Consider the following 143,426-nt stretch of genomic DNA (forward strand, 5'->3'; position numbering starts at 1 on the left):
AAATGTATACAGAGTATGGGCAAATATGTACAAAAGGGCAATAAGTGCAATGAAAATCAAAGAAAACTAATGTAATAGCTATCCAATAAAACTTCAAGAAAAACAGAATTTAAAACAAACTAATTCAAAACAAACAAACATAATTCAAAACAAACTATAAATGTTTGAACATATTTACAAAGGAAAAGTCCTACAAGTTTGAACAAAAGTAAAACAAAAACTAATCTAGTTCTATTATTTTGCCCTTGTCCAAGGATGTTGCTAAGGGGCTGATAGCTACTGGTTGCTATCGAAATGATGGTGCTGGAGGAGGTGATGGAGGTGGAGGTGGCATTCCCAGAAAGATCATGAGTTGCTTCACCATCTCCTTCAATTCTTTTTGCCTGTCCCTGGTTTCTATGACAAGGTCAAAGAGTTGATCATGACGATCCTTGAGTGTATCAAGACCAGTGTCAAGCTTCCTATCCACAAAGTATATATCATCACTAAGCCTTTCAAGATAGGTGAATAAGGCTTTAGTGTTGAATGCAGGAGGGGCTGTGGATGAGGAAGGTTCAGCTGTAGGAGGTGTGGGCTGAGCAGAGCTGGGTCTCTGTGCGCATCGAGGGGTGGGGTAGGTTCATGAGAGTCCGTGGGGTGATGGGAAAGGTTGGGCTTCTGGTTGTGCAATGGGCTCAGTTTCTGCTACAGGTTGTGCAATATCAAAATGTGGCAAACTGAACCCTGTTTTAGATAGGTGTGCAGCATCAAAATATAAGGTGTCCACAAGTCTTTGGTATTGGGTGCTCTTGAGTTAAAACCAAAATGTTTGGCTATGACAGTTATGAGCCCACCCAAGACAATGTCACCTATGGATTTTGTGGCAATATGCAACACATGCTCACAAAAGAAATAACCGGGAGAGACTTTGACCTTGTGGAAAGCACACCATAACATGAATAATTCAGATTTCCCCACAGCACCAGAACTAGTCCCTCTGCCCAAAATAGTGCTAGTAATCAGTCTATGAATGAACCTAAGTGCAGGGTCAAGTATTTGAGAGGTTTTTGATCTGCCAGCAGAAAAAGTCTGAGGTTGGTTTGTGATGATTCTCCAGAATTGTGCAGCATTCCAAATACCCTTATTTGCTACGTCTACCCCAGTATATGGCACTCTAAATAGCCCATCCATTGCAAAACCAAGAATGCTATGAAATTGATCCTATGATAACTCTCTATTTTGCCCCAAACATCTAAATTTCATAGTTGGCTTAAAATCTACATCATGCAATTTCAGGTTGGCAGAGAATGAGGAAATAAATTCCAATACTAAGGCTGGGTAAACAATTTCTTGCTTGTGCACAAATTCCATCCAACCTATACTATCAAGGTAAGCAACCACATTGTCAAATAAACCAAGTGACTGGAGAGAGTCCACAGAAATATACCTAGTGGGTTGCACCTTTCTTTCCTTAAGTCTCTTAAAGGCTGCCTTTTGAACTGCATTAGGAAGAGGCCAAGGGAGTTTTGAAACCAATGAGACTGCTGACATTTGCTTTTTGCTGGAAGAGGGTGATTTGGCTTGTGTGGAGGCTGAGGTTTTGGGGTTTTTGGGTGGTGGTTCTGAAAATGGGGTGGGTGGTTCTTTGCGTTTGGATAGAGGAGGGGCAGAGGACATTGGTCACACAGATTTCGACCTAACTTTCCGCTTATAGGTGGTTGTGGGAGGTGGTGGGGGTGTCGCTTGTGGAGGGGAATCGGGACTGGGAGGTATCGTTGACAATGGCGAGACCTCGAGAGGAGAAGCTGGACGGGAATGGGGAGGCGACTCCATTGCCGATGGAGAAGATGGAAGAGGTGAGGGAAAAGGAAAATATGCACGAAGAGATTAGGGTTTAGGCAGTGGAAATAGGTGTGGAGAAGAAGGGAAGGAGGAAAATGTCGGGAGAAATGGAGGGGAGTGGACGGTCGGGAACAGAAAATACGGGAGGCGGGAGAAATGGGTGCCGACGGGAGTTTTGGATTAGGTTGTGTAAGACTACATAAGTGAAAAGTGAGTGTGCATAACTTATGCACCCTACTTATGTATGTCTCGGCTTGTTTTGGACTTCAAAGAAATAGCTCATGCACAAGTGCATAAGTCATGCACTGTCCTTATGCACTGTTCGGCAAGTTTTGACCTTCAGGGAGAGTGGTCATGCGGAAGTGCATAAGCTATGCACTCTCCTCATGCACCTCTTGGCAGGTTTTAGTGTTTGGAAAATGTGGTCATGCAGGTGTGCATAAGCTATGCACTCTGCTTATGCATGTCTCGGCAACTTTTGGAATTTTTGGGGTGGTGGTCATGCAGGTGTGCATAAGCTATGCACTCTGCTTATGCATGTTTCGGTGGGTTCTGATTTTTGTGGAAAGTGGTTATGCAGAAGTGCATAGGTCATGCACTCTGCTTATGCACCCCTCGGCAAGTTTGGAATTTTTGGGTTTTGGTTATGCAGAAGTGCATAAGTCATGCACTCTGCTTATGCACCCCTCGGCAGGTTTGGAGATTCAGAATTTGTGGTCATGCAGAAGTGCATAAGTTATGCACTCTGCTTATGCAGACTTCGGCAGAGAGAGAAAATGAAGAATTTGAAGTTATGCAAATGTGCATAAGTCATGCACTCTGCTTATGCAGGTTTCGAAAGATATGAATTTGAGAAAATTAGGCTATGCAGAGTTGCATAAGCTATGCACTCTCCTTATGCACTTGCAATAAAGGTGAAAAATGGCAAGAATTGTGGTTATGCAGGATTGCATAAGCTATGCAGTTGCTTATGCACAATTCAACAAGATTAAGATTGCAATGGAACATGAATTGCAAGTGTGAAAAATACTCTAGAATTAGGAAATATAATTCTATGAAGCATAAACCATGAGAAATTTTCACCAAAAACACATCAATATATACAAAGTTCATCAAAAATGCATCACACAAGCATGTAGAAATGGATCCTACATAAAAGACCTTTTAGAACCATGCCATTTTGACTCAAATTCTGCAAATCAACATTTAGCACATTAAAACTCAATAAAATCTGCATAAAGTTGTATCTATTCACAAATGATGAAATGAACTCTCCAAGTTTTGCCAAGAAAATGCAGCATACCTACCTTGAATCCCACAACCCAAATAAGCTCAAAACTGCAAAAATGACTCACTTACCACCATATTAACATTATAAGCACAAATATTAAAAAGTTACACACCCAACCTCACCAAGAACTTAAGTAATCTGCTGCAGACACCCTCTTTGCTGCAGAATGTCATTTTTTTGCTCTGCATAAACCAGGTAGCAACCCAAGGACATAATCCATCTGCTGCAGACCTTTCCTTGCTGCAGATTTCATTTTTCCTCTGCATAAACCAGATAGCATGTCACACCTTACCCCTCTGTAAGGCATAACATGATCCCGTAGAATACCTAATGAACTACCGAACTTCACCTACCGATAACTCATTAAGTACCCTACAAGGGATTTTAAAACAATTTTCTTATCTTTGACAAGTGGTGAGCATTTCTAATAAGTATTTAAAACATTTAGTTGAAATTAAAACTAATTAATATTTTTGGCCATTTTAGTTTTCCGCAAATCTTATAAAAATTTTGTGAGTTTCTCTGTATTTTGAGAAAACCGTTCTTGAATACTGTAAAAGCACTTCTAAAAGTTTTTCTCAACCACTACTTCGGTTTCACAATCAAACTCAATCAATTTCTCAAAATACTGTCAATCAATATCATTCATATTTCATTAAAAACAAAATAATTTATACACAACCTTACAAATTTATATCAAAAGAAACACAAACTAAACTTTATTACAAACTTCATACAAATTTGTGTACAAGCTGCTCAAGACCCATTTTTATATGTCCATACATTTATGTGCAATATATACATCAAAAGAAGTATTTACAGTTAGGGTATAAATTATACCCAAAGGCTTCAAGCTTATGACTTCACACACTTCAGCAGCTCAGTCTGCTGCTCCTCTAGTCTCTGTATCTGCGACAGCAATAAAAGCTATCGCTAAGTACTAGGACTCAGTGGTGCACAATATACTAAAATAATCTTTATGCAAAGCTTAAAGCACATTCATTCAAAAATTTGGCTAAACATGAAAATTAAATACAATCATGCATTGTGAGATTTTACATGTAAACCAAGTTCATTTCAAAGTATCAAAACACATTTCATAAAACCCACAGTTAGATCACGCCATTCGAAACAAATAGAATCTCAATAGCCAGAGGCTAAAGAGAAATCACATGAATCTCAATAGCCAGAGGCTAAAGAGAAATCATATCACAGGCTAGCTAGCTCAAATATATGGATATCCATTCACATCCTCTTCTACTGGCACACCTCAACACTTCTCCAGAGAAGGAATCAAAATTCGAAACTAATTACCCCCACTAGTCGTGCTAGTGAGGTGTTCAAATATATGGTCATGACACTGTGGTTTCAAAACTTATCTTAACAATTTGCTAAACATTGTCATTTCAAATATACACAATAACTTTCACAATTTAAATCAAACATCATAAAAATGCTATAATCCAATATTTCACATTATTCAAAGCATTATGCAAAAGATGATTATAAAAGTATATGTTGTGCACAAACCTCAAACGAGTCGCCTGTTGGCCTTGACTCGACTCCTCGGGTTCTGTCCCGGTATTTTTTTCCACTGAAACACGAAATTTTCCAATGTTTCAGTACTAAAACTTAAAATAAATCCAAAATAAACTTAACTTCACATTTACCTAGCTCTAACGTGTTAAATTCGACGTTCTCGAAATTTTTGTGTTTCGGGTTACTATTCACTGCACTATTCAAGTCAAATTATTGACTTTCTAAGGCTTAATAGGTATGGGAACTCCAACTTCACCCACATACCACATTTTGGTCACCAAACTTGTTGGTTTTGGTCATTTGTTTAAAGCTTAGGTCATTTTGGCAAAATTGCCAATTTTCGTTTTGGTTCTCCGAAGTTGCACTGTTTCATTGGTCGGTCTACTGTTGGAATTTGACAAAACTTCCTTCATAGAAAATGTTCCTTATTGTCTTAAGTGTATTCTCATTTTTGGATCACCTCAATCGGAGTTTTGTAGCTCAAGTTATGGCCAAAATAAGTTTACTGTTCACGTGCACTGTTCATACTGCATTTTTGGGTTCTGGCAGATTTTGGTCCAACTTTGGTCAGTAATTTGATTAAGTTAAGTTCATAATTTGGTCTAACTTTCTTCATATGAAATGTTCTACTATGTCTTAGGTTTCCATCGGTTCAAGAATCGCCTAAATCCGAGTTTTCTAGAGGGAGTTATAGCCATCCAAACATTGCTGCTCAAATGGAAATTCTGGAAATCTCAGTACAGTAAATTTCACTTTGCTCAATGATTTGATTAGGTTAATGACATAATTTGGATTGGTGTCCTTCATGAAAGTTTTAGATCTATATCTTATCTAATTACGGTTAAAATTTCAGATCAATTTGATCTACCTAGCTCGAGTTATGACCAAATGAACAGTTACTGTTCATTTGGTCAGTTTGGTGCAGGGGCAGCCTGCTATCAATTCACTTTGGTCAATTGTTTCACCAAGTTTTGGTCAGTTTTTGGCCATGGTTCCTTAATGAAAATTGTGCTCTTTTATGTCTATTTTCATCTCCAATTGGTGGCATATCCATTAGGCTTGTAAAATTTGAGTTTTGGTCCTTCAAAGTAGGTTTGGTCATGCTGCCAGCAGCATGACCATTGACCTACGAATTTGGCTTAATTTTCTACCATTCCCACACAACTTATTTGGTCATAATTGACCATTATTTCACTTCACAATAGGTCCAACACTCCATTTATGCACTTCTCCAAATTTTTGCCTCAAAACCCTAACATTCAAACCCTAGCTCTTCCATCTCATGCATTTAATCACAACTAGTGCACCTAACCTTAACCATTCAACTAATCAAAGCTTTTAAACTCATTCTAATGCATCAAATTCATGTAAATCATACTCCTCTCAAGCTGCCAGAATTTCAGTTTGGTCCTTCTCCCATGTTTGTTTCATTTAAATCAAGTTCTAAGATCACTTAATTACCTAAACATGGATTTGAATGGATAATTAAAGAGTTTAGCATACTAACCTCAATTTAAATGCCAAGCCTTCAATTGTTCTCTTTCTTTCCTCTCTCTTTCTTGTGCTTAAGTTGAGATTAAAGGTTCTAGTGAGGTATTTAAGGAAGTTAAGAAGGTTAAGTGAAGAAAATTTAGCTTAAATGTAAGCTTAATTGAAGAACCATTCATGGAGGATTTTGGGGAAAATGGGGTAGCAAAGAGAGAGGTGAAGAAGAAGAAAATCCTAATTTTTTTTCTTTGTTTTCCTTTACACGTTTTTTACTTATGGAAGACCCCTAAATCCAAATTAATTAATTCAATTTATTAATTTAGTTATGACATCATGCATGATGTCATAACTTTTGACTTTTCCAACCTCTTTCCTTTTCTCTTTTTTTCATTTTTTTTTTCTATTTATTTTTCTATTAGTTTTTTAATTTAATTATCGATTCCGAAACTTTCTTTTCTCCGATTTTATTTAACAGTTAGGTCAGGAGTCAGCTCTCGGGGTCAATTGACCAAATTACCCCTCGCCGGTTCATCCCGGTTTGCAAATAATCCAATATTTCTTCCGGCTCCCTGACCTAATTATTTGATTGGCTTAATAGTTCTTTTTTGTGATTTTCTCTTTTCCACTGTGTTCATAAGGGTCCTAAGGACCGCAGCGTTACTTTTTACGGTTCGAAATTTGAGTTTAAAACGACTTCGCAATCGTTCCCGAGGAGGTCACTCATCGCTGTGATTCTCGGCTCGTTTAACTTCTTATGTTCTGTTTTTCTTATTTATAGTTAACTAATTAAACATTACTAATTATTTGTGTTTATGGCTTCTCAAGTTGTCTTAAATGTGAATCTAATCTCCTTAATTGTCCGGACCGACACCGGTCACCGGAACAGTGAAATCTACCAGGCTATGCAAACGGGGTGTTACATAGCAGCTCCTGCACAGGTTATGCAGCAAAAAAAACAATCAGTTTTTGGGGGAGTTTAAAGGACAAAATTTTCAAGTTAAGAATCACTCCCTAGCAGTTCACCAACCTTCCTCCATTGAAATACATCTACAAGGGACAAGATTCATCAATGTCAAAAATTGAATTTGGAGAGATTCAAGATAAAAACAAAAGCAATGAAAATGAAAGTAAATCAGCAAAATAAAAATAAAAGGACTTGGGATGCCTCCCAAGAGGGCTAATTTATAGTCCTTAGCTGGACTCTTCATGAATTTCACTGAAAAAGAGGTGAGGGATTGGAGAGCTTGTAACAGCTTGCTCCCTTTATCGGGTCTCCAGTTATGTAATGTTTCAATCTATGCCCATTGACTTTAAAATTCCCAGATTTTTCACTCCAAATTTCAATTGCTCCATAAGGGAAAACCTTAGAAACTCTATATGGACCAGTCCACCTTGATTTAAGTTTTCCAGGGAACAATTTCAATCTTGAGTTGAACAATAAAACTGAATCACCTTCTTTGAATTCCTTTTTCCTAAGATGCTTATCATGCCATACTTTGGTTATTTCTTTGTAAATACGGGCACTTTCATAAGCATCCATCCTGAGTTCTTCAAGCTCATTAAGTTGCAATAGTCTTTTCTCACCAGCTTGCTTAAGATTAAAATTCAAGGTCTGAATGGCCCAATATGCTCTATGTTCTAGCTCCACAGGTAAATGACAAGACTTACCATACACCAACCTAAAGGGAGTAGTTCCTATAGGGGTTTTGTAAGCTGTCCTATATGCCCATAAAGCATCATCTAGTTTGATAGACCAATCTTTCCGAGAATTGTTCACTGTTTTCTCCAAAATATGCTTGAGCTCTCTGTTAGAAATTTCAACTTGTCCTGAAGTTTGAGGGTGGTATGGGGTAGCTATCTTATGTACTACACCATACTTCCTCATTAAGCTCTCAAATTGCTTATTACAAAAATGGGAACCCCCATCACTAATTACAGCCCTAGGGGCTCCAAATCTGCTCAAGACAAATTTCTTCAAGAATTTCACTACCACTCTAGCATCATTAGTTGGAGTTGCAATAGCTTCCACCCACTTTGACACATAGTCAACTCCAACTAGGATGTATTTATTACCATATGAAGGAGGAAATGGCCCCATAAAATCTATTCCCCAAACATCAAATAATTCCACTTCAAGAATATTATTTAGGGGCATTTGATCTCTTTTTGACAAATTTCCACTCCTTTGACATTTATCACAATCCAACACAAATTTCCTCACATTCTTAAAAATATTTGGCCAAAAGAAACCAGCTTGCAAAATTTTACTAGCTGTTTTAGAGATTCCAAAATGTCCTCCATAATCAGAAGCATGGCAATGATACATAATACTCTGTGTCTCCTCATCAGGAATACATCTTCTAATTAGACCATCACAGCATCTCTTAAAGAGTAAAGGATCATCCCATCTATAAAATTTCACCTCATGCAAAAACTTTTTCTTTTGTTGCCATGTCATTCCTAGAGGTAAGACTCCACAAGATAGATAATTCACAAAGTCTGCATACCAAGGTAATTTAGCAACAAGAGAGAAAAGTTGTTCATCCAAGAAAAACTCATCAATAGGGATTTCATCCAATTCTTCATCATCCAATTTCAGCCTACTAAGATTATCAGCAACTACATTTTCAGCTCCCTTCTTATCTCTAATCTCCAAGTCAAACTCTTGTAGCATCAGAATCCACCTAATGAGCCTAGGCTTAGCCTCCTTTTTACGGAGTAAATACCTGATGGCTGCATGATCTGAAAATATAACCACCTTTGAGTCAAAAATGTAATGTCTGAACTTTTCCAATGCAAAGATAATTGCTAGAAATTCCTTTTCAGTTGTTGCATAATTTGTTTGAGCCTCATCCAGTGTTCTACTAGCATAATAAATAGCATAAGCCTTTTTGTCCTTTCTTTGACCAAGAACAGCCCCAATTGCATAGTTGATTTCAAAAGGTAGGCTCCAATCAGGTGGTTGCATGATTGGTGCAGTGATAAGAGCTTGCTTCAACCTGCAAAAGGCATCCAAACACTCTTGGTCAAATACAAATGGTGTGTCATTACTTAACAAATTAGACAAAGGTTTAGCTATTTTAGAAAAATCCTTGATAAAGCGTATGTAGAACCCGGCATGTCCTAGAAAACTTCGAATTCCCTTGACATTGGTAGGAGGAGCCATCTTCTCTATCACTTCAACCTTGGCTTTATCAACCTCTATTCCTCTGTTAGATACCAAATGTCCAAGCACTATCCCTTCCTGAACCATGAAATGACATTTTTCCCAGTTTAACACAAGGTTAGTATCTGCACATCGCTACAAAACTTTAGAAAGGTTAGCCAAGCATATGTCAAATGAAGATCCATAAACAGAAAAATCATCCATAAAAACCTCCATTATGTCTTCAATGAAATCTGAGAAGATTGCCATCATGCACCTTTGAAAAGTGGCTGGTGCATTACACAACCCAAATGGCATCCTTCTATAAGCAAAGGTTCCATATGGACAAGTGAAAGTGGTTTTCTCTTGATCATTTGGATGGATAGGGATTTGGAAAAAACCTGAGTATCCATCTAAATAGCAAAAGTAAGAATGCCTAGCCAATCTTTCTAACATCTGATCAATGAAGGGAAGTGGAAAATGATCTTTTCTAGTGGCAACATTTAGTTTTCTGTAATTTATGCACATTCGCCAACTAGTCACTGTTCTAGTGGGAATTAATTCATTATTTTCATTTTTGACAACTGTCATTCCACCCTTTTTTGGGACAACATGTACTGGGCTCACCCAAGTACTGTCTGAGATGGGATATATGATCCCTGCATCAAGCAACTTCAAAATTTCCTTTTTAACAACTTCTTTCATATTTGGGTTCAACCTTCTCTGATGTTCAATAGATGGCTTACAATTTTCTTCCAAACTGATTCTGTGCATGCAAAAGTGTGGGCTTATTCCCTTAATGTCATCTATGGTGTATCCTAAAACTTTCCTGAATTGCCTCAACACTCTTAACAACTTATCAGCCTCTAAAGTACTCAAGTTTGCATTTACAATTACTGGATAAGTGTTATTAGTGCCAAGAAATTCATACCTGAGCTGAGAAGGAAGTTGCTTAAGTTCTACCTTAGGTGCATCTTCTTCCTTGAATGATGATTGCTTAGATTCTACTTTTTCCTTTTGTGTGAGTTGAAAGACTGGAGCAGAAATGAATGGTGGACTTCCCTCTAGATGTTGAGCATATGCAGCCACATGAGGATTGTCATAGTCTATGCCTCCTCCATGAACCAAACAATTTTCAAGTGGATCTTCCGGATATCTTTTTCTGAAGTGTTCTTTAACCAGCTCATCAATGATATCAACTCTCAAGCAAGTATCAGCTTCAGAATGATGCTTCTTCATAGTGTTATTAATATTGAAAACCAATTGCTCTTCACCAACTCTAAGAGTCAATTTTTCTCCTTTCACGTCAATCAAAGCACCAGCTGTAGCCAGGAAAGGCCTTCCCAAGATAATTGGAATATTAGAATCCTCCTCCATGTCCAAGATGACAAAGTCAACAGGTATATAGAACTTCCCAACCTTTAGAGGCACATTCTCCAAAATTCCTTCAGGATACTTAATTGATCTGTCAGCTAACTGAAGAGAAATGTGGGTTGGTTTAAGATCTCCCATATTGAGCTTCTCATAAATAGAGAGGGGCATAAGGCTAACACTAGCCCCTAAATCACATAAAGCTTTTATAGAACATGATTCCCCAATGTGGCATGGAATTGAAAAACTTCCTGGATCTTTGAGCTTTGGAGGAAGTTTCCTTTGGAGGATAGCACTACATTCTTCTGTCAAAGCTACAGTTTCATGGTCTTCAAGTCTCCTCTTATTTGAGAGAATCTCTTTTAAGAATTTTGCATAAGAGGGCATTTGTGAAAGAGCATCAACAAAAGGCACATTTATGTATAGCTTCTTCAAAACCTCTAAAAACTTTCCAAATTGCTTATCAAGCTTGGCTTTGTGAAATCTTTGTGGAAAGGGAAGCTGTGGCTTGTAGGGCTCAGGAGGTATATACTTCTCTTCCTTCTTTTCAATTTTCTCTTTACATTTTTCTGCACTCTCTTGTTTTTCACTTTCTTGTTTTTCACCCTCATCAGTTTCTTTCTCATTTTCTCTCTTCTCGCTATTTTCACTTTTCTCATTATTTACAACTTTCCCACTTCTTAAAGTAATAGCTTGACACTGCTCTCTTGGGTTTTCTGGTTGACTTGGAAGCTTACCAAAAGACTTAGTACCTGAGGAAGATGCTTGTTGTGCAATCTGATTTTCCAGCATTCTGTTATGTGTTTGCATCTGTTCTAACCTTGCTTTCATCTCTCTCATCTCCTCATCATGCTTATTTTGGTTGGCAAGAATCTGTTGTAATAAAGCTTCAGTGGTGGAACTTTGTTCTTGCTGTTTTGGTGGAGGATTCATATTTTTCTGCTGAAAATTAGGCAATGGTTGCTATTTTGTTGATATGGAATTCCTTGTTGCTGTTGTGGTTGAAAATTCTGATTTGGGACTTGATTTTGCTGATTTCCCCATGAAAAGTTGGGATGATTCCTCCAAGTTGGATTATAAGTTTGAGAATAAGGATTCCCCATTTGCTTATTTCCATAATTACCAACATATGCTGCTTGCTCTCCATAGTCTACTCCACAGCTGGTAGTTCCCTCTGCATAAGCCACTTGTTGTGAACTTCCAGATGATGATGATGAACTAACCAACATACTCAAATCTTCTATCTTCTTAGCCAAAACATTTGTAAGTGCATCGAACTTTGCATTAATCATGTTGAACGGATCAAGATCATACATTCCAGCAACTTGCCTTTTTTGAGTTGGAGCTGGTCCTCTTGGACTACTCCAAAGATGAGTATTCTTTGCAATTTTCTCCAATAGCTCATAAGCTTCATCTTCATGCTTTATAATAAATTCTCCTCCTGTTTGAGCATCAATTATCCCTCTGATTGCAGGAGTAACATTTGTGTAAAAATTCTGGTTTATCATCCATTTCGGAATGGCATAATGTGGGCATTGTCTCTCTAATTCCTTCCATCTCATCCATGACTCATAGAGAGTTTCATCTTCTCTTGGTCTGAAAGCTGTCATTTGATTCCTCAATTCTTGAGTTTTTCCAGGTGGAAAATATTGTGCAAGAAATGCATCGGTGAGTTGCTCCCAATTTGTGATGGAGTTGTGAGGTAAAGAATCAAGCCAATCCAATGCTCTATCTTTCAAAGAGAATGGGAATAACTTCAATCTTGCTGCATCATCAGACACTCCAGGTTGTTTTTGCATGTCACAAATCATAGCAAACTTCTTCAGATGTGTGTGTGGATTTTCAGAAGGATGTCCTCCAAATTGAGAATTCTGAATCATTTGAAGAACTCCAAAATCCATCTTGTAACTATTTGCATCAATTCTTGGTCTTGCTATGCTCTCTCTCAAGTCATCAAAACGAGGAAAAGCATGATCCATCATACTTCCCCTAGGCACATTAGCATTAACAACCTCTTCACCTTGGGCTGCATTTTCATTGTTTCGATCATTTCCAGCATTAACACCAATTCTCATTCTTTCATCAGCCATGACTTCTTCTAATTCAGTTTCTCTCAAGGCTTCTTTCCTTTTTCTGGTTTCTTTCTTGTTGGCTTTACAAAATTTCTCAATTTCAGGATTGAACAATAAGGATGTGTCACTTGTGCTTCTAGCTCTTCTCATAAAAGATTAAAAGTACCTGAAAAAGAACAAACAAACACAAAATGAAAAGATAACAAAATAAAACTAAAAACAACTAAAATAATCAAGAATTCAATCTTAAACAAACAACTCCCCGGCAACGGCGCCAAAAACTTGATGTGGCCCAACCACAAGTGCACGGGTCGTACAAGTAATACAGTAAAGATATCGTTCCCACGAGGAGTTGAGTTAATGATTGAATTTTTGATAAAAAAGTTGACTAAATCGAACTAATTTCAAAATTAAAATAATAGATTGAATGGGTATTGGAGTATGAAATCTATATGTGCAAAATTAATAATCTAATTAATAATCTATCTAACAATGTATTAATTAAACTAAAATTGCATCAAATTGAAATGAGCAAGTTCAAATATGGCAAGAATTAAAATGGCAAGCAATTAAATTCAATTGAAAATTAGCAATAATAAAAAGGCGATTCCGGAGTTCGGGATTTCATATTCGAGCTATTTTGGGATTTTAAATTGGTTATCCAATTTTATGAAACTTATGGGTTTGAAGGAGATTAATTCTTAAATCCTTTGAATTCCCTTTCGAGTGAGACAAAGAGTGCCTTAATCAATCTAATCCTACTTTCGTGGACTTAGAATTAATTAAGACCCATTAAGTTCTTTAATTAATCTGTGAATCCTCTTAATCCTTAGCCTATTTCTAGGTCTAAGTTAATTAAGTCTAATTTCTTGATTATCTATCACAAGGCCTTCTCCTTTCGGTGCTTCAACCATGGATTAAGAACATTACTTAATAGGATCCTACACTAAGCATGTCATTAAGCATACAAGAAATGAATAAAACTCATTAAGATCACAAAATATGGATTACCCAATCAAAATCCACAAAATATCTCAAATATTACAATCCTTACTCCAGAATCAAAGGTAAAACTACTCACTATCCATAATGCTTACAAGATATATTGAGTTTAATTGGAAATAAAGCTTTAATCTAAGCTAAGGAATAAGAAATTAAACACTAGAAATATAGAAAAAATGTAAGGAAAGAAAGAAATTTGCAAATCTTGGTTGAAAATGGTGTGGAAGGTGAAAGTGACTCTTCAAATTCTGCCTCTCCTCTCCTTTCCTTTTCTGCTCCTTGTCTCCTCCCTTTCTAAAATGGGAAATGAGACTATTTATAGCATTTTCTGACATGGAGCCCTAAAATGGTGTGTTCTAGGAGGAATTTTCTGAGGGAATCTTACTCACTCATTAATCAAACCTTTATGGGATCGCATAAGTTATGCGACCCTTATGCGCTTTTAGTTCTGGTTCACTTATGCAAAACTGCATAACTTGGTGCATAGGTTATGCACAATTCCGTGAGAGTGCATAAGGGAGGCGTGAATGTGCATAAGCTATGCAGTCTCCTTATGCACATTTCGGCAGGTATTGGAACAGTGATTTTTCTCCTTATGCAGATCTGCATAGCTTATGCGGCAAGTTATGCACAATTTGTTCAATGCATATTTCAGCTTGAAAACTTGTTTTTGACATCTTTGGCTGTAGAAGTCACTCCTCAATGGCAAAATTTCTCTTCAGTCCTTCAAAAACACCATTTTTCCTACAAAACAAAGTAAAAATTACAAATTAATCCAAAATTGACAATTATGAAAAAAACCTACTAAATAACTAATGAAATTAGCTAAAAATAACTAATAATAAAATAAAATGGCTATGAAATTAGACCTAAATGACTATGCAAAATATATGCATCACCTTCTTCATATAAACATCAATAAAATCTGAGCCTTTTGATAAGTGTTTCAATTGCTTTCGCAATTGTTGAATTTGAATATGAGAACAAGAAGAAAAAATTATAGCTAATTTATTCCATGCTTCTTTGGCTGTTTGCATTCCAATAATCTGCGGTAAGAGGTTTTCAAAAATTGAACAAAAAAACCAACTTAGGACAAGTTGATCCTTACGAAATCAAACACTGTATTGTGGATTAGCAGTACCATATCACGTATTTGAGCTGGTGGATTTGCGGTAGAGGATATATGTTTGGCCAAATTATGACTGTGAAGCAAAAGTATGATTTGTGCATGCCATAAGAGATAATTGCAAGATGTAAGTCTAATGGGTAGAAATTGGGATGGATTCAACAAAGAGAGATAAGAGGTTTGATTAGATGCAAGCACCATGGCATTTGACATGATGCTATTAGGCAATGTTGAGGCACTCTGATACAATGTGAGCTCTCGGCAGTATAGAATGCAAGTGGAACTAAAATTGTGTGTGGATATACTCTATCAATCCCAACGTCAAAAGTTTGAACAAGTTGGAACCAAGCAAACATAAGGGTAGCATTAATGGAACCAATCAACAAAGAAAGCTTATTGGTAACAGCCGAGCATGTCGAGATTTTTGCAACCAGCTACAATGGCTCTTTGGTCTTCAATTTATAAGTATGACATTAATTAGGTACACTTTGCTAAAAATCTCAACTGAATTCACTCTATCATTTAAAATCCTCATCTCAATCAAACTTTAATTTGAGCATCAGAGTAATCGGCCAATAGGCCTCTAACCTCATCTATCTTTTTTGTGTTACCGGCTGATTTGGCATCAATACTGATCACAGGAGACATCAATTAAAAGACTTATTAGTGTCAAGAAACTGAAGATTGCCAAATTGGGTAATTACAATTTATAACATCTGCTTATCATGTTTCAGGTTTTTATCAAGTAAAAATAGTTTTAGAGATTGGCACAGATAAATTAGTGGCAACAGCTGATGTCGCAGCCTGTAAAGATACCTGTGTGAATTTGCACCAACCAGTTGTTATTATTGGAGGATTCTTTGCAATTTCAGTAGTAATGCTCTCTATTTTCCTCATTTTCTAGCATCTTAGATCATTCACCAATCCTGCGGTTTGTTCTTCACCCATTTGGAAGTTGCACCTTTATTAATGAGCCCAAATGATCCTCTTTGTTCTTTCTTTTTCCATGTAATTACTAATTAGTAATAGGAAATTTCATGATTCATAGATTAAATTGGATCCTCATTTCAATCTTGAATTCACTATTTCCGGGAACAAAAGTGGATCGTCGTAATTATTTTCATGGTTCCTGTCTATGCTACCGAGTCAGTAAGGCCCTATCTCTTGTATACTTTTAAGTTTCGTTTTCTTTTGTATTTACATTTTCTTGCAAGCTCAATGTGGCAATCTCTTCATATGGGTTGTCCACAAGACTGATAATCTCTCTTTCCACTATCTTCTCTGCTGAAATGCGATGGTGCCATTGTGTGTGTCTTAACTCTTAATGTACCTTCGAGAATATAATGCAATTCAAACACTTGCATAGATAGAAGTTAACAAATTCAAGAAACTATGGAATTTAATCTTTAGATTCAACACTTTAATTGAACCTTCAGATTCTTGAGACTCAAATTCTCTATTGAAACTTTACATATTGATTTGTGTCTCTGTTATATTATTTGGAGAAGATTGCTGTGGTAGGTGGAGAAAAGAGAGTTATAGAACTTCTTGAAAATGAAACACAAAAATGGCTCAACCAGCCTTTGCTAGAAGGATCAGATGAGAATCAAGTTCTATGCCAAAGGTCTTTTATCAACTTTTTCTGCCGGCCATATGCTATTGGAAGGGATGTCTTCATGGCAAAAGAATTTGGTCTCGTACAATATGTAAGCTAAAGCCATCAACTTTCCACTTACATTAATTTTTTTTCCTGACTTTTTTATTTGGATTCTAATGGCTTCCTGTTAGTTCAGAATGATTCTCAAGACTCTGGAAAATTCTTGGCATTCTTGTTGGAGCTCTTTGGTGTTTATTGTGGTGGGAAATTCAAGTGGTGCTATGGATGTGCACTTCTTTGATGCTCTTTTGTCCTTCCTGACTAGTAGTTTAGTTAAGCTGCCTGTTCTCATATTTTATATTGAAAAGAAATACCAGCTATGATCATTTTAATGCAGATGTTTTCAAGCCCCATAGTTCGAATTGTTGGAAGATAATGAAATTTTGGATAGAGATTAGATGAAATTCTTGTATACAGGGAAAAGAAACATAGCCATACTTAAGTATGGCCATATGTTGACTAAAGCAAGCAATCTTTCTCCATAAAAAAGAAGAGATTGCAGCTGGAATGATAGTGCAGAGAGAATGTAAAAGCTATGAGAGTTGAAGAGCTAAGAAATTGAGAAAAAAAAAAGAAGAAGAAAAAAGTCTGTTTGTTTGTGTATCCTCTGTTTCTTTATCAAAGAAATTTGAGTTTATTTTCCTCCACTTTTCTCTTTTTATTATTTTATTTTTAAGTTCTTGCAATGTCTTTGTAAAAGCCAAGAATCCACTCTTTCTTCCTTGTTTTCCTACTGCACATTTTACATTCTGCAGAACTTTAATTCTCATTTTTTGTTCTTTAGTTTTGTTTTTGAGCTCTCCAACACCAATGATGTCTTGTTGGAAGATGAGGAATTCTTCTGCATAATTTTTGTAACATCAACTGATAACTCACTCTGGAACCTTGCAGCCATCCCTACATAACAATAGGACTGAGCAGTAACAGTTATCAAATACTTACAATGGAGTACAATAAGCCGTTTGGGGGGAAGAATGAATGCTTTAAACAAATCTCTACCATATACCGTATATATCAAATATACACCGCCAAATATACACTGTTTAATAAAAATATTTGAGATCAAGTTGTTAGCTCCCTTCGTTTCCACAGCAACACAGTTGTGAACAACACTCTAGGCACCCAAAACACGCAAGAGCAGTGCAGAGCTGCGTTAATGCTATTGCACATTGGTCATTCATCTTGGAGCAACACTGGATGCAGCACATACAACAGCATCTATTACACATACTTCCACAACAATTTGAAGCTGCCCTGATGATGATTTCAGCTGCCTCTGGCAACTTTGTTTCTTCTGCTCCAGGAGGAATGTTTTCAGCTGTTGCTGTCAAATTGCCAAAGCCAACACAAAGGTTTGGTAGCAATATTCTTCTGCAGCCTTGAGAATCCACTTTTAAAGAATCAGTCTTGTGTGATAACTGTTTACCCAAATTTCAAAAGAACAGTCATCATAATGTCTTAATTTTGATGCCTATGCGGCATGCAAAAAATTATAGAAAGAACACAAAGATAGGTAAAAAATGACATGATCTCTTAAGGTAGTCGGACCCATTGTTGGCAATTTACAAGGACCTGTCTGCAATTTGTAAGACAAACAAATGCAGCAAATATATTTGAAAGGGCCAATACTTACCTTATGTGTTCTAGGTGATTCCGTGGCTTGATTTCCTTTCTGAGTCTCAAGTAATGCCAGAAGAGTATATTCGGACACAACACCTGTTTGCATGCTCATTTTGGCAACCTATCAGTAAGAGGAAATAACATCAGCAAATTCCTGAATCTAGGAAATGGAAACTTAGTCATGATAAGTAGACATGTTCAGCGATGCTCCTAGTCTAAGCATAAAGACTAGCAGACCTAAACAAGAACTGTTAAGGCATTCCTAAGAGCTGGGCCTGCGATAATCTTTCAGATAATCAGCAAAATGATAAATATCAGATGAAGCTTATGAATAAAGTGAAAACGGTCAGGATCACCAATTATATGTTGTCAGTCAAAGCATGTACACTTCAGAACTGACATTAGAAGAAGAAAGAAATCCAGCAACAAACCTTCTCTTCAAGCCGTTTGTTTTCTGAAAACCACGCCTGGGCTGTGAGTAGATCAATCTGTTGCTTTGCAAAAATCTGTTATTGAAGAGAGAGTATACATCAAAACTGTAAAGCTCTTACACTTGCGTATGAAATGGACTACTCAAAAGATCCGTATTGAAGATAAGTAAAACGTTGAACTAAACCAGAATTTGTAGTTTATTGATAAGAAGGGCCATAAATATAAATGACAGAGAATATATGAACACAACACAAACTCTTTATGTAATTACATATAAGATAAACAAGTAGATATAATCAGATGCTATAAAATAAGTTTACGGGCAACATAGGCAACTTATCGAATCAAAGCCTAGAAATAAAATGGGTATCACGCATGGATCACCATCACTCAGCCAAATATGACAAACAGGAGACAGAATTGTGACGTTGGCAGACCAAGGGTGTATGACAGCAGTAGCCATGCACCATGACTACACAATTGAAACAATGTAATAACACCACATGTACCATGGTCTACATAGTGGTATAATATAAATAATATCAAGCATAATTCAAATGAAAAGCAAGCACACAAGTTAGTGCTTTACCTTGTCAAAAGGCATGTCTTTTGCTTTTTGTATCTTCAAGTCTACAACAAAATTACTCAAATCTCCTAAAACAGCTTTAGCTTTAACAGTTTCCGGGAAGTTTCCCCCATATCTCCCAGAAATAATTAACAGGCTTTCAAATGAAAGGTCTGGAATACGGGAGGGGTACACCTGCCATATGATTGCAGATTCAGATCAAATAATTAAATTCAGTTCAAATGGTAAATTGGCTACATAAATAGGCAGGGTTACCACATCTAAGCAAGGATAATTATGATAACTGAATAAGAAACAATCAAAAAGAAAAGAACAGAGAAAAAGTAGGTTACAATGTAGCACATATTGCAGATTAACATGTTCAAATTTTCTGTAATATATATATATATATATATATATAAACAAAAGTGCGAGGCAACTGCACTTTCTTAATTAGGCTAAACCAAAAAACTACATTAACTCATCTAGATCTTACCTCAACATCATCAAGATCATTAAATGCATCAATCGTTATGTTTGCAAGAACAGTAGATAGACCTTTGACAAACAACTTTTGCATTTGAGATTGAACTGAATCTGGCCATAAACAAACAAAAATTACAATCACAAGTAGTAAATACAAGAAGAATGCATCATTTATGCAGTATTAGTGGAAGAAGAATGCATATTTGTGCATATCCCATGTTATCTAAGACTACTTCTTTACTTAGATTAAAATAAAATTTAAATTTTAAAGAGAGAAGTTTAAGAACAAAAAAGAGGCCTAGATGTGGAGCTAGCCACAATCTTAGGGCTGCAGGATCTCATGTTAATTATGAGACTAAAATGGAAAACCAGAGGACTCTACACCACTATATGGAAAGCTCCCAGGAGAAGGGGAAAAAAGTTTTTCCAAGAATGGAACTAACCTACATCATACGCAGCGTCATATTGCCCCCTGCTAATCATTGCAAGCATGCGCAGGAAATAATGATTACAGTATGTACCTGCAATATGTCATCAAGCCAAACTTAAGGAGGAAAAAAAGAATCACAAACAACTTATCATGAAATTCTCAGGAAAATAATTAAAAGCTAGCAGAAATAGCAATATGTTTCAAACAAGCTGAACCATCAAAAGGAAATCCAAAAGGCACCAATCATTCCCTGCAACTCCCATAGGGAAAGAAAAAGGAGAGAGAGAGAGAGAGAGAGAGAGAGAGAGAGAGAGAGAGAGGGATAGAGAAGAGAGGAAGCGAGTTTTTTGGCAGATGGCCATATGATACCAATCCTCCAAGCACAAGATAAAAGAAGCCATTACCTATGCCAAAAGTGTATATGCGTGGACATATTGATCCTTTGCCAGTTAGATGACTTTGCACTAATTCACAAATGTGTCTTTCATCTTCAACAGCTCCATCAGTGACAAGAAAAATGACAGGAACCGAACCATGAGTATTTGATACTATCTCCAGTGCCTAAATCATGAAAAAAGCACAAATTGAAGATTGCTTTACTTTTATCTTTCAGTTCATATTATGTTAGTTGATATGATAGGAAGTTCAAAATGTAGAGGAAGTTTACAAACAATTGTGATTTCCAACATAAAGTTGATGTCAAAACAGATTACAGTGAATGCAAACAAGCTAAAATTAAGAAGTACCAGGTTTAAAATGTATAAAAATGCATTTTACACTAAATTAGTGCCACAAAAAAAAATACAAGTTCAAAAGCACCATTCACCGAAAGTCAAGCAAGCTCAGTGATTTTCTTTAAAGTGGTGATTGGTGAATAAGACCAGAAAGATATCAATTGTTTTAAAACTTGGTCCATCTAGATGCTGTCTAACAGGATGTTAACATTTTCTGTCTTCTGTTTTGTATTTGTCTATTACAAGCCACTGCCATCATGTATTTTTTTTAATACACAAATTTGGATACATTTACAAGAGATCAGAAATCCATAAAGGAGAAATTACCTGCTTTAGGGGAAGCAAGATATTTGTACCGCCCCCTGCAATAAAGTTTTGATTAATCCACTCAACAGCCTTTTCAACTGTTTCCGCAGTCGCCAACTCCATTGATGAAGAAAATAAATAAGTCTCTCCATTAAAAGCTATAATATTGAATGAATCATTTAAATCAAGTTTGGTCAGGGCTCCAAACAATACATCCTTTGTACCCTCAAGTGGCTTTCCTTCCATGCTTCTACTTATATCAACGACAAATACTATCTCTTTTCTGAACACCTAAAAGATTGATTAAGATAAGGACAGATACAACAAAAAGATGGTTAAATTAAAAAGAATGCATATCAGATAAAGCATATGCTAGACTAACCTTCCCACTCGATTGATCTCCTGGGAAAAGATAGACAGAGAACATCTCTCTTTGGTCAACATCATGCACAGATGGGGATTGCAAAATCACACCACCATATATATGACTTGAGGAGACCTAAATAAGCAAATAAAATGCTAGAATTATAGAAGTCCTGTGCACATCAACAAAAAACTGCCACTTCAAAGATGCTTATAGACATATGACAATAAAATGCTAGAATTATAGAAGTCCTGTGCACATCAACATAAAACTGCCACTCCCAAAGATGCTCATAGATCTCCAATATGCACATTTAAAACCAAGAACAGGAAGCCATTATTGGATAAGCATAAGTGTGCTCTAAAACAGATAAAAGGACAAGAGTCTTACAGAATATGAGATAGCGAAATCAATATCTGTCCAAGTGAGAACTTCTGATTCATACAAGAAACCCAACTTCCCTGCTTCACGTTTTAATTGCTGGAAAATAACAAAAGTAGATTCAGATATTAACACAATCATAATTATAATTCAAAGCCAAAGAACCTTAATCCAAAATGCACCTTCAAAGGATGACTAGTCGTCTTGCACAGAATTTCTTTTCCATTACCAGAGTTTACATTCAATTGTATCTTTTCTTTTTTTGGTAGCTTCTTTACAGGAGGAGTGACATACTCCGGAAAACTAAATGGCACAATCAATGAGAACTCTCCATTTCGGTATAACAATTTTTGTATCCAACTAACTTTTATGGAAAGAGAGGAGCCCCCATCAACCTTGAAAGATAAACAATTAAACAAGATGTTTTAAGGGAAAATAATTTAAAATAGAAACTTTTATAATAGAAGTGTAACATGTCAGAGCACATAAGAGAAAATCAATGTTTGCCCTGTCCTAATGAGTACTTACTTTTGGAATTGCCATGGTAAATATATGAGGCTTCAAAAAGCCTCCATTTTCAGGCCGGCCTTCCTTTTCCATATCTTTTTTGTCATCCATTGCAATCAGTTCAGTAGAATACGACATTCTAGGAACTTCCACCTCAACACCTAGAATTGAACCCTGTTAGCCAAATAATGTATTGCTTGAGAACAAAAGGAAAAAAAGCAAAATTCTAACACTTTAACAAACAGATATAAAGTAACAAATCCGTGCATACTTTACGTCTTCACTAAAAACCTAATTTTATCATTATGACTTTAAGAGAACCATTCCGAGAAAGCGGGCAGGAGCAGGAACAAGGGCTCATTGTTTATGGTCCATTTAGAGTGGAAGAAGGAGAAGAGGAGTGATCTAAATGGTCAGAGATAGGTACTTGAAAGCATTTTAAGGCTAAGAGTCTCTCTTCTTTCTATTCATTAGTCCTTTACAAATTCCAGACTGAGGCTTTATGGCTGAAGAATTTTCCATGCTAAACCCATACTCAAATGTAGAAAAATATTTTTTTTCCCAGTTAATCAATTATGACCCAAAATTCATGAATTAGAATCTTAAATCGAAAATAAGCTCAAAAAAACCTTGAGAAAATCTATAACATTCAAACACAAACCTGCTCGCCCATAGGAATCGCGATACGGCAATCACAGCTCTTGCTGCCCATAACGCAATGAACCCGCCAGGATCCACTTACGCGAACAATAACTGAATCCAAATAAGAATCAGCCTCGAGTTCTATCCGGGTCATCTGGAGCGGAATAAGCGCGGGCGGATCACACCGGCCGTGCACGTGAGGCTGGTAGCTAGGCATATCCGGGTTATCCACAATAGCCGGATCAGATATGACCGCGTAAACCATGGGTGCCATTGGGAGTAACATTTCTGAAGACTTCTCCATGGACAGCGGCGGCTTAGGAGGAGTAACGGCCCTGTCCTTCCCGAAGTATAAACGCTTGGAGAGCTTGAGACCATCCTCGACGGACTTGCCAAATTCCTCAGCCATTGATTCGATCTTTCCTCTTTAAAACAAAAAAGTAACTCTGCCTTGGAGAGAAGAAATTAAAGGAAGGGGAAGAGACGAACAGTAGAGAATCACTCTGGAGCTGGGTTTCTTCTCGCAAATGGCGTAAATGGCACACGCTGGTTCTCGGCCTCTTGTTTTTTGAATTTCCAGAGACGTTAATTTTTTTTATTATTTTTAAAGTTCTGCACGTTTCGTTACGCTCGAGCGGAGTCAGCTGGCCATTTGGTTTGCTTTGGCCAATGGGAGATTGACAGGTAGGACGCTAGTTAATTGTTAGTTAGAAAATGGCAAGATTGTAATTTGAAACATATGAAGAGACGAGGTGGTGTATGAAATGGAACGTTAAAGCGGCATGTAGACACGGTGTCGTGTTTTATTGCCACACGTGGCACGTTGGATGTCGTTGTCATGAAGATTGCTCTCGATCTTGACAAAGGAGGAAACAAGGAATAGAGTCCTTGTCTTCTCTACTTATCGGGATGTTGGGGAGATGGGACCTGTAATAAAGTTTAGGATAAGAACGATAGCTCCATCTGAATTCCCAATAATTGTAAAATACTATAAAAGCTATTACTGTTACTTTGATTTAATAGCTCTTTGGAAGTCTTGAAATTCTGGACTTTATAAAAAGTAAAATTTTGACACAGTAAATTTCACTTCTACTTTTTTTATATTATTTTTTTAAAATAAATTTTAGCTTTTAAAATAGATAACTTGATTAAAATCCCTCTGATGGTGCATAAAATTAATTTTTAAATTAAAAGTATTCTCATTCAGTATATAAATTGTTTCTATTTTACCATAATTATAATAATAATAATAATAATAATAATATAAAAGAATATATTTAAATTTTGACATCGATTGATAAACACAAGGTCGGTAGATCCTCTTGCAAGACAAAAAGAAGGATATTAACAGGTTGGAGGGTTTTCCTATCATGGGACCTCACTCTATCAAGTTATCAATTCAATACAAAATAAAATAATGAAAACTTATTATAAGATAAAAGAGAATAATTGAGATAGAAAAAGGGATTTGCTCGAGATTTCTTTTAAATTAGAACTTATCCCTTTATTTTTATGATGTGTGGAGGAATATTTACACTTACGGTGGTGGCTCTCATGTAGTCATGAAGATGCCGGGTGTATGGCATATGGAGATATACTATAGTACCTTTGGAGTGTTCAAGTTATTATTATTTTTATTTATTAGATTTATTTTATTTTTTTCAATTTTTTTTTATTTATTATTATTGTTAGATGTTGAGATGTTTTTTGTTTTTTTTTGTTATCCATAGTAGAGAAAATCCAAATAAGACCAAATTAAGTCAAATCCTTCCCATCTTTTAGTGTGGAGCTTCTAAATTAGATACTAATGTTTTGTAAGTGCCACTTGCTATCCTCTTGTATGATACACTAAATTAGATACTAATTTAATAAAACTTACAAATTTTCCATTAATTATAATAAAAATGATTAAAATATCCTTAATTCTTTATATTTTTTAACTAAAACGATTTAATCCTAAGATTTTGAAAGCAGAGTTAAAAGACATTTTAATCATTTTTTCTATAATTAACGGTCAATTAAATAAAAAATTGAATAAATTGAATTGAGGGACTAAATTATAAATTTGGCTAAATCTCAATGAATAAATCACTTTCAAAAACATAAGAATTTAATTATAAACTCTATCAAATCTCAAGAATTAAATTATAATTTATCCAAAATATAACTTACTTTAGAATAATGTATAGCTCTTAAGCAGGACCACTAAGGCACGATAACTGGATGATTAACGTACTAGTGGAAACAAAGGAGAGCCATCCAAGATGGCACGTCCACAATGAGTGAACATTACTTAAACCTTCAATGTGGTGCGAGTCAATATCAGTGAGTGAGTGGATACGCATGCATCCTTTGCCAGCAAACAAATGGGGATTGGGCATTACCATTTCAACGCCTAGTCCCTTCCCCTATGGGATTGGGCTCCGCCTGAGATCGACAACAAAGTCACAATCCAGAGCACTGGTCACTTGTCAGCCCCTATTACTCAGAAGTTTCCTATGTGTCTTGCTTTTATCTAATCCAGAGCAGAAAAATGTTCGCGGGCGACTACAAAGGCCAAGGAAAATTTTATATTGTCTGTTGCCATATTACAGATGAATCCCCAACACTATACACTGCTATAATGTGGAGTTTACTTGTATTTATTTTATACAATCATCCAGTGTAGAACACTAATCCAAAACTCCCACTACTCTTTCTACTAGTGATACTTCTTTCTCCCACTGATACTTCTTTCTCCAATGCTCTTCCCTACATTGGCCACAATTGGAGAAATGCCTAAATTTGCTACCATGTTTGGAAGTCATATTTAGCTGCACTTTATCCAGCAGCCATTAATTCTGAAAGAAAGTACAGTAATTCAGAGAAATTGCAGTCAGACGTGCTATAAACCCAAAGGCTAAACTGCAACAAGAAATATCTGCCATGTGAACCAACAAATGGAACCTTCTCTACGAATCAAGGTTCAGAAAAAAAAATTCCAACCTGAAACCATGCCTTGCCCATTGTAATGATGGTGATCTCGTCTGAATCCATAAAAGAATATATTTTTCTTCAAATCATATGTCAAGAATCATTCATCCTGCAGCTTTGACGTATCACTAATAAGTGCAAAAAGGATTTCGTTCCATGTGTCAGGAACACCAGGTAGACACCAATGCAAGCAATCCTGCACTCCAGGCGAGGCAGTAATGCTAAATCGTGATATGTGGCCCTCATCCCTCAGCTGGGACAGAGCTGTTATGTCCAAGAGCTTAACCCCTGTCCCTTTTACTGCATTGCCAGCACTATAATCGCTAGACTCATCTTGCAATACTTCCTTTCCAACAGACATAGGGGTTGTATTGTCACAGCTTCCCCCAGTGTTCCAGTCGCCATTAACAAAATGCCTAGGTGAGATGCTCCGATAGAAGGCTTTTAAGCGTGGATATTTTGGAAGTTGTTTGTTCACCCAATTGACAATGCTGTGGATTGTGAAATTTTTGGCATCTCCAATCATTGCCAGCTTCTTGTTGGTGTTGGGCATGCCATCCACATGGATGACCCAATGATTTGCCCTAAGCTTCCCTCGGTTCCAATGATGCCCTGTGTTGAGAACAAGGACATCCATTTTGTGAAGAAACAGATGCAAAAATGCAGGTGGCCGATCAAGATGCATGGCATAATCAGTGGCTGGGTTTTTTTTATCAATAGGTTCCAAGTCACAAAGGCAAGCTGACCAGTAATAGAGCACAGTGGTGTTGGTGCTTGGAAACTGAAATGCCCACCCATTAGGGCGGACACCACCCCGAGGTTTGACAAGTCCATACTCCTGTCCCACATCGATGACATCAGGCCTCTCTTTTCCACCAGTGATCATACACATAAGAGACTGGAACTGCTGTCTGCCCAGTGAATCTCCAACAAAAGCTAGAGTCTTGTCTTGCATCCTGGGATGTAAACTAAATGATCACATGACAAAACAAAAACTATATATTTCGATAGCATGCAGCACTAACTGTAAACGCACATTCATGTAACTGCATAGTGGAGTGTTTTAAGACATGTGACTAATGAGTTGGCAAATTATGACAATGACTTGATCTATCAATGCTTCTGATCAAAAATTAAGTAGTATAGTATTAAGTTAACTGAAGTGAACATCAAGCGTTGGCTTTTGCATATAATGGCACTTCCCACCAAAGTAAGTAAGCATTAAGTAGGGCACTAGCCTACAAAAAAGAAAAGGAGTCAGCAATTCCAGTAATCATAGCATGGTCATCCAAACAGGCATCCAACTTGAGGCTGAATGGCTGAATCATATGATCTCCCGAAAAACAAAGCAATATGTCAGGAGCCATAAAATACTCAAACCGTCAAACGTTACATAGCCAGTATCCACAAGGGCCATATTTTCTGTATTATTACTTGGCCTATCATGGCCAAGAGTTGATATTATCACACCAGTTAACAGGGCTAGCTAAGGATTACATGAACAGGTAGTAGTAGTAGTAATGTAGAACAACGAGGAACAAGGAACTAATCCTTAGGGAAAGAGAACTAATTCTCAAATATTTTTATTTAATCTCAACAATAATCATAGTCCAAAACTTCTGAATAACAGAAAATTAGACCTATTTATAGAGCTTCCTAATCAAATTAGGAATAGAAACCTTAATCAACTCTAATTAGGAATATTAAATAAGATAAACTAGGAAATAATATACCTAATAATAATAAAATTGCTAAACAATAAAAAACTCTTTAAATTTTTTAATTCTATAATTATTAAAATTATTAAAAAAAAATTAAGTTTCTTATACTGCATTATTCACCCCTGGTTGGAAAAAACTCATCCTCAAATCATAAAGTGCTAAATGATCACAAACCACATGCAGAGAATTCACAGTACGATCTTCTAGAATGATAGCAACAAGATTAACTTGAAGAAATTTGCTCTCTCTTTTGTATTTCTGGAAATATCTAGACAGATAAAATCAATTAGAACAATAGTTGAAATGCCCTGTAACTCAATAGGATTTTCAATTTTCATTGATGTCTCCATAGAATCTTCTTCATTCCTCAAGCTTTGCTTGTGCAATTTTATCAACTTCTTGCTCTAGATTAGGCTCTTTAACATGTGAAAGTTCAAGACTCGAATTTTCAAATTCTTCAACCTCATACTCTTCAAGCTTAGTTTCTCTAGGTTGCTCTTTTTGTTTCTCATTCTCATCTTCAAGCTGCTCTTCAAATTCTTCTTCTTGTTTATCTTCAATGTCAAGCTTCTTTTCTTGCTTTACAATTTTAATTTCTTTTTTAAATTCTTGCACAGCTACCGATAACTTATTAAACTCTATTTTTGATAACTCATCAACCTGTACTTCTACTTTGAAAACTTGTCAAGCTGTGCTTTCAATTTTTTCGCACCTGAAATTACAAGTTCTTTCTTGCATTCTTTAAGCTCTCTTTTCTTAACTTGTAAGAATTGTTGTAAAACTTCATATCCCTTTTCTTTATCTAGTAAAATCTATCTAACTTCTTGATATTCACCATGTAAGAAAAAACACCTTTCATAATTACGTCTATAACTATAATTATTTTTCAATGATATCCAGATAATAATTGACCCTTATGAAATCCGATGTCACAATTAATTCCTTTGAGAACATTTTTTAGTAATTGATCTCCTCTTTTAGCCTATCAACTTATGTTTTCATGCATTCTTATTAAGCAAACATACCTCACTTGAAGAAAACTCAAAATTCAGCTTTTCGGAGTTGTTTTTGTTGAAACAAACTTCAACTCAGATGCAGGACATTGAAATTGGCACGGCAAGAACTGTTGAAACTTTGCTAACAGGGCAGGTGCGTTCTAGCAATGATGTGGCACTACTATGTCAGGCGATGTGGCAATGCTGACAAGTGATATGGTGTTGAAGTGGCAAGCTGATATGGCTATGACCCAATGGTCACTTGAGCTAGAGGCGTCAGCTAGCAGTTTCAACAACAGGAAACAGAAGATCGGCAGCCAGAGAAGGGCTGAGGAGGGTTAGATGGCTGAATAATCTGAATTCCAATGGGTTGGTATTCAGGTCAAAATCCTACCTGGTCAAATCTGAAGTTCCGACCAACTTCTGGTGATCGAAAGGGCAGCTTTGGACTTGCCATAGGCCAGCGAGCGTTCTGGCAATGGCGGCGCTTGGCTCTAATGACTAGACGGTGATGGGTAGGTGCAGGGACTGTCAGCGCTAGGTTTCTCTCGCTGGTTCTATTTCTTTGAGTTTTCAATTTTTTTATAAATAACAGTAAAATTGAAGGCAGAAATTTTACAAAGGTAAAAGGAAATTTAGGGTGGCACAGTGGAAGAGTGGGATTTTAGAAGGCAAAAACACAGGTTTGAAGGCTTGAAAGTTTGCGGAAGCCAAAGAGATCTGGATTGACTTTGGCTCTGATACCAAAATTGAAGTAAAACAAAGAGGAACAAGGAACTAATCCTTAGGAAAAGAGAACTAATTTTAATAATTTTATTTAATTTTAATAATAATTATAACCCAAAACTTCTGAATAACAAAAAAATTAGCTCTATACATCCCTAATCAAAATTAGGAATAGAAACCCTAATCAACTCTAATTAGAAATACTGGATAAGATAAACTAGGAAATAATATACCTAATAATAATAAAATTTCTAAACAATAAAAAACTCTTTAAATTTTTTAATTCTATAATAATTAATATTCTTAAATAAAATTTTAAGTTTCCTATACTGAGTTAAGTAGAGGACACATCAACATGTTACAGAAAAAGAAGTACATATATCACCACAACAACCTTCTTGCTTATTTATGCGTTTTCTGAAGATTCAGTTTGGCCATTGTCATCCTGAACCCCAACTAAAGCCTAAATTCAAGCAGGAGCATCTTATGTTTACCATTATACAACCAAGTAACATCAGCTGGAATTTATGAACAAAACCAAATGATTTATGATAGAAGTCAAGAAAATGGAGATGCGGGCCCAAAACTATTGAGGATGCATTACAGAGAAAGTAGAGGAAGGATAGATGAATTGGGAAGAAGAGAAAAGGGGAATCAAGAAGATCTAAAAATGGCCTGCTGGAGTTGGTTGCCAAAGAGATTAATCTGTTAGACGGAATTAAGGAGGGAGTGACACCTGGAGATGCTATCCAACAAAGGGCAGCTCAAATTCCAGAATAAAAGGGAGCAGCAGCAGAAAGGATGGTAGGCACAAATTTTCCAAAGAAACGGCTTACAGCCGGGGCAAGGTTCTCTTGCATGGAAATATCTCCTGGCTTATCTCATTTTAAACATTTCTTGTATTTCCATTACTGTATTGAGAGAGCAGAGTGAATCTGCTGCTTAAAGAATAGATTGGCTTTGTAATTGAAATTTCAGTCTTTAATACAATCAAAGTTACAATTCTTGCTCTTACATTTTCAAAGCTTTTCCTAACTCTATCAACTTATAAAAATTCAATATGAGATGCATATCAATACAAAGAATTTAAGAACAAAAGCTATTTATTATAGAAAGCATCCACAGGTAGAAGACCACAATTGATTGTTTACTGGAGATTCTATGTTTAGAATAACAGACACCATAATCATGTTGAAAGACCATGAAAGGTCTAGAATATTACTAAAAATGTTCAAAAATAAATACAGTGATACCTTTTTAAGAACTTAGCCCCTTCAAATTCTTCCATTTGGCAATTGTTCGGTTGCCAGCGTAGCTTCTCATAAGCAAAATCTGTTCGTTGTGTCAACTGGCAGGCCCACATCTGTGCAAGCCATTGCTTACAACCAAGACCAGAATACAAAGGCCTACTATTATCTACAACCCATTTCCCTTTTTTATAATTACAGCCTGGAGAGAAGATAATATAAAATGAGAATAGCTAATTAGTAATAATATACACATCAGTTATCTTAATATAATTGCATTGGTTTCAAAACCAATAAAATATGTTCTACAAAAGGAGAATAAAGTACACGATGCTCTCACAAAACATAAGGCCTCAAACCAATAGTCTACACAGAAAAGTACGTAATGCCGTTTGTTTCATTTATAACGCAAAAAACAGTAGTCATGGCAGATGCTCTTTCAAGTTTTCCTAAGCATGTAGCGGCAAGAATCAGAATTCATGATCATGATTGATATTGTAGCAGACACAAGCATAACTTACCTGGGTTATTCACAAGTGTTGTAAAATTCTTCTTGTCTTGTTCCCCCATGGAAGAGTTTGTACTTGCAGAACCCATTGGTGTTGCTAAATCCATGGTTTGTTCATTTCGTTTCAGATGTTTTTCTCCTATGTTCTGGTCGTGCTTTCCTTCTGCTTCTGTTGGAGTAGAACTCTCAGCAGTGCCATTTTCTTTTAATTCCACCACCCGATTGTCTTTAGCTTCTATTTCTGTTGCAGAAGAGCTTGCTCTTCCTTTGGCTTCTGACAAAGGAGAACTTAGTCCACTGTCATTTTTTTCAACTTGTGGGACCTGTTTATTTTGCACTTCTGTATCCTCTGTAGCTGGGGGAGTTTCTGCGCAGTCACATGCATATCATGACTTCTAGTATGCATTTATGAAGATACTTCCCTCAAATCCCAATAGTATTCCACCGAATCCAGAAAAAGAGTAAAAAAAATGGAAACTAGAAAATAGGAATATCAAATCCCCTTAGGAAGACTATATCTAAAGAAGAAGTGCATATTAAAATGAGATTTAGAACTTGTTATCAAAACCACAAGGCAGCTAAACATGGAACACTTCATCAGGTTCCTTATCATCACAAGAATGTAAAAGAAAAGTAAGAATTACCTTTCTCTGGATGTGAATAGCTACTTGCAGTATTCTGACCAGCCACAGCTACATCTTTGCTCCCTTGAAAATGCGGTTCTGAAGATGCTGAGCTAACAATAGGATTGCCAATCAGAATGGGAAGACAAAGTCCTTACTTTTCAGCATTGCACAATAAGAATTCAGTGGTAAGCAAATTTAGTTTTGAACCGTATCCTAGAAAAATAACCATGCATTGTCATTTCAAAAAGATGAGCCATGGTTTTCAAAGCATTTATGAAGATTAAATGTCCAATATCATCATTATTGAATATTGACCTATTTGGCACAGATAACATTGAGGAATGCCAAGATTCTACATGATTCCTTCAACCTTCTAATCAAATACTAATTAGTATGGCATAGGCTAGGGTATCAAGAGAAAAAAAAAAATTGAGAATAGCAATGTCAAAGGCAAAAGATGTATACACTAGCAACATACCTTGAGGTAGCTGGAAATGCTCTTTAGGTGGAAGTATGGTAGTAACAAATGGGGTTCTGTCCCATGCCCATATGAGAATGACTGTGCCCAGAATAACAATGAGAAGAAGAAAGAATTCTTTACCCCTGAAACTGGAAAAGCCTCCTCTCATCCTAAAAGCACATAAAGACATATGTAAACTTGTCAAACATTTCGCCAAAGGCACTGGTTTCCCTTTAAATGGTCCCTAGTAGTGTTAAAAATAAAAAGGGTTGCACAAAGGTAAGAACATGCAACTATTTGAGTGGATGAGAAAAAACACAGTACCTGATTGTCACAGTTTTTCCTTAGTTTAATTTAATACAGATAGCTTAAGTTTGGAAGGAAATGGTCCTAACGACTCACTTCTTCCATGGAAGGACTGCTCTTATTGCCATCTAAAGTGCCCAACTTAATTTACTCTCAGTTTTCACTTTTCTCAAATAAACATCCTGGCAGAAGACTTATTGCTAGATTCACTATCAGCCCACATCCTCCAGGTACAGTATAATATTTTACTGGCCAGTATGCTTTTAGTCTCTCAATTCAGGATCACACTATCCAATCTCACCCATCCCAAGCACCTACCTAGGAACATCATCTAGAAAACCAAATCTTCCCCGAAAAATTACCTCCCTTTTGAATGTTTATTAAATATTGTGTGGCGCTTAGCTTCCAAAAAACCATATAATCAAACTCTAGAGAGAGAACCGATAGAGATATGTTCATACGAATGAATATAGTTCCCTAAACAAACTCTAATTTCCATGCAACGAACTGAAATTAAGCAGAAGAAAGACAAGCCATTCAATTTTCAAATAATAATAATTATGCGTCTAAAACTGTTTTAACCTATGGCATTGCAACCAGAATATACAAAAATTTTCCAGTTTCTAAAACAGAAAACGAAACAAGAGCTTCTCAAATTTCTCTCTTGAGCCATTTCCCTCGCATGCAACGGAAAAAAAAAATCAAATACAGAAATGAGATATTAAAAAAAAAAAAAAAAACTAATCCGAGGTCAATAATTCCTAATGAATTCAATGCATAATGAAGAATAAGAATAGGTGCAGTAGCATATCCTACAATTTCGATGTAAATACCAGTAGTTGGTAGTATTTAGAGAGAAATTCAGGAATGATTACCTGAGAAGCACGAATCTGTGAAGACAGATTTTAGGAATTGCCAGAAAAAGGAACTATAGGAAAGGAATGTCCATAGCTGGAGGACGTAATATAGAATAGAAAAGAACAAATTTGGAAATATAAGGACAGGAAGAAAGAATATTTGGACGTTGAAGTGGCGCCGTTTTTGGGGTTGACAATGTTTCTATAGGCTGTGACGAGGCAGGACGTGAGCGAAGCGAATGTCAAGGGAATTTACTCTTTTTATTTAATAAATAATACATTAAAAAAAAAAGGCACTTGCTACGGTACTACAGTCAAATAGAGTTTATTTAAAAAAAAAAATAAAATAATAAACTATAATAATAATAACGATTTATATAATAATACCAAATAAACTTTTAATTGTACAAAAATAATCTAAAATTTTAAAAATTTATTGATGTCAAAAAAAAAAAATATATATATATATATATATATATATATATATATATATATATATATATTCTCACTGTGATAGATTTTAAGTATATCAAAATCATCTCCTAAAATTATAAATTTTGCCGATTATGATAGCTTCAATTTAATGGTAATTTAATGGTAATTTAATGATTTTTATTTTATTTTTAGTAATTTTAATACATCATAATTTATAATTTATAATATATATAACGCCATAGAATTATCGGTAAAATAATTTATTATCATTTAAGTTTATTACAAGATCTGTTTATTAAATAGACTATATATATTATATGAGAGAATTGTTAAAATCATATACAAAGTACATTTGTATTGTGTCTGATTGTTAAGGGACAATACACAATCCTTACTGCTAAGACTAGATATTTAGAATATAAAATTTACAGGATTAATTATTTATGAGTGACTTAATATTGATATTAAAATTAACTGTACTACCATATTAATAAAATTGATTATGTCTAATTCCATATATATTATTAGAAAAGAATTATCCAAAGTATTTTTATCTAGATAAAGCAGAAATTAATAAATAAAAAATAAAAAATATTAGCAATTTATCTATTATCAGCTTTATTCAAATTGTTTGTCACTCTTAAAATTAATTATAATTATATTTTTATTATTTAAATTATTTTTAAAATTTATATAAATATAAAATTTTTAATTTTAGAGTTCACATAAATTTAAAATTTTTAATCTTACTCATATTTAATTGAAATTAAATATAAAATTTTATAAGAAATAATTAATTAAAATAAGAAATTAATAAATAAAAAATAAAAATATTATTAATCTATCTATTATTAACTTTGCTCAAATTATCCTTCATTCTTTAAATTAATTATAATTATATATTTATTTTTTAATTTAATTTTAAAGTTTGGATAAATTTAAAATTCTTAATTTTAGAGTTCATATAAATTTAAAATTCTTAATCTTACTTCTACCTAACTTCAATTAAATATAAAATTTTATAAAAAGTAATTAATTAAAATAAAAAATTAATGAATAAAAAATATTATTAATCTATCTGTTATTGGTTTTACACAAATTGTCTTTCATTTTCAAAATTAATTACAATCATATTTTTATTTTTTAAATTAATTTTAAGATTTGTATAAATTTAAATTTCTTAATTTTAGAGTTTATATAAATTTAAAATTTTTAATTTTACTCATATTTAACTTCAATTAAATATTAAAATTTTATAAAAAATAATTAACTAAAATAAAAAATTAATAAATAAAAATAGCTAACAATTTTATCAATTAGAGCCTTCCAAACATTATCATAATTAATCTTTTAGTGACATAAAATTTATCGCTAAATCTTTTATGATGTCAATTCTATAATATATTATATTATCACTAATAACTTTTAGCGTTGAAATATTTGTTACTAAATATCTAATAATTTTTTTTTAATATTACAATAATTAATATAAAATAAAAATTTAATATTATTTTAATAATAATTATACTTATACTAAAAAAAATATTGCAATCCTTAATATAGTAATTCTATAATTATAATCCTATAAGTATTATTAATTTATTAAAAATTATTATTTATATATAATATATATATTATTATTGGAGGGGAATAATCGGAGGAATAACAATATCCTTCATATTAGTATAAATTTTTTATTAAAAAATTAATAATTTAATTAATATAATTACAAAAATATTATTAAAAAGTTAAATATTTGTTTAAATAAAAATTTAGCATTAATTACATATTAAAATAAAAAATTTTAATTTTTAATCTAATATAAGTAGATGAACCACATTATTATTATAAATTTATATTTTTTTAATTATTTATATTAATAAAAATATAACTTTAATCAAACTTAAAATTTATTTTTATATATAAACAAATTTGTTTATTTTATTTTTATTAAGAATAAAAATAAATAATTTTATATTCTCAAATTATTGTTCAATATAATAAATTAAAAAATAATTTTATTGAAAACTTTAATGAAATTATTATAATTGCATTTCAATCTTAACTAATTTAGGTAAATAAAATAAAACTAATGTTGATTTTATAATTTTATTAAAATCAATTAAAATTTTAAATAAAATAAAAAAAAGTGCTCAAAATTTTTTTTATTAATTAGTCCTATTTTCAAATTAATTTTATTCTTTATATCAATAAAATATTATAATTTATAATTATATTATAATTGAAAAAATACTATTCATAAAAATTATTTACACTTTATTTGATTAATTAATTGTTTAAAATAGAAATAAAATTTAATTTTATATCAAAAATATAATAAAAAATCATAATATCTATATTATATATAAATGTGTGAAGGGGAGAGGGGGAACATTTACTTTGCCAAAAATGCCATTTATTCTTCAAATTAATTATGATTGTATTTTTATCATTTAAATTAATTTTAATATTTGTATAAATTTAAAATTTTTAATTTTAGACTTCATATACATTTAAAATTATTAGTCCTATTTATATTTAATTTCAATTAAATATAAAATTTTAAAAGAAATAATTAATAAAAATAAGAAATTAATAAGTAAAAAATAAAAAAAAACAATTAATCTATAATATATAATCTATCTATCTATAATTTATCTATCTATTTTATATAATTTTAATATAATTATAAAAATTTGCTATTTATAAGATATTAATTATTTACATTTAAATAAATAAAAATATGCAATTCTAGCCCTAAAATATCAGAAATGATAATGCAATACAAATTATAATTAAACTAAGATTCTTAATAAGAAATTAGAACTAAACTAAGATTGTTAAAATAATATAAAATAAATAAGAAAATATATGAACTCTGAAAAAATGTTAGATTTATTTATTTATAATTAATTGATATACATCAACTTTTTTTAAAACACACGTATATATATTTTCTTAATTTATAAGAAAAATATATAAAAATATATTTTTATAATAATTTTTAACAAAATATTAACTTGTCATTAAACTAATTGAAAAAAAATTTTTTTGTCGTATTAGCATTACATAAATGAAAACCTACTCATAAATTTTCATAATATTAATTTGATAAAAATAAAAATTTTATCGAATCACATACTGTAATTTTTGAAATTATCTTTAAAAACTATTATATATATAGAGAGAGGTAGATTAAGAATATATTATTATAAATGTCTAACTAAAATAAGAGTATAACAATCAAATAAGAAATATAAGTATGAAAATTTAAATCATTGAGTATATTTTAATAGTTATATCTAATTTCTAATTCTACAAATAAATTTTATGCTAATGTAGATTATTTTAAGATAAATATTAACCTTTATTATAAACTTTATTTTTTATATTTTATATTTAATTTTTTATTTATAATTCATATAACTAATTTATTTTTTTTATAGGTATTTAAAATTGTAATCTTATCTTTAATAATGTGGTTGACACTTTTCATGATTCTCTGGAAAGAGGGAAAACTTATCATAAAGAAATATTGATATTCAACTTCAAAGCTTTATTATGCTAAATAAAATAAAATTATAGTTTTTTTCCCTTTTAAATTATAAAATTAACTTATATTATATTCTATTATATTGATTTAATAATTTTTTTTATAGATTTTTTAGGTATAATTTTTCGTCTACATATAAAACTAAATATTTGAGTAAAAGAGATATCATAATTATTATAAAAAAGTAATTATTATTCTAATATTTTTATTTTTATTATTTAAATTCAATTATTACTTATTTCTATTTTATTTGTTTAATTTTCTTACTATTTAGATTGAAGTAATAATAACAAAAAATTATATGAAAATAAATTAAATCATAAGTAACTGATATAAAAAACATGCATAACATGTTAGGAAAAATTAATATTTAATAATTGAGTCTCATCATATATCTATTAGTTTAAATCCAATATGAATGAATCGAGTCTAGATAAAAATAAATTCATAAAAAAATAATAATATCATAAGTGATTATGCCTAGTTGAGAATGATTATCTGATGGAGATGAAATAGCTGAGATGACATATATCATAGGTGGTAAATTGATTCTATAATAAGAAATATATTGAAAATTAAAATGATATTATAATTTATATTAATTAAATAAATTGATTATATTTTATAAATTTATCTCGATTAAGAATGTTAACTTAATTAGAAGTTTTGTGATATTGAAAATTCTAATTAATACTCAACATAAGCCATTAACTTATTTATATTTAGATGTTTAAGAAATAATTTTGACTTCATGATAAAAAATTTAATTGAAAATGTAAATAATATTATAATTTATATTAATTAAATACAATAATTGTATTTATAATTCATTTATAAATTAATTTTGATATATAAAATACTCAAGAAATATGCATGCGTGGAAGTTTATCAGTAATATAAATTAATCTCGACTCGCACATCTAGCTCTTAATAAATTTCTAATAAAATTTAAGATAAATATTTTTTTTAATAATATAATTAAAAAAAATAATGAGTCAATATTTTATTATTTTAAAGTTATTATTTTATTGATTCAACTAAAATAAAAAAATTAATTATTTATATTTCTTTTTTTTAATTAATAAAAAGAAATTTTTAAAAAGAATTAATTGTTAATAAGGTATCTAAGACAAATAGGTCTAAATATTGTATCCATCATCCATCATTGTCCTATTTCTTTAAAATTTTCTTTCAAATAATAAAAAATAAAATTTAAAACAATCTAATTGTTAGTAAAGTAGTATAAATGTTGCATACATCATTAGTCTCTTTTAAGTCTCTCAATGTTGTGCAAAGATGAAATTTGTTGAGAACAGAGATTGTACTGAAAAAAAAGATTTGGATATAATTATTGTGTTTAAATTTATCTATAATTTAGATATTGTAGAATATTATTATTATTATTATTATTATTATTATTATTATTATTATTATTATTATTATTATTATTATTATTATTTACCCTCTATAAATACTGAGCATTATTTAATGTTGTTATTATACTCCAGCAATTAGTCTTCTGTAGTGCTAGCGGACTTGAAGATGGGTTCTTTTTCAAGATTTAATTGTCGTGCACTTTTGTTTTGTTTTTCTTTGCTTACCCTTAATCTATTTGTTTCTGCTACCGTTGTTTCTCACGATGGGAGAGCCATAACCATCGATGGCAAACGTAGAGTTTTGATATCTGGCTCTATTCATTATCCAAGAAGCACAGCTGAGGTATGCTTCCTTAGTGAATAAAAGGCTTACGATGATTTTCCCTACATATATCTAATCTGAACTTGTTTTGTTTTTGGTAGATGTGGCCAGACCTTATCAAGAAATCGAAAGAAGGTGGATTGGATGCCATTGAAACATATGTTTTTTGGAATGCTCATGAGCCAACTCGTCGCCAATATGATTTCAGTGGTAATCTTGATCTTGTAAGGTTCATCAAGACTGTTCAAGCTGAAGGCCTTTATGTTGTTCTTCGTATTGGACCTTATGTTTGTGCTGAGTGGAATTATGGGTAAGGACATTGCATAAATAATATACAAATTATTTTGATTACTTAATTTTATGAAGCTGCCGTAATTCTTTTTTTTTTTTTGCACTTAAATTAGAGGATTCCCTGTGTGGTTGCATAACATGCCTGGCATTGAACTACGCACTGCCAACGATGTGTTCATGAATGAGATGCAAAACTTCACAACCTTGATAGTAGATATGATGAGACAAGAGAACCTCTTTGCCTCTCAGGGAGGTCCAATTATTATTGCCCAGGTATATATAATAATATTATACCTTTCATATTTTATATTCTATAAATCTTTAATTTCCTTGTTTTAATTTGATAATATAATAATTTATCTAAAATATATACATAATTATATAGATAGAGAATGAATATGGGAATGTGATGTCGCCATATGGAGCAGCAGGAAAGGCATATCTTGATTGGTGCGCTAGTATGGCCGATTCTCTCCATGTTGGAGTCCCATGGATCATGTGCCAACAAAGTGATGCTCCAAAGCCAATGGTATCAATTTTTTTTTTAATTTTAATTAGATATTTAAGTACTAATTTTGTTTACAATTAATTAACGATTATATTGTCATTAATTATCAGATCAACACATGCAATGGTTGGTATTGCGATTCATTCACACCTAATAACCCTAATAGTCCTAAAATGTGGACTGAAAATTGGACTGGCTGGTTTAAGAGCTGGGGTGGCAAGGATCCTCATAGAACTGCTGAAGATGTTGCTTTCTCTGTTGCTAGATTTTTCCAAACTGGAGGCACTTTTCAAAATTACTACATGGTTTTTTTTTATTTCTTCAATTTTTTTACTTAATAGATATATTATTTATGACATCCTTTTCACATGAAATGTCCTCTCTTTATTTTTTTTAATTAATCGTAGTACCATGGTGGGACTAATTTTGGGAGAACAGCTGGTGGTCCATATATCACCACCTCTTATGATTATGATGCACCCCTTGACGAATTTGGTAATTAATAACATATTTCTTTTTCTAATTTTTTTTCCATATATCTTCACAAATTAATATTCATAAATATATACCAAAATGAAAATTTTCAACAGGAAATTTGAATCAACCAAAATGGGGACATTTGAAGCAGCTTCATGAAGTCTTGCATTCCATAGAAGAAACTATTACTCATGGCAACATTACCACAATTGACTATCACAAATCTGTCACGGTACATATAATTTATTTTTCATAATTTTTTATTTATTTTTTGAATTCTTTCCGGAATTAATAAGTAGTATTTGATTTTGTAATTAGGCAACTATTTATGCAACTGAGAAAGGGTCAAGCTGCTTTTTGGGAAATGCAAATAGCACTTCAGATGCTACCATTGATCTTCATGGAACTAAATACACAGTTCCTGCATGGTCTGTTAGTATCCTTCCTGATTGTCAAAATGTAGCTTATAATACTGCCAAGGTAATCTTCAATTTCTTTGTTTTTTTTTTTAAAAAAAGAGAAAATCAACTTGCAATTTTCACTTATTTTTATTGATTGAAAATCCCAACCCTCATCATGCCTATAGGTGAAAACACAAACTTCAGTTATGATAAAGAAAAAGAACCAAGCTGAGGATGAACCCTCTTCTCTTAAATGGTCATGGAGGCCAGAGAACACTGATAGAACTGTAATTTTGGGGAAGGGGCGTATTCAAACTAGCCAACTTCTTGATCAGAAAGCTGCAGCTAATGATGTTAGTGATTATCTTTGGTATATGACAAGGTAATTAATTTCAACTTCAATCAATGTTATTATATCTTCTTGTTTTTAATTTTTTTTCTTCTTAGTAATTGCTATTTGTTTACTAATTTATTTGGTAACAGTGTGCACCTTAAGAAAGATGATCCAATTTGGAGCCGTGATATGTCTCTTAGAGTGAATGGCAGTGGTCAGATTCTTCATGCATATGTTAATGGAAAATATCTTGGTATGTATTGAAAGCTTAATTAGTATAATAATGATATTATTAATTATAAATCTTTTAACATCAATTACAAATATAATTTGTCTGATTTTAGGTTCTCAATGGGCAAAATATGGCGTTTTCAGTGATGTCTTTGAAAAGAATATCAAGTTGAAATTGGGGCATAACCTGATCAGTTTACTTAGTTCAACAGTTGGATTAGCGGTACAGATTAATCTATATATTTAACAAATTTAAGTATTTATTAACATATTGGTCTTGGAAACATCTAATTAAACCTTCTTCTTGTTGACAGAACTATGGTCCTAAGTTCGATTTGATACAAGCTGGAATTCCAGGTCCAGTGGAGTTGGTTGGTCGTAAAGGTGATGAGAGCATTATAAAAGATCTTTCTGCACACAAATGGTCGTACAAAGTTGGATTGCATGGCTTGGAAAATAAACTCTACAGCTTGGATTCACCACAAGCTTCCAAATGGCAAGAACATGATCTTCCCACAAACAGGATGATGACTTGGTACAAGGTAAATCATAATACATGTTATGATGTCAATAAATTGGAAGGCATATGTATTTCATGTTCTTGAATTTCTCATTACAATATATGATTTCAGACTACCTTCAAAGCTCCACTAGGAAAAGATCCAGTTGTGTTAGATATGGATGGTATGGGGAAGGGTGTTGCTTGGGTAAATGGTCATAGCATTGGCAGATATTGGCCAAGTTTCGTTGCTGAGGAGGATGGTTGTAGCATTGAGGCATGTGATTATAGGGGTCCATATGATAACAACAAATGTGTCACTAATTGTGGGAAGCCAACACAAAGATGGTGAGGAGCATTTTAACTACAAAAATTGATATATTTGTGTTTTCTTATATATGGCTAATTTTTCTTTCTATTTTATGTCAAAATAATAGGTATCATGTCCCTCGTTCCTTCATGGAAAATGATGTGAATACCTTAATTCTATTTGAAGAATTTGGTGGCAATCCAGCAAGAGTAAATTTTCAAACTATTATAGTTGGATCAGTAAGTGGAAGTAGTATTGAAGGAGATACAATTGAATTGTCATGCCAAGGCCAACCAATTTCAGCAATTGAATTTGCCAGTTTTGGTGACCCTCAGGGAACAACAGGTTCCTTTGTCAAAGGAACTTGTGAAGGATCAAAAGATGCATTATCAATTATTCAAAAGGTAATTATTATTTATGAGTGAATCTTACATACACCCGTTTGTGTACATCAAACCAATCTGCATATATCATACTGTATAAAATTATTTATATACTGAGTATATAGCCTCGCATATTGAAAACGTAATTAAAAGCTATTTAATTGACTAAATTACTTACTAATCTTTAATTTGTTTTGAATGGTTTTTGTAGGCATGTGTTGGGAAGGAGACATGCAAAATTGAAGTTTCTAAAGATGTATTTGGATCCACAAATTGTGACAGTAGTATTGTCAATACTCTAACTGTGGAAGCTCTATGTTGATATGTTCAATAAGTAGTAATTTTGTTAGGGTGATAATTAAATTTTTTTTTTCTCTATCAAGTAATGTAAAAAAATCTCAAATAAATTAATAAAATTATTTTTAAATTTAATTATCTGCTTTTAGTTCTTTTCTTATCTTGTAGATATGGAATGTGGTGATGAGATGCATTGGTCTATGTAGAAACTAAATTTTTATAAAAATGTAATTCAATTAATTTTTATGTGTGGAAAAAAATTTAATTCATTTAATTTAAGAAAATAATAATTTAAAAAATATTAAAAATAATATAATTTTGTAATTTCTTTTTCATAAATAAGCTTGTTTAAAGGAAATCATGGAAAATAAGTTAAGTTTTCTCAAAGGAAATCATTGAAAATAAGTCCTTTAGAATTTATAATCGAGCTAAGGCAATCTTTTTAAAATAAGATTATTGACTTAAAGCATTATAATTAAATTTAATAAAATAATCTTTTTATAGAAAAAAATATATTTTTTATAAAAAATTTATTTATTTATTTAAAAAAATAATTTATTTTTTATTCCAAATTTAACAAAATAATTAAAAGAATAGGATGAGTATGTGAATTCAGTGTAATTTGATAAAAAATATTAAATCATTTTATCAATTTGCAATTTTATTCCAATGTATCAATTTTAAATATCCTATCCTAATGTTTGACAGTGTTATAATTGTATTCAATTTTTAAAATTAAATTTATAATTGAACATAAAAATCAAATATTTAAGATAATTTATAATTATATTTAAATTTTTTAATTTTGGATAAAATTAATTCTAGCCTTGAAACTGATTTAATAGATAAAATTTAAATTTTTGCAAATTAATTTTAGAATTCAACTATAATAGGTTGAAATTAATTTTATCCACTTTTAATTTTTATATCTAATTGTAAATTTAATTTTAAAATTTAAATAAGAATAAAAATACAAATTAACAAAAAAAAAATCCAATTAGCCAAATTCACATGCAAATCATGGACCTGACTTTCCCCTAGGTGGGAGCCTTTAGCCTTTTCAAGGTTATAATGAAAAGGCATGAACTGAGCCACCCAACAACACAGCTTCGGTGACTATCTGTGAGAGAGGCGAAAGCAAGTGTTTGCCTAGCTTGCAGGTCGTAATTTCAGTCGAGTATACCGTAGTTAGTTAGGCATGGCAACCAATTCCAACTCCAGCTCTGGAATTGAAGTTCACAACACTCTCCAATCTATCCGCTACAAGCTTGGCTCCCTACAGCTTCTCGACCAGGTCTTTTCCAATTCAATTTGATTCTTTTTTATTTGGGAATCAATTTTTTGGCTCAAATCGGAAACTTTAATTATTGTTTAACCTAGAAAGCTTCCTCTCGAAACTGTATATCCGAGATGCATCAGATGGATGGTACCATGGCTTGCACCCCTATGTCAACACAATATTCAATTTTTTATTTTTTTTTCTCATGTCTAGGAAATTCTTGAATGTTTTAATGTCTCAGGTCTGCCATGCGGGAGATGGTGGTCCGTGGAGCACCTGCTATTGCTATTGCAGCAGCCCTTTCTCTTGCAGTGGAAGTGTTTACTAACTTAGACCATTTTAATGGGACTTCTGAGGACGCTGCCTCTTTCCTTTTCAAGAAATTGGAATATCTCGTTTGGAGGTAATTGTTCTGCTTGAATCTGATGCTATCCTTCTATTCTTGCTTATTGGGTTATTATACTTATCTGGGTTAACCTGTCTGGAGTTGTTTTGCGTAATTTAACTTATGTGGTGTTTGCCTAATTGCCTGAGCTGTTGAAATGGTTACTTATTCAATTGCTTTTAATGGAAAGTAGCTGAATATAATTTTGTCTTTCATGTTTCCTTAGCCGACCGACAGCAGTGAATCTTGCAGATGCAGTAACGAAACTTAAAGAAGTTATATCTAAGACTGCTGCTACTGCTTCAGAATCCAATGATGTTTTTCAGGTAGTATGAATTGCATGTAGTTGGTCTGAAACCCATGTTAGTGTTTATTAGGTAGATAAATAGTAAAATAGCTACACTTCAAGTATCTTTGTGCGCAGTTCTGAATTAAGTGTGTGCATAGACAAAAAGCAAAAAGCTTTATTACTAAATTTTTGTTGCACTACCTTCATTTTCATTCTGATAGGCTTACATAGAAGCTGCTGAAATTATGCTTGAAGATGATGTTGCTTCAAACAAAGCAATTGGGTCTCATGGAGCAACTTTTATTCAGAATCAACTGAAAAACTCTGACAGGCTTCTATTCTGACCCATTGCAATGCTGGCTGGTCCATCCCTTATCATTGAGTGTGTGTTTTCTTCATACTCTTTTCCTTCCCGAAAGGGTTTTTTTTTTTTTTTTTCCTTTTGATTGCCAAAAAAAATCTGGGGAAGTGTTTATGGTTCCAATTTTGTTTCAATTTGTTTTCCTAGCCTTGCAACAGCTGGGTATGGTACTGCTCTAGGAGTGACTCGTGCACTTCATACTGAAGGAGTGTTAGAGAGGGCCTACTGCACAGAAACACGTCCTTTCAATCATGTGAGATTTAACTAGAGTATTATATCTTCTCATTTGCAATTTTGCAAGCTTGGTTGAAAAAAATAAAGTAGTTTGAGACCAGGTTCTGTGTCAGAATAAGTTCATCGGTGTAAGAAAATGTCTGAAAGCATAGATTGCATCTTCCATATTCAAATACGCATAAATAAAATTGCTTACTGGGTGACCACATAACAGAAGTTGTAAAAAGTCTGCTAGTTGACACATGGGGATGTACATCATGCATCCTTCAGGTAAATTGTGCAGTGACAAATGGTCTGGAGGTGGGGACAGCCCATCCAGCAGTTCCCATCTCATGGTTTAACGCAACCAAATCTACCACATAACATTGCATGTATACCTTTCCAACAATTCGATGTTTGGAATTGATTGACAACAAAAGCAAAGATGGGAAGATTTGGGATAAATTTATGGCAAAGAATGGACGAAAATGATGGTGATGATGATGGCAGAGTTTGATGCTAATGGTGTTTAATAAGCTATCTCTATCAAACTACAATATTGATTTTGTCTTTCACCATCATAATTATAATGTTGTGCATATTAATGACTCATAACATTGCAGATTAGTGAACCTGCATATATTAATAGCTGCTATCACCAGCTTGAAAATTGAGGTTTGAATTGCTTTGTCAAAGCAATTTGCTACATATGAATTGTTGCGAGAATTTTGCTGTTGCCAGGCAATTCTCACCAAAATGGAAAATGATGAGTCGCTATTTTAATTTTGAAAAAAAAATTAAAGAAAACCATTTATTATTTTAAAAAAGAAAGAAATATTTACCACTTCTAATTCAGAGATCTAGGGTTTGGGTTTCGTATACATATGGAGGAGGTGTTATGCACCCTACAATTGTCCCTAAACAAGGTAGGTAAATTTAATAATGAGCTCACAATAATTTAATGACAGTAATTCTAACGGAAATTAAATTATAATATTGGTTTCTTGTGTTTGTTCAAAAACAAAGGGGCATAAATGTAGAAACTTGTAAACATCTCATTATTAAGGCAAGTCAAATACAAAAATAGGTGAACGATCTTAAAAGCGAATTTTGACTCTATTTATTTTTATTGTTTTTATCTATTTCAAAAGGTCAATTTCTTTTGAATTTTGATCTTCTAAAATGTATAAGAAAATGATTAAAATAATATGGCAAAGAAAGGGGCTATCGAGTTTGATAATTGATGATTTTTATGAGAATGAATAATAACTTTTAAATTATTTAAAAGAGGGTCTGAAAGGTAATTTTGCAGGAAAATAAAATCTAGAATTTCTTGATGAAAACTAAATTTGGTAAAATTTAAAATGTATGTCAAAAATAAAATTGAATATTGAGTCATTTGTCAACTGAAAATTAAGTTTTGCTTAAAATTAAAAGAGATAAATTTTGAAGATAGAACCACGTTGTGAAAAATTAAAGCCATTTTAAAATTAAAAAATTCAATGTATAATTTGATCATCAATCCAGAAATTAAATTAACTTAGATTAAGACTTCAATTCTTTTTTAATCAGTATCCTGATTAAATAGGAATGTGTTAATTAATTTCTAAAGAGTTTGACCTGTTAGTAGGTGCTCCACTAATTAACTACAATCTTTATCTTTCTTAATTAAAAAAAAATTATATTTTATTTAATAAGTTAAACATAATTTAATAACTATGAAAAAGAAATTGAATTAACATAAACCAAGACTTTCATTCTTTTAATCAGTACCCCTATTAAAAGGAATATGTTAATTAATATCTAAAAAGTTTGACCTATTAGTGGGTACCCCACTTAACAAAATCAAGGTCTCATCGTTGACACTAATTAACTACAATCTTACTTTCCGTTAACTCAATAAAACTTTAATCATATATTTATTATTTACTAATTTTGTTAAATGTAATTTTTTTTTCTAAAAAAAAAACTTTTATTAGTTTAATTATTTAGCAATCATTCACTTTATTATCCACAAATTAAACATCTTTTAACAATTACCAGAAAATAAAATTAAATTAATATGGATCAAGAGTTTCATTGTTTTAACCAGTACATTAATGCCTAAAGAGTTTAATCCACTCATGGGTACCCTACTAAATAGAATCAAAGTCTCGTCATTGACACTAATTAATCACAATTTTAACCCTTATTAATTTAATTAAACTACAAAACATACATGCACTTTCGTAATTTAATAACAAAAGAATTAATACATATCAAATCAAATATATTATACTTACAAATTTATCAAAATTTCGATAGAGTTTTCCTTAAAAAAGAAGACATTTCTCAAATTTAAAAAAAATACAACTCGCACAAAATTGTCATCCTGGCCTGCACATTTATTCATACATCTTCTACCTCGATAAGAAAATCACATAAAAATAAAAATAAAATAAATAAAGAAATTCAACTAGGGGTGGATTTTGGTTTTAGATAAAGTCTTAACTTGACTAAAATTGGAATGAACTTATTTTCTATTCCTTCTAGCCAACTATTTATTTACTTCCCAATTCATAACACTAAAAGCACAATGAATAGAACAACCTCAAAAAAAAAAAAATAATAATAATTTAATGAGTATCCCCTATTTAAGCAATTAAGGGTACCCCTTTAACTATTAAAAACAAATATTTTTTTTATAGAGAAAATTTATTTGATAATAATAATAATAATAATAATAATAATAATAATAATAACAACTTAAGAGGTATCCCCTATTTAAGTAGTTTAAGGGTATCTCATTTAACTACTAAAAACAAACGTTTTCTTTATAAAAAGGCTTTATTTGATAATAATAATAATAATAATAATTTAAGAGATACCCTCTATTTAAGTAGTTCAAGATGTACCCCTTTAACTACTAAAACAAATATTTTTTTGTAGAAAAGTTTTATTTGATAATTTAATAATAATAATAATAATAATAATTTAAGGGGTATCCCCCTATTTAAGTAGTTTAAGATACCCCTTTAACTACTAAAAACAAACATTTTTTTTAGAAAAGTTTTATTTGATAATAATAAGAATAATAATAATAATAATAATAATAATAATAATAATAATAATAATTTCAGTGATATCTCCCCGTTTAAATAGTTTAAGGGGTACCCTTTAACTACTATAAAAAAGTTTTTTATAAAAAAGTTTTATTTGATAATTTAATTAAAATAATAATAATAATAATTTAAAGGATATCCCCCTATTTAAGTAGTTTAAGGGGTATCCTTTTAACTACTAAAAATAAATTTTTTTTTTATAGAAAAGTTTTATTTGATAATTTAATAATAATAATAATAATAATAATAATAATAATAATAATAATAATAATAATAATCCAAGGGGTATCTCCTTATTTAAGTAGTTAAAGGTGTACCCCTTTAACTACTAAAATAAACATTTTTTTTTATATAAAAGCTTTATTTGATAATTTAATAATAATAATTATTATAATAATAATTTAACCCCTTTAACTACTAAAATAAACGTTTTTTATATAAAAGCTTTATTTCATAATTTAATAATAATAATAATTATAATAATAATTTAAGGTTTATCATCTATTTAAGTAGTTTAAGGGGCACTCCCTTTAACTACTAAAACAAACTTTTTTCATAGAAAAATTTTATTTGATAATTTAATAATAATAATAATAATTACAGATGTATTCCCCTAGTTTAAAGGGTATCACCTCTAACTACTAAAAACAAATATTTTTTATAGAAAAGTTTTATTTGATAATTTAATAATAATAATAATAATAATTTAAGGTGTATCTCCCTATTTAAGTAGTTTAAGGGTACCCCTTTAACTACTAAAAACAAACTTTTTTATAGAAAAGTTTTATTTGATAATTTAATAATAATAATAATAATAATAATTTCAGGGGTATCCTTTTTTAAGTAGTTTGAGAGGTATCACCTTTAACTATTAAAAACAAACATTTTTTTATAAAAAAGTTTTATTTGTTGATTTAATAATACTAATAATAATAATAATATTATTATTATTATTATTATTGTTATTATTATCATTAAGCAAAAGGTTTATAAACTCAAATAAGAGCATAGGAATATATCTTAAGAGCAGCATGTATTTTAAATGGATATTACTCTTAATTAAAAGAACCATATTGTAGACCCTTATTTTGTTATGAGTATGTGCATTGAGGCTGTGGGAAACTCGATGATGAAAAATTATATGACTGTAAGATGTAATTGGAGGCATGAAGCTAAATTATTAATTCCATGGCATGATCTTGAACAAAAAAATAATAATATTTTTTTTTTGGAAGTGAATTTAATTAAATTTAAATAAAATTTTGTTTTATTTAAATTTAATATGGGTAATTTTTAAATATACCTAATTAAGTTTAATTAGGCCCCATGGGCTTAAGAAAACCTAGTTAGGAATTTTAAATAAGACCTATTTAATTTATTTTTTGAAAATTAAAATAAGAAAATATCTTTTTCTCTATCCCTCTCTTCCTATTGGTTGGAACACTTCACCCATATCCCAGTCTCACCCAAATTCCTCGATCCCAGTTGTTTAAATTATTTGAACCTTATCACACTAGGACTTCAAGCACTACCACACCTCTTTCTTACTTTCTATTGGTGCCTTCCCCTTCCCCTCTCTTCCTATTGGTTGAAACACCTCATCCATATCTCAGTCTCGCCCAAATTCTGTAATCTAGTTGTTTAAGTTATCTAAACTTTATCACCGTAGCACTCCAAACCCTATCACACATTTCTCCCAAAACCCTATAAATACCCCACTGATAAAAAATAAAAAAAAAAGAAAGAGGAAGAGAAAATTCAGAGCTATAGGAAATTTAGAGATATTCAAGACCCTTTGAGTTCTTCCTTATTTTTTCTTTTCTTCAAGAAGATTTCCATACAAGATTTCTGGAAGGTCAGTTTTTATTGTTTTCTTTTCAAGACCTATGCCACACAATATTTTAATTCTATGCTCTTTGTCTTCAATTTATTTTATATGTTCATATAGATCATGTAATCATGTTTAATTTGAGGGGATAAACAACTCTGCACATATTTAGTTTTTGTCTCTCGTATTTTTATTATTTTTCTTTATTTTCTGAACCTGTAAAAAATTTGTAAAAATTATATCCATATTTTACACAAAATTTCATTAATTTTAGGCTCAAGAATCACTAAAAAAGCTTTAATATTTTGTAAGTTATGGCTGTTTGAAGTTAGGGTTCCTGTAAAATCTGATTTGCAGGATATCCAACTTGTGGAGCCCATATCTCCCTTGTTCCTTAATATTTTTGTGTAAATCTAGGGTCTAAAATTAACTTCAGAATCTTATGAATCTTTTCCAATTAGTTTTGCATTCATATCTGTTGTGGTTAATGAGTTATGAATTTTACAAAAAAAGTTGTACGATTCTATCACTTAGAAAACTTACGATTTATGTAGACCATTTGGCTAGGGTTTTGTTTGATTTATAAATTTTATGATCTTGTATGATATGTAGGCTGTCTTCTGTAATTTTGTTATGCTTTTTAGGCATGTATAACTATTTTTAAAAAATCGGATTTCTTGCTACCGTTAATCTGCCAGAATTTGGAAATTGTATATTTATGCATGTTCTTGTATTTTCTTGGGTTTTAATTGATATTTAATCTATTTTCCTGTGTTCTTTTTAATTCAAGAAGTGTTATGAAGTGTTTGGATAATGTTAGAAGACTTAGACCATTAGGTAGTTGTAACTAATTAGGAATCTTACCCCTTTAAGAGACTAGAGTTAGAATCCAATGCAAATTGTTATTAATATTTTCTTTATTTCTTTTATATTTTTTAGTTTCTTTATTTTTTATTACAAACAAAATTGGTAAGCAGCCCTAAGGTAAGTACCAAAGAGGGCATTTGCGTGGAGCTTATATGGAGCTAAACGGGAGTAAGCCAGGGATATCATTGCCATACTAGAAGAGAAGACCCTTTTTAAAGGGTAGCTTGCCCCAATGGCAACTTCATTTACTAACAGGTAAGTAGCTCTAAACTTCTCGAATAACCATTGGTATGAAATTGTAGTAATAATAGAACTTTTATTTGGTAAATTAAAATTAACTTTGTTTTTAATTTAACTGACTTTTGTATGTAATTAATTTAAATAAATACTCTGTAAATTAAAATTAATCTTGTTTGTAAATAAAACTAACATTGACATGTAAAATAAATTTAATTTAATACTTGGTAATTGTAAAATAAATTTGCATGTTAGAAATCTTTATTAGGTTGTGATTGTTTGGGACTTATGTGATATTAGAATAAATTACACATGTACATAATTAACTTAGTTCAATTATTCTTAGGGTAACTTGGTGAAAATTAATTAATTAGGTTAAATAGAAACGTAGGGTTATTTGAAATTGAATTTGTTTGTAAATTAAATTCTCAATAATAAATTAATTTTAGTCATCTGGTAAATATCATTTATATAATTAGTAACCCCATAGATAGGAATTACTTGTGCATGAAAATTGTGTGTAAACAACAACCCTTTTGTGAATTACTTGAGTGTGTAGGATTAGAATTGCATTTTTTAGGATGAAATTTAATAAAGGAATGATAAACAAGACTTTTAGAAACATTAGTAGAGGACTGGCACTCGAATTAACGAGGTTAGACCAGGCGTAAGGGGTGTCTAACACCTTCCCCTTACGTACCCACTATCCCGAACCTAGACATTGGGCTATGGTAATGACGGTTGTGGAAACTCTGCAAAGAGTAAGTTGTCATCCATTACCCTCGAAAGAAACACTGAATATGTCTCGGTTATTACCCGGGTGGCGACTCTTGTCTATCTATGTCTTCGTGGCATAAATCCTTAGTATCGTGGTAGTGTTATGGAAAGACGGTACTTACCAGTGGTTTGATTCTATTAGGATTGTAAGAAGTGCATGTCTAGGAAATATTGTCTAAGGAGGTGGTACTTAAGTGAGACCATTGTGACTCCACCATCTTTCCTGGGCATTACCTAGTGTATTTTATATAATTCTAATGGATGATATTTCGCCTCACACCCCCCTTGCCCCTTCAGTTTGGCGACTCCACTGGGGATTAAATGGATAGTTACTCTAACATGTTTTTATTAGTCTAATATTATTATTCTGTTAAACTTTTTGCATTGCACTACACTATTACACGGATCACTCTTACCCTTTTTAGCCCCTCTAGTACTTGCAAAGGAGACCATAGTTTCACTCGAGCTATGACGAATTGGTGAATGCTAGCACCCCATGCCCGTACCTTCGTATATATAAAAGAGCCACAGCTCTGGCCGTTGTGCTTAATGGACAAGCTCTCGCATGGGTGACCCTTTTCCTACCCGATGAAGCCCATGAGCCATAGATTTTAACCCTAGGTACCCCATAGATTTTTGTTGTGTTAGATTTATAACCTTACTGTTCAAACCGTAAGTTCTAGTGGTAATTGAGATGAACCTAGGCCTATGCATAGGCCTAATGTGTGTATAGGCCCAAGTCCATTTCAAAACCCATGTTAAGCAAGAGGATGCTTACTTATGGTTAAACTTTAAGGATATAAATCAATTGTTTGTGAGGGAAGGATCGTCCTGGACCACCCCCTGTTGGTGTGTCCAGTGTACCATAGCCTAGGATATAATTTTTTCTTACCCTGCACGTGAGAGTTGAAGGTATAAGGGGGCGAAGATTCAGTTCTGGAGATTTTTTTTTTTCGGTTTTGATTCAGTCTTTAGTCCGATTTTAGTTCAGTTTATATGGTTTTGTTTTGGTTCAGTTTTGGTTCTATTGGTATGGTTCGGTTTTGGTTTTGTAAAAGTAAAGGAAAAAAAAAAAAAAAGGCCCATTCATGCATTACATTCATGTATGTAGATGCTTAGGTTAACCCTTAAATCCTATTTTTTTGAGCAAACATAGCCTCAAAACACACCAAAGAGACTTCCAATCATGTCACTTGGGTTAGGGAAGGGAAGAGACTGGTAAAGATTTCACCTGCACTACTTAAGATGGAAGAAACTATGGCCGTGCTTGATGAAATATTGAACGCCAAGATGTTTGAGCTAGAAGAGACAATTATGATCAACTTTAGAAAGAGGCTCCAAGGTAGGCCAATTAAGTAGCATTAAAGTTATTGAGGTTCAAATTGTGTCTCACACCCCAAGGAGATTTTTCCAATTCAGTCAACCCTTATCCGAAGTTTTGGAGCGTCTCAAAGCTCAAGACCTCCTATAGCTCTTAGTACCTAGACCACTACCAAATCCACTCCCACCTAGCTGTGATATCAACCAATGTTGTCGGTCCTACCAAGTCCACAGTCATGACACCGACTGATGCTTTCAACTTAAGTATGATATCTAGGACCTAATTGATGCCAAAAGGATAATTGACCCAAAAAATCAACCAAAAAGCCCTATGCCTAACCAAAATTTCCACCTACACCAGGTCTCTACATGATCTCCATCACCCTAAATAACCCTAACAGAATTATTGACTTTATCCAACCCATCTAAAAGCCCAATAAACCTACCCAACGAACATATCCAACCCATCCAAAAGCCCAATGAACCTCATTCTATAATGGTTGTTGACCTTGTGATAATTCTAGCTATGATGAGGGTCCTTTGGATGTTTGGACTAATTCTGATGAGGAGATAGTTACATTACAACTAGATGATTCAGTTCCACTAGTGTCTGATTTTCAAGTTATTGGGATCTATGAAAACTTGATGGATCTAAAAGTGGCTACTGTTAAGAAAGGGATAAAGTTTTTTTCTGGCATGGGCCTAGGAAAAAGTATAGAGATCAGGGAATTTTAAGGTTAAAGGGATAAAGTTTTTTTCTGGCATGGGCCTAGGAAAAAGTATAGAGATCAGGGAATTTTAAAGTTTTAATGATTTAAGAGAAAGTATTGCAAGACCAATGATTGATGCAAATAGTTATAAGATGGATTTTGGGGTACTACAGATGATTCAAAATTTTCAATTTAGATGTCATCCTCCAGAAAATCCTCATACTCATCTTAAGAAGTTTATTATGATATGTGACATGCAAAAGCAACCTGGAGTATCAGACAATGCAGCAAGGTTGAAGTTTTTTTCATTCTCTTTGAAGGATAGGGACATTAGATTAGCTTGATTCTCTACTGCACAACTCAATTACAAATTGGGAGTAGCTCACTGATGCATTTCTTGCACAATAATTTTCACCTGGAAAAACACAAGAATTAAGGAATCAAATGACAACTTTTAGACCAAGAGAAGATGAGACTCTCTACGAGTCATGGATGAGATGGAAGGAGTTGGAGAGACAATATCCACATCATGCCATTTCAAAATGGATGATAAATAAGAATTTTTATACAAATGTCACTCCTGCTATTAGAGGAATTATTGATGCTCAAACAGGTGGAGAGTTCATTATGAAGCATGAAGATGAAGCTTATGAGTTATTGGAGAAAATTGCGAAGAACACTCATCTTTGGAGTAGTCCAAGAAGGCCAGCTCCAACACAAAAGAGACAAGCTATTGGAATGTATGATCTTGATCCATTCAATATGAACAATGCCAAATTTGATGCACTTACAAATGTTTTGGCAAAGAAAATGGAAGATTTAAGTACACTGGTTACTTAATCATCCTTAGAAAATTCTAAACAAGTTGCTTATGCAAAAGGAAATACTAGTTGTGGAGCAGATTTTGGTGAACAAGCTGCCTATGTGGGGAACTATGGAAACAAGCAGATGGGTAATCCCTATTCACAAACATACAATCCAGCCTGGAGGAATCATTCTAATTTCTCATGGGGAAATCAGCAAAACCAAGAACCAAATCAGAACTTTCAACCACAGCAGTAAGGAAATCCCTATCAGCAGAATAGGCAACCATTAGCTAATTTTCAGCAAAGGAATACACATCCTACAACTCCACCCATACAATAAGAGCAAGGGTCTACCACAGAAACACTATTACAACAAATTCTTGCCAATCAAACTAAGCATGATGAAGAGATGAGAGAGATGAAAGTAAGATTGGAGCAGCTGCAGACACATAACAGAATGTTAGAAAACCAGATTGCACAATAAACATCCTCTTCAGGTACTAAGTCTATTCGAAAGCTTTCAAGTCAGCCAGAAAACCCAAGAAAACATTGTCAAGCTATCACATTAAGGAGTGGGAAGGTAGTAAACAATGAGAAGAACGAAAAAAGTGAAAAGAGAGAAAAGGAGAAAGATGTTGAGGGAGATGGAAAACAAGAGAGTGAAAAAGAAGAAAGTTCAAGAAAGAGAAATGAGGAAGTTGAAGAGAAAGAAGAGAAGTATGTACCTCCAGAGCCTTACAAACCAGAACTTCCTTTTCCACAAAGATTTCAAAAAGCTAAACTTGATAAGCAATTTGGGAAGTTTTTGGAGGTCTTGAAGAAACTATACATAAATGTGCCTTTCATTGATGCTCTTTCACAAATACCCTCTTATGCAAAATTTTTGAAGGAAATACTCTCAAATAAGAGAAGACTTGAAGATCATGAGACTGTAGCTCCAACAGAAGAGTGTAGTGCCATACTTCAAAGGAAGCTCCCTCCTAAGCTTAAAGATCCAAGAAGTTTTTCAATTCCATGCCATATTAAGGAGTCATGTTTTGCAAAAACTGTATGTGATTTAGGGGCTAGTGTCAGCCTTATGCCCCTCTCCATATATGAAAAGCTTAATATGGGGGATCTTAAACTAACCCACATTTCTCTTCATCTAGCTGACAGATCAATCAAGTATCCAGAAGAGATTTTAGATAATGTGCCTTTGAAGGTTGGAAAGTTCTACATACCAATTGATTTTGTCATCTTGGACATGGAAGAAGATGCTAATATTCCAATTATTTTGGAGAGGCCCTTCTTAGTTACAGCAAGTGCACTAATTGATGTCAAAGTTAAAAAATTAACTCTTAAAGTTAGGGATGATCAACTAGTGTTCAACATTAATAACACCATGAAGAAACATCATTCCAAAGCTGATTCTTATTTGAGCATTAATATCATTGATGAGCTTGTTGAGGAGCATTTCAAAAAGAGATATGCGAAAGATCCACTTGAAAATTGCTTAGTTCATGAAGGAAGCATAAATCATGATAATCCTCATGTGGCTGCATTTGCTCAACACTTAGAGAGCAGTCCACCATTTATTTCAGCATCAATTTTACAGCTTGCACAAAAGGAAGAAGTTGAGATTAAGCAACCATCATTCAAGGAGGAAGATGCACCTAATGTAGAACTTAAACAACTTCCTTCTCAGTTCAGGTATGCATTTCTTGGCCCCAATGAAACTTATCTAGTAATTGTTAATGCAAATTTGAGCACTTTAGAGGTTAATAAGTTGTTAAGAGTTTTGAGGCAATATAGAAAGGTTTTAGGATACACAATAGATGATATCAAGGGAATAAGCCCTAAATTGTGCATGCATAGAATTATTTTAGAGGAGAATTGCAAACAATCTATTGAACATCAGAGGAGGTTGAACCCAAATATGAAAGAAGTAGTAAAAAGGAAATTCTAAAGTTGCTTGATGCAGGAATAATATATCCTATCTTAGACAGTACATGGGTGAGTCTAGTGCATGTGGTCCCTAAAAAAAGTGAAATGACAGTGGTTAAAAATAAAAATAATAAATTAATTACCACCAAAACAGTGTTTAGTTGGCAAATGTGCATAGATTATAGAAAATTGAATAATGCCACTAGAAAAGATCACTTTCCACTTTCTTTCATTAATCAAATGTTAGAAAGACTAGCTAGGCATTCTCATTTTTGCTATTTAGATGGATATTCGGGGTTTTTCTAAATCCCTATCCATCCAAATGATCAAGAGAAAACTACTTGCACTTACCCATATGGAACCTTTACCTATAGAAGAATACCATTTGGGTTATGTAATACACCACCCACTTTTCAAAGGTGCATGATGGTAATATTCTCAGATCTCATTAAAGATATAATGAAGGTTTTTATGGATGGCTTTTCTATTTATGGATCTTCATTTGACAATTTCTTGGCTAATCTTTCTACAGTTTTGCAGCGTTGTACAGACACTGACTTAGTTTTGAACTAAGAAAAGTGTCATTTTATGGTTCAAGAAGGGATAGTGCTTAGACATTTGGTATCTAGTAAGGGAATAGAGGTCGATAAAGCTAAAGTTGAAGTCATAAAAAAGATGCCCCCTCCAACCAATGTCAAGGGACTTTGAAGTTTTTTAGGACATGTTGGGTTCTACAGGCATTTTATTAAAGATTTGTCTAAAATAGCTAAACCTTTGTCTAATTTGTTAAATCATGATACACCATTTGTATTTGACCAAGAGTGTTTGAATGCCTTTTGTAGGTTAAAGGAAGCTCTTATTACTGCACCAATCATGCAACCACCTGATTGGAGTCTTCCTTTTGAAATTATGTGTGATGCTAGCGATTATGCAATTGGAGCGATTCTTAGCCAGAGAAGAGACAAGTAGGCTTATGCTATTTACTATGCTAGTAGGACATTAGATGAGGCTTAGATCAATTATGCAACTACTGAAAAGGAATTCCTAGTAGTTGTTTTTGCATTGAAAAAGTTCAGACCTTACATCATTAATTCAAAGGTGGTTGTATTTTCAGATCATGCAGTCATTAGGTATTTGCTCCATAAGAAGGAGGCCAAACCTAGGTTCAGTAGGTGGATTCTGCTGCTGCAAGAGTTTGATTTGGAAATTAAAGATAAGAAGGGAGCTAAAAATGTAGTTGTAGACAATCTAAGCCAATTGAAAGTGGATAATGAAGAAATGGTTGCAATTCCTATTGATGAGTTTTTCTTAGATGAGTAACTTTTCTCTCTTGTTGCTAAATTGCCATAGTATACAGATTTGGTGAATTATCTATCTTGTGGAGTGCTACCTCTAGAAATGAAATGGCAGCAGAAGAAAAGGTTTCTTCATGAAGCAAAATTTTACACTTGGGATGAGCCCTTTCTATTCTATAGATGTGGGAATGGATTGATCAGAAGATATATTCCTAAGGAAGAAATTGGGAATGTCATGCATCACTATCATGAATCAGATTATAGAGGGCACTTTGGAGTTTCAAAAACTTCTAGTAAAATTTCACAAGCTAGTTTCTTTTGGCCAAATCTTTTTAAAGATGTTAAAGAATTTGTGTCAAAATGTGATAAGTGCCAAAAGAGTGGAAATTTATCGAAGAGAGATGAAATGCCCCTACATGGTATCCTAGACGTTGAGCTATATGATGTATGGGGGATAGATTTTATGGACCTATTTCCACCTTTTTATGGCAACAGATACATTCTAATGGGAGTTGACTAAGTATCAAAAAGGGTGGAAGCCATCGCAACTCCTACTAATGATGTTAACGTGGTAATCAAGTTCTTGAAAAAGTTTATTGTAAACAGATTTAGAGCTTTAAGAGCAGTTATTAGTGATGATGGTACTCACTTTTGTAATAGACAATTTGAAAGTTTAATGAGGAAATATGGTGTAGTACATAAGATTACTACTCCATATCATCCCCAAACTTCTAGCCAAGTTGAAATTTCTAATAGGGAGCTCAAACACATCTTGGAGAAAGTAGTAAATAGTTCTAGGAAAGATTAGTCCATCAAATTAGATGATGCTTTGTGGGTATACAGAACTGCTTATAAGACTCCCATTGGCACTACTCCTTTTAGGTTAGTGTATGGCAAGTCTTGTTATCTGCTCATAGAGTTGAAGCATAAAGCATATTTGGCTATTCAGACCTTGAACTTTGATCTTAAGCAAGCTAGTGAGAGAAGATTATTACAACTCAATGAGCTTGAGGAGTTAAGAAGAGATGCCTATGAAAATGCTTGCATATATAAGGAAAGAACCAAGGCTTGGCATGATAGGCATATTAGGAAGAAAGAGTTTAAAGAAGGTGACCTAGTTTTATTGTTCAATTCTATATTGAAAATGTTCCCAGGGAAACTCAAGTCTAGATGGACTAGTTCCTACAGAGTTGTTAGGATTTTCCCTCATGGAGCTGTTGAACTTTGGAGTGAGAGATCAGGGAATTTTAAGGTTAATGGTCATAGGTTAAAACATTACATCACTGGAGAGCCACTTGAAAGAGTAGGCTGTTACAAGCTCTCTGATCCTACACCTCCATTTTAGCAATAGTGAATCAATGGTCAAGCTAAGGACAGTAAATTATAGCTCTTGGGAGGCACCCCAAGTTCTTTTATTTTTGTAGAGTTTATTTTAATTGCATTTTTTTTATTATTTTAGATCTCCCTCAAATTCAATTTTGATATTGTTCATTTTGTCTTTTATAGATTCTTTTACTGAAGAAAGGAGATACTGTTATGATGGGAAGTGCTCTTTTCTTGACTTTTAAGTCCCTATCTAGTCTAAAATTGATTCTTTAATTTTGTCTCTTATGTGCAGATTTCTGCTGTTGTTGCATAACCTATGCAGTAGCTTTTTAGCTTTTGAACAAAAACTTATGGAGGACCTACTGTCAGCACTTTCATCATTTAAAAATGGTTAAGGTTTGATGTTCAAACTCATAAATTGCTTTTCTAGAGTGAATTTTTGTGGTGATTGTTAATTTTTGAGGTTTGGGAGTTGATTTAGCTTGAGAAATTTAAATTTGGTGTGTTAAGGTTTATTGAGATTTGATGACAGCAATTTTGTGTTCTTGGATGTGATTGGTATAATTTTGGATTCTGGCATGTTTAATTTTTGGTAATGGTGCATAAACACAAGCTTTTCTAGCTTTGGAATGCTGAAAGGCAAAATTCTGCAGATTGCTTGCTGATTTCACTGTTCACTTGAGTTGCTTACATTGCCTATTATTTTTAATTGAGTGAATTTGTGTTGTGATGCATTTTCTTGCAATTTTGGTGTTAATTTGAATGTGTTTAGATCAGTTCAATTGATATTTTCAAAGAAAATATTTAGTTTTGTAGTTAAAAATTATTTTTGTACTGAGTTACAGGCATTATAGCTTTATTTTTTAGTATTTCTTTGATTTTGAAAAGTGTATAATCTACTGCATAAGCCATGCAAAAATCTATGTTGTTCATTTTTTTTTTCTTTTATTCATATCTGCCAAAAGATGCATGCCCTGTTGCATAGCCTATGCACTTTCAAGCTAGGATTTTCAGGTTTTCTAATATTTCTGCCGAAACATGCATGGCTTATTGCATAACCTATGCACTTTCACGCTAGGTCTTCACCTGCTTCATTTTTCATTGCTGAAATCTACATAGCGTCCTGCATAAGCTATGCAGTTTCACACCATGCTTATGCATCTTCACGCATAACTTATGCACCTTTAAAAAACCGCCATAACCCACTATTCTCTCCATTTTTTGCACTGCCACTTCCCCTCTCTTCTATCCTTTCCTCATTTTTCGCCATTTTCTTTTCCTCCTATATTTTTATCGAAACTACATTCCAAAACCTCATTTTCCTCTATTTTTCCTTTCTCCACACATTCTTTATTCTATTTCCATGGCTTCCTCTCCCCCACCTTTACCCCATGGATCACCATTACACATTGAACCTCTTGCTGTTCAATTCCCTGACCCACAATTACCCCCACCACAAACTTCACCTCCCTCAACCTACAAAAGGAGGCGCTCTAAAAGCACAAAGCCTACCTTTGCCTCTCCACCACTTACAAAGCGCAGAGAGCAAACCCAAGAAACCCCAATTTCGACTTCATCACCCACAAATCTAAAAAAAGCCTCCACTGCAAAATCTAAGGCTACAAGCATGCAAGGAGTAGAGCCCGCAGTTCAGTCTCCACCCTCAAGCAAGCAAAAAGCCTTTGCTTCTCATTTTGCTCCTCCTTAGGTATCATCCATTTTACCTTGGACCTTGGTTCGTAATGAGCATAAGGTAGTATTTAGGAGATTGAAGGATAGAGAAATCACTGCTACCAGGTATATTGTAGAGGATGTTTTACAGTCTATTGGTTTTTATGATGATGTGTTTGCTTATTTGGAAAGCTTGGGCTGGGTAGATTTTGTAAGAAAGCAGGAAGCAGTTTATCCCATTTTGGTTTTGGAATTTATATCCTCATTCTTTGTTGAACTTAAGTTTCATGAAAGGACATTTAAGCCTATCATGAAATTCAGATGCTTAGGACAGAACAGGGAGTTAACTCTTGATGCATTTCATGAAATATTTGGGTTTGATATGAATGGGCTGTTTAGGGTGCTTTACAAGAATACCATTGTGTTAGATACTAGTATTTGGGATGACATTCAATTTTGGAAAGAGATTTCTAATGATTATCATAGATTTTCCTCTAACAGGTCCAAGGACTCTCAAATTAAGGACCCAGCCCTTAAGTATATTCACAGATTGATAGCACATACTATCCTAAGAAGCGGATCTAACACTGGTACTCTTAGTAAGTTAGATATTTTCATTCTGTGGTGTGCTAAAAATAGATTTAAGGTTGCTCCAAATTTCCTTTGTGAGCACATCTTGCATATAGGTAGTAAACCATCTGGTGCCATACTTCTTGGTGGGCTAATTACTACTATAGCGAAGCATTTTGGCTTTGACCCTATAGTTCATAACATGCCCTTTATCCAAGAAACATTCTCTTTTGATGCTACCTTTTTATATAAAATTGGCATTGCAGCACCTATGTGCCCATCCTCTGTACCTCCTACTGCAGCCCCAGTTCAGCAACAGTAGTCATCTACTCAGCCAGCACAAACAGTAGCAACAGAACCTGCATAGACAACCTCTGTAGCTGGACTTTCTTCCACTAACCCTCCACCATTCAATACCGAGGTCTTGTTTACTTACTTGGAAAGGCTCAGTGATGATATCTATGCTGTGGAAATGAGACTGGATTCTGGAATTGATAACCTAAAGGATCGCAATGAGCAGCTTTTTGATTTGATCATGGAAACTAGAGAAAAATAGAACAAGTTAGAGCAGATGATGTAGCAACTTATGTCCATCTTAGGCATGCCTCCTCCACCTCTCTTACCTCCATCACAGCCTCCACCATCTCAGCATCACCAACCAGGCTCAAGCTCTGCAGTTGACCCTTCTGATAAGGGCAAAACTATAAAATTAGATTGATTTCTGTTTTAGTTTGGCATAATTCATAGCAGTTCTTTCTTTCTTTTTATACAGTGTTTTAAACTTTTGCAATTATTGGAACAGTCTTAATTTCATTTGCTTGAACGTTTGCTGTTTGGAAATACATTTCTATGGATATTGCTTTTGTGTTTTTCAATGTTTACATATATGATTTCCATTCCAATTGTGCATACTTGTATCTTCATGTCCTTGAAATGTAGTTATTTTTTTAGTTGTTCCTACATTCAATAGCACTGCTGCAGGTTCTAGACAATTGCATAAGTTATGCAGTTGCTTATGCAAATACCAAGACACCATTTTTGCATAGCTTATGCAATTTGCTTATGCAATATAAATTATGATTTCTTAAACATAATCTCAATTGGTCCAGGTATATTTTCCTCATTTCTTTTTAACTTTTACCTGTCCACTACTATGTTTTCTTATTCTTCTTAACTTTTTGAGATTCATGGTGCATTACCTTAGACATTGAGGATAATGTCCAATTTTGAGTTTGGAGGTATGCATTAATGCATTAATTTTAATTTTTGCAAAAGGTTTTTCACATTTTAGTATAGGTACATTTCATTTTATTTCATTTGCATACTTACATTGTGAATATATTGCACATATACACACATTACATTTCATTTAGAAATAATACCATATAGATTTTACATATATGGTTACTAGTTTATAGTATTTAGTTAATGCATTGCTTATTTTTAGGAACCATGCATTCATGAAATAAAATTTTTGCATAAAATTTTTGCCAAGTCTTTTGAGTAATGAAAGTTATTTAGTAGAGTAATTCAGTCTACCTTTAGTCGGGTTTGAGGATTGAAAGTTTCCTTAGGAATGCAAAGTTTTGTAAGTGTTTTCCCTTGCCTATATCTTCTTAGCCAAAAAGCCACCCAACTAGTCATTTAGAGATGAGAGTGTTTAGAGAGAGCTATAGAATAAAAGGTAGTCAAGCGATGTCTCATCAATCCTAGAATAAATTTTTTAAACCTTTCGAGGCAAAATACTAGCTTGTACTTAAAAAGAGAGATGATTAGGCATTCTTTGATTTAACCTTCTCATTTTAAACCTTTGGCCTTTACTCCCAATTAAAATTAACCCTTGTAAACCCCTTTGAGCTTACATTATTCCTAACTTTTCTTGGAACCCTTATTTCTACCTAGCTAATAGACTAAACACTACCTACCCTTTTATGAGAATAATCATTCATAGTAATTGGTACACTATCCAAAAAAAAAAGAAGAAAAAAAAATATATATATATATAATAAAAGGGAGAAGAAATGCTTATCATTTTGTAAAAGTAGTAGTATATATGTACTTGTCATTATTGTCATTCAAATTGAAGGAAACCCACCCAAAATAATTAAAGAAAATGAGTTTGGGGGTGGTATTTTTAGGGACAATTATCAAGAGAAGATACAAGATACAAACTTAAAGTATCAAAGTGTCCTTTCATTCTATGCATTTTGTAAAATATGCTAGCACTTAAAATTTTCCATTGTATATTTCTCTCCTTTATAAAAAAAAAAAGAGTTAGCAATAAAAAAAAGGGAGAAAAAGAAAAAAATAATAAATAAGAAATGTACCTTATATTTTCAAGATTGAAAATATTCTCATGCTTTGAATCCTTTTACCCCTTTTCTTATTAGCCTCATTTTGAGCCCTATAGCCCCATTACACCCTTAAAAGTCTTTTGATCTCTTGATTATACTTACTACATTAGTGGAGATAGGGATAGTAAGTTTGCTTATGTGATTGGGAATTTATTCATTTATTCTTCCACTTCCATTATTCTTTAGAGGCACTTTGGCTATTGATTGTTTTAGAGTTCTTTTTTTGCATTACTTTCTCTTATGATTAGTTGGTTTGGGAACTTTTGAATGATTAATTAACTTGAGGCTAAGCGGCAAAAGCTTGGGTAAGCATTTGATTCTTTGCATTTTGAAGGATAGGTATATGGATTGTTGGTATGGCTAAAGGTGAGATAGATTGCTTTAGTAGGTAATTTTCATAACTCCATGGACAAGGCACTCCAAAATTTGCATTAAATTTTAAAGTTTGCTTGAGGACAAGCAAAGATTCGAGTTTGGTGGTATTTAATATATGCATTTCATATAGTCATTTAGGTTTAATTTGATAGTCATTTTATCCATTTATTAGTAATTTTTAGTCAAATTTATTAGTTATTTACTTAATTTTATATAATTGTCAATTTTTAGATTAATTTGTAATTTTGCTTTTGTTTTATAGATAAAATGATATTTTGAGGGACTAAAAGGTAATTTTGCAAGTGAGAGTGAATTCCAGGTCTAAAAGTGCAAAAATTGAAGCATTGAATTGAAAATTTTTGAAGACTATCGAAAGTTGCATAAGGAGTTGCATAGCCTATACAGCTTGTGCCCAGAAAATCAAAGAAATTCTTAAGTTGCCGAAAGTTGCATAGCCTAGTGCATAGGCTATGCACCATCTTATGCAAGAGACTGGAGAAGCATTGCAACTCTGCCAAAATGAGCATGGCTTCCTGCATAGCTTATGCGCCTTCACGGAGGATGAACTCAAGTTTGTTGAAATCTGCATGGCCTCATGCATAGATTATACAATAGCTTATGCAACTTAGTGGAAAATCTCCTAATGTTGCCGAAATGTGCATGACCTTCCACATAGCTTATGCAAATGCTTATGCACCTTCACGAAAACTCTCTGAAGCTTACCAAAACATGCATAGGGACGTGCATGGCCATGCAAACCTGTCTTCACTCATTCTGTCCAGTTCTGACTCTGCATAAGATGCGGCATGAGCACAGTTTCAGCCATGTAATTCCTTATTAATTGACTGAAGAGGCAAGATTTTGTCACAAGTGCACAACCTCACCAAACACCATTTTAGTCCATTTTTAGAGTTGATGTCAGGGCATATAAAAAGGCATTATTACCTCATGTTGCAAGCAGGGGGGAGAAAAAGGAAACAATGATTGAGAAAACAGGAGACAAAAGGAGCTGCCAACCTCATTATTTTCCATCTGAAGCTCTAATTCTTCTTCTTCTCCATCATTTTTTACGCTTCTTTCATGGGATTTTTTAAATTTTAATTTTCTTTTCATCTTTTATTTCCTTATTTTGCTAAAATCATTGTATCAAACATGAGTAGTGAGTAGTTCTTTTTAGATTTTGAAATTGGGTATGTAATATTTGAGATATTTTGAGGATTTGAGTTGATTTATCCAGTTTTTTTGGGTATTATGAAGTTTTATCTATTTCCTGTGTGCCTAATGACATGCTTAGTGTAAGATCCATTAAGTATTGTTCTTAATCCTTGGTTGAAGCACTGAAAGAAGAAAACATAGTGATAGATAATCAAGAAATTAGACTTAATTAATTTAGATTTAGAAATAGACTAAGGATTAAAAGGATTAACAGATTGATTAAAAAACCTAATGGGTTTTAATTAATTTTAACTCCACGAAAGTAGGATTGAGTTAATTAAGGCACTCTTTGTTTCACTCGAAAAAGTATTCAAGAGATTTAAGAATTAATCTCCTTGAAACTTATAATTTTCATGTGTTTGGATAATCAATTTAAAATTCCAAAATAGTTTAAATATAAAACCCAAAACTCCGAAATCACCATTTTATCATTTTTAATCGTTAATTTTTATTGCTCATTACTTTAATTCTTACCTTATTTCATTTTGCTGAATCTATTTCCTACAATTTTAGTTAAATTTTCCATATAGATAATTCCTTTGTTGAATTTGCAAATATATCCTTCAATTCCTAATCTCTTCATTTAATTACTTTTTAGTTTAGATTTAGTTAAAACTAGTTTATTTCTATATCAAAAAATCAATCATTAACATAACTCTTTGAGGGAATGATATTTTATCTATACTACTTGTACGACCCATGCACTTGCGGTGGGCCACATCACCCTTCATTCTTCAAATTGATTATAATTATATTTTTATTATTTAAATTAATTTTAATATTTGTATAAATTTAAAATTCTTAATTTTAGACTTCATAAAAATTTAAAATTATTAGTCCTATTTATATATAACTTCAATTAAATATAAAATTTTATAAGAAGTAATTAATAAAAATAAGAAATTAATAAATGAAAAATAAAAAATACAATTAATCTATAATATATAATCTATCTATCTATTTATATAATTTTAATATAATTATAAAGTTGCTATTTATAAGATATTAATTATTTACATTTAAATAAATAAAAATATGTAACGTTAGTCCTAAAATATTAGAAATGATAATGCAATAAAAATTATAATTAAGCTATGATTCTTAATAAGAAATTATAAGTAAACTAAGATTGTTAAAATAATATAAAATATATATAAAAAATATATGAACTATGAAAAAATGTTATATTTATTTATTTATAATTAATTGATATGCATCTACTTTTATTAAAACACACACATATATAGATGGGATTAAGAATATATTATTATAAATGTCTAGCTAAAATATGAGTATAACAATCAAATAAGAAATATAAGTATGAAAATTTAAATCATTGGGTATATTTTAATAGTTATCTCTAATTTCTAATTCTATAAGTAAATTTTATGTTAACGTAGATTATTTTAAAGTAAATATTAACCTTTACTATAAACTTTATTTTTTATGTTTTATATTTGATTTTTCACTTATAAGTCATATAACTAATTTTTTTTTATATAGGTATTTAAAATTGGAATCTTATATTTAGTAATGTGGTTGACATTTTTCATGATTCTTTGGAAAGAGGGAAAACTTATATCATAGCTAATGTTGTAATGGTCAAACATATTATACTAATTCCTTAAAAAATATTGATATACAACTTCAAAACTTTATTATGCTAAATAAAATAAAATTATAGTTTTCCCCTTTTAAATTGTAAAATTAACTTATATTATATTCTATTATAAGGTATAATTATTCGTCAACATATAAAACTAAATATATGAGAAAAAAGGACATCATAATTATTATCAAAATTAATTATTATTCTAATATTTTTATTTTTATTATTTAAATTCAATTATTACTTATTTCTATTTTATTTATTTGATTTTATTACTATTTAGATTGTAATAATAATCTTTGATCTTATAATTATATATAAAAATTAACAAAAATTATATGAAAATAAATTAAATCACAAGTAACAAGTATAAGAAACGTGCATAACACATTTAGAAAAATTAGGGTTTAATAGGTGAGCCTCATCATACATCTATTATCTTAAATCTCATATGAATGGATCGAGTCTAAATAAAAAAAAAAATTCATAAAAAAAATTAATAATATCATAAGTGATTATGCCTACTTGAGAATGATTATCTGATGGAGATGAAATAGCCGAGATGGCATATATCATAGGTGGCAAATTGATTCTATAATAAGAAATTAATTGAAAATGAAAATAATATTATAATTTATATTAATTAAATAAATTGATTATATTTTATAAATTTATCTCGATTAAGAATGTTAACTTAATTAGAAGTTTTGTGATGTTGAAAATTCTAATTAATACTCAACATAAGCCATTAACTTATTTATATTTAGATGTGTAAGAGATAATTTTGACTTCAGGATAAAAAATTAATTGAAAATGTAAATAATATTATAATTTATATTAATTAAATACAATAATTGTATTTATAATTTATTTATACATTAATCTCGATATATAAAATACTCAAGCAATATGCTTGCGTGGAAGTTTATCAGCAATATAAATTCTATTGACTCGCACATTTAGCTCTTAATAAATTTCTAACAAAATTTAAGGTCAATATTTTTTTATTAACTTAATTAAAAAAAATTAATGAATCAATATTTTATTATTTTATTGGTCCAACTAAATTAAAAAATTAATTGTCTATATTTTTTAACTTTTTTAATTAATAAAAATTAAAAAAAAAAATTAAATTGTTAGTAAGGTATTAAGATACATAGGTCTAAATATTGTATCCATCTTTTAAATAATAAAAAATAAATTTTAAAAGAACCTAATTATAAGTAAAGCAATATAAATGTTGCATACATCATCAGTCTCTTATAGGTCTCAATGTTGTGTAAAGATGAAATTTGTTGAGAACAGAAATTGTCCTGAAAAAAAAAAGATATATTTATTATGTTTAAATTTATCTATAATTTAGATATTACGGAAGATTTTATTAACAGCTTTATTTTCATTGTTTTTAAATTTATCTATAAATTAGATATTGTAGATTATCTTATTATTATTATTATTATTATTATTATTATTATTATTATTATTATTTCCCCTCTATAAATACTGAGCATTATTTAATTTTGTTATTATACTCCAGCAATTAGTCTTCTGTAGTGCTAGCGAACTTGAAGATGGGTTCTTCTTCAAGATTTAATTGCTGTGCAATTTTGTTTTGTTTTACTTTTCTCACCCTTAATCTCTTTGCTTCTGCTACAATTGTTTCTCATGATGGAAGAGCCATAACCATTGATGGCAAACGTAGAGTTTTGCTATCTGGCTCTATTCATTACCCAAGAAGCACAGCTGAGGTATGCTTCCTTAGTGAATAAAAGGCTTACGATGATTTTGCCTACATATATCTAATCTGAACTTGTTTTGTTTTTGGTAGATGTGGCCAGACCTCATCAAGAAATCAAAAGAAGGTGGATTAGATGCCATTGAAACATATGTTTTTTGGAATGCTCATGAGCCCACTCGTCGCCAATATGATTTCAGCGGTAATCTTGATCTTGTAAGGTTCATCAAGACTGTTCAAGCTGAAGGTCTTTATGTTGTTCTTCGTATTGGACCTTATGTTTGTGCTGAGTGGAATTATGGGTAAGGACTTTGCATAAATAATTTACAAATTATTTTGATTACTTAATTTTATGAAGCTACCGTAATTCTTTTTTTCACTTAAATTAGAGGATTCCCTGTGTGGTTGCATAACATGCCTGGCATTGAACTACGCACCGCCAACGATGTGTTCATGAATGAGATGCAAAACTTCACAACCTTGATAGTAGATATGATGAAACAAGAAAACCTTTTTGCTTCTCAAGGAGGTCCAATTATTATTGCCCAGGTATGTATAATAATATTATATTTTGTATTCGATAAATTTTTAATTTTCTTGTTTTACTTGATAATATAATAATTTATCTGAAATATATACATAATTATATAGATAGAGAATGAATATGGGAATGTGATGTCGCCATATGGAGCAGCAGGAAAGGCATATCTTGATTGGTGTGCTAATATGGCCGATTCTCTCCATGTTGGAGTCCCATGGATCATGTGCCAACAAAGTGATGCTCCAGAGCCAATGGTATCAATTTTTTTTTTTAATTTTAATTAGATATTGAAGTACTAATTTTGTTTACAATTAATTAATGATTATAATATTGTCATTAATTATCAGATCAACACATGCAATGGTTGGTATTGCGATTCATTCACACCTAATAGCCCTAATAGTCCTAAAATGTGGACTGAAAATTGGACTGGCTGGTTTAAGAGCTGGGGTGGCAAGGATCCTCATAGAACTGCTGAAGATGTTGCTTTCTCTGTTGCTAGATTTTTCCAAACTGGAGGCACTTTCCAAAATTACTACATGGTTTGTTTTTATTTCTTCAATTTTTTTTTCACTTAATAGATATATTATTTATGATATCCTTCGCATATAAAATGTCCTCTCTTTATTTTTTTTAATTAATTGCAGTACCATGGTGGGACTAATTTTGGGAGAACAGCTGGTGGTCCATATATCACCACATCTTATGATTATGATGCACCCCTTGATGAATTTGGTAATTAATAATATATTTCTTTTTCTAATTTTTTTTTCTATATATCATCATATATAATTATATATACACCAAAATGAAAATTTTCAACAGGAAATTTGAATCAACCAAAATGGGGACATTTGAAGCAGCTTCATGAAGTCTTGCATTCCATGGAAGAAACTCTTACTCATGGCAACATTTCCACAATTGACTATCACAACTCTGTCACGGTACGCATAATTTATTTTATTTTTCACAATTTTTTTATTTATTTTTTGAATTCTTTCCAGAATTGATATGTAGTATTTGATTTTGTAATTAGGCAACTATTTATGCAACTGAGAAAGGGTCAAGCTGCTTTTTGGGAAATGCAAATAGCACTTCAGATGCTACCATTGATCTTCATGGAACTGAATACACAGTTCCTGCATGGTCTGTTAGTATCCTTCCTGATTGTCAAAATGTAGCTTATAATACTGCCAAGGTAATCTTCAATTTCTTTTTTTTTTTTTTAAAAAAAAAGAGAAAATGAACTTGCAATTTTCACTTATTTTTATTGATTGAAAACGCCAACCCTCATCATGCCTATAGGTGAAAACACAAACTTCAGTTATGATAAAGAAAAAGAACCAAGCTGAGGATGAACCCTCTTCTCTTAAATGGTCATGGAGGCCAGAGAACACTGATAGAACTGTAATTTTGGGGAAGGGGCATGTTCAAACTAGCCAACTTCTTGATCAGAAAGCTGCAGCTAATGATGCTAGTGACTATCTTTGGTATATGACAAGGTAATTAATTTCAACTTCAATCAATGTTATTATATCTTCTTCTTATTAATTTTTTTCTTATTAGTAATTGCTATTTGTTTACTAATTTATTTGGTAACAGTGTGCACCTTAAGAAAGATGATCCAATTTGGAGCCGTGATATGTCTCTTAGAGTGAATGGCAGTGGTCAGATTCTTCATGCATATGTTAATGGAAAATATCTTGGTATGTATTGAAAGCTTAATTAGGATAATAATGATATTATTAATTATAAATCTTTTAACATCAATTACAAATATAATTTATTTGATTTTAGGTTCTCAATGGGCAAAATATGGCGTTTTCAGTGATGTCTTTGAAAAGAATATCAAGTTGAAATTAGGGCATAACCAGATCAGCTTACTCAGTTCAACAGTTGGATTAGCGGTACAGATTAATCTATGTATTTAACAAAATTTAAGTATTTATTAACATATTGGTCTTGGAAACAACTAATTAAACCTTCTTCTTGTTGACAGAACTATGGTCCTAAGTTCGATTTGATACAAGCTGGAATTCCAGGTCCAGTGGAGTTGGTTGGTCGTAAAGGTGATGAGAGCATTATAAAAGATCTTTCTGCACATAAATGGTCGTACAAAGTTGGATTGCATGGCTTGGAAAATAAACTCTACAGCTTGGATTCACCACAAGCTTCCAAATGGCAAGAACATGATCTGCCCACAAACAGGATGATGACTTGGTACAAGGTAAATCATAATATATGTTATGACTTTGGTGTAAATAAATTGGAAGGCATATGTATTTCATGTTCTTGAATTTCTCATTACAATATATGATTTCAGACTACCTTCAAAGCTCCACTAGGAAAAGATCCAGTTGTGTTAGATATGGATGGTATGGGGAAGGGTGTTGCTTGGGTAAATGGTCATAGCATTGGCAGATATTGGCCAAGTTTCGTTGCTGAGGAGGAAGGTTGTAGCATTGAGGCATGTGATTACAGGGGTCCATATGATAACAACAAATGTGTCACTAATTGTGGGAAGCCAACACAAAGATGGTGAGGAGCATTTAAACTACAAAAATTGACAGATTTGTGCTTTCTTCTGTGGCTAATTTTTCTTTCTATTTTATGTCAAAATAATAGGTATCATGTCCCTCGTTCCTTCATAGAAAATGATGTAAATACCTTAATTCTGTTTGAAGAATTTGGTGGCAATCCAGCAAGAGTAAATTTTCAAACTATTACAGTTGGATCAGTAAGTGGAAGTGGCATCGAAGGAGATACAATTGAATTGTCTTGCCAAGGCCAACCAATTTCAGCAATTGAATTTGCCAGTTTTGGTGACCCTCAGGGGACAACAGGTTCCTTTGTCAAAGGAACTTGTGAATCAAAAGATGCATTGTCAATCATTCAAAAGGTAATTATCATTCAAATCCAAATTAATTAGTATGGAATATCGTACATTCAATCATCTTCACCCCTCCATTAATGGTTTTTGCAGGCATGTGTTGGCCAGGAGACCTGCAAAATTGAAGTCTCTAAAGATGTACTTGGATCCACAAATTGTGACAGCAGCATCGTGAATACTCTAATTGTGGAAGCCCTGTGTTAATTAGTAGTAGTTTTTTTAGCGGTGATAATTTCAGTTTTGTTCTCTATCGAGTGATTTAGATAAATTCTAAATGGATTTAGATAAATTCTAAATGAATTTATAAAAGTGATTTTTTAATCTAATTATTTTTTATTTGCCTTCAATTTTCTAATGCTGTGTACATTCTAATACTCCAATTCAATTGGGCTAAACTTATTAAAATCGTTTTTGCTTAAGCCCTCTAAACTAATCCTAAATACCACGTCACTGCCAGCACTTGAAAGGAATGCCATCAAGTGTCAAATATCAATGTTTCAAGGAGCGTAAAAGCATCTAAGCCTAGAAAAATTACCTATAAGGGGAAAATGCCAAGACTTTTCCAAGTAGGAACAAGCTAACTTGGTCCCCCTCCCGGCTTGCCCTCCCTCTCTGTTCCATTGTTCTTTACTGCCTTCCGTAACTGGACTCCTGCTCTGCCTAGGAGTACCATCTCTTCTTCTAGCACCACCATCTCAGTCATGACTGTTGTGCCTGTCCATACTCCAACTATTCCTACGGTACTGTGTCTTGGACTCACGCTCTGACACCGGCTCCTGTTACCTCAATATCAACAGTGCTTTCTGAATATTTTCCTCCTTAACTCTCTTCCAATCAACTTCACATGCATGAAATTACAGTAACCTCCAATTCTCCTCAAATTGCTTGCACGTTGCTTCACGGAAATCAGTAATAGGAGAAAAATCAATGATAATCGAGAGTTGTAGAGCTTGCAATGTAGCAGTGGCCTGCTACTCCTCCGCGAACTGGACATAGACGTTGCCAATCACGTGGTCAGCGAGGCTATCCCAAACATTGAGGCTCTTGACCTCACCAAACTTGTTGAGTTCTTCGAAGATATCTTTGTAGAAGTCCTCGAAGTGTTCCCTGTAGAGCTTGCAATGCAGTGGTGGCCTGCTACTCCGCGAACTAGACATAGACGTTGCCAATCATATGGTCAGCGAGGTTATCGCAAACACTGAGGCTCTTGATCTCACCAAACTTGTTGAGTTCTTCAAAGATATTATTGTTGATTTTTCTCGATTATGATAGCTTCAATTTAATTGTATTTTAATGATTTTATTCTATTTTTCATAATTTAATACATCATCATAATTTATAATATACTTATAAAAGTGAAAAGGGAAATAATTGAAGAGACAAAACTATCCTTAATCTTTTACATATTAAATCATTCATCATCCAATTTCTCTTGAGGCATGGTCTAACAGCTCATGCATTTTCTAAGAGGAGACATTGCAGATTCTGAAGCTATCATCAAAGGGTATGTAGATTCATTAGGAAGGCATGGCTTTATCAATTGCCTTGGTTTACAAGTACGACCTTATCATAAACCTCTCACCATGGATTTTTTTTTAAGCTTCATTTTCTTTCAAATTTTTTTTTTTATAACTTTTATAAAAAAAAAATTCTATTTTGACAATAATTTTTATTGAGTAATAAATTTTAATTTGTAAAATTAAAATGTTCCATATCATATTTATAGTATTTTATTTATAATATTTTTTGTTAGGTGTATTGATTGTGTTACGGTAACTTCGTCTAATAATAGATGTGTAAAGTGAGGACCTCCCTAAGTTATTGACTTCACGAATCGAACACTTATCAATCTAGGCGATGTAGTACACGTTCATTAATGCGCTAGAATTATAATATTTTAATTGACTAAAATAACGTATCTTATTAATTTTATTTTCTTATAGTTTTATTAAATTAACTAAAATTAGAAGTAAAATGCACTAATGGTATTTTAGCAATATGACTAAATTATATCAAAATTTGTTGCTACCTTTTTATGCAATAAATTTAAAAATTAATTAATATAAATAAAGGAATTATTTTGTCATTATAACAAAATCTCCAAACTTAATTATTTCATATTATTGAAAAGAAAGTTAAGAGTGTTTTAATTTTTTATTATAATTAATTATAAATTTATAAGCTAATATAAATAAAAATTATGTCCTTCATTGCTAAAAGAGAGAATACCTTATTCTTTCAGCTCCACCAGGAATTATCGGATTTGGATGCATGATCATAATTATGATATTCATTATTATTTCCAGATATGACACAATTATATAAAGCAATATAATATATGTGTTTGCATAATTAAAATTTACACGAACCAATCAATCAAATATTTGCTAAATTCTCAATTAGTAAATAAATAAATAATTGATAGAGTCTAGAGCACAAAAGAGGAAATAAAATATTCTATTTTATTTTTTAACAAAATATTATCCTTATAATAATAAATTGATATTTTACCAAATAATAATTATTAACCTGGCAAAAACTCTATTCAGTTTCTAATACTGCATAATTTTAGTTGATTTTATTTTCATTTTTATATGTTAAATTAAGGAGTTAGTGCAATCAATAAATTTTAATTCAATAATATTAGATTCATCTCTAAAACTATGATTTTTTAAATTTAGATAAAATTTTCAATCAGAATCAATTAAAGAAAAAATTAGCAAAGGAGTAATACTACTTAACCCAATAATAATATGTTCCAACTTAAAATTTAGGTTTTTAGAGTTTAGATTTTTAAGATTTGAGGTTTAGGTTTTTAGGGTTTAGGATTTAGAATTTATGGTTTAGAGTTTAGAATTTAGATTTTAAAATTTTATGGTTTTAGAATTTATGTTCTTAAAGTTAATTGAGATAGTTGGTTATATTATTATTGAGTCAATTGGCATTACTCGAGTGAAAGTAATAAAATTAGATAGAGGTGTCAGCTCACCGCCAACTTGAATTTTAGTCAGCTCAAATTTTTATTCTCTTCCGTTTGGATTTGATAAGATTTTTATTTATTTTTTTAGGAGAAAGAGAGATTTGGATAAGATCATATTTTAGAAGATTAATTCTATATTATTATTAGTATTATTTTGTGAACTTCCTTCTATAAATACTGCCTGTCAAATGGCTTGTATCTTGTCTCAAATGGCTTCTTCAAGATTTTATTGTCTGACAGTTTTGTTTTTCTTGGCTTTTCTCAACCTTAATCTATTTGCTTCTGCTACAATTGTTTCTCATGATGGAAGAGCCATAACCATTGATGGCAAACGCAGAGTTTTGATATCTGGTTCTATTCATTATCCAAGAAGCACAGCCGAGGTGACATGATTACATGCAATAAGCACTTCATAATATGTTTATTGTTATTATTTAATAATATGGTTGTTATTGTTCTTGTTACCTACGTTGATAGATGTGGCCTGATCTCATAAAGAAAGCAAAAGATGGTGGATTAGATGCTATTGAAACATATGTTTTTTGGAATGCTCATGAACCTACTCGACGTCAATATGATTTTAATGGTAATCTTGATCTCATAAGATTCATCAAGACTGTTCAAGCTGAAGGATTATATGCTGTTCTTCGTATTGGACCTTATGTTTGTGCTGAATGGAATTATGGGTAAACACATTATATACATAATTTTTTTTATATAAATTATGATATTAATTGCGATTTAATTATTTTAATCTAACATTTTTAATTAGAGGGTTTCCCGTCTGGCTCCACAACTTACCCGGTGTTGAGCTTCGAACTGCAAACCAAGTTTTTATGGATGAGATGCAAAACTTCACAACCTTGATAGTAGATATGATGAAACAAGAAAACCTTTTTGCTTCTCAGGGAGGTCCAATTATTATTGCCCAGGTATATATATATATATATATATATATATATATATTCATTTAATAATATTCTATAATCTTTAATTTTCTTTAAATTTGATAATATAATAATTTGTTTGAAATATATACTGAATTATTCAGGTAGAGAATGAATATGGGAATGTGATGTCGTCATATGGAGCAGCCGGGAAGGCATATATCGATTGGTGTGCTTATATGGCTGATTCTCTTGATATTGGAGTCCCATGGATTATGTGCCAACAAAGTGATGCTCCAGAGCCAATGGTATTATCATTTTTTTTTTCTTAATTTAACCATTTTAATTAGATATTGAGGTAGTATTTTTGTTTATAATAACGATGATATTGTCATTAATTATTAGATCAACACATGCAATGGTTGGTATTGCGATTCATTTACACCTAATAACCCTAATAGTCCTAAAATGTGGACTGAAAATTGGACCGGCTGGTTTAAGAGCTGGGGTGGCAAGGATCCTCATAGAACTGCTGAAGATGTTGCTTTCTCTGTTGCTAGATTTTTCCAAACTGGAGGCACTTTCCAAAATTACTACATGGTTTGTTTTTATTTCTTCAATTATTTTTTTAACTTGATAAATATATTATTTATGATATGCTTTTCATATAAAATGTCCTCTCTTTATTTTTTTAATTAATTGCAGTACCATGGTGGGACTAATTTTGGGAGAACAGCTGGTGGTCCATATATCACCACCTCTTATGATTATGATGCTCCCCTTGACGAATTTGGTAATTAATAATATATTTATTTTTCTAATTTTTTTTTCTATATATCATCATATATAAATATTCATATATATATATATATATATATATACCGAATTGAATATTTTCAACAGGAAATTTGAATCAACCAAAATGGGGACATTTGAAGCAGCTTCATGAAGTCTTGCATTCCATAGAAGAAACTCTTACTCATGGCAACATTTCCACAATTGACTATCACAACTCTGTCACGGTACACTTAATTTATTTTATTTTTCATAATTTTATTTATTTTTTGAATTCTTTCCAGAATTAATATGTAGTATTTGATTTTGTAATTAGGCAACTATTTATGCAACTGAGAAAGGGTCAAGCTGCTTTTTGGGAAATGCAAATAGCACTTCAGATGCTACCATTGATCTTCATGGAACTGAATACACAGTTCCTGCATGGTCTGTTAGTATCCTTCCTGATTGTCAAAATGTAGCTTATAATACTGCCAAGGTAATCTTCAATTTCTTTTTTTTTTTTTTAAAAAAAAAGAGAAAATCAACTTGTAATTTTCACTTATTTTATTGATTGAAAACCCCAACCCTCACCATGCCTATAGGTGAAAACACAAACTTCAGTAATGATAAAGAAAAAGAACCAAGCTGAGGATGAACCCTCTTCTCTTAAATGGTCATGGAGGCCAGAGAATACTGATGACACTGCACGCCAAGGGAGGGGGCAATTTCAAGCTAAACAACTTCTTGATCAGAAAGCTGCAGCTAATGATTCTAGTGATTATCTATGGTATATGACAAGGTAATTATTTTATTTTCCTTCTTCTTTCCCTATTTAATTTTTTTCTTATTAGATAAACGCTATTTGTTTACTAATTTTTCTGGCAACTAACAGTGTGAACCTTAAGAAAGAGGATCCAATTTGGAGTGATAATATGACCATTCGAATTAATGGCAGTGGTCACATTCTTCATGCATATGTAAATGGAAAATATATTGGTATGATTATGAATTGAATACCCTTATGATTATAAGCTTTCAATAACTATCATAGTCTAATATATATATATATATATATTGATATCAGGTTCTCAATGGGCCAAAAATGGAGTTTTCAGTTATATATTTGAAAAGAATGTAAAGTTGAAACCAGGACGAAACTTGATCAGTTTACTCAGTGCTACAGTTGGATTACAGGTACATATAGATTAATCTACAAATTTAACTTATCTTTATTAACATCAATTGACCTTGGAATGAATTATTTTTTGTCTGTCATGACAGAATTATGGTCCCATGTTCGATTTGATACAAACTGGTATTCTTGCTCCAGTTGAATTGGTTGGATATAAGGGTGATGAGAGAATTGTTAAAGATTTATCTGCACATAAATGGTCATACAAGATTGGTTTGCATGGCTTGGATAATCAACTTTACAGTTTGGATTCATCTCATGCTTCCAAATGGCAAGAGCACAATCTTCCCACAAACAGGATGATGACTTGGTACAAGGTGAATATATTATTTATATATTATGATTTAGTGCAAATTAAATTAATTATATATCTTCTAACATTTTTATGTTCTCCAACATTTTAGACCACTTTCAAAGCTCCATTAGGAAAATATCCTGTTGTGTTAGATATGGATGGTATGGGGAAGGGTTTTGCTTGGGTAAATGGTCACAACATTGGAAGATATTGGCCAAGTTTCCTTGCTGAGGAGGATGGTTGTAGCCCTCAGGCATGTGATTACAGAGGTCCATATGATAACAACAAATGTGTCACTAATTGTGGGAAGCCAACACAAAGATGGTGAGGAGCATTTCAACTACAAAAATTATATATTTGTGCTTTCTTATATGGCTACTTTTTCTTGTCGAAATTATAGGTATCATGTCCCTCGTTCCTTCATGGAAAATGATGTGAATACCTTAATTCTATTTGAAGAATTTGGTGGCAATCCAGCAAGAGTAAATTTTCAAACTATTACAGTTGGATCAGTAAGTGGAAGTGGCATTGAAGGAGATACAATTGAATTGTCATGCCAAGGCCAACCGATTTCAGCAATTGAATTTGCCAGTTTTGGTGACCCTCAGGGAACAACAGGTTCCTTTGTCAAAGGAGCTTGTGAAGGATCAAAAGACGCATTATCAATTATTCAAAAGGTAATTATTATTTATGAGTGAATCTTACCTACACCCGGCTATATACACCAAATCAATCTGTATATACCACACTGTGTAAAATTATTTATATACTGAGTATATAGCCTCGCATATTGAAAACGTAATTAAAAGCTATTTAATTGACCAAATTACTTACTAATCTTTAATTTGTTTTGAATGGTTTTTGTAGGCATGTGTTGGCAAGGAGACGTGCAAAATTGAAGTTTCTAAAGATGTATTTGGATCCACAAATTGTGACAGTAGCATTGTCAATACTCTAACTGTGGAAGCTCTATGTTGATATGTTCAATAAGTAGTAATTTTGTTAGGGTGATAATTAATTTTTTTCTCTATCAAGTAATGTAAAAAAATCCTAAATAAATTAATAAAATTATTTTTAAACTTAATTATCTGCTTTTAGTTCTTTTTTTATCTTGTAGACATGGAATGTAGTGATGAGATGCATTGGTTTTGAACTCCAGGTTAAGCGTGCTCGCTCGAGAGAAATCGTAGGATGGGTGGAATGGCCTTTAGAGTTGAAAGAACTCTGGAGTTAAATGTGACCTCCTGAAAAGTTCTCTATTTCACTTATGGGATAAAACCTTGAGACTTATGACCAAAGCAGACAACTACTCTAATGGTTAGAGCCGACAGTTACATAAAACATTATAATTAAATTTAATAAAATAATCTTTTTATAGAAAAAAATATATTTTTTACAAAAAATTTATTTATTTATTTATAAAAAAATAATTTATTTTTTATTTCAAGTTTAACAAAATAATTAAAAGAATAGGATGAGTATATAAATTCACAGTGTAATTGGATAAAAAATATTAACTTTTTTTATCAATTTACAATTTTATTCTAACATTTCAGTTTTGAATATCCTATTCTAATGTTGGACATTAGTGTAATTATATTTAATTTCTAAAATTAAATTTATAATTAAATATAAAAGTCAAACATTTACGATAATTTACAATTATATTTAAATTTTTTAATTTTGAATAAAATTAATTCTAGTCTTTGAAATTGATTTAATAGATAAAATTTAAATTTTTATAAATAATAGGTTGAAATTAATTTTATCTACTTTTAATTTTTATATCAAATTATAAATTTAATTTTAAAATTTAAATATATTTGCATTTAAAGTCAAACGGTAAGATGTTAAACTAAAATTGAAATGATAGAATATAAATTAACAAAAAAAATGTGATTTTTTTTCTAATTAACCAAATTCACATGCAAATTATGGACCTGACTTTCCCCTAGGTGAGAGCCTTTAGTCTTTCCAAGGTTATAATGAAAAGGCATGAACTGAGCCGCCCAACAACACGGAGCTTTGGTGACTGTCTGTGAGAGAAGCGAAAGCAAGTGTTTTCCCAACTTGCAGGTCGTAATTTCAGTCGAGTGTAGCGTAGTTTGTTAGGCATGGCAACCAATTCCAACTCCAGCACTGGAATTGAAGTTCACAACACTCTTCAATCTATCTGCTACAAGCGCGGCTTCCTACAGCTACTCGACCAGGTCTTTTCCAATTCAATTGGCTTCTTTTTTATTTGGGAATCAATTTTTTTGCTCAAATCGAAAATTTTAATTATTGTTTAACAGAGAAAGCTTCCTCTCGAAACTGTCTATCTGGATATCCGAGATGCATCAGATGGATGGTATCATGGCTTACACCCCTATGTCAACACAATATTCGTTCTTTTTTTTTTTTTTCTCATGTCTAGGAAATTCTTGAATGTTTTAATGTCTCAGGTCTGCCATACGGGAGATGGTGGTCCGTGGAGCACCTGCTATTGCTATTGCAGCAGCCCTCTCTCTTGCAGTAGAAGTGTTTGCTAACTTGGACCATTTTAATGGGACTTCTGAGGACGCTGCCTCTTTCCTTTTCAAGAAATTGGAATATCTCGTTTCGAGGTAATTGTTCTGCTTGAATCTGATGCTATCCTTCTGATCTTGCATATTGGGTTATGATACTTGTCTGGGTTATCTTGTCTGGAGTTGTTTTGTGTAATTTAACGTATGTGGTGTTTGCCTAATTGCCTGAGCTGTTGAAATGGTTACTTATTCAATTGCCTTTAATGGAAAGTAGCTGATTATAATATTGTCTTTCATGCTTCCTTAGCCGACCTACAGCAGTGAATCTTTCAGATGCAGTAACGAAACTTAAAGAAGTTATATCTAAGACTGCTGCTACTGCTTCAGAATCCAAGGATGTTTTTCAGGTAGTATGAATTGCATGTAGTTGGTCTGAAACCCATGTTAGTGTTTATTAGGTAGATGAATAGTAAAGTAGCTACACTTCAAGTATCTTTGCGCGCAATTCTGAATTAAGTGTGTGCATAGACAAAAAGCAAAAAGCTTTATTACTAAATTTTTGTTGCACTACCTTCATTGTAATTCTGATAGGCTTACATAGAAGCTGCTGAAATTATGCTTGAAGATGATGTTGCTTCAAACAAAGCAATTGGGTCTCATGGAGCAACTTTTATTCAGAATCAACTGAAAAACTCTGACTGGCTTTCTATTCTGACCCATTGCAATACTGGCAGGTCCATCCCTTATCATTGAGTGTGTGTTTTCTTCATACTCTTTTCCTTCCCAAAAGGGTTTTTTTTTTTTTTTTTCTCTTTTGATTGGCCAAAAAAATCTGAGGAAGTGTTTATGGTTCCAATTTTGTTTCAATTTGTTTTCCTAGCCTTGCAACAGCTGGGTATGGTACTGCTCTAGGAGTGATTCGTGCACTTCATACTGAAGGAGTGTTAGAGAGGGCCTACTGCACAGAAACGCGTCCTTTCAATCAAGTGAGTATTTCACTAGAGTATTATATCTTCTCATTTGCAACTTTGTAAGCTTGGTTGAAAAAAAAAAGTAGTTTGAGACCAGGTTCTGTGTCAGAATAAATTCATCAGTGTAAGAATGTCTGAAAGCATAGATTACATCTTCCATATTCAAATAAGCATAAATAAAATTGCTTACTGGGTGACCACATAACAGAAGTTGTAAAGAGTGTTCTAGTTGACACATGGGGATGTACATCATGCATCCTTCAGGTAAATTGTGTAGTGACAAATGGTCTGGAGGTGGGGACAGCCCATCCAGCAGTTGCCATCTCATGGTTTAATACAACCAAATCTACCACTTAACATTGCGTGTATACCTTTCCAACAATTGGATGTTTGGAATGCATTGACAACAAAAGCAAAAGATGGGAAAATTTGGAATAAATTTATGGCAAAGAATGGACAAAAATGATGGTGATGATGATGGCAGAGTTTGATGCTAATGGTGTTTAATAAGCTATCTCTATCAAACTCCAATATTGATTTTGTCTTTCACCATAATGATTATAATGTTGTGCACATTAATGACTCATAACATTGCAGATTAGTGAACCTGCATATATTAATAGCTGCTATCACTAGCTTGAAAATTGAGGTTTGAATTGCTTTGTTAAAGCAATTTGCTGCATATGGATGCGTAATGTGTTCAATATTTTTTGTTAGAGAATCTGTTTGATCATAGGAATGATTAATTGATTATCAATAAACTGGTCAATGATAAAAGTTGTGAGGAATAATTTTCAATTCAAATGTTTTCGGTTACCATCTCAACTTTTCATCTTTTTTATAAAGTTCAATTCTAACTACAGGGATCTAGACTCACAGCTTTTGAGTTGGTGCATGACAAAATACCTGCTACTCTTATAGTGGACTCTGCTGCAGCTACATTAATGAAAGATGGTCGAGTGAGTGCTGTAATTGTTGGAGCAGATCGTGTGGCTGCAAATGGTACAGTATTGCAAAGATCATTCTTGTCTCAGTTCTGGAAGTGTGTTTCACTAACGTGAATGGTATGATTGCAGGAGATACTGCTAACAAGATTGGGACCTACAGCCTAGCCTTATGTGCAATGCATCATAACATTCCATTCTATGTTGCTGCACCGCTGACCTCCATTGATTTATCCCTTTCTTCTGGGAAACAAATTATTATAGAGGAAAGATCACCTAAAGAATTATTAAATTCACGTGGAGGACTTGGAGAGCAAGTTGCTGCACCTGGGATTTCTGTCTGGAACCCAGCTTTTGATGTTACCCCTGCAAAATTGATAAGTGGTATCATAACAGAAAAGGTTCTCCCCCCACCCCCTCTCTTTCCGTTTATATACACGACTTCAAATATATACACGACTTCAAAAATAATGGAAAAGATAAGATTATTTGATGGATTTATATCTGATGATTTGTGTTCTGTAAGCAGGGGGTCATCACTAAGATAAAAAATGATGATTTTGAGATTGAGAATTTTGTAAAAGGGGCAGCTGGGCAGTCTGTTGCATAGGAGAGACATCTGCTGCTGAGCAGAATGGATGGTATGCCAAAGTGGTCAGCATTTTTATAAGCACGTCATATAGCTGCTAATATCAAGGGCTATACACCCTTTGAAAGAATGCTGGAATAAGCCTTCTGTGATGTCTTGAGTGTTATTGTAATAATTGTAACTTGCTTGTAAAGTCAAGACAATTGGGTATTTTTGGCGAAGATAATAAGGGTGCCCATTTTGCTCTCATCTTATATATATTAATTAAAGAGTGGTTTTAGTTGTATTTGTGAATGTATCATATTCCTTCTCCTATGCAGTATGGAACTAGCCTAAATTAAGAATTCTAGAAAAGCCTCTCTTTCAACATCAATGCCAAAACACTGAGGGATGATCCTTCTTCCTCCCCTTTTCCATAATAGTCTGCTCCAGCGGGTCTGAATCCAAGTGCAAGTAGGATTTCACACTTCACAGGTTTGAATAAAGCAATTTTCTGAACTTTTAAATTTCAAGTGGGGTTATCATCCTTCTAAGCTCCAAGCCGCTGGTAATGAAATTGCTTCACATATATATGAAAAGAATTAATAGCTAATGGCGGTTCAATTTCTTTCCTGTATTTATTAGGGATGTTCAATCTAACTTAATTTTAACTTTTGATTCAATTTAATTCAAATTTTTTAATTTATGTCTAATTTAGTCTAATTTTGAGGAAGGTGTAACTCATCACTTTGGTGCTTGAGTTTTTTTTTTTATTTTTTAAATATTTTTAAAATTAATTATTTTTTAATGTTAATTGTTTAGTTAATTATTTTTATCTTAATTAATTAACTATAATTATTTATTTTTAAATTTTATTTTTTTTAATATTAATTAATAATATGAAAAAAAATAATATTTTTATATTTTTAGTTTTATTTAATTATAATTTTTTAATTTTAAATTAAAAGCATAAAATACAGAAATTATATTTTTTTCATTTAAATAATTAAAATTTTAATTAATTATATAAAAATATAAAGATATTTTTTTATACTTTCAGTTTAATGAATAATATTGAATAATAAAAATAATATTTTTATTTTTATTTAAATAATTATAAAATATAAAAATAATATTTTAATATTAAAAATAATTAAATATTAAAAAATAAGACATATTAATTAATTAAGCTAATTTTAACATAAATAAAAATTTATAAATTAAATTAAATCAGAAATTAAAAATAGTTAAATTAAACCTCCCAACAGGAAGGAAATTGAGCCTTCTTCCTGTTAGAATAATACCTAATAAATCAACGATCATAACCGAACCGACACCGTATATACGAAGGGAAGAGTAAAAAGACTTTTGGAGGGTATTTTTGGACAAAGAAAGCTCTCAGTTTTCTTGTTCAGCGAGTCACCTGCTCCTGAAAATCAAATAAGAGCTTTGCAGTTGGAGGCAAGCTTTCTTCGAAACCAAATCATTTCTGCACGTAAAGAAAACAAAGAATGAGTAGAGGAAGTGGAGGTGGATACGATCGTCACATCACCATCTTCTCCCCTGAAGGTCGACTCTTTCAAGTCGGTACGTAATCAAAATTTTTCTGTGTTTCACGCACAGTCATTACCTTCATTTTTCTTTTATCTGCTGTTTTAGTTAGTTTTCGAGAGATTTCTTTTCCAGAATATGCGTTTAAGGCAGTGAAGGCGGCAGCCATCACTTCGATCGGAGTTCGAGGGAAGGACTCTGTCTGTGTTGTCACGCAGAAGAAGGTTCCGGTAAGTACTCTCCTCGTTTGATCTGAGGCGTGAAGGATACTTCTGAATTGGATAATTGAAGTTTTGAATTATGAGCAGGACAAGCTTTTGGATCAGACTAGTGTCACCCACCTTTTTCCTATTACCAAGTACCTCGGATTGCTGGCTACCGGCATGACAGGTCAATCTCTCTCTCGTGAAATTGCACTGTTGTGTTCTATGGAGTTTTAAGTCTTTGTGTTTTGATGCAATTAGAGATCACTGACTATTGATGTTGATACTGTTTAACAAAATGTTTATTGAGATTTGCGCATTATAACGAGTCATAAATTACTAGCTCGAAAAGTTAACAATCAAATATAGGTATTTACTAGAATTTGGGGAAGATTGCATGACAATCTATTTTCTATACGCAGTTAAAATATCTGGATGCATTTTGTTAGGATATGGAAATGCGATTGAGCTTTCTGAGGCCTTAAACAGACATAACCTTGGTGCTAGAGTTCTTTGAATTTCATTTCTTGTTTCTAGAAACTCTTGCTTTTCTCTCGGTTTCCTTTTGTAAATTATGAGGCAGACTATGGTTTAGAATTCAGAAATTGGTTTTTGGTTAACTTTTGTGAATTACAAATTTTTTTAAACAATAAATATAAATTACAATCTTGAAACTTGATTTCCTATGTTATTACGTCAATTTTCAGCTGATGCAAGGACTTTAGTTCAACAAGCGCGGAATGAGGCAGCTGAGTTTCGGTTCAGATATGGATATGAAATGCCTGTGGATGTATTGGCCAAGTGGTACTGAATTTCTATATCATTTGACTATTGCACATTTTCTGAATTTGGATGGTTAAAGGTGCTGTTCAAAAAAGATCTTTCAAGATGTAGTTTGAGATAGTCCACTGCACGTTAAGCTGGTACTAAATGCTCGCTACCAACATTATGAAAAAGAAATCTTTAGTGCCTTTTAAACATTCCCATTGTTTTATATATTTGTAAACATATTCTCAATCTGGGATATAACACAGTGGCTCCCTGATACTGCTTATATTATTTTCTCTATTACATGCTTCTTTTGGATTCTTATGATTGTTTTCAATCCCACAATTACTGTCTGCAATCATGTACTTGGGTTTTTTTTCCCCCTTAGTTTACTTCAACTAATATTGTTATAGTACTTAAATCACATCCTTGGTGCATATATAGGATTGCCGACAAATCACAGGTTTACACACAGCATGCTTACATGAGACCCCTTGGAGTAAGTATGTATCTGATCTTTGCAAGTATTACTATCGCTTATACTGTCAACATTATATAATTTAGTGCTTTATATATAGTTGAGTTCGTTTGGTAGTTAAGATGTTTGCATTCATGCATATATACAAATGCATGTGTGTTATACACAGTTACACACTCACACAGCCATTTACAACTATTAATTGTTGCTACTTGTCTTACTTTTATTTATTTTAACATCTTCCTTGTATTTTCTTTGAAGTTGCCCTGGTTTTGGGTATTGATGAGGAGAATGGACCTCAACTCTACAAGTGTGATCCAGCTGGCCACTTTTATGGTCACAAGGTAGGTGGCAAACTGATTCTTTTTACCAAAATGCATCAAGGATATTTGTGCCATTTGTCTTTTTCCAAATTGCAAAGTAAGCAAACACAAGTGCTCATGATCATAGACCTAACATAACTTGTATGGGGTTTTAGGTAGATTATTGCATTCACTTTTGCGTCCTATCCAACAATAGAATTCATGTTACAGAAGAAAGCATGTTACGGAAGCCATTATGAAAAGATAAGCTGAGAGATGTTGAAGAAAAACTTTAATGTGTGCTAATTTCAACTGGAACCAGTAGAAGAATTGCTGGTGTCTGTGAACTAGTCATTTAAAGTGCTGTATATCACAATTTAAAATGCTTCTTTTATGTCAAAATTAATTGATATATATGTTGATTGATTTTAACTTCCCATTGCGTAAAATTCCAAGGGAACTTTGTGCTCAATGGTCTTGTTTTTATTATACGTTGCAGGCTACCAGTGCTGGATTGAAAGAACAAGAGGCTATCAATTTTTTGGAAAAGAAAATGAAAAATGACCCCGCTTTTTCCTATGAAGAAACTGTGCAGGTACTCATATCTTTTCCCATTTCTTGAAAGGAATTTGCTGAAGGGCATATTTATTTGGGTTAATTACAAAAAAGACTTGAACTTCATTTCAACTCTCAAATCCCAAGTTCTTAACTATAGCTAACTTTCAAAATAGTCAATTATGGCCTATACTTCTTATTTAGAATTGTGATGAGGTCATCAAAGTTCATTAATTACATGTAAAATAACACATAGATGGAATAATTACACATAAATTTTAATAATATCTGTAGCCTAATATCAATAGCTTTTTCATTATATTGATGTTTCTACTATAATAAGTAATAACCATATTAGCAGCTGATTTTACATATAATTAAATAGATTTAGATGACTTGGCTATTATTGAAATATTCAAAGTTTGGGTTGTGATTTCAAATTGGATATAGATTAGGCCTTCATTGTGAATACCAGCCTTATTTATTTTTAGTTTTAATGCAAAGCTTAGAAATGGAGAAAGAGGGAGGGGAGATGGGGTATCATTTGAGGGAAGTTAATTCTATTTTCAAGTCACAAATTATCAATTTTTGTAAATATATTTTTTGGGCATCTTTTACCTAAAACAGTTAATTGGAAATTTTGCATTCTATCCGTACCTTGAGAATTGAGATAAGGGAATATTGATTAAAAGAATATATTTGATAAATTCTGCCTGTGAGTTTTTCTATTTTGAATCTTTTTACGAATTCCTGAGTTTGCCCACACATAGATTAAAACTATGTATGCTGAGAGGAAAATGCACTGAACTTTTTAGCTAGAATTTGTTTCATTTTCTTTTGTTTTGAGATTAGGGATGGGGATTAATTTTTTAACTGAATAAAAATTTACAGCGAGATGATCAGTTTCACATTATGATTACCTGATTTCTTGGGCTGCTGATGAATTTATACATAGGAATAGATTATGTTTAAGTTTTGGTTTGCTAATTACCAATTATTGCAACGCTTCTTGTAGAAGAATTTTTATAGGTTTTTTGCTTGTTTGATATTTTAAATATAAAGTTCCTAATAGTGCACATTGCTAATGTCAAGCAGACTGCTATTTCTGCTCTGCAATCTGTTCTTCAAGAGGACTTCAAGGCTACTGAGATTGAGGTATTAATGTTTCCCTTATCATGTGCAATAGTATCAGAATGACTGAAATGAAAAGATGCTAATAGTAAATATTTTAATATGTTCACCATCAAATATAACTAAGGTCAAATAGAGAATCTTGCATTGGTATAAGTTTATTCTCTTCCATTGGTGGCTTTTGATTGGACTCTTGTATTACCACGTGTTATTGAGTTTTTCCTTTTTTCCAATAGGATTTGTAATATTGGATTTTGTCTATTTTCACTGGCACAAAGAGGTGTGTTATAGTAGTAAAAAATTTTCAGCAAATCAGACACAATAATATTTGGTGTTTTTCAGGTTGGAGTTGTGAGAGCAGACAATCGAGTTTTTAGAGTGTTGTCAACTGAGGAGATTGATGAACATTTGACTGCTATTAGTGAACGTGACTGATTTTATGGAGTATCACAGCTACTTGCACAATGGAGACAATTCTGCTGGCATTGGGGGTCATCAGGATATGCTTAGTTTAGATTATTTGAAAAGGAGATAAGAGAGGGAAGGATTACTGCTATTATTTTGAATTTTATACCCCTCTCGCTGCTTAAGTTTTGTTAAATTATCAAATGGTGCTGCATTTCTTTCTTCTGCCTTTTGTCAAGAATATCATGTGCTAAATGGTTCCAGTTACGGAAAACCCTTTATTGCCAGCATAGCATTTGCAAACTTTTAAGTGTTAGTGCCAATTTTATTATCTTCTATACCTGTGTAATGGAAGCTTATGGTGATCGTCATAATGCAGAAGAATGAAATGTTTCTGGCACAATAGATATTTTGCGAGCAGATAGTGTTCTATGGTGCTTAAATAATAATAGCAAGTCGCCCCATGTTCATACCTAATGCACATGCATAAGGCTTGCTTTTTAACTTTTGCATCCTACGAATATCCAGCCACTTTCAGTGGTATTTTTCCAATGAAGTTGGCGTTTAAGCTTCCAAAGTAAAGGTGATCCTCGAACTCAAAAGCTGAAGTTACAAACGACATCACTCTTCCATTGGGATCATCAAACATCCTGGTAATATTTCCATCAGCTGCCAAATTCACCACCTTTGCTTTCCTGTAGGCTCCATTGACTAGTTTAACCAATTTGGGAAATGATGCCACTAAATGTTTGGATGAAATTGAGGAGTGCAAGAATTCCAGCTTATCCGGAACAAACTGCAGCACAAATATTGTTTTGGTTTAGTTTCACAATAATCTGTTAACCCCAGACATTTTAGCATCAGGCTGCATTTCTTGAGCATGATATTTGCTGGGTAGTAATTTTTGCAAGCTCATATTTTGCAGAGTATAGGAATATAAATACCTGTAGCAAAGCAATCCAGAAAGAACCGTCCGGAGCCAGATTGATGTTATCAGGTCCGCCAGGAAGGTTCTCAACAAAAATTTCTGTTTTACCTTTGTTCTTGCCCTTGAGCCAATATTTTTGGCACCTAAATCTGATTCAAAAGAAAGATGCATGCTATATGCTCAAAAAGTTTGTCTTTCCATGAGCTGCAAGAAAGTGCTGAATGAATTTACTTACTTCCAAGTTTCACAGAAGACCAGAAAATCTTCTTCCCTTGAGAGAGCAACACCATTGGGGAAGCACAAACCATCAAGCAGAATCGAGGTCTCATTCAATGAGGGATCATACTTGAGCAATTGCCCATGAGGCTTGGCCTCGAGAACATCTAGAAACCAATCATGGAGTCCAAATTTGGTGCTTGCAACACTAAAATAGAGGTTACCATCTGAATCTTCAATCACCTCATCCGCAAACCTATCAAGTCATGTAATAATTCATCAACTAATAATGTCTCTCCTGGGGAATGACCGTTGGAAATCTAAGTCCCACATTGCGAGTAAACAAGAATGAAATAGTAAAAATAAGTGATTGGATTACAATTGAATTGGCTAGCAATTTTAATGTGTAAAGCAATTCAATTATTTTGAATTAATACCTAATTTAACCAACACTCTTTCTGAATTTAATAATGATTTATGTGGCATGGAGATACCCCCAAATTCCAAAAGCCTCCTGTGGTCAAGATAATGTTGGTGCTATAACTGGGATGCCAGCAATGACATTTTCTTTTCTAGTGAGTAGTGACAAGCAATATGTTTATGGTGGTCCTTCTTGTTACACTGTTGAAGCATATCAGTTACTGCAAGGTGTCCATGAGAGGGACTTTATTATATTTTATCCAGGATAAATCTCATATTTGAGGATCTAGACAAATTAACAATAATTTGCTGATTAGGAACCATAGTGCATGACAATGATCTATATTCATCAGTTCCAAGAAGATAAAGATAATCCTTATAATAGATAAGGCTGATTGCCTATTTCCTCCATAGTTTATCCTAAGCAATCACGCCCTGTTCATCTTTTCCAACAGATAGAAACTTGAATGCTTGATTGCCTGCACTACCAATCAAGTGCTTGACCACTAGAGGACTTAATTAGCAAATTATGGAACAGATTTTCACCTTATCGGGGACCCATTAATGTGTGATGCAAGAACTGTAACTCCATCTTCAGTAACCTTAAGCAAACCCTGCAATTACATAATAGTTTAATTAGCGCAGGTCTGCATTAATTAGTTCAAAAAGGTACTATTCCTTTTAGTATTTACCATTTCAGCATCACAAACGACGAGACCACCTTCCTTGGAGATTGTGATACCAAGTAAGGCATCGCTGTCTATCCTCTTCCAATTCTCCCAGGATCCATTCTTATGCAATCTTTTGATCCAACCATCTCTGACTGCCGTATACAGTAGACCCTCTCTGTCTACACAAACATCTTCTGGACCTTGTAAAAGTCCTTCTCCAAGTTTAATCACTTCCTACAGAGAAGAGGGAAAAGAATAGCAACAGCACTTGATGTCAAGCTTCATATAAAGTAACTAATAAGCACAGGCGAAAAGATGTATATAAAGCTCCTTACCTGTAGTCGCTTGTTTGTGGGAAGAGAAGAAGTTGGAGGCAATTGAAGCAAGTCGGGAGATATCGGTGAGAAGAAGAAGATTTGAAATAGAAAAGCAAGGAGACAAGCTAGCAGAAATCCTGAACATGCCGGTACACAGCGCTGCATGGTCCAGAGAAGGCAGCAATAATTGGTGAGTTTGAAGGGGTAATGAGGGGTGGAAAACTCTCGATGTTGATGGTATCTAATCTATATATACACAAACAAAAAGCAGGCAGAACCTTCTCCAATGGCTACACGTGACGGCTGTATATAGAGATAATAAATTTGAAATCATCATGTATAATCTACACTAATTGATTGCTTGATTGATTAATTAAAGTTAATAAAAAATATCATAAATTTAAAAAAGTAAATTAAGCACTAATTTCTCAATGAAAATTAAAAGTGGAATGTTAACTTGATTAAAAATTTACTATGGTAATAAAATTCCCCAAAAAATTACATGCCCAATTCAATAAGGTAATAAAATAATTTATATTTTAAATTTATGAAAAAAATAATATTTTTCATGCTAAAATCTATTTAGTGATTTTTTAAAAGAAAATACAATATCTAAAAATAAAGCAATTTATCTTATAGAGTTTGTTTTATATATTGTTATTTTGGCAACTCTAAATAGAGGTAATAAGTTTAAAATTACCATGTAAAATTTCCACTAATTGCTTGCTTGGTTGGCTAATTAAAGTCAATTAAAGAAAAACTATAAATTTAAAAAAGGCAAAATTGAGCACTAATTTTGCAATGAAAATTAAAAATGAGAATATTAAATGCATTAAAAAAATTAATAAGTAATAAAATTTTAAAAAAAATTACATGTCCAATCTGCAAAAAAATATATTTTTTTTTCATACTAAAATCTATTTTGTGATTTTTTTTAAAGAAAATACAATCTCTAATAGTAAAGCCATTTATCTTATAGAGTTTGTTTTATATATTGTTATTAAAATTATTGTAAAAATATTTTTTAAAATATATTAAATAAAATTGACAAAAAGTAATTTTTAATTTTAAATTTAATATTTTAATTATAAATTTTAAAATAATTGTTTTTATTCATTTAAATTTAATTAAAGAAATTTAAATTTAAACCTTATAAATTTTAAAATAGTTTTAATATTATTAAATCAAAGTTATTAATTTCAAATCATTGCATATATATTCTTTTGTATTATATTTATTGTTTCTATGTAACACCCCCTAATTTTTAAATTTATTATTTTGTGGGTGAATATTAATATTTTATTTTATTTAAATTTTAAGAAATTATTTGAAATTTTTAGGATTTTAGAAATCGAGTTCGATTTTTTAAAAATATAAAACTTTGATGATTTTTAAAAATTAATTTAAAGACCACGTGGCAAAACTAAAAATATATTTGGACTCTACGAATTTTTTTGAATTTTCTAGAATTTTTTTGAAATTTTTGGGCCTCGTTTTCGGTCCCAAGACAGAGTAAAAATTTAAAATTTTATGAATCGAACCGATCGAATCGAACCGGACCGAATCGGACCGATCGAATCGAACCAGCCAGATCCTTTTCTTCTTCTTCCGTGCGCGTCCCTGACCCCTCTTCCTCTCTCTCCCATTTTCTCTCTCCTCTCTCCTCTTTCCTCCCTCCTCCCTACGCCACGCCACCACCACCCAGCCCTTCCAACCTCGCCGGCGCGCCGCCCCAGTGCCTCCCCACGGCCGGAAGACGTCCCAGGCGGCCGAAAAACACACTTGAAAACCCACCTGTGCGTGCGCGCTGTTTCAATTTCCCGACCAAAATCCAGCCAAACCGGCCACCGTTTGGGCCGGGTTTTGTATTTAAACTCATCTACACCTTGAAAGCTTTCCATAGATACTAAGAACACCAAAATCCATCCAGCTGTTTGCCTAATTTTTGTTCGGAAAATTTTAGCCCATTTCAATTTTTGGGCTAGATTTCTCACAAACCGTGAACTCCACAAGAAAACCAAGACTACCAGAGCGCTCCACTCGTTGAAAGTTTCGCGGCAATATAAATTTTAAAATTTTTCGACATCGTTTTCGTTGGGTCCCACAAAACTTCATAGTATTTTTCCGAGCACTAAATGAGCTTAGAAAATTTCATAAAAATTATGTACTAACCCCCCGTGTTGTGGACTTCGTATAGGTACCTTCAATTAGTGGAAATTCAATGGTTGCCCAGGTCTATAAATTTCAGGCAGACAAACAGGCTATCGAAAAAGTTTTGGAATTAGGTCGAGATTTTAGCTACCCCACCGTTGTCAGACGTCCTGAGTGCGTCCCCGGAGTCGGAATCGACATGGGTAAACCCGAACCTTGCTTTTTCTTAATTTTCTAGTGCCTGAATGGTATTAAAAATCCATAAAATATTCGTGGTAGCTTAAAAAATTTTAATTCTTTTTGCATTAGCTTAGTAATGATGCTAAGGATCGCGGGACAAAGTTTTAAAATTTTTAGAACTCATTTGGGCAGTTTTTGCAAAAGGATTAAATTATGAGGACTAAACTATAATTTTACAAATTATGATTGATGACTATTTGGATGGGCCTAGGAGGGGCTGTGTGATGTGATTGAGTTGTGGGTATATGTGTAACACCCTAGGCAAATCCCACATAGACAAAACACGGGAGAGATGCTGGGTTTATAAGTTGGTGGTTCGTAACCCCTAGTAACGCGTTTTAAAACCGTGAGTGCTTCGACCCAGAGCGGAGAATATCACTAGTGGGCCGGGCCGTTACATTTGTGGTATCAGAGCCGCTCCGCGTGCAACCTTGAACGATGGTGGGGCAAACCTCAGCGAGGACGCTGAGTCCCATAAGGGGGGTGGATTGTAACACCCTAGGCAAATGCCACATCGACAAAACACGGGAGAGATGCTGGGTTTATAAGTTGGTGGTTCGTAACCCCTAGTGACGCATTTTAAAACCGTGAGGGCTTCGACCCAGAGCGGACAATATCACTAGTGGGCCAGGCCATTACATTTGGTTTGTGGATATAGAAGTGCGTTTTAAGCCTTTTTGCAGGTTGGATAGGTCCTAGGTATAGGGAAGACTCTGCCGAATTTTCGGCACGACTTAGGACATCTTTGGTCTTTTCTTAGCTTATATTGAGTCAAATGTACTAAATAATTGTAATAAAAATTATAAGATGAGCCGGGACAACCTTCCTCCTCCGCCCAGCTGCTACAGTGACTGTGGTTAAGTCTGTGAGTAAAATATTAATTTTAATTATAATTTCGATATTATTATATGTTCAAACATGCCCATTTATCACTTATATGTATATATATATGTAATTAAACTTTAGACACGTTTTATGTTGCATTCACAACTGTTAAAGTGCCATGGATGTTGTTTGTGGTAATTTGGAGCAGTGTGCGTGCGTTGGCGTGCGTGTGGTATAGTGTTGGATATGGATAGGACAGGTAGACACGGCTTGAGATCTTCGCTGGGACCTAGTCCTTCGGGGTAGACACGGCTTGAGTTCTTTGCTGGGACCTCGTATTTGATTTAATAAGCGAAAGTCCGGCTTGGATCAAGAGAGTATAAGGGATCAGCTCCTATATATGTATTGTTTGACACTCTCGAGTGTGTGAGTGCTCCAAATTGTCTTTTTGATGTGATTTGTATGAAATTTATGACGATGTTACATTTCACTCCACATGGTGCATTAGCTTTAGATAGCTATAAAGATTATGGTTAAAATTAATATTTTACTCTTTGAGTCGAACGCTCACTCCTGTTCATTATTTTTCCAGGCTACAGGAGGATTATTGTTGTGGTTAACTTGCTTTTCTTCTTCGCAGGTCGTCTATTAATGTTTGTATAATTCTGTTAACTCCTAGAATTTTCGCATATGTTAGAAATATTTATTTGAATATAATTTGCCATGTTGGACCTATAAACTTATTATATGTATGTATGTTGGACTAGATGAGGGAGCTGAGCTCCCATTTGACTTTATATTATTATGAGTATGTGGAGGGTGAGCTGAGCTCCCCAATTGATTATATATTGTATTTACAGGTTGGGTAATTAAAAAACTCCCGATTAAAATATCCATTTTATGACCAGACTCTGTTCGGTTGAATTCTTGAAATTGGGCCCAAATGGGCCTTAGAGTTGGGTTGAAAAATAGTTAGGCTTACTACGGGCCTCGGGGGCTTTAAGTTAGCCCAGGTCCTAGTGCCGGTCCGGCCCATAGGTTGGGTCGTGACATTCTAGATTATTAATTTTTTTAGAATAATATTAATGGGATTGAATAAAGATAATATTTAATATATTATATCACTTTAATATATTAAATAGATATAAAAAGTGTTTAACATTTTAAAATGACAAAAATCATCGTATAGTTTAACTAATCACAAAACATTTAATATCTTTAATTTATATTTTTATTCTATTTTTATGCTTTTTATTATTTTTGTTAATAAGTTTTTATAATATTATAAAAGTTTCATTAAAAAATTATGAGATAAAAAATTTAATCCATATAAAAAGTAATGAAGAAAATAGAGAGTAATTAATGATAAATTTAAAATATTATTTGTTACATAGTAAAATTAAAAAATAAATATATAAATTAAAATTACATGTGCAAAAGCACAAATAATTCTCTAGGATTAAACTCATTGTTTTAATAATAAAAATCATTGTTATTAATTCAGAATGACCGATTGGAATGATAAATCAAATTTCAAGTTAATTTAGATTTGTAATTTTGTCGGATCAAAAATTAATTAATTGTGATCCAATTACTTTGATCAATAGGATTAGTAAAGTTTAAATTATTTTTTGAATAAATTAATTATGCTATACTTTGAATAAAATAATTATAGAACTACCATTTATTTAAAAACATTATACCATTAATTTATGTATTAAAAATTAAATAAAGTATTTTTAATTAATTAACCTCAAATTGATTTAAAAAATTATCGTTAGAACAGAAGAAAATCATTTAAATTAAATAAATTAAGAGAAAATTGTGAAAAAAAAATTAAATTTTATAAATTGAACTATCGACGTTAAATAACGCTTAATAAAATAATTTTATCTAAATAATATATATATTAATTTAGTACTATTGGATTTAAGCCAAAATAACTAATAGAATTATAAATTTTAAAATATTTATTAAATGACGCGTTTAAGGTTTTAATTAGGAAATTTAGAAAAAAATCTGTCCTAAAAATCAATGAGGATTTCACATTTTAACATCTGGAATTGTTATTCTACTAAATATATTATTTTCTTTAATAATCTAATTTAATTTGTTTGTAAAAAATTTACAAATTTTGGATGTACAGTTTTATGTAAAAATGCTTTCTAATTTATTTTTTTTTCTTAATATAAAATTGAGATAATTAAAAAAAAAATAGATAATGGTTAAAATTTTGTGCCAATATCAAGTTTATCAATAAAAAAAGAATTTTTTTATTATTTTTTTTTAAATTATAGTCCTAATTCTTTATAATAAGTTCATTTAGAATAAATCATTTATAAAAAAAGAATTCTTACACATGCATGAATTCTATTTCTTTTTAAATAAAAAAATTTTTAATTAAAAAAAATTAAATTTTTTCTTTCTGAACATGAGAATTAATAAAAAAAATAATTAAATTAAATTCTCGTAAAATTTTACATTTCAAATGAGGGGAATAGGTTAAAATACTTTTAATTTGATAAAAGATTTTAAGGGTTTTCATTTGTTTATTTATGTATTAAATAAGGCTTTTCATTTTTATCTTTAAGAGTATATATATATATATATATATATATATATATATATATATATATATATAGAGAGAGAGAGAGAGAGAGAGAGAGAGAGAGAGAGAGAGAGAGAGAGAGAGAGAGAGAGACTTTTAAAATGGAACCGTAACTAAAATGTTTGGCCCTATCAATGATAATAGATGACAAGGGAGAAGACAATATGTATATAGGGATGGCAATAGGTCAAGTACACGAGGATATCTGATTCAACCAAACATTAATAAGATGGATTTAAGTTGTATTTGATTAGGTTTAGAATGTGTTTAAATTAGATGAATAATATCTATGATGGTTTAGATCAGGTTTAAATTTTGCATGTTATGGAAATTATTTATATAAATAATTAATTAAATTAAAAAATATATTTTTATAATAATATTTATGAGTTTTTATATATTATATTTTAAATAATAAGAATTTAAATATTTTTATAGAATTATTAAATTTTTAAAATATAAATTATTAATAAAAAGTATTCTTTATGTAGATTATTAATTAAAATATATAAAATTAAACTGATTCAGGTATTTTTTTATATAGTAATAATTAAGTTTATGATAGATTCAAGTAGTTAAAAATAAATTTTAATAGGGTTTGTAAGAAGTTCAGGTATTGAGAAAATGAAATGGATTCAAATTCAGGTTCAGATAAGGTAAATTTAATTTATTGCTACCCTATCCATTGTCATTCCTACGTATGACGAGAATAAGTCAAATTTATAATTTTTTAATAGTTAAAATCTCATTTAACTAAAAAAGTTATATTAGCCAAATCTAGCTATGATCCAAAGGTAAGACCTAAGACCTAAGAAGCATCTCATTGGGAAATTAGTAAGCTTGAAGAAAGCAAGGAGAGCTTGGGAAGCAAATTGGAGGGGAAAAAAAAACAAGCACCAAAGTAATAGATAGGCAACTATGCATCAAGATTCAACCTAATAAGTGGCCCAGATTGATCCAAATAGTTGTACACACATGTTTTCAACAAAAGCATATTGCATAAGCAAACGACTCCTAATGATGAGACACCTACAATTACCAAAAATTTCTGTTTTGCCTTTCTTCTTGCCCATGAGCCAATATTTTTGGCACCTAAATCTGATTCAAAAGAAAGAAGCATGTGATATGCTGAAAAAATTTGTCTTTCCATGTGCTACAAGAAAGTGCTAAATGAAATTACTTACTTCCAAGTTCCACAAAAGACCAGAAAATCTTCTTCCCTTGAGAGAGCAACACCATTGGGCTGGGAAGCACATATCATCAAGCAGAATTGAGGTCTCATTCAAAAAGGGATCATACTTGAGCAATTGCCCGTGAGAAGGACTACGTTGAACAGTTTAAGCATATCAGTTACTGCAGGCTATCCACGAAGGACTTTATCAATTTTTATCTAGGAGAAATCTCATATGTGAGGATCTAGACAAATTAACAATAATTTGCTGATTAGGAACCATTATGCATGATAATGATCTGTATTAATCAGTTCCAAGAAGATCATAAAGATAACCCTAATTATAATAGATAAGGCTATGATTGCCTATTTCCTCCACAGTTTGATTTCCTAATTATTACTGTGTTGCATCAGAGTCTAAATGTTTATCCTAAACAATCACGACTTGTTCATATCTTTTCCAAGGGATGAAACTTGAGTCGTTGGTTGCCTGCGCTACCATCAAGTGCATGCTTGACCGCTAGCTAGAGGACTTGCATAAGTAAATTAAAGAACACAGACTTTTACCTTATTTCAGACCCAATAATGTGTGATGCAAGAACTGTTACTCCATCTTCAGTAACTTCAAGCAAACCCTGCAATTACAATAAATAGCTTAATTATTGCAGTTCTGAATTAATTAGTTCAACATCCTAGGTCCTCTTCTTTTTGTATTTACCATTTTAGCATCACAAATGACAAGATAAGACCACCTTCCTTGGAGGTTGTGATACCAAGTAAGGCATCGCTCTCTATCTACTTCCAATTCTCCCAGGATCCATTCTTATGCAATCTTGTACAGCAGACCCTTTCTGTCCATACAAACATCTTCTGGGCCTTCTAAAAATCCTTCTCCAAGTTTAATTAGAGATGCAATATATATCAGAAGTTATTTTTTTGTCTATAATTTATAACATAGAATATAAAATTATTGTACAAATCACTTTTTTAAATAAATATAGTTAATAATTCCTTGAAAAATTACTCGTATCAAAATACGATAAGATAGTCTTCTTAACATAAGATGTGATAGATATTTAATTTGAAACTCTCTACAATGGACTATTATCTCTATTATTTTAAATCATTTTTATTTTTATTATTAATATTTTTTTTGTTACCGGTGTAAAGGCCAAAAAGATCAATGCACTGGACCCATACGGAAAGGCCAGTAAGCCACTAATATTTCTGTGAAAGAATCCTCAACAGCCATGGAGGAAGTGCCTGCATGATGTGAAACTCCACTTCTCTAGCCTTTTAGAACTAAAATTAATGTCCTTTCCTATCAGGGAAAAGAAAATGAAAAATAAAGAGGAAGTTTTTATCACCTAATTGCCGAATCAGCAGCACTACTTCTCTCCATCAGGATCGGTCAAGGTTATTGGTAATCTTGCTTTTTCTTGATATGCCATTGAATAGGCACAGAAATTGTTGCAGGTAGCTTCCAAGTTCCAAGTCGACTATTTGCTGCGAAATGTTTAATCATCCTGTTACACACTGCTTGAAGCATGAATCATCAATTGATTGGTTACTTTACCAGGACTTGATCCATTTATGGCAAATTCTCTGTTATCAGGTCCATCAGGAGAGTTATCACTTCTCAGCGAAGATCTTTGCTTTATTTTTGGTATCTTTCACCCAATACCTTTCTTCGCGCCAGGGAGTAATGCCACAGGAAATGAACAACACGAAATCCTTCCTTTCCTCAAGATCACATCCGCATACATTCAAATTCTGGAATTCCTGTTTGGTTCTTGAGATGCTATAATCCGATGATATTCACTGAAATTTAACTTAATGGGCATAACTGTATCACCATTAAACACTAATTTGTGGTCCAGACACCAGATTACCAGTTCCTTTCAGAATATTAATGCAGTAGACAGGGCCAGACATAAGGTTGCATATTCTTGACAAGTCATGACAAACAACAAGTTAATCTCGTTTGGATAATACTATCCTAAAGAGCATTGAAGCAAGGAGCTTGCGAAAGAGACACTGCATGTATAGTTCACATCAAAGAAATTAAAACTGGGAAGGGATGTCCTCAACAGCTTCAAAAAGAACCAAGAACTTGATTTCATGTCTCAAATGATACCAAACTATGATGCATCATCTGTAGTTATCAGTTCCCTCAGAAAAGATTCCCCCGTTACAGCCAAACCCAATTAAACAGTGTGCTTTGCCCATTCCCTGAGGCAGCTGCCAGCTGCCACACCTACATTTCCAAGTCACATCGGAAGAAATAGCACAAAATGCACATGGGTTATATAAGGGATTGTGATCTGCTTCATTGGCCATCATTTTCTAACAGGAATCTTGGCCTAGCTATCTTGGACGGGTGAAGGTTTTTCAGATCATCAGCCCAAAATTACTTTTCCTTTGCTATAAACTGAAATGTGGTGTGAAAAAAAAAAAAAACTAGAATGATTAGTATGGATAAGACTGAATATAGACGGTGCTGTGTTTGTTTGTCGTGTACCACAAATAGCTTTAATTGTGGATGTCAAGCGGCGAGGAAAGGCCCGAGTTACATCGAACCAAGCATGAATCATCATATCCCCTCTCCACCGCCGCCTTCCACTACCTCTTTTTTTTATATATATATAATTTAGGGTCTATGATCGAAAATCAAAAATTTTAAATTTTAAATTTCAACGATATAATGATATTTTTTTAAGATTTAATGATCATATTTACATAATAAAAAGTAATTAATTCCTTTTATTACTATAAAAGTAAATAACTTAAAAAAAATAAAATGAAAAACTTAAATTTATATAATTTAAAAAAAAAAGACTAATCAAATTATTCTTAATTTATATATTTAATAAGTAATAATAATAAATAATCAATTATTAAAATCCCTTAATAAAGTTACAAAACATATAAAAAAGAGTTTAAGAACTATTATAAAATTCAGATTTACGAATTGACTCGATAAATAAATAATTAATAGATAAAATTAAACTGATTCTCTAATTGAATTGATAAGAAATTGACCTTAAAAAAATAAGATAATTCACTGGTTAAACTTGTTAGCATTGACTCGATAAGTCAGTCTAAATTCAAAATTTTTAAAAAAATCAATAATATAAATATTTTAATATTTAAATATTTAAATTTGTATTTAGTAGTTAAATAAGATATTATTTAACTATTATTGTTTTATTTATAATAATAAAAAAATTATAAAATGATATGTTTATTTTTTTTATTTTTAATGTATAGTTAATATTCTATAAATATTAGAATATAGTTGTTTATTTTTAAAAAAATTTATTTTATATATTAATTATGAATTTTGAGACTAAAAGATATTAAATATATTTAATATTTTCATATAAAATTTAAAAATATTATTAAAATACATATAAATATAATATAATAAATATTAAAAATTGATTTAAAAAATAAAATTTAATTGATTAAACTTATTTAATTATATTAATAAGTATTAGATTTAATTAATATAATTAAATTATCTTTTAATAATTTACTAATTAAATCATTGATCCATTGATAAAATTAATGACTTATTGATCCGTTTAATGTTATTGGATGAATAATTCTTATTTTTTTAAAATTTTAATAAGAAAATAAAGTTGGTTTGAAGTGATATTTTATCTCTTTTTTTTTTAACATAAAATTCTCAAACATGGAAATGATTTATCCATTTATCTTATCTTTCTTTTTTTTTTTTTCTATCCTCCATCTAAATTAAATGTAAAAAATAACTCTTAATTACTCCCAAATGAATACATAATTTCAAATAATTAAAAAAACAAACTGAGATTAACCTCATATTTCCTAAAAAAATTTTCAATAATATTTACAACTAATTTTCATTTCTGCTATCATCTCTTTTGAATAAATTGCTTTCATTTTATTAAAAATTAATGTAACTATGGCTTCATATGTTTCGTGAAAAATAATTTATATATAAAAATATTTTTTAAAAAAGCTATTCAATTTTATGTTGTTCAGTTATAATATTAAATTTTTAATATGTATTTATATCATATATTTATAATTGTTTTCGCCTTTTGATAAAATTATTTAAGTTTATAAAATAGAAAATGATTTCCTCAAGAGGGTGTTTGACTTGACTACTTACTTTTAACTTTTGACTTAGAATATATTTTTTAACTTATAAGGTAATTTGAAAATAAGTAATTAATTATTTTTTAAAATTATTTTAAAATAACTTTTAAATAGTTAAAGTGTTTGATTAAAAAGCGCTTAAAAATAACTTAATTCGTCAAATTAACTAAAAAAAATATATCATTGGTGTTGTGATTATTAAATTGAGGATAATATTAATATTTTAAAAAATTATTAGGATAATATAATTTTTTATTTGATCAAAATATAATTTTAAAATAAATAAATAAGCAATAAGTAAAATTATTTGGCTTATAACTCTTTACTTATTTTAAATATTTTTTTTTTCTTATAAGTTAAACTAAATACTAATCTATTTTTAATTTTCTATTTATAAGTAGGTTTGATCAAATATCTTTTAGTTTTCTTTTTTATAAGAAAAATATTTTTTATTAACTTATTTTCTAAATACTTCAAACACTAGAAAATTCCGTAAAGTAAATAAAGGCTATGTATAATTTTATCAATCTAATTATTATTTTTTATTATAATATATATTTTTATATTATGATTAGAATATCATCAAACCAATTTACATTAAAATTAATTTTTTTCCAGCGATATTAAAAATAAATTCTTCTACACCCATTTAAGATATTCAAGATTACTATTCTGAATATACTTTTACGTTTTCAAAATATTAAATTTAATTATTGTCCTATTTTATTTCAATATATATATATATTGAGATAATATATATATATATATATATATATATATATATATATATATATATATATATATATATATATATATTGAAATAAAATACGACAATAATTAAATTTAATATTTTAAAAATGTAAGTCATATTATTTGACTAATACCAAAAAGTGATTGCCAAAATTCTAATCTCTCAAGCATAAACTCTCCCAATACTTAAAAATAAAAAAAAATAAAAAAAATAAAAAAAAATGATGCTGTTGGGTTTGGTTAACATCTTACAAACCTAGAATATATTTCCTCCTCATTTTAGGGGGAAAAAAGGTAAATAGGGGTGGGATGTCATTATGAGCTTGCCATGTAAACCAAAGGGAAGTGTCAAAACCATGTGCCATACATTCAACCCCATTTATAAAACAAAAAAATTACTTTATAGGAATTTTTTTTTCACTTAATAGTATTTTAGAAAAATTACTATTTAATTTATATATTTTAATAAAATTAATTAATTAGTCTATGAATTTTAAAAAATAATATTATTTAATTACTAATTATTAAAAATATAATCTTCCATAAACATAGAAATTTTACAATGTAGAAATTAAATTAGAATTTACATATATATTTTTAATTTTTTATTACTGGACATCTTTTTATGTTTTCTCTACTAAAAAATAAGTTTTTTTAATTACTTACAAATTTAAGAAAATTGATTAGCTTATATCAATTTTATCAACATATGAAAATAAAGGGAAAATAAGAAGGAGAAAGATATAACCATAGAAGATAAGAAACATGGAGAGAAAAAAATAAGAAAGGATAAAAGATAAATAAAGGGAAAAAATTATTATAGTTTAGATATAAAAAAATAATTATAAGACTAAATAATTAATGAAATAAAAAAATAGAGATTAATTAATGTATTTTTTAAAAATATAAAAATTAACTAATTAATTTTATTAAAATAAAAAAATTAAAAAATAATTTAATAATTTAATCATTATTGACTAACAAAAAAATTAATGAAGAATAAAATAATTTAATAAAAATAAAATATAAAAATTAAATAATATATTTTTTAATTAAAATATAAAAACTAAATAATAATTTACCCTAATATTTATCTTCTCCTAATTACAATTTTAAAAAAGCATCTAGGACTAGGAGACTGGATAACATGTGATTACGGGCGAAAAAACTCTATTATTTTTAAGTATTTAATTTAGTTTTAATTAGATGAATTTAATAATAATATTACTAAATTTGTAATGAGTTTGAATTTGAATGTTAGTATTTATATAGAATTTAAATTTTAAATATTGAACATTTATTATTATATAAATTATTAATTTAATATAAAAGTTATATTTATAATTTTATTTATAAATTTGAGAATTTTATATTTTTAAAATTTAATCTAAATATTTTTATAAAAATATTAATTTTTAAATATAAATTATTAATAAAAGTATGTAAATTACAAAAAAAATACGTAAAAAATTAAACTGAGTTTAGATATAATTCAATTTTAGGATAAATGCATGAATTTAAATATTTTAAATTTATTTAAAAAATATTTTAATATTTTTAAATGAATTTAAATTTAAATTTAAATATGATAGTTCTAGAGTCACAGTTATGGAGTATAAAACAACAACTCTCACCGTAGCCTGCTAAAAACTCAATCATTGGTGTTTTTAATTACATAAAGAAATTAGAAAAGGAAAATTCCTATAGTTACATCCAATCTCATACAATTTCCACAACACTAATCTCAACACTTAACACGCCCAAAACAAAACAAAATCATAACCTTTAGTTTGGCAAAGTGACAGTCCGTACATATAAAAACATTTTCAATTACAAGATAGGACGCACACAACCCGCATAAAAAGCTTCATCTCTGCTCTGCCCCCAGCTCTCCCATAAAATACAAAAACAGAGAGAGAGAAGAGACTTTTCCAGAGAGACTTCAATCTTCAATGTTGTGTTACATGAAATGGCAATTTCAGGTGCAGAAACTCAATCAAATCCTGCTACTAAGCCTGGCCCCCAGGTCGAAGTAGAGTCAGTTAAATGCTACTCGTGTGGATTCACAGAGGAGTGCACCCCTGACTATATTTCCCGCGTCCGCGATCGCTACCATGGGCAGTGGATTTGTGGGCTCTGCGTTGAAGCAGTGAAAGATGAAGTTTTGAGATCAGATAGGCTCATCACTACCGAAGAAGCTCTAAACAGGCACATGAGTTTCTGTAACAAGTTCAGATCATCTAGTCCTCCCAACCAAACAGAGCATCCTATCTCTGTCATGGGCAGGATTCTTCGCAGGAGTTTGGATTCTCCTCGAGCTATTCGATCTAATTCTAGTGGTGTTTTGCCTGATGTTGATGTTGAAAAGATTAAAGGTTCGGCATTAGTTCGATCTGGGAGTTGTTTCTCTGCTTTGTCTAGGTGAATTCTCTTTTTCTAGTTCGCAAAGGTAAATATAAAAACCAATGAAACTCTATTTTGTTTAGTGATTTAACAGAGTATTATTGGCTAAGTATTTTATCTTCTTGAGGAAATTAATGAAATACAGAGAATTTTGTTTAAAGCATCAATCCTGATATTTTTATTTTTTTCTTGATTTTCTTTCTTTCTTCCTAATTTCATCTCCTATGCACTGTTCTGTGTAAGGATTTCCAAGAATCTGTTACATGGAATAATGGCCGTAGAAAGAAATGGAGATCATATCATAATTAACTTACCTTATCCTGAAATTTTGAATTTAAACAGTAACAAAGAATAGAAATTTCCATGTAGAACGACAACCTATCAATTCAATTTTCACAAATGATTCGACGAGTTCTGCACTGTTATAAATTTTCATTTCTTGGCAGTTTCTGTAGAAATCAAGAATGAAAAGATAAAGGAATCTTACAGCTAATGTTCATGATGAAAATTAAAATGGTATTAATAAGACTAGCTGGTTTCAGGTCTATTTTCTTCAAGTAGGCCAGTTCTGCTGAATGACTTAATTGGAAGGTATCCAAAATAATGAAAAGGTTGGCAATAACAACAAAAAAAAAAAAAAAAATGGAAGGAAGCAGATGACAGAATGAAGGTGCTTGGAAAATTCCCAGAAGGAATAGTCAGGCCTGTAGTGGAATTTTGGACTTAGCCAAAGGGAAACAAATGGTCGGTGCTATGAACCTTCTGGCTACACGTCTATGGATTCATCTAGACAAATCTTTGGTTAAATCTGAACTCTTAGAAAATATCAAGAAGTGACAGAATATATGTGTGGGACAGGGTTGTGGACACTGCTTTTTTGGGGGGGATTTGGTTTGGTCCAAGGTTATGTCATGGTCATCTGGTAAGGCCACAGATGGCCAACTTGCTAAGCAAATGCAGTTGTATTACTAGTGCAATCTTCGGATTTTCCTGTTGTTGCTTCTTTATTTACTTTGCTCGGACCCATGTGTTTGCTTTTATTGTTCTTTTGGATTCTACTGTTTCTTAATTCTTGAAAAGGAAACTTGAAGATGGCATGTTCAATTCTAATGGTTATCTAATAGAATTTGGAAATGTCATAACCCACAAAAGGAGGATAAATATCTTCCAGGATAAGGCTTATCAGAAGTTCAAGATATCTTGCTCTGGAATCGTTCAATTTAAATAAACAAATACCCAAGCAAACTCAGGAAACAGTTTCCTTCATTCAGTAATTGAAGATCAGGATTGAAAGGCTTCTCAGCTAAAGAGTGTTTGATGCCATCAAGTGAAAAGAAACTGAGTACAAGCCTCTGCTTTTCCAGTGGTCAGCTGTTTTGACTTGAAAATCTTGAAATTCATGGGTCAAAAAAAAGTATATCCCTTTGCATTGGTCTCACCTAACCTTATAATAAATTGCTGGTTCCTTTTGTTTTTACCTTGATATTTTGCATTGATATTGCTTTTCACTAAATATGGAAGTCCACTCATGGAGAAATAATGTCCATGTAAGCCAATGAGGTGAAGCTTTCCAATTTATATATTTTGTAGCATTTTTCATTTTTTTATTACATTATTTGAAGTTTATCTATTGGATTCAATCATAAAATGCTAATTTTAGAAATTTTATATAAATTTAATGATAAAATTTTAAATTCAATCATTTATAAAAAAAAAAAAATAAACAATACAACCACTTACCATGCATATTTTATCTTGTGTAATTGGCTACCTATGATGCCAACTTGCCTTTGGTATACTCAGTTCTTTTTTTGCTTTTGCTTCTTCATGTTGGGCATGTTTTGTAAAAAGGAATGTTAAGAAAAGAAAAATGAGTGTAATTATAAAAAATAAAATTTTTATGAAAAGAAAAATTATTTTCTATAAATCTTTTTTATCAAGAAAAATAAGAAAATAAGTGATTTATTTATTTTTCATATTTTAATTATAAAAAAAGTGAAGTGAAAAATTATTATATTTTTACTATTATATCTATAATGAATAAAAAATTATTTTAAAAAATAACTATTCAAGGGAAACAAAAGGTATAATAGAGGAAATTTTTTTAAAAAAATATTAACATTATTTTTCACTCTTTTCCATCTAAAATGCCTTAAAAAGCATTTTCTACATAAATACTCAAAAAAAAATCCCTTTTTCTTTCTTAAATGATAGGAAAACTGAATTTTTAATTTTTCTTTCTACATTTTTCTTAATCTATTAGTGATAAAAATGAATCCAACCAAATCAAAAATTAGGCTCAATTAGTTAAATTTTTATCCTTTTCAACTTAAATTTCAAATTCAAATTCATTTTATTTAAATTTTATTAAGTTTGAATTCGACTTGTATTTAGCTCATTTATCAATTAATTCAATGAAATCAAGCTCAACTCATCAACATTAATTAATCAAATTATTAAAAAAAATATAATTTTTATTAATTATTATCTCAAAGTTATTTAGTGATATGGCTAATAAATTATAATAATTATAATAACATCATTAATTAAATTATAATAGCCATAAATTATATGTATTTTATATAGTCATATATTTTATTTATATTTTTGATTTTATAATTATATTATTTATAATTTACTTAGCTTATAATTAGTCACAATTATATGTAATTAATGTAATAACTTTAACTTATTTTATTAAATATTATGGCATAAGTAATTTTTTCTTTTAGAAATCACTTGTGCTATTTAAGTCTTTATAGCTTATACATGCCTAAAACATTATACAAGTTATTCATACATAACTTAATTAATCATAATAAATTATACTTTCTCGCTTAATAAGTTTTAAATTTTTATTAAATTTGTTCTTTTAATTTTATAAATAAAAGTTTACTGAGGTGATTTAATATATTTATAATTAAAATTATTTAAAAAAATAAATATATAAAATGTAATATTATATAGTAATGTATACAATATATTTCAAGGGATGCACAAGCATTATAAAGAATTATTATCAAATATAGGAATAGGGATGGTCACGAGTAGTGTATCCGCGAAAATCACAAACCTGAATTTGATTAATATTTTCAAAATTTAAATTTATTTTAGATCCAATTAAAATTTATTCTCAACTACTGGAATTCGTCATAAATCAAATTATTATTATTCGAAAAATATCCAAACCATTTAATTTTATATATTTTAATTAAAAAACTACACAAAAAATTATTTTTGTTAATAATTTATATTTTAAAAATTTAATAATTCTATAAAACATTTCAATTTTATTTTTATAAAATAAAATATGTAAAAATTTATAAATAGTATTATAAAAAATATATATTTTATATTTAAATAAATATTTATATAAATCGATTTGAATAACAAATATCTAACATGTAAAATCTGAATCCATCATAAGTATTAAATTTTAAATTCGAACTCATTCTAAATCCAATTATATATTATTCAAATTCATATTATTAAGATTCGATCGAATCAAATACCTGTAAAAATTTAATCCGTTGCCATCTGTAGTCGAACAACATAACATGTTATCCTACATACAACGCCTATTGAAGGTGATGGTTCAATGAAATCCCTCCGTGTCTTCGTATAATCTCCTTCGCACTGCCAGATCGAATGTAACATGTAAGAAAATCAATCCAATGAGCTATAGATAAAATGGAATAATTGGGAATTCAAGATTTGAAAGAGGTATTTTGTTTCAGGGCTTCTGTATGGGACATGGGCACAGTCCCAAAAAATAGAGAGTTAAATTTTAAAAAGTGTGAGGCCCCTTTAGCTCAAAATTAATTTTTGCCTTTTTTTTATTTATTTTAAATATTAATTTTTTTTTACTTGATTTGGATTTAAATTTGCATTAAATTCGAGATAAGGGAGAGAAAAAAATAAAATTAAAATAAATATATTATTCAATTATTATTTTTTTTATCAATAAAAATTTTGTTAAAATTAATCAACAAATTAAAAAAATTAAATAGATTAACTAAAATGTAAAAAGATTTGAATAATTTGTCGATAAATTGATTTTAAAAGTGAAAATAATATAAAAAATTTATAATTAAATTTAAAAAAAAATTAAAAGGTTTGATTAATGTTATAATTAATATAAAGATTTTGATTTTTTTTTTATCATTTAACTTATTTTTTAATTATATTTAAAATTTGATCAGGTCTGTGCAACAACACAGGCTCAAATGGTCAGCCCCAAACCAGCTCTCTAGGGCCTGTTTGAACTGGCCCAACCCACAATTTGTCAAGTCCAAAATTAATTTGTCAATTTTGTTTGAGCTAAAAATGATAAAATTTAGCATACTAATTTCAGAATTAGCTTACTAATTTTGCTGAATAGATTTATTATGAGATAAAGTGTTATAAAATTTTCTTTTATTTATAAAAATTAAATATTTTAAAGAATATAAAATTTTCATATCGGCTCGAACTTTTCTCAATATTTTTTTATTAAATTTTAAATTTTATATTTCAAATACTTTCATCAAATTTATTTTTAATATATAATAAAAATTAAAAAATATCAGAATCATTAAATGTTTTTGCAAAAAAGTACTGAAAATATTTTCAACGAGGGAAATAATATAACCTCTTCTTCCTGTGTGGAAGGAAATTTTAAATAATAATAATAATAATTTATTAAAAAGAAAAAAACAAATGTCAGCATAAGCAACAACAGAGCAGGAATAGGAGAAAGCAGCCATAATCGCTCCTGTGACATGAAAACAACAAAGCACCGCAATTGGAATTCACCATCGCCGTACCTGAGAAAGCCTCTCTGCAACCCGCCAACTCCCCATCCACGGACAAATTTCACCAAGAAGCTACGCGGAAATTCTCTCTCTGTATCTCCAAGAAGGACGAAGCTCACCTCCTTAACCCCACCAATATTCCCGCCTTTCCTTGCTGTCTCTTTCTCCATTTGGTTCTTATAATTTCCCTATTTGCCATTTCGGCTTTACGGCAATCCCAATCTCATATTTTTATTTCTATCGTCTGCCCAATATGGCAGAACCAAATCGGTTTAACGGAATTCGGCGTTCCCAATTCCGTGGAATTTTCAATGGAATTTGGTTTTCGGTGTTGCTTTTTTTATTGTACAATCAGAGGAATTCTCCTCAGAATCCGTTTCTCCTTAATTCGCCTTGGCCTCGTACTCTCACTCAACGATGGAGCTTGAGAGGCAGGGGAATTTCTGAAATTAATTTTACTACCTCTCTCAATGACGCGACTTTCGTCCCGCATACTGATCCGAAAGTGTGTGCTGGGTTGTTTGAGCACAAGGACTATAGTAATCACTGTGAATATTTGATTGCTCACCCTGAGTGCACTTCAGGTGGCTTTTTCAATTACATTAGGTTTTTCTATTGTGATTGCCATAAATTTGCAATTTTGGGTTATATAGTGTTGGGTCTGTGGCTTGTGTCTCTTTTTTATCTGTTGGGAAATACTGCCGCGGATTACTTTTGTTGTTCCTTGGAGAAGCTATCGAATCTGTTAAAGTTGCCGCCAACTGTTGCTGGTGTTTCTCTGCTGCCATTGGGGAATGGAGCCCCTGATGTGTTTGCTAGTATTGCTGCTTTTTCTGGTAAGGATACAGGGGAAGTGGGTCTCAATAGTGTCTTAGGGGGAGCCGTTTTTGTTGCTTGTATTGTTGTAGGTACGGTCTCTCTTTGTGTTGCAGAGAGGAGTATTCAGATTGATAGGACATGTTTTATTAGAGATGTATGCTTCTTTCTGTTTGCTCTTCTATCACTTGGTATAGTTTTGATTGTTGGTAAGGTGACTGTTGGAGGTGCAATAGCATTTGTTTCGATTTATTTTATTTATGCATTTGCAGTTGCAGCAATTGAGATTTTCAAGAAACACGCCTGGAGATTGAGATTGGGTGCTGTAACACCATTGCTTCATGTGAAGGAAAGTATATTTTCTCGGGGCAGTGAAGATGATGAATCAGTTTATGCGTCATTACTGGAGTCTGACTCCAAAAGTGATGTACCACATCTCCAAAATAAGCTGCCTCACTGGATGTGGGCGTCACATGTGGCAATTTATTCTGATGGGGTTGTGAAGGAGAGTTCAGATAGCCCAAATAATGAATGGGGTTGGAATGAGGTGGAAACAGTGAACGATCAATCTTCCTGCTCCTGTTCAAATTTGTTTTGCTTGCTGGAGATGCCATTGACACTCCTGAGAAGATTGACAATTCCTATAGTTGAGGAGGAACGATGGTCGAAAGCGTATGCTGTTGCCAGTGCTACATTGGCACCCATTCTTCTGGCGCTTTTATGGAATACCCGGGATGATATTGGTGTACTGAATCGGGAAATTTCATATTTCCTTGGTGTTGCTTCTGGTGGTGTCCTTGGTGTCCTTGCATATCTGTACACCAGAGCTGATGAACCGCCACGCAAGTTTCTATTTCCATGGGTTCTGGGCGGATTTTTTATGAGTATCATCTGGTTCTACATTGTTGCGAATGAGCTTGTTGCTTTGCTTGTAGCATTAGGTATAATATTTGGAATTAATCCATCACTCCTTGGCTTAACTGTATTGGCATGGGGAAACTCGATGGGCGATTTGATGTCAAATTTTGGATTGGCGATGAATGGTGGAGACAGCGTGCAAATTGCAATGTCAGGGTGCTTTGCAGGCCCTATGTTCAACACAGTTGTTGGGTTGGGACTGTCAATGCTACTTGGAGCCTGGTCTAGGAGACCTAAATCTTATGAAGTTCCTGAAGATAGCAGTTTGTTTTATACAATGGGATTTCTTATGTCAGGGCTTATTTGGTCACTCATTGTGTTACCACGGAATGACATGCGCCCTAACAAGATGTTAGGAGTTGGTCTCATAACAATCTACTTAATGTTTCTAGCATTCAGATTAAGCACATCTATAGGTGATGATATGTCAATGGAAGGAATATCTTGACTTTTATATTGTTACAAGCAGAGGCATTTGATATTCTTTAATCAATGAATTCGTAAATTTTGATCCTGCCCAGTTCATCCCCTTTTTTCTTGTATTTGATGAACTTTGTATGTCTGTGACATCTTGTATGGCATTAGTTAGGATGGCAATGTGAATTTCAGAAGCCATATCTCCTGACAATATTAAGCACAGTGAAAATGTATATCACGTTTTCATGTTAACAAAAATGTTGATTCAGCTGTTATATTTGTGTTTATTATTGTGATTCTGGTGGCACCGTTTTCAGCAAAATCTATCCACACACACATACACGTTCAAATTTCACTATCCAATGGGAAGAATATTTCATAAGATTGCCATCAACTGTCCTTTATATGTCATGTGTTACTCATCTTCTGCTTCTCTCCTTGTACTTGAGATAATGCTCTGGTGATTTGAGTATCTATTTTTGAATTGGTCCTGAGTCTTATTATTTTGGGTTAATACATTTCAAAATTGATCAATCGAGGCGGGGGAAAAGCATTCTATTCTGAGCTAGTGGATACTGGTAAAAAGGTAAGCAGTGGACAAGCTGAAACAGAGATCTTATTCTTCTTCCTTCACAGCAGGCCTATAAATCTTTTAGACCCTTGAACATTCTTGTTCTGTTTTCTGCAACTAGATTTTTTCTTTTCTAAGGTAAAGAAAAAGAACACTAATAGATAAAATACGAATGAACTATGATACTGGGTTTGATGCTTGGCCTTCTTACGTGACTACTAGGAAGAGTTTTGCCTTGCTTCCTGCTTGGTGTGCAAATGTTTTGCCATTTGATTCTTCATTGTAATTGAACTTCTTTAGCTGCTTGTCAATGGTGAATATGCACTAAGACTGCAGGATTCTAATGCGATTGAACTGAAGGCTTGATCACTGGGAGATGAAATCTGGAACACTTAAGAGACTACATGGGCCTTCAACCTTGGCTGGTAAGTGGTAAAGGTAATGCTGGGTGTGGAATTCGTAATCGCATAGCCTAGAGCTTTTGGTGGTGTGGAAACTCCTTTACTAAGCATGGTCAGAAAATGAAAGCAAGCCATAAATCTGGATAATGCTGGCATTACTTACCCACTCGCACAAGTGGCCATACCTTTTTCGTTAGAGCTTTCTTTGGAGTTTGGATGCGTCCTGGTTTATCCTGTTCTTGGCTTTCTCCATGTCCTGCGTCCTGCTAAAACTGCCACTCAACACATTCATTGCCGAAATAGAATGCTATAATCTAAAAACATTGTGTCGTCACCCGCCAGATTAATTATTCCATTTTTGTTCAAAAACCAAATTCAAAACCAAGTGAGCTTTATTTTCTTTTATTTTTACATATATTTAAGTGTAACTAATGAGTTTAAGTTAGTGGCACTTGTAGCATGGAGGAAGTTTTTGAAGGCATGTGATGCTGCGGTGAGTTCTTTTGATCGGCTTGATTATGATGTAAGTTTGCATTGCACAGATATGAGGATGGTGGTTTATTGGTCAGTCACTTCAACGTTCTAGTCAATTTTGTTTGAGAGAATGAGAAAATAAATAAGAAAATACTGTAGAATATTTGACAGAGTAAGCATATTTGATTTGTGAGACTGCTTTGATATTTACAGATTAAGGCTTTGATGACCGTTAGAAGTAGTTCCTAAAATCTGTGATTATCATGAGATTTTAGGCGAGCATCATGAGATTTTAGGCGAGCGTAACTATTGTCACTACATATTTGTTATTGGTTGGAACCCAAGTTGTCCAGATCGTTGAGTCTATTTCAGCCAACACTCGATTGGTCATAGCTCGGGTCTGCTGACCGAGCGTCCGAGCAATCTGATGCTCGGGTCTCTCGACTAAAGCATTCGATCTATGTGATACTCAAGTCTCTCAGTGGAGCTATTTGATACTTGAATTTCTTGAACGTGTTAAGTGTTTGACCTATTTTACCTATTTCTCTTACAACTATTTATCTGAGCCATTTAACCAATTGACTCTAATTTTTAGGATGTACTCTATCATTAGTCCCCCAATAATCCTTGGGATCCTTATGTTGAAACATCTCTACCTTTTGCTTAGAGTTTTTAGACTCGTGACCGTAGGGACATGTGGCTGGGTCGTTTAATGGCTCAATTGATATATCATATAAAGGAATATATAATAAAATAAAAAATTAAAAGATCTCGTTGAAATTATTCATTTGTAGATTTTTCAATAGCTAATTATAAATTTTCTATAAATCTTTTTTTGGAAAGAATTTTTTATAAAATAAAATGGATAATTAAGAACTTCTTATTTAACCATGTATGATATAAAAAAAAAAGGTCATCATGTAAATAAAAGATAATTTAGGTAATTTTTATTGACCAAATCTTAATTTTGAAAATTATTTTAATTATGTTTTTTATCTTTAATTAGTTATTAAAAAATACTTGAACTTTAATTTTAATTTACAAAAGCCTCTGAAACTTACAATTTAAGTTAAAAATAATAAAATTATCCTTTTATCCTGTTTTTTAAAAGTAAAATTATCATTTTGTCTATATTGGCATACCTTGCTCTCTCCTGTATAATTAAATTAATTAATAATTATTTATCAATAAAATTGTTTTTATTTATTAATAAAATTATTAATTATATATTATTTATTATTAAATATGTAATAATACCAAAATTTTAAAACAAAATTTTAAAATTTATTATATTATCTTATTGATTATATGTTATTTTCTTAATATTTTAAATTTTATTTATAATAATAATAACTTAAATATTTAATTTAAACAAATATCATTTTAATATTAATTTTTTTAAAAAAAGCAATGAACCTAGACGTCCCATTTATCTGTTTTTTTTTTTATTATTATTGATATGAAATGTGTTTACCATAGATAAAATATACTTCAGCATGATAAAGGCCATTTTGTTATTAATAAAAAATTAAGAAATTAAATTATTTCAATAACTTTTATATTATTTTTCCTTTTTTTAATATTTTAAATAATCCTATTTTACTTTATTTATTATTATTATTATTATTATTATTATTATTATTATTATTATTATTATTATTTTGCGTATCAAAAACGCAAGCTTTCTTTATTCTCTCTTCTTTCAACTTGAATCTAACATTCTCATCCCTATCTAATCCTTCTCCTGATCTCCTCCAAGAAATCTGTGTGCGCGTCTCTCTCTCTAAGCCTAGCGAAGATGATGCATATGACCTTATACTGGGGCATCGAGGTAACGCTCTTGTTTGATTCTTGGAAAACCGATTCATGGCTGAGTTACTTCCTCTCCTTGCTCGCCTGCTTCCTCTTCTCCTCCTTCTACCAATACATGGAAGATCGACGCATCCGATTTAAAGCCCTAGCTTCCTCTCGCTCCCTGCGATCGTCTCTAGATGTTCCGCTTTTGCGCTCCAAAGGTCGTTTCAGTCCCGCAAATTTCGCGTCTGCCGTGCTGTTCGGGGTCAACTCGGCGATCGGGTACCTACTGATGTTGGCGATAATGTCTTTTAACGGCGGCGTATTTTTGGCAATTGTTTTGGGATTATCCGTTGGGTATTTGTTGTTTAGAAGTGAAGACGAGGCGGTTGTAGTGGTGGAGGATCCCTGTGCTTGTGCTTGAGAAATTCCAATTCATTCTTATACCCTCTTTGTTTAAAAAGTTGAATTCCTGCAAATCTGTTGTTTTAGCTTCATATCATAGTGACTATTACATGATAGTGAATTTGTTGTTGTTGGGTTTTCAGATCTGAATCATCTTCTTTGTGAATTTTTATCTCTGAATAAAATTAGTAAAGGTTTTGATTTCTATTCACAGAACAGAGCTCAGGGCTTGCTTGTTCTTTTCCAGTGGAAGTTTATCTCTTTCTACAACTTTTGGAAGGAAACCATAACTGGATTTTAACTTAGCAAGGGGTTTTTGGCTCAGCTGGTAGATGCAACTAAACAGTTAAATCAATATATTGGTAAACTCCTTAAAAAGGTAAAGGTAACTTATAGTGTATCAACTGTATTTTTATTAAGTTTTATAATAAGAGTCGTTTATGAATTATTGTATAATTTTTTATTATTTGATAAAAATACTGTTAATTTTAATTTTAATTTTAACTCAATTAATTTTTACATCTTTAATTTTTAATAGTGGCACTGATTTTTTTTTTTTTTTATAACATCATCATTTATAATATCGGATTTTAAATTTTTTTAATTTTATTAGTGATAAAAAAAAAAATAATATTTATTTATTATAAAAATATAATTTTTTATGCGTAAAATTTAATATTATAAATTTTTTTTTTAATAATTCATGTATTGTATTAAGAAAAAATATAATTATTATATTATTTTACAGTTAATTTTTAAAAATTATTTAATTTTTATTTATTTATTAATAAAATAAATTACATAAATATAATAAAATAATAATAATATATTTATTTTAATAATAAATTAATAAATACATATTTATTTTAATATTAAAATATATTTTTTTTTATTAATCATTTTATACATTAATAATAATAAATACATATAATTTTATCGAATACCTTGTATAAATTGACTATCATCGGTAATTAGTTTTCCGCCATCAGTGATATGCCAGTGAAATTCATGAGGGTACTAAATTTTGCCAAAATCCGACTTCTCTGGTTCCGGGCCCCATGTAAATTCAGGTCCACGTTTTACCAGTTGATCAGATGAACTCATCCATACCTGAAGAAAACTACAAGGAATATTGCACTACTGCTGTTATTGCCATACACTATCACTATGATGAAATTCCTCAAAATTTTAAATTATTTATAAAACTATTTTCTCTTCCCCTAATGATGAAATAAATAATATAAATAAATAAATAAAATTAATTAATTAAATTTTAATTATTTAAAATCAAACTTTTCCTATTACCATATCGAATCCCCCTCTAGGAATGCAACGGCTGGGTTCAGAATTGGGCTTCGACTCCTCCAGTCAATGAGATTTCCCATTTCTGTATGGAATCCAACTCCTTTTCCCCCTGGGATAAGGAGGTTCTAGGTTTAAACACTATCCATATAAAGCCTTATATTGGGTTATTGCAGTACTCATAAGAAACTCAACTTGTTTTGTCACGACCCAACCTATGGGTCGACTGTGACCCAGCCACCTAAAGCCTCGGAACTCGTAGTAAGCCTAACTATTCATTAACCCAACTCTAAGGCCTATTTGAGCCCAATTTCAAGAATTCAACCGGACAGAGTCCGGCCATAAAATGGACCTTTCAACGGGGAGTTTTTGACTCACCCGACCTGTAAACACAATATATATCAATTGGGGAGCTCAGCTCACCCTCCACATACTCATAACAACATAAAATAAATAGGAGCTCTGCTCCCTCATCCAGTCCATCAACATGCATAGAATAATAAGTTTACAGGTCCAAAATAACAATTTATATTACAGACCCAATTCAAATGAATATTTCTAACACATGCGGAAATTCTAGAAGTTTATAAAATTACACAAATATAAATAGATGACCTGCGAGGGAGAAAAGCAGGTTAACCTCAAAAATATCTTCCTGTGGCCTGGAAAAATATTGAACAGGAGTGAGCGTTCGACTCAGAGAGTAAAATATCAATTTCAACCATAATCTCTATAACTATCTAAAGCTAATGCATCCTGTAAAGTGAAATGCAACATCAGCAATAAATTTACATCATAACAGCAAAAAGGTAATTTGGAGCACTCACACACCCAGTAATATCAATCATAATATATGGGAGCTGATCCCCTATACAGCTCTTTTAAATTCAACCTGTGCCAGTGAAGAACTCAGCTCGGACTTCCACTTAATAACCAAATCGGGGTCCCAGCGAAGAACTCAAGCCGTGTCTACCCCGAAGGACCGGGTCCCAGCGAAGATCTCAAACCGTGTCTACCCGTCCTATCCATAGTCCACACCACATCATACGCACGCCAACACACGCACACTGCTCCAAATTACCACAACAATATCCATGGCACTTTAACAGTTATGAATGCAACATAAAACGTGCCTAGAGTTTAATTTCATAGATACATACATATAAGTGATGCATGGGCATGCTTGAACATATAATAATAGTGAAATTACAATTAAAATTAATATTTTACTCACAGACTTGACAGCGGTCTCTGTGGCGGAGGAAGAAAGCTGTCCCGGCTCACCTGACAATTACATTATAATTATTTGATACAATTGACTCAATACAAATCAAGAAAAGACCAAATACGTCCTAAGTTATGCTGAAAATCCGGCAGAGTCTCTCCTATACTTAGGACCTACCCAACCTGCAAAAGGGCTCAAAACGCACTTCTATATTCACAATCCATATATCCACAACTCAATCACATCACATAGCCCCTCCTGGGCCCATCCAAACAGTCATCCATCATAATATGTAAAATTTTAATTTAGTCCTTATAATTGACTCTTTTTGCAAAAACTATCCAAATGAACTCTAAAAATTCTAAAACTTTGCCCCGCGGTCCTTAGTAATATTACTAGGCTAATGCAAAAAGAATCATAATTTTTTGAGCTACCACGAATATTTTACGGATTTTTAATCTCATTTAAGCACTAAAAAATTACGAAAAAGTAAAGTTTGGGTTTACCTATGCCGATTCCGACTTCGGGGACGCGCTCGGGACGTCTAACAATGTGGGGTAGCCAAAATCTCGATCCAATTCGGAGACTTTTCTGGTAATCGGTCTGTCTGGCCAAAAATTCACAAACCCAGACAACTGTCGAATTTCCGCGAATTGAAGATACCTACACGAAGCCCACAACACGGGGGTTAGTATAAAATTTTTACGGAATTTTCTAAGCTCATTTAATGCATGAAAAAAATACTGCGAAGTTCCGTGGGACCCATCGAAAAACAGTGTATCAAAATTTTGAAATTTATATTGCCGAGTGGAGCGCTCTGGTACTCTCAGTTTTCTCGTGGGGTTCACGGTTTGCGAGAAATCTAGCCCAAAAGTCAAAATGGGCTAAAACTTCTCGAGCAAAAATTGGACAAACCGCTCGATGGATTTTTGTGTTCTTGGTGTCTATGGAAAGCTCTCGATAAGAAGATAGATTTAGACACAAGACCCGGTCCGATTGGTGGCCAGATCGGTCGGATTTTGGTCGGGAAGACGGCGCACTTTACGCTGCCGCGTCGCTCGAGCTCCTTTTTGGGCCTTCCGGTACATGGTGAGCCGGGATAGTGGGACGTACACAAGTGGGTGGCAGAGGGTGGCACGACAAGGAGGAGGGAGGAGAGAGAAAATGAGAGAGAAGGAGAGGAAGGTTGGGACGCGCGGAAGAAAAAAGAGAAGAAGAAGAAGAAGGGGCCGGTCTGATTCGATCGGTCCGATTCGATCGGTCCGATTTGGTCCGGTTTGATTCGGCCGGTTCAATTCAAAATGTAAAATTTTGAATTTTTACTCTGCCTTGGGACCGAAAACGAGGTCCAAAAATTCTGAAAAAATTCTAGAAAACTCAAAAAAATTCGTAGACTCCAAATATATTTTTAGTTTTGCCACGTGGTCTTTAAATTAATTTTTAAAAATCATCAAAGTTTTATATTTCCGGGAAATCAAACTCGATTTCGAAAATCCGAAAAATTTCAAATAATTTCCTAAAATTTAAATAAAATTAAAACATCAATATTTGCCCAAAAATAATATATTTAAAAATTAGGGGTGTTACATTCTTCCCCCCTTACAGAAAATTCATCCTCGAATTTTACACAAGGCAGAATAAAGTACAAAATTACACATTGAACATATAAGGGTACTTGCAACGCATGTCCCGTTCTGACTCCCAGGTGCATTCTTCCACTAACTGGCTCCTCCACAGAACCTTAACCATAGGGATCTGTTTTGATCTTAGTTGTCTCACTTGGTAGTCCACTATGGCTACAGGTTGCTTCTCAAACGTCAAGTTTTCTTTTAGCTCTATTATATCCGGCTGTAGTACATGAGAAGGATCAGGAATGTATTTCCTGAGCATGGAGATATGAAACACAGGATGAACATGAGAAAGGTTGGGTGGTAGCTCCAACCGGTAGGCAACTGCTCCAACTCTATCAGTAACTTCAAAATGTCCAATATACCGAGGCGTCAACTTGCCCTTCTTTCTAAATCTCATGACTCCCTTCATTGGAGAAACCTTGAGAACACGTAATCGCCATCGCAAACTCCACATCCTCCGTGCAGGGTGCATAACTCTTCTATCTACTGAAAGCTGTTTTCAATCGTTCCCTGATTAAAGGAACTATCTCTGAAGTGTACTGCACTAGGTCTACATCATGTACCTTTGCTTCTCCCATTTTCGTCCAACATAGAGGAGACCTACACTTTCTTCCATAGAGTGCCTCATAGGGTGCCATCCCTATGCTGGAATGGTAACTGTTGTTGTAGGTAAACTCCACCAAAGCTAGCTAATCATCCCATTGACCTCCAAAATCCAAAACACACATGTAAAGCATGTCTTCTAGTGTTTGGATTGTACTTTTGGATGACCCATCTGTTTGAGGATGGAAAGCGGTACTAAAGTTCAATTGTGTGCCAAGTGCCTCCTGCAACTTTCTCCAAAATCGAGAAGTGAACTGGGGCTCTCTGTCAGATATTATGAAAGCCGAAACTCTATGCAATCTGACTATTTCTCGAATATAGAGTCGAGCGTACTGTGCCACAGAATATGTAGTCTTCACAGGCAAGAAGTGAGCTGATTTGGTTAAACGGTCTATAATTACCCATATCGAATCATATCCTCGCGTGGTACGAGGCAACCCAGGCATAAAATCTATAGTAATCATTTCCCACTTCCATTCTGGGATAGGGAGCTCTTGTAGCTTCCTTGACGGTTTCTGATGTTCAAACTTCACCTTCTGACAAGTCAAGCACTTGGACACGAAGTCTGCTATGTCTCTCTTCATGCCATTCCACCAATAGCTATCCTTCACATCATGGTACATCTTGGTGGAGCCTGGGTGGACACTGTACAGTGTATAGTGTGCCTCTCGCATGATTTCATTTCTGAGATTGTCCACATCGGGCACACATATCCTAGAACCTTGCACTAGGGCGCCATCATTGGCAAATCCAAACTCACCACCTTCACCCTGTTGTACTCTTTCTATGATCTTCATTAATTGTTGGTCTCTGTGCTGGGAAACTCTAACTCTGTCTTGCAAGTCTGGCCTCACTGAAAAATGAGCCAACAATAACCCCTCATCTGAAAGATCTAGGATTAAACCTTGATCCATCAACTCATGTACTTCCCGAATCAACGGTCTCTTCTCTGCTGAAATGTGCGCCAAGCTGCCAGAAGATTTTCTGCTCAAAGCATCTGCTACTACATTGGCCTTCCCAGGGTGGTACTGGATGGTGCAATCATAGTCCTTTAGAAGCTCCATCCATCTCCTCTATCTTAAGTTTAAATCCCTCTGTTGGAAGATGTACTTCAAACTCTTATGGTCGGTGTATATCTCGCACTCTTCACCATACAGGTAGTGTCTGTAGATTTTTAGTGCAAATACTACAGCCGCCATTTCCAAATCATAGGTAGTGTAGTTCTGCTCATGCCTCTTCAGCTGCCTTGAAGCATAAGCCACTACTTTTTCATTCTACATCAAAACACACCCTAAGCCAACTCTAGAGGCGTCACAATACACGGTGTATCCTTCACCACTCATTGGTAGTGTCAACACAGGGGCGGTGGTTAGACACTCCTTAAGTTTCTAGAAACTCTTCTCACAGTCATCTGTCCAAATGAATGGAACATTTTTCCGAGTCAACTTAGTTAGGGGAGCTGCTATCCTGGAAAAATCCTGCACAAAACGCCTATAGTAGCCAGCTAGGCCCAGAAAACTTCGCACCTCAGTGACTGTTGTAGGCCTAAGCCAATCCGTTACAGCTTCAATTTTCTTAGGATCCACTTGAATACCTTCACTAGAAACCACATGTCCCAAGAATGAGATGTTTTCTAGCCAAAATTCACACTTTGAAAATTTGGTATATAGCTGGTGCTCCCTCAAAGTTCGCAACACTATTCTCAAGTGCCACATGTGTTCCTCCTCGGTCCGAGAGTATACCAAAATGTCATCTATGAATACGATGACAAAACGGTCCAAAAATGGCTTGAACACCCAGTTCATCAAGTCCATAAAGGCTGCTGGTGCATTAGTGAGTCCAAAAGACATCACCAAGAACTCATAATGACCATATCTTGTCCTGAATGCCATTTTAGACACGTCCTCATTCCTGATTCTCAACTGATGATAGCCTGATCACAGGTCTATCTTGGAAAAGAATCTAGCCCCTTAGAGCTGATCAAACAGATCATCGATCCGAGGAAGTGGATACTTGTTCTTCACAATCACCTTGTTCAGCTCTCTGTAGTCAATACACAACCTCAATGACCCAACTTTCTTTCTCACGAATAGAACAGGAGTGCCCCAAGGTAAAGTGCTCGGACGTATAAAACCCTTGTCCAAAAGCTCCTGTAGTTGCTCCTTTAGCTCTTTCAATTCTGCTGGTGCCATCCTGTAAGGTGGCATGGATATGGGATTTGTACCCTGAACAACATCAATGCAGAACTCTATTTCCCTTTCTAGTGGCAACCCTGGAAGCACCTCAGGGAAGACATCCATAAATTCTCTGACAACAGGAACATTTTCCATGTTGACACCTTCTACAGATGTATCTCTCACCAATGCCAAGTACCCTTGGCATCCACGCCTCAACATTTTTCTAGCACTAATTGCTGACACCAAATTATATGGAGCCATGCTCCTGTCACCATCAAAGCTAAACTCTTCCACACCAGGTATGTGGAAATACACCTTTTTGTTCCTGCAGTCTAAAGTGGCATAATGAGTTGCCAACCAATCCATTCCCAAGATTACATCGAAATCCATTACTGGCAGAGGAACCAAGTCTGCTGGGAGGATCTTTCCATCCACTACTACTAGGCTGCCCGGAAAAACCATATCTACATCTATATTGTCACTAAGCGGGGTAGCTACAGACAAAGGGTATTCTAAAGTGGTAGGGTTTCTACCCAATCTCATGGCAAACACAGAGGAGATAAATGAGTGCGTAGCACCCGGATCTATTAAAACACGAGCCTCATAGGAACAGACCAGAAGAATACCTGCCACAACTGCATTGGAAGCCTGAGCATCCTAGTGGGTCAGGGTAAAAACCCGAGCTTGACCCCTACCCTGAGTGGCAGAACCCTGATACTGACTTCTACCTCCTGATCTGCCTCCAAATCCACGTCCCCCTTGTCCTCGGCCCTGTTGGCCACTGCCATCTTTGCCGAGGCACCAGGATACAATCGACGAGGAACATTTACAATGAGAACCACTGTGACCCCATCTATGGCTCATAAACACTAGGCATTCTCTAGCAAAGTGACTGTTGGCCACACACAAGCATACTCGAACCCATCATACAAGGTCCTGAATGTCCTCTTCCACACTGTGCACAAGGTGCCAAGGAGGATCCTGAACCAGACCCAGAACTGCTGTACCCCGAACTGTGACCACTGCTGGATCCATACCCTGGTCTGAACCCTCGGGATTTGTGTCTAAAACCACTCCTCTTATTTCTGCTTCTTCCTCTGTAATTAGTTTGGCCACCACTATCTGTAGTAGCCATGTGGGGAACACCTGAAGAACCCTCTGCTCTATTTTTCTTTGCCCTTCCGCTGTCATCCACAGCATAGCTAATCTCTATCTGCAGCTCGATCAACTACTACATCAAAAGACTGATCGACATCATGGCCAGTTTGCATACCTCTGTCAAGCCCCTTTAGGAATCTCTTCACCTTCATAGTTTCAGTAGCTCTTGTTATAGGGGCATACCGCCGATTTAGAAATTCTATAGCATATTCATCTCTGGACACGCCATTACGCCTTAAGGCCTCAAAGGCCCACTGCTTTTGATCTCTGAAACTTTCTGGTACAAACCAGTTGATGAACAGTTTCACAAACTGAGTCCACGACAAACCCTCCATCCGAGGTAATATGTAGTCATTCATCCATTGTCTAGGCATAGGCCCCACGACATGTTGCATACACTCTATAAGTCTTCTATCAATCAATCGCACTGCTTCTGCCTGTCTGCGAGAATCAAAACCGATATGCATCTTCGACACATCATAAGTACTGTGCACCAACTTCTTGAAATTGATTATTTGATTGTAAGGTTCCCTCTTGGTGTGGATCGGCTGCTTTGTGGAGGGTGGACCATATACTGCGCTATCATGTCGATGGTCCTCTGCAACCCAGCTAGAGTAGCTGCCATTGGGTCTAGGGGACCCTGTGCCATAAAAGACTGATCCTGAAATGGTGGCAACTGCTCTTCTACTTGAGCAGCTATTGGCCTCCTACCCCGCCTCCTTGGGGCAGGCGCCTCATCCTGTGCCGACACCTCGTTAGGCACGTCTGGTTCTGGTGTAGTGGTAGCTCTCCTGCTTCTACGCATTTTCCTGAAATTCAGTAGTATTAGCCCACAAAATTCAAAATAACATGTTACACGGCTCTATAGACTTATATTTACACACAATATATGAAGCAGAAACTAGAAGCAAAGATGACAATGCAAGACGAATGTGGACCCTATTTTCCGCATGTGACTCCTAGTAGACTCTTCCCAACACTTAGACAATTTTTCCCTATGAATCTGGAGCCTAAGCTCTGATACCACATTTGTCATGACCCAACCTATGGGCCGGACCGGCACTAGGACCTGGGCCAGCCTAAAGCCCCCGAGGCCCGTAGTAAGCCTAACTATTCATTAACCCAACTCTAAGGCCCATTTGGGCCCAATTTCAAGAATTCAACTGGACAGAGTCCGGCCATAAAATGGACCTTTCAACGGGGAGTTTTTAACTCACCCGACCTGTAAACACAATATATATCAATTGGGGAGCTCAGCTCACCCTCCACATACTCATAACAACATAAAATAAATGGGAGCTCTGCTCCCTCATCCAGTCCATCAACATGCATAGAATAATAAGTTTACAGGTCCAAAATAACAATTTATATTACAGACCCAATTCAAATGAATATTTCTAAAACATGCGGAAATTCTAGAAGTTTATAAAATTACACAAACATAAATAGATGACTTGCGAGGGAGAAAAGCAGGTTAACCTCAAAAATATCTTCCTGTGGCCTAGAAAAATATTGAACAGGAGTGAGCGTTCGACTCAGAGAGTAAAATATCAATTTCAACCATAATCTCTATAACTATCTAAAGCTAATGCATCCTGTAAAGTGAAATGCAACATCAGCAATAAATTCACATCATAACAGCAAAAAAGTAATTTGGAGCACTCACACACCCAGTAATATCAATCATAATATATGGGTGATCCCTATCTGACTCTCTTAAATCCAACCTGTGCCAGCGAAGAACTCAGCTCGGACTTCCACTTAATAACAAATCGGGGTCCCAGCGAAGAACTCAAGCCGTGTCTACCCCGAAGGACCGGGTCCCAGCGAAGATCTCACGCCGTGTCTACCTGTCCTATCCATAGTCCACACCACATCATACGCACGCACACTGCTCCAAATTACGACAACAACATCCATAGCACTTTAATAGTTATGAATGCAACATAAAACGTGCCTAGAGTTTAACTACATAGATACATACATATAAGTGATGCATGGGCGTGCTTGAACATATAATAATAGTGGAATTACAATTAAAATTAATATTTTACTCACAGACTTGACAGCGGTCACTGTGGCGGCTGGACGGAGGAAGAAGGCTGTCCCGGCTCACTTGACAATTACATTATAATTATTTAATACAATTGACTCAATACAAATCAAGAAAAGACCAAATACATCCTAAGTCATGCCGAAAATCCGGCAGAGTCTCCCCTATACCTAGGACCTACCCAACCTGCAAAAGGGCTCAAAACGCACTTCTATATTCACAATCCATATATCCACAACTCAATCACATCACACAGCCCCTCCTGGGCCCATCCAAACAGTCATCCATCACAATATGTAAAATTTCAATTTAGTCCTTATAATTGACTCTTTTTGCAAAAACTACCCAAATGAACTCTAAAAATTCTAAAACTTTGCCCCGCGGCCCTTAGAAATATTACTAAGCTAATGCAAAAAGAATCATAATTTTCTGAGCTACCACGAATATTTTACGGATTTTTAATCTCATTTAAGCACTAGAAAATTGCGAAAAAGTAAGGTTTGGGTTTACCTATGCCAATTCCGACTTTGGGGACGCTCTCGGGATGTCTAACAATGGTGGGGTAGCCAAAACCTCGATCCAATTCGGAGACTTTTCTGGTAATCGGTCTGTATGATCGGAAATTCACAAACCCGGACAACTGTCGAATTTCCTCGAATTGAAGATACCTACACGAAGCCCACAACACGGGGGTTAGTATAAAATTTTTACGAAATTTTCTAAACTCATTTAATGCTCGAAAAAACACTGCGAAGTTCTGTGGGACCCACCGAAAAACGGTGTTGCAAAATTTTGAAATTTATATTGCCGCGATGCTCTCAACGAGTGGAGCGCTCTGGTACTCTCGGGGGGGTTCACGGTTTGCGAGAAATCTAGCCCAAAAGTCAAAATGGGTTAAAACTTCCCGGGCAAAAATTGGACAAACCGCTTGATGGATTTCGGTGTTCTTGGTGTCTATGGAAAGCTCTCGACGAGTAGATGGATTTAGACACAAGACCCGGTTCGATTGGTGGCCGGATCGACCGAATTTCGGCCGGGAAGATGAAGCAGCGCGCTTGTGCGTCGCATCGCTTCGGGAGCCTTTTCGTGTTCGGGCATGGTAGGCGGTGAAGGCGGCGGCGGTGGAGTGGCGAGGAGGCGCGGCAAGAGAGGAGAGAGAAAATGGGAGACAAGGAGAGGAAGGTCGGGACGCACAGAAGAAAAAAGAGAAGAAGAAGAAGGGGCCGGTCCGATTCCACCGGTCCGGTTCGACTCGAAATACAAAATTTTGAATTTTTACTCTGCCTTGGGACTGAAAACGAGGTCCAAAAATTCTGAAAAAAATTCAAAAAACTCAGAAAAATTCGTAGACTCCAAATATATTTTTAGTTTTGCCACGTGGTCTTTAAATTAATTTTTAAAAATCATCAAAGTTTTATATTTCCTGGAAATCAAACCCGATTTCAAAAATTCGAAAAATTTTAAATAATTTCCTAAAATTTAAATAAAATTAAAACATCAATATTTGCCCAAAAATAATATATTTAAAAATTAGGGGTGTTACATTTTCCCCCTGGGATAAGGAGGTTCCAGGTTTAAACACTATCTATATAAAGCCTTATTGTCACGACCCAACCTATGGGCCAGACCGGCACTAGGACCTGGGCCAGCCTAAAGCCCCCGAGGCCCGTAGTAAGCCTAACTATTCCTCAACCCAACTCTAAGGCCCATTTGGGACCAATTTCAAGAATTCAACCAGATAAAGTCCGGCCATAAAATGGACCATTTAACGGGGAGTTTTTGACTCATCTGACCTATAAACACAATATATAATAAATTAGGGAGCTCAGCTCACCTTCCACATAATAAAAAGGTCATAACTCAAATGGGAGCTCAGCTCCCTCATTCAATTCCATCAACATGCATAACATATTTAAGTTTACAGGTCCAACATGATAAAAATATATGCCCAATTTCAAATAAGTATTTCTAACACATGCAAAGTCTAGGAGTAATTAAAATTACACAATATTGATAAACAAGTACCATTAAAGGACCTGCGAAGAAGAAGAGCAGGTTAGCCACAACAAATAATTCTCCTGTAGCCTGGAAAAATAAATGAACAAGCGTGAGCGTTCGACTCAGAGAGTAAAATATCAATTTTAACCATAATTCCTATAGCTATCTAAAGCTAATGCACCATGTGTAGTGAAATGCAACATTGTCAATATTCTCATATCATAATAGAAAAAAGGCAATTTGGAGCACTCACACACCCAACACTGTTAAACAATACGTATATGGGAGCTGATACCCTATACAGCCTTCTTAATCCAACCTCTGCTAGTGAGTGTCTCTCAAGCCGTACTTTCGCTTAATAAACCAAATGCGGGGTCCCTACAAGTGTCTCTCAAGCCGTGTCTACCCCTAAAGACCAAGTCCCAGCGAGTGTCTCTCAAGCCGTGTCTACCCATCTTGTCCATATCCAATACCATACCACATGCACGCCACACACACACACTGCTCCAAATTACCATAAACAACATCCATGGCACTTCAACAATTATGAATGCAATATAAAACGTGCCTAATGTTTAACTATATAGATACATATTTATAAGTGATGCATGGGCATGCTTGAACATATAATAATATCGAAATTATAATTAAAATTAATATTTTACTCACAGACTCAACCGAAGTCACTATGGCAGCTGGGTGGAGGAGGAAGACTGTCCCAGCTCACCTGATAATTTTATTATAATTATTTAATAAATTTGACTCAATACAAACTAAGAAAATACCAAAGATGTCCTAAGTCGTGCCAAAAATTTGACAAAGTCTCCCCTATACCTAGGACCTACCTAACCTGCAAAAGGGCTTAAAACGCACTTTTATATCCACAAACCACACACCCACAACTCAATCACATCACACAGCCCCTCCTGGGCCCATCCAAATAGTCAACAATCATAATATGAAAATTTACAGTTTAGTCCTTATAATTAATCCTTTTGCAAAAACTATCTAAATGAGCTCTAAAAATTCTAAAACTTTGCCTCGCGGTCCTTAGCATTGTTACTAAGCTAATGCAAAAGGAATTATAATTTTCTAAGCTACCACGAATATTTCATGGATTTTTAATCCCATTCAAGCACTAGATAATTAAGAAAAAGTAAGGTTCGGGTTTACCTATGTTGATTCTGACCTCTGGAACGCGTTCGAGACGTCTAACAACTGTGGGGCAGCCAAAATCTCTACCCAATTCTAAGACTTTTTTGGTAGCTTGTCTGTACGGCCAGAAATTTACAGATCCGGGCAACCGTTGAATTTCTGAGAATTGAAGGTACCTACACGAAGCCCACAACACGGGGGTTAGTGAAGGAACGGAAGCGTGAAAAACATAAGTTTATACCATTGAATTCAAAAATTTTCACCTAGGGTCACATGCATCATGCAAGATTTATTTTTATCTATTTGATTTCAATGATAAACAATATATTAAAACTCTTTTAATATGTTTTTGGATCTGTATTTGCCATTTAAGATTTTAAAATTAATCAGATTAATTTTAGAACCCTAGATTAAATCAAGAACGATTACACTAACCTCTTGATGCACTGCAGCTTTTTGAGATTTGTCTTTAGGACACCAAATGTTGTCCCTCTAGCTTGTCCACACCAAGAACACCTATGGCAGCCCTTGAACAGCTTCTAAAGCTTTTTCTATTAATTAGAAATTCAAGTTTTGCCTTTTAAGAGATTAAAGATGTAAACAGGACACTAGAAACAATTTCTAGTGTTCTTAATTCAAGAGATTGATGGCTAATCTCTTTGAATTGATGAGAGATGAAGAAGAATAGATGGAGAGCCTCAAAATGGCGTGACAAAGGAGAGGAGTGGCTATTGGTTGCTTTTCTTTTTTCATAACAACACTTATATAGCTAGGTTAACACATTAAACCCTTGCCACATGTCACCCTTTGATTAGCTCTAGGTTTAAGTGACCTAATCACATTGTGTCAAGTGTCAAACCTATATTTAATCTTGATTTTAATCATCTTACATGATTAAAAAAACATTTGGCAAGCTTATGTATAATCCCATGTGTCACTATCTTATGGTGCCACGTGTCACACTGTGAAATGACCAAAATGCCCCTGTGTCTTAATTTTGAATTCTTAACCCAAAATAATTATTTTTCTTCTTCTAATTTATATCAAATATAAATTAATTAATTAATCTCTATTAATTAATTTCTCATTAATTAAATTCATATTTAAACACTTTAAATATAAATTTAACTTATACTACACATTCAATAATCTAGATTTGGTTTCAAGTTATGCTAGGGACTTTGCAATTTAATTGCAAACCAAACCTATTTAATTAATCAATTAAACTCTTTAATTAATTAATTAAATCATATTTAAATAGGTAATAACTTGTGTATGTGTGTGACTTACTAGGCTCATCACTAATTGGCAATGAGACATGATATCAACTCTTAATATCATCAGAACTCTTTCTTACCATAAATGATTTCTCTAAATCATTTTATGAACCTCATAGACCATGGTTAACACCTAGCATAGCATGCCATGGCCACCCAATTAGTAATAAGGTTTACCTTAAATGAACCTATAATCATATGTTACCGTGCACTAGAATCTCTCTGTTACAAAATCCCAACTCAAGCTAGAGTCATGGTTTATGTCAAACTCTATTTGCTATGAATATTATGTTCTCTTTTAATTCCAGTTCTTGATTAAAAGGATTTTCTCATCAGAAACTCTTTTCTGAATAAATCTATCTGTCCTGGCCAGGAACTTGAAACATCAAGAAAAATTAAATGAACATAGGATTTTATCTATATTTAATTAGATGAACATATTATATCTTGATCAACACCTACCTCCATATATAACTGGTAGGAGCCAACACATGCCCATATACCCATACATAGTACAAGTATGAAAGTAGTATCAAACTCAAACTACCTATATACAAGATAACTGTGCTATCTCAGGTCTAAAGATTATATGACTGATATGATTTATGACAAAACATTGACAAGAGTAAACTCTATGTGCTTGTCATAAGTGTCACTGGTTCGGCCTACTTATCATTTATAAGTGCCTATCATGTTTGTTATATGGCATGAGACTCACCATTCCATCTTATTTATATCTCATATAAATAACTTAGGAACAAACATGAATACAATCTTTCTGGATAAGTCATGTCCTTATTATGAAGTATCATCGATTGTGAACCTATTTATGATACTTTGTGCTAGAAATATTGTCACTCATATTTTTAACAACTTAAGAATAATATTTCTAACAAAATATCAATGGACCTTTTCTATTACACATAAATATATTATGTAAACGGAAAAGTGTAAATGCCTTTTATTAATAAAAATATGTACAAGATATATACTAAATGATATGCTCTAGGGCATACTACTAACAGTTAGTACATAATTTTTACGAAATTTTCTAAGCTCATTTAGTGCTCAAAAAAACACTACGAAGTTTCACGGAACCCATCGAAAAATGGTGTCGAAAATTTTGAAATTGGTATTGTCACGAAGCTCTCGACAAGTGAAGCGTTCCGGTACTCTCAATTTTCTCGTGAGGTTCACGGTTTGCGAGAAATTTAGCCCAAAAGTCGAAATGAGTTAAAACTTTCCTGACAAAAATTGGACTAACTGCTTGATGGATTTTGGTGTTCTTAGTGTCTATGAAAAGCTCTCGAGGTGTAGAAGAGTTTTGATATAAGACCCGATTCGATCGGTGGCCAGATCCACAAGATTTTGGTCGGGAAGGTGAAACGGCGCGCTGCGCGAAGGAGAGGTTTCGCGCGGCTTTTCTGGTAGCCTGGAGAGTCGGTCGGTTGCGGGGAGAGGTTGGGGCGGCACAACAGCGAGTGGGGGAGGCTGGGGTGATGGCTGCGCGGCGAGAGGAGTAGAGAGGAGAGAGAAAACGGGAGAGGAAGGGGAAGTGTCGTGCGCGTGCGCGGAAGGAGGAAGAAAAAGAAATGGTCGGTCTGATTCAACCGGTTTGATTCAGCCTGTTCAATTCATGATAAAAAATTTTAAATTTTTACTCTGCCTTGAGATCGAAAATGAGGGCCAAAAATTTCAAAAAATTTCTAGAAAACTCAAAAAAATTCATAGTGTAAATATATTTTTAGTTTTGTCATGTGGTCTTTAAATTAATTTTTAAAAATCATCAAAGTTTTATATTTTCGGAAAATCAAACTCGATTTCTAATATCCGAAAAATTTTAAATAATTTCCTAAAATTTAAATAAAATAAAATATTAATATTTACCCACAAAATAATAAATTTAAAAATTATGGGTATTACATGTTTGTTTTGAGGTGTTGTAGGTTGTTGCTTGTAAAGTTGTGGCCATGTCTGTTTTCGGTTCATTAATCGCTGCTTTTATTGTTGAATACCCCATTGATGAGTTTGGTGTGCCTTCGCCTTCTCTTCTCAATATGGCGAATAATTCTTGCGCAGGTAATACAGCAACAGAAAGGGAATCCGACAAATCACATAAAGCTGATCATCAACTCATCAAAAGTGAAATGAACAAGAACAACAATTTCAACTTGTCCAAGAATAAGGCACCCACTACCAAGTCGCAGCAGCTTGCTCCAGCTTTCGCCCCCTTTTTGGATGGATTGCACTGCTTCGAGACTCTGGTCCTTCTTTGATTTGATAATTTTAGTTGCTCTGGATTTCAAATCTGTCTATTCCCTAATTAGTCACATGGCTTGTGTCATTGTTATGCTTCTATTTCTAATTGAACTGGGTTGAACAACTCCATCAAAATAAAACCCTACAATTATCAATTTTCTAATTAGTACCATAGTTTTGCAATAATTTCATTCCCTATATGTTATTTGTCTGCTTCTGTTTTACTACGTTTGCTTCCTTTACTTTTCCTCAACCCCTTATCAAATTAGGGGAATAAAAAATTCAAAGAGAAACATAGAAAAATCCTAAGCAAATTTAAGCTTAATTTTACTCATTATCTCTCAATTTTAAGATTATTTTATTATCGTTCTCTAACTTTAATTTGTATTATAAAATATTTAAATTTTAATTGAATACCATCCAATGTCACTCTATCCAGATTCTATTGGGTAATATAATTAGAAGTTGATTTAAACATGTTTAGATAAATTAGACAAAATGAAAAATATTTATCACTCTGTCAACTGGAGAAGACAGTCTCTCTCATTACATGTGCTTCTCAAGTGATAGAGAGAAATATTTTTAATTATGTGTAATGCTTGGTTAAAGGAACTTTGAGAGATATTAGATTGAAGTTTGAGAATTTGAATTTGAGATGTAGCTATTAATACAGAGAGACAAAAAGAAAAAACAGAAGGAAGAGCAAGTGGAATTGAATTTCTTCCACGACTTGATGCATGCATGGAAGGAAGTAAAATCCTTCTACTTTCTGGCAATTGAATCTTGGCTTTCTATTTGTTGCATAGTTAATCAGTATAAGTAAGCATCCCGAGCTAATTAATTATATTCAATTTCACATTCAAGAAGAAACCTTACAATTTATACAAAGTATACACTTGAAATAAGCAAAAACAAAGCACAATTAATTAAATTCAATTGGGTCAAAAAATATATATTAATTCTGACAAAAACTTTAATTAATCAAATTACATCTTCATTCTTAGGTAGTTTCTGCATGCTCAGCACCTTGTAGACTCACCATAAATGTAATCGAGAATAGCAATGACTCCGAAAACAAAAGCCTGATCAATGCCAGGTTTCACCAGTACTTGATATAGATCCTTGCTTGTCATCACCTCTTTTACTTCCTTTCTCGTTCCAAATTGCAAAACAAATAATTAATCACAATTAGTTAATTAATTTAGCAATTAAAATGTCCATAAATAGCTTAGATTTTAATTAATTAGTTTGCAGTTAGTTAATTAGAAGAATGAGAACGTTGGACTCAAGACACAATTTGTCTAGTGAGTAGATTACCTAAGCAACAATGTTGCCTGAGTAGTCAACAATACTACAGTCTCTGTCAGGGAAATAACCTTTGATCTTGAAATCCCAATCCCTTCTGTTTCTTCTGGGTTCAGCGGAGACCCTGATTTCGTTGATCCTTATCAAAAAAGATTTTTGCTTCATCAAGCTGAAAACCAGCTTTTGTAATCCTTCACAGTCAAAACTGTAGCCTTTCCACTTTTTATGCTTAGGGCCTGAACAATTCCTCCCTGCTGAATTAAACAAGTTAAGAACAAAACCAATTTCCACGCATTCCTACGAAAACATATTATATATCTTCCTCTACGGATAAGAAGCAAAGGGTTTCCATCGCTGTTCCGCAGAATTAGCTCCCCTGTTTGCCAACAACTCCACACCCATCAACTCTAAAGACAATTTTCTGGCTGCAATCTATGACACTACAAAACCTTCTCCGTTCACTACAAGGGGCCTTTCCCGTACGAGAAACAGTACCTGAGAAGAGGCACAATAAAACTTGCTTACAATAGGCATGGTGCCTGCATTTAATATTTCTGCCATCTCTCTCTAGATGAAGAGCTCTTGTTGCCAATTATTAATAATTACTTTCTCTGTTGCTAAAATACAAGAATTACAACCTGTTTGACATTGAATTTTGAAAGCTGAAACTATTTTTTTGAATAAAAATATGATGTTAGATGCTGTTGAAAAAAATAGTTTAAAAAAAACTGTTATGTTATTTTAGTGTTTTTATTATTAAAACTGATCAAATTTAATTTTTAATTATTTTTTAATACTCTCTAACTAACATATTTAAAAAAGTTATGTTCTCAACAACAGTCTCAGCAGCAATGTCAAACGAGTCTTTAATCTATTTATACAAGATGGTCACTATAGTTTTCTTTTTTCCTTGGTTTCAAAGGTTTGGTAAAGCTTGTTTGACAATGGGGATACGTAGAAGGTTGGGGAGACTGCGGAGCATACATACAAAATTTTAACCACTAACTAATCAAGCATTTAGTCCCAAGACTAATCAACAAAGAAAGAATTCTCCTTAATAGAAAATTCTATGATATGTGATTCTGGGAATATAATTTATCTTGTAATTGAAATAAAGAGGGCGTTTGGCTTGGCTAATGTATTTTTAATATATAAATTTATTTAAAAATAAGTAGTTAATTATTTGATAAAATTATTTAAAATTAATTTTAAATAATTTAAGGATTTAATTAAAGATATTTTAAAAAATTTAATTTATTAAAAATATAAAAAAAAATCATATGATATTATAGTTGTTAAAATAGAATAATATTAATATTTTTAAAAATTATTAAGATAATATAATATTTTATTTGATAAAAAATAATTTTAAAATAAATAAATTAATTAAAAATAAAAAAAATTACTTATAACTTTTAACTTATTTTAAGTAGTACTTTTAATTTATAAATCCAATCAAACATTAATTAATATATATAAGACTTTCTACTTATAAGTTGGCAAGACTAATTATTATTATTATTATTATTATTATTATTATTTGAAAAAGGTGATAGAGAAGCATTTGAAATTTGGTAGCTTATTGAGTAGAAAGAGATGGAATATTTCAAACAAAAGACTAACATTTATATTATTTTGCCATGCATGTTATATATTGATTTTTAATTTAGTCTTGATTTTCAAGTTATTTGGTCTAATTTTAACTTTGATTTGAACCTAATAACCATTAATCAATGAAATTAAACAATTAATATATATATAATTAAATATAATTCATAAATTTTTCATAAAAATAAATCAATTCAAAAATGTCATATGTAAGACCTCTTCAAAATAATTTATTTTTAATATAAATAGTTTATGTACATTATTCCTAAATATATCGGTCATTAAATTTAATATTTAAACACTAATTAAAAAAAAAACAAAAGGGAATTTAGCCACTTTAAACAACATTCACAATATATTGTTTTTTTATTTTTTAAACAATTTCACAAACTACTGTAATCTCTTATAAAAGTATGATACAATTAATTAAAAGTATAGGATTGTTAAATTGGTGAATCCAACTTTAAATCGGTCTAAAATTATAATTCAATCAAAAAAGAAAGTGACTTTGTCGTAAATTTTTTTTTTACCTTTTGAAAATAATTTTATTTATAAATATTTTATTTTTATATATATAATTTTATTGAAATAATATATATATTTCTTTAAATTGTTATGCCATGTAGATTATTCTACATTGAATAGGAGGATTACTCTACAATTGTTTTCATTAAACAAACAGCTTAACTAAATTCCTTAATATTCTTGTAAGAGATATGTAATAATAAATTCTTCATTTCGTGCATATCTTCTTGCTCTTTAACTTGAATGACTCTGCTTCTCAACCCAATAAGCGACTTATCTTATTGGTTTGAGAAGCAGAGTCATTCAAGTTAAAGATAGTGTAAAAGGAATTTTTGCCTTATCTTATTAGTCTGAATCAAAGCAGCTGCATCAGTGGGCGACAAATTCTAGATAGCTTCTTGCTGTGATCTAAAGAAATTGCAGCAGAATGGAAGAGCAGAGAACAGAGCATTCAAAAACAAAAGGGAATTCAACAGCTCCCTTTTTTCTGATGTATTTTTATATATATGCTTCAATACATGGCTGAGATTCAAAGAGTACAAATTATAAAAGCTTAGTGCAGCTGGTCAACAACTAATACCAACTAAAGTAACTTAGTTAGACAGAATTCCCCAAATTCTGGAACACCATAAACTACACCAGAATTTGTGACTAAATATAAGAGAGAAACTATCTAAGATGCAATTAAAAAAAGTAACCAAATTTGTCTCCAAAATGAATCTCAATCAGTCAACACTCCTCCTTGAGATTCTTCTTGGAGACACCTAACATTGATCTCAGAATCTCAAACTTAGCTTTTGGCAAAGCTTTAGTAAAGATATCTGCTTGCTGCTCATTAGAAGAACAGTGAACCAACTTTATTTTACCATTTTTCTCAGCTTCTCTCAAGGCATGGAACTTCACATTAATATGTTTGGTTTTGCCATGTTGAACTGGATTCTCAGTCATTGAAATGGCAAATTTGTTGTCCACAAATATCAAAGTTGGCTCTTTGAGGTCTTGTTTCATATCAGTAATCACTTTCCTTAGCCAAATTGCTTGATTTGCAGCTGAGGCAGCAGCAACATACTCAGCTTCTGCAGTAGACTGAGCAACCATATCTTGCTTCCTTGAGTTCCATGAAAAAATGCCAGAACCAAGTGAAAATGCATAACCTGAGGTACTTTTAAAATCATCTAAGCTCCCAGCCCAATCACTATCAGAAAAACCAGAGAGAGCACTTTTTTCAACCTTTTTATACAAGATTCCAAAATCAGCAGTCTCCTTCAAATACCTAAGAACTCTTTTTGCTGCACCATAATGCTTTCACTTGGAGATTGCATGTATCTAGACGATAAGCTGGTTGAGAACGTTAGATTAGGTCTGGTAGCAGTCAAATAAAGAAGACTACACACCAAACTTCTATAAACAGTAGCATCCACCTTTGCTGCTCCATCTTCCTTCTCCAGCTTCTCATTTAAAACTAGAGGAGTTGCAACAGACTCGCAGCTTTCTAGATTAAATTTCTTTAGCAAATCCAAAGCATATTTATGCTAAGAAATAAAGATGCCACAAGAAGACTGATTGACTTCAAAGCCAAGAAAATAGCTCATTTCCCCAAGATCAAGAAATAACATAAGCGTGAAAAACATAAGTTTATACCGTTGAATTAAAAAATTTTCACCTAGGGTCACATGCATCATGCAAGATTTATTTTTATCTATTTGATTTCAATGATAAACAACATATTAAAACTCTTTTAATATGTTTTTTAATCTGTATTTGTCATTTAAGATTTTAAAATTAATCAGATTAATTTTAGAACCCTAGATTAAATCAATAACAAACACACTAACCTCTTGATGTACTGGAGTGTATTTGTGCCTTTGAGATGGGTCTTCAGGACACCAGATGTTGTCCCTCTAGCTTGTCCACACCAAGAACACCTATGGTAGCCCTTGAACAGCTTCTAAAGATTTTTCTATTATTTAGAAAATCAAGTTCTGCCTTTTAAGAAATTAAAGATGTAAACAGGACACTAAAAATAATGTCAAGTATTTTTAATTCAAGAGATTGTTTGTTAATATCTTGGAATAGATGAGAGAATAAGATGAAGAGAGAATGGGAGCTTCAAGGTAGCGGCACAAAGGAGGATAGCTACTGGTTGTGTTATTTTCTTTTCATAACAACACTTATATAGCTAGGTCAACACATTAAACCCTTAGCACATGTCACCCTCTGATTGGTTCTAGGTTTAATTGACCTAATCACATTGTGCCAATTGTCAAACCTATATTTAATCTTAATTTTAATCATCTTACATGATTAAAAAATATTTGGCAAGCTTATGTGTAGTGCCATATGTCACCATCTCATGGTGCCATGTGTCACCATCTCATGGTGCCACATGTCACCCTGTGAAATGACCAAAATGCTCATGTGTCTTAATTTTGAGTTCTCAACCCAAAATTATTATTTCTCTTCTTCTAATCAATTTATATCAAATATAAATCAATTAATTAATCTTTATTAATTAATTTCTCATTAATTAAATTCATATTTTAACACTTTAATTATAAATTTAACTTACCCATATATATCTAATAATCTAGATTTGGTTTCAAGTCATGCTAGGAACTTTGCAATCTAATTGCAAACCTAACCTATTTAATTAATCAATTAACTCTTTAATTAATTAATTAAATCATATTTAATTAGGTGATTACTTGTGTTTGTGTGTAACGTACTAGGCTCATCACTAATTGGTAATGAGATATGATATCAACTCTTAATATCATCAGAATTCTTTCTTACCAAAAATGATTTCTCTAAATCATTTTATGCACCTCATAGACCATGGTTAACACCTAGCATAGCATGCCATGGCCACCCAATCAGTAATAAGGTTTACCTTAAATGAACCTATAATTATATGTTACCATGCACTAGAATCTTCCTGTTACAAAATCCCAACTTAAGCTGGAGTCATGGTTTATGTCAAACTCCATTTGCTATGAATATTATGTTCTCTGTTAATTCTAGTTCTTGATTAAAAAGATTTTCTCATCAGAAACTCTTTTCTTATTAAATCTATCTGTCCTGGTCAGAAACTTGAAACATCAAGAACAATTAAATGAACATAGGATTTTATTTCTATTTACTTAGAGGAACAGATTCCTTCTTGATTAACACCTATCTCCATATATAACTAGTAGGAGCCAACACATGCCCATATACCCATACACAGTACAAGCATGAAAGCAGTATCAAACTCAAACCACCTATATACAAGACAACTGTGCTATCTTAGGTCTAAAGATTATATGCACTGATATGATTTATGACAATGTATTGACAAGAGTAAACTCCATGTGCTTGTCATAAGTGTCACTGGTTCGGCCTACTTATCATGTATAAGTGTCTATCATGTTTGTTATATGGCATGAGAAAACAAACATAAATACAATCTTTCTGGATAAGTCATATCCTTATTATGAAGTATCTTCGATTGTGAACCTATTTATGATACTTTGTGCTAGAAATACTGTCACTCATATTTTTAACAACTTAAGAATATAATTTCTAATAAAATATCAATGGACCTTTTCTATTACACATAAATATATTATGTAAACAGAAAAGTGGAATTGCCTTTTATTAATAAAAATATGTACAAGATACATACTAAATGATATGCTCTAGGGCATACTACTAATAGATCTGACATTTCAAACTCACTCATGATATGTTGCTTCAACAATTTAATTTCATTTGCATCATTTCCAGTCACCAAAAAATCATCTACATAGAGGGAAATAATAAGCAAACTTCCATTTCCACTGCATTTAACATATAAAGTGGGCTCATTTGAACTTCTTGTAAAACCATGATCAAGTAGATGTGAATCCATCCTGCTATACCAGGCCCTAGGAGCCTGTTTTAGGCCATACAGAGCTTTATTGAGCTTGTAGACCTTATCCTCACTTCTAGCCACAACAAATCCTTTAGGTTGTTCTACAAAGATCTCTTCCTCCAGTAAACCATTTAGAAAGTTGACTTTATGTCTAAATGGTAGATTTTCCATTCAAATTGAGCTGTAAGAGCAATCAGCAATTTTACAGTGTCTTGCCTAGCCACCTGAGCAAAAGTATCTCCATAATCAATTCCAGGAAGTTGAGCATACCCCTTCACAACTAGCCTTGCTTTATATTTGAAGATAGTGCCATCAGGATTCAACTTCATTCTATAAACCCACTAAACTCCTATGACTTTTCTATTTGTTTGTCTAGGAGTGAGAAACCAGGTCTCATTTTTGTTTATCATTTTAAGCTCCTCCTGCATTGCAGTTACCCATGCCTCATTTTTTGAAGCCTCTGCATAACTTATAGGTTCAGAGATTGCCAAGTTACATCTTTCATAAATCTCAACAAGAGATTTGGTCTTGAGAGGTGGTGCATCAGTTGATGAATCACTGTCAGAATTATGATCATCAGAATGTTCCACTTGTTTTTTTTTCCCAATTCTAGTAGGCATCTTCGTCAATCTTTACATCTCTACACACAAGAACTTTTTTTGCTTCAACACTGTATACTCTATAACCTTTTGACTGAGCAGCATAACCCAAAAAGATGCCAATTTCAGCTTTTTCATCAAGCTTCCCCCTCTTTACAGTAGGAATATGAATGTAACACATAGACCCAAACACTCTCAAGTGTTTAGCATATGGTTTTGAATCAAACCAAGCCTCCACTAGTGTCTTCCCTTGAACAGACCTGGTAGGCAGCCTGTTAAGAAGATATACAGCCGTGTATAAAGCTTCAGCCAAAAAATTCTTTGGCAATTTCTTCTCTATCATCATGCATCTAGCCATTTCTATGACTATTCTATTTTTTCTCTCTGAGACCCCATTTTGCTCAGGAGTGTAGCTGACAGTAAGTTGGTGCTTGATTCCCAAATCTTCACAAAACTTATTAAACTCACCAGAAGCATACTCAATACCATTATCTGATCTTAAAGTTTTCAACTGACAACCACTTTGTCTTTCCACTTGGGCTTTAAACTTCTTGAAGACTGAAAAAACTTGAGACTTATTGCTAAGAAAATAAACGCAAGTCATCCTGATGAGATCATCTATAAACAAGATGAAATCCAAGTTATTGCTCAAAGAAGTTGTCCTCATTGGTCCATAAACATCAGTATGAACCAATTCCAGCTTTTCCTTTGCTCTCCATGCTGCATTTTTTGGAAAAGATTGCCTATGTGACTTCCCAAGTTGGCGATTTTCACATACATTACCATCCACAATAACCTCTGGCATATCTCTAACCATGTCCCTACTTTGCATAAACTTTAAAGAATTCAAATTATAATGACCGAATCTTTTGTGCCACAAATTAGACTCGTCTGTTCTAGCCACATAAGAGATTTGATCAACTGAATTCCAATTTACAGGAAAGCTATTACCCACCATATTAACTCTTACAACTTCAGAACCATGAGAATCAAAAATAGTGCAGACATTGCCTTTGAATGACAAGGAATAGCCCTTCTTCATCATTTGGGCTACACTAAGCATGTTTTGATCTAAACTGGGAATGTAGAGAACATCTGGAATTAGTTTAGTACCTTGCTTAGTTTGAGTTGATACTGAACCCTTGCCTTGAGATTCTACAACTTCTCCATTTCCAAGCTTGACTTTGGTTCTCACTGATCTGTCAATTGAAAAGAACATGCTTTCATCTCTTGCCATATGACTAGTGCAGCCACTATCCACAAACCATGTATGTCTTCCACTAGAGTTTGTAGTGTGAGTAACAGCAAAGACATGATCATCATATTGAGCTTTATCATCAGTGTAATTTGCTTGCTGAGTAGGTTACTGTTGCTGGTTCAGATTCATCTTGCTTTGCTTGATTCTACAATTTTTCTCCACATGTCCCAACCTTCTGCAGTAGTTACATTGAGGTGGCTTGACTCCATTCTTCTGCCAACAATCTTTTTCAAGATGATTGGTCTTGTTGCAAGTAGGATAAGGTGGGAATTTTGATTTCTTACCACTCCTTCTGTTTGCAGGTCCCTTGCCTTTGTTTGCTGAATTACTTGCACTCTTCTTAGCTTCCTCAAATTTCTTACTCTTTTGTTTGGCAAGAAAAGCTTCTTCAATGGACTCCTCCATTCTAATAATCCCTCTTTGCTCAATAGCTTGAAAAGCATTCACCAATTCTGAAATAGAAATGGTTTTCAAGTCTTTGGAGTCTTCCAAAGTGGAAATTTTAGGCTCAAATCTTTCAGGTAAGCTCACTAAAATTTTTTCCACCACTCTCTTGTCACTAAGCTCCTCTCCCAACAATCTGATTTTATTTACAACTTTCATGAGCCTATTAGATTATTCTTGAACAGATGCAATATCTTTCATTCTCAAAACTTCAAATTCCCTTCTTAGATTGAGAACTTGCATCATTTTAGTCTTCTCACTGCCTTGATACTCTTCTTTCAACTTATCCCAAGCTTCTTTAGCTGATCCATAAGCCAAGATCCTAGTAAAAATAACATCTGCTATAGCAGAGTGTATACAAGAGAGAGCCTTGAACTTCTTTGCACACGCTTCACTATGTTGCTTAATCTGAGCAAGTGTGGGATTGTCACTCAAAGGAGCTGGATCTTTGCCTGTTTCTATAACATCCCACAGATCATAGGCTTTAAGATAAGCCTGCATCTTTACTGACCAAATGGG

At 32.7% G+C, this 143,426-nt stretch overlaps 13 protein-coding genes, 1 long non-coding RNA gene, 1 other non-coding gene and 2 pseudogenes across 23 annotated transcripts; 11 read left to right on the forward strand and 6 right to left on the reverse strand.

Moving 5' to 3' along the window:
- The first annotated feature begins 12,173 nt into the window (after positions 1–12,173).
- Positions 12,174–12,280, forward strand: LOC131179689 (small nucleolar RNA R71). Its single transcript, XR_009148576.1, has one exon. It is a non-coding gene; the product is annotated as a small nucleolar RNA R71 (small nucleolar RNA).
- Positions 12,281–17,341: 5,061 nt separating this feature from the next.
- On the reverse strand, positions 17,342–23,552 carry LOC110632520 (uncharacterized). 2 transcript variants are annotated; one of them, XM_021780781.2, is made up of 13 exons: positions 22,999–23,552; positions 22,359–22,511; positions 22,013–22,225; positions 21,840–21,929; positions 21,468–21,584; positions 21,107–21,376; positions 20,450–20,606; positions 20,059–20,136; positions 19,626–19,726; positions 19,154–19,324; positions 18,564–18,638; positions 18,146–18,253; positions 17,342–17,930 (listed from the first exon to the last, which is right to left on the reverse strand). In XM_021780781.2, exons 1-13 carry the CDS (start codon positions 23,386–23,388, stop codon positions 17,583–17,585), a joined length of 2,271 nt encoding a protein of 756 aa, XP_021636473.2. In that variant the 5' UTR covers positions 23,389–23,552; the 3' UTR covers positions 17,342–17,582. The 2 variants fall into 2 exon arrangements, with proteins under 2 accessions (XP_021636473.2, XP_021636474.2); XM_021780782.2 differs by having other exon boundaries at positions 22,359–22,498; positions 22,999–23,142.
- Positions 23,553–25,513: 1,961 nt separating this feature from the next.
- LOC110632531 (protein trichome birefringence-like 16) lies at positions 25,514–33,553 on the reverse strand. The gene is made up of 6 exons (XM_021780791.2): positions 33,417–33,553; positions 32,254–32,405; positions 31,794–31,880; positions 31,163–31,516; positions 30,648–30,843; positions 25,514–26,908 (listed from the first exon to the last, which is right to left on the reverse strand). Exons 2-6 carry the CDS (start codon positions 32,402–32,404, stop codon positions 26,053–26,055), a joined length of 1,644 nt encoding a protein of 547 aa, XP_021636483.2. The 5' UTR covers position 32,405; positions 33,417–33,553; the 3' UTR covers positions 25,514–26,052.
- Positions 33,554–38,902: 5,349 nt separating this feature from the next.
- Positions 38,903–42,953, forward strand: LOC110632524 (beta-galactosidase 15-like). The gene is made up of 15 exons (XM_021780784.2): positions 38,903–39,105; positions 39,186–39,394; positions 39,489–39,648; positions 39,761–39,904; positions 39,994–40,188; positions 40,291–40,378; positions 40,474–40,592; positions 40,679–40,840; positions 40,947–41,143; positions 41,245–41,348; positions 41,440–41,549; positions 41,641–41,868; positions 41,959–42,173; positions 42,263–42,539; positions 42,730–42,953. Exons 1-15 carry the CDS (start codon positions 38,929–38,931, stop codon positions 42,838–42,840), a joined length of 2,496 nt encoding a protein of 831 aa, XP_021636476.2. The 5' UTR covers positions 38,903–38,928; the 3' UTR covers positions 42,841–42,953.
- Positions 42,954–43,923: 970 nt separating this feature from the next.
- Positions 43,924–46,084, forward strand: LOC110632525 (methylthioribose-1-phosphate isomerase-like). The gene is made up of 4 exons (XM_058145922.1): positions 43,924–44,109; positions 44,336–44,497; positions 44,706–44,805; positions 44,990–46,084. The coding sequence occupies exons 2-4, from the start codon at positions 44,343–44,345 to the stop codon at positions 45,110–45,112; spliced, it is 378 nt and encodes a 125-aa protein (XP_058001905.1). The 5' UTR covers positions 43,924–44,109; positions 44,336–44,342; the 3' UTR covers positions 45,113–46,084.
- Positions 46,085–55,130: 9,046 nt separating this feature from the next.
- On the forward strand, positions 55,131–59,551 carry LOC131179495 (uncharacterized). The gene is made up of 4 exons (XM_058146354.1): positions 55,131–55,134; positions 55,486–55,709; positions 55,878–56,677; positions 59,050–59,551. The coding sequence occupies exons 1-4, from the start codon at positions 55,131–55,133 to the stop codon at positions 59,549–59,551; spliced, it is 1,530 nt and encodes a 509-aa protein (XP_058002337.1).
- A 9,320-nt stretch (positions 59,552–68,871) lies between these two features.
- Positions 68,872–72,847, forward strand: LOC110639640 (beta-galactosidase 15-like). The gene is made up of 15 exons (XM_058145923.1): positions 68,872–69,074; positions 69,155–69,363; positions 69,451–69,610; positions 69,713–69,856; positions 69,950–70,144; positions 70,250–70,337; positions 70,428–70,546; positions 70,639–70,800; positions 70,908–71,104; positions 71,205–71,308; positions 71,400–71,509; positions 71,602–71,829; positions 71,926–72,140; positions 72,228–72,501; positions 72,586–72,847. Exons 1-15 carry the CDS (start codon positions 68,898–68,900, stop codon positions 72,694–72,696), a joined length of 2,493 nt encoding a protein of 830 aa, XP_058001906.1. The 5' UTR covers positions 68,872–68,897; the 3' UTR covers positions 72,697–72,847.
- Positions 72,848–72,989: 142 nt separating this feature from the next.
- Positions 72,990–73,649, reverse strand: LOC110639639 (splicing factor U2af small subunit B-like; annotated as a pseudogene).
- Positions 73,650–75,660: 2,011 nt separating this feature from the next.
- Positions 75,661–79,661, forward strand: LOC110639637 (beta-galactosidase 15-like). The gene is made up of 15 exons (XM_058146356.1): positions 75,661–75,855; positions 75,950–76,158; positions 76,245–76,404; positions 76,524–76,667; positions 76,765–76,959; positions 77,065–77,152; positions 77,263–77,381; positions 77,471–77,632; positions 77,739–77,935; positions 78,029–78,132; positions 78,221–78,330; positions 78,418–78,645; positions 78,733–78,947; positions 79,024–79,300; positions 79,491–79,661. The coding sequence occupies exons 1-15, from the start codon at positions 75,661–75,663 to the stop codon at positions 79,599–79,601; spliced, it is 2,514 nt and encodes an 837-aa protein (XP_058002339.1). The 3' UTR covers positions 79,602–79,661.
- Positions 79,662–80,562: 901 nt separating this feature from the next.
- Positions 80,563–83,920, forward strand: LOC110639648 (methylthioribose-1-phosphate isomerase). Its single transcript, XM_021790684.2, has 9 exons — positions 80,563–80,833; positions 80,918–80,973; positions 81,068–81,229; positions 81,438–81,537; positions 81,722–81,864; positions 82,011–82,116; positions 82,965–83,103; positions 83,178–83,446; positions 83,575–83,920. Exons 1-9 carry the CDS (start codon positions 80,738–80,740, stop codon positions 83,653–83,655), a joined length of 1,152 nt encoding a protein of 383 aa, XP_021646376.2. The 5' UTR covers positions 80,563–80,737; the 3' UTR covers positions 83,656–83,920.
- Positions 83,921–84,958: 1,038 nt separating this feature from the next.
- LOC110639643 (proteasome subunit alpha type-6) lies at positions 84,959–89,342 on the forward strand. Of its 2 annotated transcripts, none has more exons than XM_021790679.2 (9): positions 84,959–85,200; positions 85,300–85,394; positions 85,473–85,554; positions 86,075–86,171; positions 86,580–86,638; positions 86,875–86,957; positions 87,415–87,510; positions 88,566–88,625; positions 88,944–89,342. In XM_021790679.2, the coding sequence occupies exons 1-9, from the start codon at positions 85,125–85,127 to the stop codon at positions 89,034–89,036; spliced, it is 741 nt and encodes a 246-aa protein (XP_021646371.1). In that variant the 5' UTR covers positions 84,959–85,124; the 3' UTR covers positions 89,037–89,342. The 2 variants fall into 2 exon arrangements, with proteins under 2 accessions (XP_021646371.1, XP_021646370.1); XM_021790678.2 differs by having other exon boundaries at positions 85,001–85,200; positions 85,273–85,394.
- A 38-nt stretch (positions 89,343–89,380) lies between these two features.
- LOC110639642 (protein STRICTOSIDINE SYNTHASE-LIKE 4) lies at positions 89,381–91,833 on the reverse strand. The gene is made up of 6 exons (XM_021790677.2): positions 91,577–91,833; positions 91,263–91,475; positions 91,117–91,184; positions 90,170–90,406; positions 89,951–90,083; positions 89,381–89,802 (listed from the first exon to the last, which is right to left on the reverse strand). Exons 1-6 carry the CDS (start codon positions 91,721–91,723, stop codon positions 89,521–89,523), a joined length of 1,080 nt encoding a protein of 359 aa, XP_021646369.2. The 5' UTR covers positions 91,724–91,833; the 3' UTR covers positions 89,381–89,520.
- A 6,458-nt stretch (positions 91,834–98,291) lies between these two features.
- LOC131179322 (uncharacterized) lies at positions 98,292–101,165 on the reverse strand. Of its 6 annotated transcripts, XR_009148339.1 has the most exons (5): positions 99,921–101,157; positions 99,272–99,441; positions 99,121–99,188; positions 98,567–98,705; positions 98,292–98,480 (listed from the first exon to the last, which is right to left on the reverse strand). It is a non-coding gene; the product is annotated as an uncharacterized LOC131179322 (long non-coding RNA). The 6 variants fall into 6 exon arrangements; XR_009148342.1 differs by lacking the exon at positions 99,272–99,441 and having other exon boundaries at positions 98,567–98,798; positions 99,921–101,165; XR_009148340.1 differs by having other exon boundaries at positions 98,567–98,798; positions 99,272–101,164.
- Positions 101,166–105,241: 4,076 nt separating this feature from the next.
- LOC110639633 (uncharacterized) lies at positions 105,242–106,009 on the forward strand. The gene has a single exon (XM_021790670.2). It carries the CDS (start codon positions 105,416–105,418, stop codon positions 105,869–105,871), a length of 456 nt encoding a protein of 151 aa, XP_021646362.2. The 5' UTR covers positions 105,242–105,415; the 3' UTR covers positions 105,872–106,009.
- A 4,533-nt stretch (positions 106,010–110,542) lies between these two features.
- Positions 110,543–112,896, forward strand: LOC110639632 (cation/calcium exchanger 4). Of its 2 annotated transcripts, XM_021790669.2 has the most exons (2): positions 110,543–111,478; positions 111,731–112,896. In XM_021790669.2, the coding sequence occupies exons 1-2, from the start codon at positions 110,896–110,898 to the stop codon at positions 112,822–112,824; spliced, it is 1,677 nt and encodes a 558-aa protein (XP_021646361.2). In that variant the 5' UTR covers positions 110,543–110,895; the 3' UTR covers positions 112,825–112,896. The 2 variants fall into 2 exon arrangements, with proteins under 2 accessions (XP_021646361.2, XP_021646360.2); XM_021790668.2 differs by having other exon boundaries at positions 110,543–112,896.
- Positions 112,897–115,900: 3,004 nt separating this feature from the next.
- LOC110639631 (copper transporter 5) lies at positions 115,901–116,645 on the forward strand. Its single transcript, XM_021790667.2, has one exon. It carries the CDS (start codon positions 116,038–116,040, stop codon positions 116,455–116,457), a length of 420 nt encoding a protein of 139 aa, XP_021646359.2. The 5' UTR covers positions 115,901–116,037; the 3' UTR covers positions 116,458–116,645.
- A 17,650-nt stretch (positions 116,646–134,295) lies between these two features.
- On the reverse strand, positions 134,296–135,142 carry LOC110639625 (protein LURP-one-related 6-like; annotated as a pseudogene).
- Positions 135,143–143,426: the final 8,284 nt, after the last annotated feature.

The sequence above is a fragment of the Hevea brasiliensis genome, chromosome 4 (genome assembly GCF_030052815.1).
Source record: "Hevea brasiliensis isolate MT/VB/25A 57/8 chromosome 4, ASM3005281v1, whole genome shotgun sequence".
Classification (NCBI taxonomy): domain Eukaryota; kingdom Viridiplantae; phylum Streptophyta; class Magnoliopsida; order Malpighiales; family Euphorbiaceae; genus Hevea; species Hevea brasiliensis.

Bases quoted from the DNA above. Each gene is read 5' to 3' on its own strand.
- LOC110632525 (XM_058145922.1), top strand. From the start codon at position 44,343: ATGCGGGAGATGGTGGTCCGTGGAGCACCTGCTATTGCTATTGCAGCA. The intron at 44,498-44,705 runs GTAATTGTTCTG...ATGTTTCCTTAG, and splicing joins TTGGAATATCTCGTTTGGAG to CCGACCGACAGCAGTGAATC. The intron at 44,806-44,989 runs GTAGTATGAATT...TCATTCTGATAG, and splicing joins AATCCAATGATGTTTTTCAG to GCTTACATAGAAGCTGCTGA.
- LOC110639643 (XM_021790678.2), top strand. From the start codon at position 85,125: ATGAGTAGAGGAAGTGGAGGTGGATACGATCGTCACATCACCATCTTC. The intron at 86,172-86,579 runs GTACTGAATTTC...GTGCATATATAG, and splicing joins GTGGATGTATTGGCCAAGTG to GATTGCCGACAAATCACAGG. The intron at 88,626-88,943 runs GTATTAATGTTT...GGTGTTTTTCAG, and splicing joins TCAAGGCTACTGAGATTGAG to GTTGGAGTTGTGAGAGCAGA.
- LOC110639637 (XM_058146356.1), top strand. From the start codon at position 75,661: ATGGCTTGTATCTTGTCTCAAATGGCTTCTTCAAGATTTTATTGTCTG. The intron at 77,382-77,470 runs GTACACTTAATT...TTTTGTAATTAG, and splicing joins ACTATCACAACTCTGTCACG to GCAACTATTTATGCAACTGA. The intron at 78,646-78,732 runs GTGAATATATTA...CCAACATTTTAG, and splicing joins GGATGATGACTTGGTACAAG to ACCACTTTCAAAGCTCCATT.
- LOC110639632 (XM_021790668.2), top strand. From the start codon at position 110,896: ATGGCAGAACCAAATCGGTTTAACGGAATTCGGCGTTCCCAATTCCGT.
- LOC110632520 (XM_021780781.2), bottom strand. From the start codon at position 23,388: ATGGCTGAGGAATTTGGCAAGTCCGTCGAGGATGGTCTCAAGCTCTCC. The intron at 21,585-21,839 runs GTAAGACTCTTG...TTGCTTATTTAG, and splicing joins ATTTCGCTATCTCATATTCT to GTCTCCTCAAGTCATATATA. The intron at 21,377-21,467 runs GTTAGTCTAGCA...TCAATCTTTTAG, and splicing joins GAGATCAATCGAGTGGGAAG to GTGTTCAGAAAAGAGATAGT.
- LOC110639648 (XM_021790684.2), top strand. From the start codon at position 80,738: ATGGCAACCAATTCCAACTCCAGCACTGGAATTGAAGTTCACAACACT. The intron at 83,104-83,177 runs GTACAGTATTGC...GTATGATTGCAG, and splicing joins AGATCGTGTGGCTGCAAATG to GAGATACTGCTAACAAGATT. The intron at 83,447-83,574 runs GTTCTCCCCCCA...TTCTGTAAGCAG, and splicing joins GTGGTATCATAACAGAAAAG to GGGGTCATCACTAAGATAAA.
- LOC110632524 (XM_021780784.2), top strand. From the start codon at position 38,929: ATGGGTTCTTTTTCAAGATTTAATTGTCGTGCACTTTTGTTTTGTTTT. The intron at 40,189-40,290 runs GTTTTTTTTTAT...AATTAATCGTAG, and splicing joins CTTTTCAAAATTACTACATG to TACCATGGTGGGACTAATTT. The intron at 40,841-40,946 runs GTAATCTTCAAT...TCATGCCTATAG, and splicing joins TAGCTTATAATACTGCCAAG to GTGAAAACACAAACTTCAGT.
- LOC110632531 (XM_021780791.2), bottom strand. From the start codon at position 32,404: ATGAGAGGAGGCTTTTCCAGTTTCAGGGGTAAAGAATTCTTTCTTCTT. The intron at 31,881-32,253 runs GTATGTTGCTAG...TTGTTAGCTCAG, and splicing joins GCATTTCCAGCTACCTCAAG to CATCTTCAGAACCGCATTTT. The intron at 30,844-31,162 runs GTAAGTTATGCT...TCTTCTCTCCAG, and splicing joins AACACTTGTGAATAACCCAG to GCTGTAATTATAAAAAAGGG.
- LOC110639631 (XM_021790667.2), top strand. From the start codon at position 116,038: ATGATGCATATGACCTTATACTGGGGCATCGAGGTAACGCTCTTGTTT.
- LOC110639642 (XM_021790677.2), bottom strand. From the start codon at position 91,723: ATGCAGCGCTGTGTACCGGCATGTTCAGGATTTCTGCTAGCTTGTCTC. The intron at 91,476-91,576 runs GTAAGGAGCTTT...TCTTCTCTGTAG, and splicing joins CCACAAACAAGCGACTACAG to GAAGTGATTAAACTTGGAGA. The intron at 89,803-89,950 runs GTATTTATATTC...TTTGTGCTGCAG, and splicing joins TCTGGATTGCTTTGCTACAG to TTTGTTCCGGATAAGCTGGA.
- LOC110639640 (XM_058145923.1), top strand. From the start codon at position 68,898: ATGGGTTCTTCTTCAAGATTTAATTGCTGTGCAATTTTGTTTTGTTTT. The intron at 70,145-70,249 runs GTTTGTTTTTAT...AATTAATTGCAG, and splicing joins CTTTCCAAAATTACTACATG to TACCATGGTGGGACTAATTT. The intron at 71,510-71,601 runs GTACAGATTAAT...TCTTGTTGACAG, and splicing joins GTTCAACAGTTGGATTAGCG to AACTATGGTCCTAAGTTCGA.
- LOC110639633 (XM_021790670.2), top strand. From the start codon at position 105,416: ATGGCAATTTCAGGTGCAGAAACTCAATCAAATCCTGCTACTAAGCCT.
- LOC131179495 (XM_058146354.1), top strand. The intron at 55,710-55,877 runs GTACCTCCAGAG...AAATTTTTGAAG, and splicing joins AAGAGAAAGAAGAGAAGTAT to GAAATACTCTCAAATAAGAG. The intron at 56,678-59,049 runs GTATGCATTTCT...GTGGGTATACAG, and splicing joins CAACTTCCTTCTCAGTTCAG to AACTGCTTATAAGACTCCCA.